General features: G+C 41.8%; 2 protein-coding genes and 1 long non-coding RNA gene across 4 annotated transcripts; 1 reads left to right on the forward strand and 2 right to left on the reverse strand.

Moving 5' to 3' along the window:
- Positions 1–17591: 17591 nt before the first annotated feature.
- On the reverse strand, positions 17592–50668 carry LOC115596117 (uncharacterized). Of its 2 annotated transcripts, XR_003986849.1 has the most exons (4): positions 50550–50668; positions 50184–50256; positions 35617–35789; positions 17592–20464 (listed from the first exon to the last, which is right to left on the reverse strand). It is a non-coding gene; the product is annotated as an uncharacterized LOC115596117 (long non-coding RNA). The 2 variants fall into 2 exon arrangements; XR_003986848.1 differs by lacking the exon at positions 50184–50256.
- Positions 50669–51684: 1016 nt separating this feature from the next.
- Positions 51685–55299, forward strand: six2a (SIX homeobox 2a). The gene is made up of 2 exons (XM_030440920.1): positions 51685–52770; positions 54309–55299. Exons 1-2 carry the CDS (start codon positions 52211–52213, stop codon positions 54613–54615), a joined length of 867 nt encoding a protein of 288 aa, XP_030296780.1. The 5' UTR covers positions 51685–52210; the 3' UTR covers positions 54616–55299.
- A 22032-nt stretch (positions 55300–77331) lies between these two features.
- On the reverse strand, positions 77332–82273 carry six3a (SIX homeobox 3a). Its single transcript, XM_030440870.1, has 2 exons — positions 81197–82273; positions 77332–79009 (listed from the first exon to the last, which is right to left on the reverse strand). Exons 1-2 carry the CDS (start codon positions 81886–81888, stop codon positions 78817–78819), a joined length of 885 nt encoding a protein of 294 aa, XP_030296730.1. The 5' UTR covers positions 81889–82273; the 3' UTR covers positions 77332–78816.
- Between the last annotated feature and the right edge of the window lie 60572 nt (positions 82274–142845).

A 142845-nucleotide genomic window follows, 5' to 3' on the forward strand; every position in this document is an offset into this window, starting at 1 on the left:
AACAGAATATATTCTGTAATCAAAATAAAATGCACCTTGACTTAATTTGACATAAACACTCTTTGCTTTTATTCCTGGATACATGCTTTTTGGAAATCTTTTTTTTTTCCAAACAGCATTGCCAAAAATCAGTCCTAATGTAACATTGAAAAACAGTCTTGTAAAAAGTATCTTAGATTAACTGTACTTAAGTATCAAAAGTAATCCTCCTACAAAAAGTGTAATCGAGTCTCAAAAATGCAAGTAAAATTGAATTATACATATATTTATCTACTTTATACTATGGGTCAACCAAATATCGATGATTTGATATTCAGGATTTCTCTGATTATCAGAATCAGTTATTTTCATTTTTCATAGAGTCAGAGAAATATAAATTAAAATATGCGTTTGGATTCTGATGCAGCATGTCGTCTGCATATTAACTAGAAAGAGTAAAAATTACGATATTTTATAGCTCACCAAAATGTAGTGGAGCAAAAGTATGAAGTGAAATGAGAAAATAATTAATAAACCGTATGTTTTACCCTTTAGAGATTCATATACGAGCAAAGCTTGACTTGTATAAATATCCACATGCCAAGAAAATTTCTTTAAAACATGTTTTTAAAAAACAAGATGACAACCTCTTTTTCTTTTCTGTGACCCTCCCAGAACAGACCTCTGATCCCACCATCACTCCCACTCTCCACACACCATCAATAAACACATTTGATTTCAATGAACAGCGTGAACGTGATTTCACAATGCTTTAAACAAGGCAGTAAAAATCCTGAGACTGTAAATGCCAAAAGCTCTCTCCAGCATACAGACACTGAAAAGGCATCTTTGTCTCTGTTTCAGCTGCAGTGAATTAACAGCAACAGTCTCAAGACTGTGCCGGCCTCATCCTACTTAAAATATTCTCTGCTAGTCTTCTCTGCATGCTCCTGTGTGTGTGTGTTTTTTTACAACGATATTAACGATATAAGCATGCTTCTTTTCATTTGCCCCTTTTTAATGAAGGTGTAAATATCCAGATTGGTGTCGATGTCTGCATCTTTCTGCCCGTGTACTTGCATGTTAAAGGCACTGTGAATGCACCGAGTGTTGATGCATATGTGTGTGTGTTCCAGAGCAGTGTAGGGTGTTAAAGGCGTTGGTTGGGGGGCTCAGCGGGGACTACAGCATGGAGTCTTAATTCAATTTAAAACTCTGTGTTTTGACAGGAGTTAAGAGTTAGCCGGGGTGGCAAGAAAGCTCAGTAGTCTGCTGCAGCGTGTAGATCAGAAACACACACGAGGACGCACGTAACTCATCATGGTCAAACCAGTGAATCACCTCGTATCTGTGGAGGACTTTTTCAAATAAATCCTTGACACGTGAGCAGTGTTTGGCACAGTCTTTTAATATGATGAAGCCTCCACCTTTTTCCATTGTGATATCAGTGTTAGTTTCATAAGCCGGGATCCAATACTGCATAATTTGATCCAGAGGAATAGAGTTAAATAACCGGAGAGTACTCGTTCTACTAATAAGTGCCTCGAGGGACGAGCAGCGCTGCTGTCCACCATAAAATGCCGGCGATAAACGGCAATAAAAATACCACGAATTAATAAACTCAAACGAGACAGCTATTGTCTCTGTCTGCCCTAATTACACATATCTGGGATGAGGTGCGTGTGTGTGTGTGTGTGTGTGTGTGTGTGCCTCTCACATGCACCTCTAAGTATATTCATGTGTGGGAATGTGTGGCCCCCTGGAGACAGAAAGCAATATGTCTGAGATTTGCATAGAGCTGGGAGAAAAACATATTCTAATTTTGAATATTATTAGTCAGTCTCCCATAAGGAGGCAGGTAAATAGGTGTATTTTCAGCCTAAAGGGGAGGCTACACACACACACACATACACACGCGCGCTTTGTGTAGTCCGCAGCTAGAAGCTACTGTGTGTTCTCTGCAGCATGTTTTGCGGTCGGATGCGCGTCTGTGTGTGTGGTGTCTGGACTGTGTTTCACCCTGTGTGTGAGTGTGTTTGAATTACAGATAGTAACACAGAAGAAGTGAGCGAGAAATAGATGGAATGAGAGAGAGAGAGAGAGAGAGAGAGAGAGAGATTGTGGTATCCTGGTAGGTAGGTAGGTTATGGGGCCTATCTGTTTCACGTCTTCCCTTCCCATCGTCTGGTTTCCTGCCATTGATCAGAACGACCCGCCTCCTCCGCCCCTCCTCCTCCTCACCCTTTCCACTGATGGACAGAGAGAAACCTGATCTTCGAGCGAGGAGGTGGAGGTGGGGGTGGGGGGGGGGGACAGAGCGAGGGAGGAAGGAGAAGGGAAGGGTAAAGGCATCAGTGCTGTCTGCAGCCTCCTCTGTCAACCATGCAGAGAGATCCCTGCAAAGAGCCACATCATAAATGGAGTATCTTATTCTGCCCTAATGTAATTTCTCCATTCCTCTCGGCTTTACTGTAAAATGAAAAGATCATCTAACTCCTGTGTGTGTGGGGAAGAGACAGAGACAGAGTCAGGGAGATCGTTAGAGACAGAGTTTCCCATGGAACAGATGTCGTCGGAGTGTCAGTCACTCGTATCATGGGGACCACGTTTTTGCCATTGCACCCTCAGAGCCAAAACAAAACCCCCCGTCGTCCTCCGACACACAAATCTACACTCACAAGCATCCACACGCTGGGATTTTGAGTGGCAGTTGCGCCGCTGCTCGGGCCTGCCTGGGTGGGGGGGGGGGGGTACAGGGGGTCATCCCCCTGTCCATCTGTTCCTGATCGCCCCCCCGATGTGGTAGGCAGTCGCCTCACAGAGTCCCGTCCCTTAAACACAAGAAAAGGAGGAAGAAATAAAGTAGAAATCAATGTTTGATTCTTTCAAGGCAGTTTGAAGTCTCACAACTTCATGTAAATTGAAAACATCAGATCAAAGAAACGCAGCTGTATGGATTGGGGTCAAATGAGCTGCAGCACAGAGAGAGAGACTGCTGTGCAGAGCAGCAAGTCTTAGAGACTCAGGCTCAACAGGTCACTCAGCCAGTAGAGAAAGTGCTGCCTTTACAGCACAGCCCAAGGTGAGACTCTACAGGTGGACAGATATCACGATGAAACTTCCCCAGTTGATTACTTAGATATATACTTTTAGTATTACAAGCTGTCTGATATTTTATGTTTAAATGTGCCTATCATTGTTTTAGAATTAATAGGGTTGTAACGTTACACAGAAATCACGCTCAGTACGTATCTCAGTGGTGGGATCACGGTTTGGTTCGTCCGGTATTACAGGAAAAAAAAAATGCATAAGAGGAGGTTTCTTTTGTTTATTTTCTACTGACAGTAGTGCAGTTACAGTTTGTTCCACCTGGGTAAGACATTTGTCAGGTTGCATTTAAAAAGAAAAAGAAAAAAAGTTCAAGATTGAAGAATACAATTCAAATAGTGATTTAAAATACAATAACAAAAGCAGGCAAATAAATAATTACATATTAAAAAGAGGTTATGTGTGTTACTTATCGGAGCCACAAATTAAATATGCACTAAGTTGGATAAATGTACAGAATGAAAATCGGAACTCAATTAAACACATGAATGTGTATTTTGGACATTTTCTTACCACTTATATAAAAAATCCCCAAATCTCATAATTGACCTACAAATGAAATAACGTTGGTTTGACCTGCAGTTTCTAGGTGTCACCTAACAGTGAGGAGGCTGAGACAGACAGTCCTCTGTCACCTGTGATGGTGAAGCATCCAAATCAACTTGTAACAGACTGATTTTTAAAGTATTGTAAGACAGGTGTATACTGCCGGTGTTTCACAGTGCTGTTAAATCATACGTAGTTGTTTATTTTTCTGGAGGACAGGATAGACAGATTCGGGAGTATTTCTTCAGTAGTCACATTGTTGTGGTAGTGGCAGAGGCCCCACTCTGATTAATTTATCAGATATGACACACAGAGATAATCTGAAAGAAAAGGGTGTCAGAAGTCAAATCAAAGTGCTGTTTGCAGCACAATAATTGAATATTAATAATTTTGTCCTTAAATTTGATTTTAGGCTTTTTTCCACACAGTGAATCAACAATTGTAATATTTTTATGTTTAATACCACATAAACTCTGAGAGGCATATTTCTTTCATGTGATCCAAGAACCATCAGTCATGTCTAATTGTAACCATATAATTACATGTATTTAACCTCGGAACAATTATAAACTTTTGACATGAACTTATGACTTTTCAGTTTACAACACAACCGTGTCATTCATCTGCAGCTTCCTTTTACGACAAGGTATCAATCTAAGACAAACAATGGGCTCTGTTACATAATGCAGAAGTATTTTATGATGATAAATCACGATGATTTATAGCTGGTAATAAGAAACTGTAATCTGAGAGTTGTCGGGCATTTATTCCTATTTTGGCTATCATAAAGTGCTGCTGATGTTTGATGGGTGGTTTTCACTCCATTGTTTTCCTAAATAATGCAATAAAACTGCAGTATCGCTCCGTTTTTATTACCGTGAATAGACACATCCAATATGCCTACCTCATGATTTAATCACTTAAATACAAAGAATACATTTAAAATATCTTCACATTTTCTTTTCCTCTCTGTCTGCCTCTCACACACCCACCGATTTTTCTTCATTTCATGGATTTCCTTCTCATCCAGAGCTCTCTCTTGCAAGTCAAGCCAGGCCTCAGGTCAATACTGCAGCCTGATAGGCCCACACACTTCAAATTCAGTCTGGTCCCTAAACCCCCGTAGGCTTCCACCTCCACTGTCACCACCACACCAACACATGATTCACCTTCAGTCTCCGCACTGCAGCGCAGTCACAGCAAAGAAGAGAAAACCTGGGTGAAGTAGCAAAGAGGAGACGTGTTGATGAGGTCAAAATAAAACATTGTGATGCCTCATTCAAGAGTCAAGATTCAGGTCTTTATTGTTATTATTGTGTAAAATGATTAAGCAGTGAACTATCTTCATCTTCATCAGAAATTCTTTTTATTAGTCCCGCAATTGGGGACATTTGTGCGTCACAGCAGCCAAAGGACAGTTCAATATAACAATAAACAATAAAAATAGTAAAAAATAAACAATATTTTAAAAAGATAAGAAGAAGATAAATAGAAATAGAATTGTAAATACATGATACGTACAAATATAAACAGTGTAGTGAGTGTTCATGAGCTGAATACTGAAAAATATAAGATAACAGTAGCAGTAAGGTAGAATTAAATAGTTATTAAGAATAAGATATACATTAAATGACAGTCAGGACTTTTTCCGTGCAAAAGAAAATAAAATGTATCCAACGTAAATTGATATAGACGGATGATAGTTCCGGATTTGTAGAGATAAGGACTGCAGGACAAAACAAACTCACAAGGATTGTGTTAAAAGCGTGTGGCCTTTTTAGTTTACATTTAGGTGGATTGTTAGCATTTGCTTGGAACTTGACTGTAGCGGCGCTACTCTGAGTTTCACCTCCTCGATCAGTGTTATTACAAGCCGCAGATTATGAGGCTGAGTGTCAACACCTTCAACACAGTTTCCACAAGAAGATTCAAATGAGACTTTGGACGTCAGAATGGACTTTGTTTCTTTGTTAATGTGCATCAAGTTTAGCATCATTTCATTTCTCAAACAATAGAGTCCAAAAGTAGCCTTTCAGATACATATTTGACTCGCAGCAGCAGGGAAAATATGTGGAAGAAAAAAAAAACCCTGCAAAACAGTGAGTGTTCAGTTTATCTGCAGAGGAAATCTGCCACAGATGTGTGTGTATTCATCAGACCGACTGATCTCCTCTGCTTGTCCGTACTTCTCGCTGGGCTGCCATTGTGTTTTTTCTGCTCCGAGAGTTGGGAAAAATGCAGACCTGGAGAGGCTTTTTGGGGGATTATTATGGGCTATAAGGAGAAACAGGCTGGCAGAGGCAGAGAGCTGGGTGAAGTGGTGGGAGATGAGTGGATGTACAGGGGCTGTAAATCCGAGCAGGATGGGAGGATGGAGAAGATGAGCCGAGGATTGCCTGCTTCCCCCACGATATAAACGACTGTATATGTATTTATGATAAATGACCGCTGAGGCCACACCGTATGCAACATGTGGTTTGTGTAACTGTAGACAACACAGAAGACAAGATACACTCATATTTTAGTATCGCATCCACTGTTTGTGGTGAGGAACAAACGCTCTGCCGTCAAAATTTACAGCTTTTATGATCCGATCGGTTATTTATGACTGCGATGCATCGATTTTTCTTTCCGTTTTATCACCATAAATCTGGCCTAAAAGGACGATCCTGCAGTCATTGTCTACACTTTGAAAAAGGTGAAAGCAGAGCCACTGCTGAGGTAACTGATAGCAGTCAATCTAAAGAGACTCTCTGTTGTTTATGAGCCATAATAAAAAAAACAAGACACACACATACACCGCGCTCACAAACACATTTGCCTGGGGCGTTCCTCGTGCTACCTCCTCTGTAGTTTATTCCCACTCTGCTGAGCTAATAGAGTCAGATAATGAATTTACTCCCAGTCACCAAAGCAGTTTTTAATAAAAGGCAAATTCCCTCTCTGCGAGTGTTATTGCCAGCAGTGTCCTTACCACCTCAGAGACCCACTATTGTACCCTAATGGCATTACGCTGTCTCACTTTATTGGCATTAAAGCTGCTCATGCAATATATGCAAAGTTGTTATTTTGCAAATGTTTAAGTAAACAAATGAATATTTATGTAATTAATTTATTTTGGAGACATTTTATGAGCTCTCGAAAAGTATAAGACAGCGCGAGCCTTGCATTAGCCAGTAACATGAGGCAGATTTATTTTAGCCAATCTAATTTGCTTTAAATTAAATCCTTAACCCCTTGCCCATATATTAACCGACTGTATAAATGGATTACAGTGTGTTAAGGCACCTACGCTGTGTTAGTCGCCGGTGGAAAAGGAGGCATTTCACTGTGTAAATAAATGATTTAATGCATCAAAACCTTTCCCTTAATTCACCCTGAGAAACTTCACAAAAAACTCCAAGGTTATGTGGAGGAAATTAGATGATTTCATTTTCCGTGCCTTGAGAAAAAAAAAAAAAAAACCCAAACAAAAAAAAACCAGCAGCTGTCGTATTTGTAGGAGTTAATAAATGTCATGGCCAGAAATTGAAGTTTATGCCCATGACCGGCGTACACACCCTGAGTGAGGCTGCTGCACAGCGGCAGAGAGTATACTGAGCTCACTGTGTTCTCCAGCAGCACACTGACTCACTAAAAAACTCAGCCGACTGTAAAACAAGCTGCTTCCTAATTATTGCTTTGTTACTTGCTCTTGAGTACTTCTTTTTTTCTCTCTTTCTTTTTTTTTTGGAATGAGATATGGCCGGGTGGTTAAAATAGATTTAAAATAGATTTAAAATACTTTATGCATCAGGGAAACATAGACATGTATCATTTGTCTGAAGCAGTTTCAACTACATTTTTAGATTTGCAAAAATAAACTTCAAAATATGACACAGGTTTATCGATTTGGCAGAAAATTGTATCTGAAAATATGGGAACTGCCTTTCTGAAACTTTTTTAAGTACTTAAGTTGTATTAATTTTATAGTTTAAAGGTGCACTATGTAGTTTTGGGGAAGACATTTTAAAGATCTCCAGTGACAAACTCTCTTCGTTTTCATGACTGAATACACTAATAAACAAACTGACCCTAAAGGATAACACAACTTCATTCTGTTTTACTTTGTTTATATTTCGCGAACCCTGACACCTTTTCTAGATTCTGGGACCGTGTTTTCCTCTGAGAACAGCTTGTTTATTAATTTATGGAATAAATATAAAAATATATGAGTTTGTACCATTGCCTCGTTAATATTGTAAATAATAAAATTCTGAGTTTGAATTTCTTCTCCAAAACCACATAGTGCCCATTTATCAGATACATATGTTATTAATTGCAGTATTGACTCCATCTACAACCATACAATTCTCCTTCCCTCATAAAGCAGCTCATTAACAATTCGATAAATTAGTATTTTTTTTTCTGAATATATGGAATTCATCTCATGTTTTGCATTTCCAGTCCTACAAAAGTCTCTACCTCACAACTGTCCACCCCTCCTCACCTTCCCCAAACAAGGAAACACTCCAATAACTATTCTAATAAATACAGTCTGTAATAAATCACTAATAATTTACAGAAGATCCCTTTAACAGCTTTGGACCGTGCATCACTCAGACCCCCGGGCCCTCGTTCTCCGTCCCCTCCACGCTAATGCAGCGCTAATGCAGTGAACGGGGGGCATGTTTTAATAGCTAGTGTCCCACTGTTTGGATAATCTCTCGATTTACCAAAGCCCCTCGTTGACAGCCCTTCTCGTCGAGTCCCGAGTGCCTACAGGTGTCCAAACACCGGCTAATGGAGCCAGCACGATCATTATAGGGCAGGAACATGGAGAGAAAGAGACACACAGAGAGATGTATGGACTCCATTTTGTCAATGAAAGATTTTTCACTGCTGAGCGGCATGTGAAGTAAACTTTAGCTTATCTCAGATTCATCACGGTGATAGTTTCGGTAACTCTCACTCCAGACTTTGCCGTACGAGCCCGGACGGACATGATATTAAAGAAAATATAAAAAACAAAATAATGTTCTAAATAGGCCAATCGGATGCTTGGGGGCGAGTTCCTCTTCCACGCTGGCTGTCTAGCAATCAACGCATGTCAAACACAATAGGCATCAACTACAGTATGTGGATGAGTACCATGTGACTAGATATCCTGGGCAACTGCTGCATTGACTTTGATGATAACACAGGATATACACAAGTGGGATTTGCACATTTTTGTGTGTTTTTCCGCCATTTCAGCCGCAGTAAATAGAGATGGGTTTGGAGTAAAGTAAATATGTAAATTTCAAGTTATTTTTCTTTGTCCTGTTGAGAGAGGGGCGGAAAGAGTTTTTGAAGTCTGGTAAACAAAGACAACAACTTCTTTGCAAGATTTTTCAAGGCAAACAGAGTATCAGGAAAGTTTTTAACAGCTCATCTTTTGACTTTGTGAGTGTCCAAAAATTGGAACTGTACATTAAAGTGATTTTCTCTTTGATTAGGTCATGAGTCACCTGATCACACTCTCATCTGTAGCCAGTGTTGTCAGAAGTATTCAGATCTTTTACTCAAGTAGAAGAAGAAGAAGAAGAAGAAAAGAAACAGAGAGCAGCATATCACCACGGCAACCACTAACTGCATTCATGACTGTGTCTGTGGTTAGCTAGTTAGCTCGGTTAGCCCTGGAGCTCCTGTAGCACAGGAGCTTTGGATCGCTTGAGGAGGGAGGGGCTAGCAGGTTAGCATGCTAACTTCAGTCTGCAACACACTACATAGACATCTTTGACATAACATCAAACCTAGTTTTGGGATGTTTTAAACCAAAACTCTCACATATTGAACTTTTTAAAGTTGACAGATAAATTCAGTGGAGCGAAAAGTACACTATTTGCCTCTCAGATGTAAGTGAAAAACAAAATAATCGTAATGTGTTACAGTAAATGTGCCTAGTCACTTCCCACCATTGTCCTCAGCTCTGCCTCTCTCTAGCAATACTCAGAAAAGTAGCAGTATTCAAAAGTAAAAAAAGCACATCTCAATTACTATTTCCCTCTGGTGTGTGTGTGTGTGTGTGTGTGTGAGAGAGAGAGAGAGAGAGAGCGAGAGCGAAGCTGCAGAAGAAGGGAGTGCCATAAGAGAGCTGTGCATGTGATGGTTTGCCATGTCAGCCCATTGGAATGGTTGATGAGTTCACACCACGCAGGCCCGGGTGATGATGGGATCGGTCTTAATGTAGACAGCCATAAACACAGCAGGCCATCTCTAATCCTGCGAGGCTCCTTTGTGTACCTCATACTGCACAAACTGTTTTGATGAATCTCCCGACCCCTGACCTTTTGATGACGGATGGCGCTCTGAGGGGAAATGTAACCAGAAGGCAGCGGATTGCCTGGCCATCCTGTTTGGGAGATGAAATGGACTCTTGCTTCATCATCCCAGTTTTTTTGCCATGATATATTTAGTTTCAGTGTAGCGTGGCAGATGGCTTAAGGAGCAAAGCATCAATACAGCGTAGAGGTTTTAATTCAGTCTTCTTACAATTTAAAGCGTTTTTTAACATCCAGACTTACTCATTCTTGTATATTTTCAGTTTAAATCTTAAATTTACATGTTAAATATATCATGCCCACCACCGTGAATGAAGACATCCTCCTTGCATTGACTGAACGGATACAAAATGAGCTGTGATATCGAAGTGGTTAAACATCTGCAGCCCAGACACAATCACATGTCATGAAATCTAAACTACATTTCTCCCAAATCATACAAACACTCACGCAGCGTTACACTGAGCATCAATCACGATCACTGAAAAGAAGTCAGTGTCAATGTACAGTACAGAATATTAACCATTGATAGAAGCAGTGGTGGTAGGAACTGAAGTACAATGTAAAGGTACTTGTACTATACTTGAGTATTTCCATTATTATGCAACTTTATACTTTTGCATCTCAGAAGCAGATATTATACTTTTAAACTCCACTTTATCTGTCTGACAGCCTTACCTTTTAATATCTTTTCAGTCCACTAGTTTCCATACCCTTTCTGTCCAGTAAAAATGGTGCATATCCAGATTTGGTTATTAAGTGATCCTCACGGGTTGTGAAAATTGTCCTGCTTCTTAAGCTAAATAAACTACTTAAAAAACCGTCTTGGATTGGCTGGAAAACACATCGTCACAAAGCTGAAAACAAGCTGTTTTCTGAACTTGTGTAAAGTTGACTCTTTAGAGATATGTGGTTCTCGCAGGACAGCGATGCTATAAACATATGGTCGTATTTACAACAGTCGCACTGACAGTCTGCGTAATGAGTGCTTTAACTACATTTTTCTAACAATACTTTAATATTTACAAGTGAACTAAGGTTCTCAGTGCAAAACCTTTACTTGTAGTGGAGCATTTTCAGTGTGGTATTAATACTTCAGCAGTGATGGAATGTAACTAAGTACATCTGCTCAAGTCCAACATTTTACTTTTTACTCACTACACCTAATTGAAACTTTGCAGACTACATTCTGCATCAGAGCCAAAGTAGCACAATTTTTAATTAATGTATTACGATTGAACACTTTAATTTTTCTAATTCTGATAATCAAAAATGATGACGATTGTTGGAGCCAGTAATCCACCAGGCCAATAATCAGTCAACAGAACACAACATACATACATGTTAATATATGTCTAATTTATTTTAACTTGTACTTTTATATAAAGAGGTACATTAAATGCCTGAAAATGACCTTTAATGCTTTTAATGAATAATGAATACAGTTAATATCAGTATCAGTAAGTAAATATAGTATATATTAATATAGTAAATATCAGTAAGACTTTCACTTTTATCAAAGTAATATTTTTAACATGATTTCTTCACTTCTACTCAACTTTTGGGTACTTTAAACAGCACGGTACTTCAGTAAAGGATCTGAATACTTCCTCCACCGCTGGTTACAGTCATGGAATGGAAGTAATTGCTTTAAACATGAAATTGAATTTCAATTGATTTGAGTCAGAATAGTAAAATTGTAAACTATTATTTGGCTGAGGATCTAATCTCAAACTTTAAACATGAAAATATGAATTTAATAATAATTAAGATAAAGACAAAGGCAAATATATTTGCATGTGTGTGATGGCTGTACTTTGCTCTCCTTGACCTGAAAATCAACATATTGCCATCTTAAACACATGCACACATACCTGCATATACACACTCATACAGTCACAGCGCACAGATCCACAAACACACACACACACAGGTCATGTCTCCTCTCACAGAGCCTGTTTGTAAGAGCAGCGCGTCTGTGAACCTGACAGTGGAAAATCTGAGCCGCTCCCTCAGCCTCTGCTCGGTCTTGGCGTTTTGATTTGTTTGACAGGGGAGAAAATTATAACAGCGGGGGGAAAGAAATATGAAAATATGACTGGTAATACTTTCAAAACACAGATATTTTCCTTGCTGTCTTTGCAGAATCGGTAGTGCGAGTGGGAGTGTGTGTGTGTGCACCAGGGGTGCAGCGCTGCAACAATGAGCCATCTCTACTGATGACATGGTACGCTAATCGTTTGTCTATATATTGCAGGTTTGTTTCCATATCTCAAGGGTTTCTTGTGGTCTCCTCAACATCTCTCTGACTTGATTCCATGATCTTCGTTTCATTCATTTATTTATTTATCCAGTCCGCTTTATTGCTTTGATTCTCTGAGCCTGCGGGTTATTTTGTTTTAATGAACGCCTTATACTCCTCCTTTGTGAGAGTCAGTAACTGAACTTTTCAGAGTAAACTATCTCATTGGAGATGATGGTTCAGTTGAGGAGAGCAAACACAGGCTGCGCTCTGATTATTCATAAATCTGGCTCGCTCACGTGGGAGTAGACTCCAAGAAAATTACACCACGGGGAGGAAAAATTCAACTTTGTCCGTGTCACACAACATCTTTTGTATCCTGATTTCAATCCATATTTCTCACTGCTTATGTTGCTAAACACAGTGAGGAAACACACCTGATGCAGCCAAAAAAGCACTTTTTGCTACTGTGGACCCTGTGGCCCTTTGGCCTTTTTCTTACCACAGCCACCACTCCTCACTGTAATAAACTCAGCAGCCACTCTAACACAGCAAAGCAACCAAAACATATTAACGCAACACTGCAATTGAGTGCACCACGCTCACTGCTGTCGATAAGACAGAAGTATTGTTTCAGGAGAAACGAGTGGAGCTCTGGCGCAGCCGTGTTAGTGTTTGAATCCAGACTAATCACTCATCAGCTCCTGCATGCGCTACAGCTACTGTGCACATAACAACTCACCTCCCCAGAGAGTGTCAAGATACAGTCGGCTTCAAAGAACCGCAGATGCCGTCTAATTGGCTACACAACAGCTACTTTCACTCAGCTCAGTCCAAATGTGCCTGTCAGTGTTTGCTGAGGTGAAACTGCAGTTAGAAAGTAAATCTTGTTTTAACATAAAAACGGTCAAATTATTTCTCAAAACTACTTTTTTTAGTGGAAACTTGGGGACATGAATAATGAATAAACCTTTGTCTTGTCGTGGAGTGCGGGCCAGAAAGTGGTGTTTTTGCTGCTACAGTTTGTTTCACACGCTCGCTCAGTGGAAGTAGTCTTTATTGGATGAGGCAGCGCTCGCTAATATATCAGACGAGTCTGTGGTGCCACGAGTCACAGCGATTAAATGACTGCTCAGTGTTTGTGTTGCGAGGGTTGAGTGTTGGCCATCGCTCTAATGCCAGAAATGAACCTAAATCACACAGAGGCAAAAAACAGACACAGAAAACACTGATGCTATTGTGCAGTGTGTGGAAACCGAGTGAGGCTGCTGGGCAGCGGAGAAAAAGGAAAGAGGAGGAAGACAGATTGAGGATCCGAGGGAAAAGAGAGGCAGGAGAGGGGGTGATTAAATGAAAGAAAGGAGGTGTGAAAGAATTGCAAGATATGCATTGAAGGACATAAAGGATAACATGAGAAAAATAAGAAAAGCCAAACAGGAAGAAAGTGAGTAAATGAGAGGGAGTTTTAGGAGAATCGATGCAGCGTCTCTCCGCTGGGACCGAGCTAACAGCGCAGCAGACCGTGGATCTCAGGTGTCCAGTCGATGGCTGATGCATTAGGCTGCTGATACCCGCCGCTTTGGGTTCAAACACACATTTTCTTAATACAACATGAGCCCATTTCCCCCCCTCATTAATCATGTAACCTGATTAGGGCGAGAGGTCTGGCCTGTCCTGAACCCTGCTCCGCTCACCGCCTCTCATTTTGTCAGGCTTCTCATCATACACACATGCAAGGACACACATGTGCATGAATGCAGACATGTTAACCCATGATTTTCCATATTTTTAAAGGTGGTGCTGTCGACAAAATTGAAATGAGACTTACAAATAATGCATGCACAGAAACAACAATGTGCATACACTGGAGTTAGCTGGTTTCCTTTCCTTTTTTATTCTAAAAACCAAATTAATCATTTTAGAAAACCTCTATTCATTAAGGATATATCTGCACTCTTTTTGTGCAGTCTCACTAATAAAGGTTCCTAAAATGGTCCTAACGACTCCCTCGGCTGTGCAAGAGTGCACTTGTGGTTGGCTAAAATATCCATTTGGGCTCAAGTGACACTGTGTGAGTTCTCTATTTTCAATTTTTGTCATTGTGAAACACATCCCATGAAAAAAAAAGAAGCAAAACAAATCTCAATTGATACATTTATGACTTCCCCAGCCTGACGGCGGTAGTTGTTCTGAAAGTTCGTTAATTCTTCTGGAAGTGGTACATAAAAAAAGGTCAAAGGTCACATATACATACAGTGGTTCAATTTTTAAAGAGCCTAAATAATTTACTACAGCAGCTGGTTGCTATAATTTTTAGGAATACATTACGCACTTTAAATGTTGTTATCTACAAAAAAGGGGCTAGAGAAGTTCGGGAACCACGGCTTTGTGACTGACAAGTTCATACCAAGGCGTGTCCCAGTCAGGTCCAATCAGGTTATCGACCACAGCTCCACCCTCTGGTCCAATTATGGTCACGTCTGTCTCCAAAAACCCAACACGGCAATAAAGCCAAACATGAGGCTTTAAAACGGTTTTCCACAAAACCAATAGCTGACGTCACGTTGGGTTTACACTTTGTCTTTAGAATAATATTTGTGCCAGTGTTTAATGTGTGGTTGATGTATGGGACTCATCAACAAACTACAATGCTTATGTCAGTCATGATTAAGGAACCCAGTGCAAAAGTTTGGCTTACTGATATGCTCACAAGCAATAATGACAATTTAGGGAACAGAGGAATCAGCTCTAGCAGGCTTTTGGATGAAATGGCAAAGACAATGTATTCCTTGTTCTTCCTTGGTGATGGTTTTCATTAAGAAAAAAAATACATGACATGTAATATCACGCTCATCCTTTAAGGCACATCGGCGCTAACCCTAGAGATGAAAGAGGCGCTTCTCATTCATTTTTGCCCCTTCCCCTTTAAGAATATGTGCACACCGCTGAAGTGTATGCACCCACAGACGTCTATGTATGGCCAAAATGCCACAAAGTATACACTGACATAAATACATGACACCGTTAAACTGGGAGGACACAGCGCTGTGGTGTCATAGCTGTAGGAGACAGAGACGTCAGTGTTATGATTATGACTAATTTCAGCCGCTCGTCAGGACTCGGAGTGTGAAAGACAGGCCGACAGACCGAGTTAAACACAAAACCACCGAACTAAATATCAGTCGGGTATTCATCGACAAATGACAGGACCAATCATTGATTGGCTTGGGCTCTTTGTCACGCGGTCCAAGTGAGCTGTGACAGATAATCTGAGTTTCATGTCTTCTGGTGTCATGGATATGAACACACGCTGAATGTTCACAGATGCAGTTCATTCTCTCTCTGAACCTCCTGCTCCTCTTTCCCCTCACCTATTCTCCGTCTGTCGCTTTTCTTGCGGCAACACACAAATACAGGGATTATTAGTTATTATCGTTATTAAAAGTTGACAGTAAAATGGCCCGAGACCTTCAGTGACACAGAAAAAATCATCATGTCATATGTAAACAGTCACACTTGTACGCACAAACATTTCTCGGGGCTTTCTCAACACTTTCCTGGATAGAGACACACATGTGTCTTTATTTCACATGAGAGGACGGGTCAGATGTTCCACTACGGTTTAACCTCGTCGCTGCTTTGGCCTCACTGGCTGGAAAGTACTGTACAGTATGTCCACTTGAACTTCATCTGACTCTGGTTTGTTTATGGATACAGACAAATATGCCGCTTTCATTTGCATACACGCACACAGTCACTACTATACATCTACCAGCACCCGCATACATATATAAGGTTAAATTTCGGCGGTTTTCTGAAGCGCCTACCTGAAGTGGCACACTCATAAATCATGCGTTTGAACATTAGACGACAAAAATCTAATTTGTTTTTTAAGTGCAAACTCGTGCCAATAATTCAGCACTGCTGGCGGTGTTTATTTAACGTGGACCTACGGAGGTCACTTACCCAGACATCAATAACTTTTCTAATTTATGGTGCACTGAAAGTTTTACAGATGCTCGATGTTGGAGCTAAATCTGGCAAACGGTGTAGAATTCACCTGTACACCACAGTAAATGAAATAAACAACACAACTGGAATTCTTTGTCTGCTATTTAATTCTCTCAGTGCTGACATGGTGCGAGAAACTCTATTTTTTTCCTGCCCCTGTTGATCCGCTGTGCGACATTTAGTCTAAATGTAGTTTATGTTGAAATTTGATTTCTTAGTGGAATGTTAGGAATAATCATTTAAAGAAGCTTTATAGTGTGTTTTTAACCCTTTATTCACCAAATCATCACACACATGTTAGGATGGACACTTACAAAAACATGACAGGGTGTAGATAAGAAACAGCAAAAAACACACAATAAAAACAACAGAAACAGAAAAGAAAAAACAGACAAATCCAAACAACGATAAGCATTATTAACAAGACGAACAAACAAAACATAAGAATAAAAGAAAAAAAAGCAAGGGACTGGGAACACATCAGTTGAGTGAGAGAATGTCTTTAACAATGGGATATAATTTAAGAATAGAAAAGAAGTTTATTATTTTTTATTATTTTTACATAATGGGACCATCATTGACAATGTTGTTTTCCAGTAGACAAGTAAAATCAAAGAGCTTTTATTATCAAACAAAATAAAAAAAAGTGCTTGTATACCATTTGTATATTAGATATTATTATTATTATCATATACATATTTTATGAATAGAACATGGATATGTGGTCCTTTGTGTGAATTTTGCGGTTTAAGCTTGTATAAATAATACATTGACAGCTCTGGTAGATGTCTGGTTCATTTCACACCTCATTATCAGGCCTTTTTCAGGTTCCACAGACATGCAGACTTGATATGATCTATATGTAATTTAACGCTACTGCTCAGACGTTCCCCCCAAAATAACTGATTTCAAGTGACACATGCTAAAGCTAGTAGACTAACCTTGTGTATTTCTAAAGAGCTGAATGTTGAATGTTTTTTGTGCTTGTTGGTATTGTGCTGTCAGGAAATGGTTGGCTGTTTACCTGTGGCCAGGTTGTGATAAATATGAATCTATTTGACCTAAATGCAGATAAATAATCATATACATTTTAGGCTGCCAGACAATGTATCATCTGATACAAGTTCTGACAGTGAAGTCAGTCACGGCCTGCACCAAGTCATAGCAAACATTTTAAGAAATTCCATATGGCCACATTTTTGCATTGAACTGCTGTGAGAAAATCTTTAGAGAATCTCTTTAGAGAACAATTAATACAACCGCAGCATCATATTGGTCAAGTAGCAGCCTGTCAAATAGTCTCAACGAGTGTGAGAACGCAGGAAGCTAGAGCATTGTGTTGTGTGTGTGTGTGTGTGTGTGTGTGTGTGTGTGTGTGTGTGTGTGTGTGTGTGTGTGTGTGTGTGTGTGTGTCTGTGCGCTGAGGGACCTGGAGGGCCATAGCAGACCAGGTCAGGCTGGGTTTACATGCCTGACACAGTGTCACAGATACCCCCACTGCGTCCGTCACTCAGCACATACACACATAGACCCAGACAGTGACATACAAACACATAAACACGCACACTCTCACATGCACATATTTAAACATGAACACCACCACTGTCTGATCAGTATCTGTCTGTAAAAATACATTAATCCCGATCATGTGCGGACCCTTGATAGTTTTTGAAGTCACACGGCTTTGGTTAGTTTGTTGATTTTTATGAAAAGAGTATGCATACTTTATAATTCCCCAGATTTAATAACCACAGAGATGTGAGTCGTGTACAAACAACAGAAGCTTATTTCATCTGAATTATTACTATGTAAATTACAGAATTGTAAATTGATTCTCTCCCTGAGTCACAATGCTAATTCGGTAGAGAAATTGATTGCACATATTCTGTGTTTCATTAGTTCTTGATAGTGAAGTAAGTTTTATGAAGACCAACAAAGAGGAAGTCACAAAGTTTTATTCAGAGGCCGCAACACAGAGAGACACAGAGAGACAAAAGTCAGATAAACACCTGCGATTACCTGAAACTAAGAGTGCTAGTTACAGTATTTCCACACAATTACAAAAAGATCTGCATGTTGTATGTCAAGTACCTTTTCTCTCTCTGTTAGTCTCTCTCTCTCTCTCTCTCTCTCTCTCTCTCTCTCTCTCTCTCTCTCTCTCTCTCTCTCTCTCTCTCTCTCACAGACACACACACATTCACATGGAGGGATGGTATTTCCTTCCATGGTAGGGACAGTGCAGAGACTTTGAGTGTGCTGTCCTGTGGTTTCCTGCTAGAGATTCATCCTTCATTTATCACAATGGCTCTGATACATGATATCCACACAAACAAACGCACACACACACACACACACACACACGCACACACACACCCACACACACACACAATGTGACAGCCAATGCAGCTAAGATAATCAGCTCCTGAGAAGATGGGCAGTTTAACATCCTCAGGGTTGATTATTGTGTGTGCTGAAGCAACGCTGTACCTACAGCATTGGCTCTGCGTAGCCTGATGTGCACCTCCACAGAAATGTAACTGCACGTTGGTCTGCTGAGTAGCATCGCATTTCCGGCTTCTCCTCCCATGCTCAGCAGCACTACAGTAGTGACCAATAGTTTCCCCAGTTAACACACTGCTGCTCCTCTTGGGTTATACTCCTCCTCTGGAGCCACCCTTCCCTGCTGGAGTGTCTCTTGGCCAGAGAGAGTGGACAGGTCGGATGTCCGAAGGTCAGGTTGCCCCTCCACAACCAGCTAGTTGGCTAACGTTCTCTCGCCAAAACCAAGAAACAACTTACGTCAAGCTTGGTGTGTATGGAGGGGCTGGCAATCCACTGTATCATTACCACCAGTAATGCAGACACACAGTGCACATGTCGTAGGCATTATGGCATATCCTCTGCAAAATGTGCAACTAAAAATCAAACTTAAGGACAATGAGAAGCTCAAAGACATCTCATACATGAAGACCTTTAGAGCAAACAAGATCTGTGGCTATTAATCACCTCACTATAACCACAGCTGAGCTGATTTGCGTTCCCCACGTTTAGGTCCAATGCAGAAACTGACCGTTTGCTGACTCAAGGAGTTAACAAGTGAAAATTATCTATATTAGCATTAGTCCATTGGCCCCAACTAACTCATAGTCTTCATCTAATGAGTAATAAGTAAAATAAATAGATCAGATCAATAAGGTGTTAAGTGGCCTCTTGAACATAACATTGTAGTGTTAAGTTGGTCTGTCAATCCCACAGTCCACAAGCTGGCTGTAGCACTTGAACTCAAGAGCTGCCATCTTGTTAACATGGATTTACTCATCACCAGGTTTGAATGGACATAGTGTCTCAGAGAAGCTTCAACACACAGGGACATAGTCACCACTGAAAAGCATATGATCAATTGACATGAAATATAGAGCACTGACCTGCGAGTAATGCTGATTTAAAATCACTTCAGGAGGCTTTTTCAGGGCCCATTTCGTAATTAATACTTATTAAACTCAGGACCAGCAGATGTAGTGTGTAAGATAAAATTCTCTCTGCCCTGTTTTATCGAATGAGTCGGACCTCCCTCCTCCTCTCCCACCTTTACCACAACCAACTCCATCTTTCCAAAGAGTCACATTTAGCTTCACTCTGTCTCCCACCCACAGCTTAGCAACACACACACACACACGCCTAACTTTGAGGGCGAGCTAGCGAATTCCTGAGGGCTATCAGGTTTCGGGTTGCCTTGGCGACCGAGCACGGAGGCAGATCCATTAATCATTGAGAGCAGTTCACTCCAGAGTGGAGGTCAGACTGATTGCTGTGGATAGGGTATCATCCCAAAACACACACACACACACACACACACACACACACACCCACACACACACACACTTTGTGGACCAAGGACCTTGATTTGAATGAAAAAAGATTAGTCTGCCTCCCCTTTCCCAATTTCACTTCCCCTTCAAAAAGACATGCAGTATACAGGCACTGAGAGCTCAGTCCGTTTACAACAGACGCATGTAAACTGGCTGACATGCAAACACTTGTGCACTTTCTTTTTGCTTTCTCTTTCTTTGGCTCTCTCTCTCCACACACACACACACACACTCACACAGACAGACAAAACAATCTCTCCCTCCGATGTTGTCAGGGCATCAGGACGGCCGTGGCGGTGTCATGTGACGTGGCTGCACGGAGCCGAGTGGATTAAGAGATTGGAGCTCCACATTTATTTTTCAGGGACTCGGCTGAAACACTAGACCTGCACAGGTGTCTAGGAAAACTGAGAGAGCGAGGGAGAAATAAAGAGAGAGAGAGAGAAAGAGAGAGAGAGAGAGGGAGAGAGATGTAGGGAGGAGGGGAAGAAACAGACAGACAGGAGCAGAAAGAGACAAAGAGAGAATGTTTATAAAAATAACTATTCATTTCCTCCTGCTGAATCATATGTTTGTGTCTACAGCTTTTCCTTCTAACTTCAGTCCCATCATTGCTTAAAATAAGGAATATTCAACCCAGTTGCCAGAATATGTGTACTTTATGCCCTGTTTTATGTTATGACAACATTGTGTCTATGGTCTGGTTAAGTTGAGGCGTAAAAAGTACTTGGTTAGGGTGAGCATAAAATCATGTTTTCGCCAAGGGAAAATGTCTTGATGTTCTCAAAAAATAAAAGGTTTTGAACTGCAAATTTTCTTGACGTCTCATCAAACCTAACCCTTTTTGTTGCCACTAACACACTTGAAAAATGTCCTGAGCTCTCATTAATAATACCTATTGGTTTAATCCTCACAACTGTTGGAACACTGTGTCAAACAGCAGTCTCTTGCTTGGCAGCCGTCTTGCTTAGCCTTCCACCATCATTCCCTACTCATCCAGACATGAAAATCAGCTCATATACAAATGTAATCTGAATGTGATATGACATGATATGTAGAAATCGTACAGATTTAATGTATCCAAACTTTGCAGAAATATGAAATGCCAATTATTCATTCTGATGACTGGGTTGCCTGCTTATAATTTCAACATATACATATATGATGATATATTACAATATCATGGATTTTGTGGGAAGACAAATGAACGAGGAGGCGATGGGTAGCACACTCGTTATGGAGGAGTGGAGCTTGGTTTTGAGTTGTGCAGTGCAGTAGGTGACTCATGTGGATCTGGTAAACAAACATAATTGAGTTTGGGTGGCAGTTTGGATGAGCTGTTACAAGAATGCAGAAGGTCAAATGATCAGTTGAGTACAACAATCATTCTTTCCTCGCTAAGTTCCTGTTGAGGGAGAGTGAAGTAGTGCACCACACACAGTGTTGGCGACCGTGTGGGGCTGTAGCTTGGACAATTCTTTCAAATACAATAACTTCTTGGCTGAAAGGATACAATACATCTTTTTTCATATAGGGCTGCATGATTCTGGATTAACGCGAACCTCTTTTGGAGATCACCATTCCCAACCCATTATTGTTAGAAACATGATCCTAGAACTGACCTGGGATCCTCTGTCGCAGAAGGGAGTTGGGTTGCTTAACTTTCATGTTGTTGTTGATGGGCCTTCACAGACCTTCATCTGACACCTTGGTCACTTAACGGTTAATCAAGTGCTTGTCACCGTTAACAGTAATAACAGTAGCTACTGTACAGTAGGAGTGAGATGCCGCCAAACTAAAAGCAATGTTGTGGGTAGTGGTGTTCAGAGCTATATGGAGCTCCAGTATTACTGTCTTGAAAGAGAGGCAGAAGGTTTTGGTGGTGCCATAACTTCTGTATGACCATGTGAGGTAGTGGGGGGGTGTAGAAAGGATCAGGTCACCAGTCTAAACCGGGATGGGGGCCCAGTCAGACCAAGGTGACCTCAAAAAAATAGCAGTGACTAAAAATCGACAGGTTGTGCTTTTTATGTTGCAAACTACAAAGCAAGTTCTGAGACTTACAAGTAAAGATATCCACATTAAAATGTATGAAAAAGACTTGACCTTTGTAATATATTTTGTCAAGTTACACATTTACATTATTCAAAAAGGTTCAACCATGTTTAAACCCACAGAAATCCTAGGAGTATTCAAGGTAAAGGTGCATTTTATTTTGTCGCTTTTTGTTGCTTGAACTTCCGGGGAAACATCAAACACCAGATGAGTCACTTGAGAGTGAGGAAGGAAGTCGGTGAACGTGACTAAACATAACGAGTAAAATTCAAAAACACGACCTCTTTAACAATTCTGTCTGAGGTCACATCACATAGCCAATCAGCAAAGTTAAGCTAGGCAACATCACCATCTCAATAACCGCAGTTCGAGGCTGCTTTTTAAAATTTGTGAGTGTTAAACGACTGCATTTTTTTGAAGTAGAAAAAATCTCCAGCCATCTTTATTTGCCACAAAACCAGGAGTTTTTGAATGACACCCTGAGCTGCGGAATTTAATTATGGTGCATTTAACACCTGTTTAATCGCTCTCATAATATCCTTGCTCTACAAATTGATGTAAAATGGTAAATTTAGCTTTTTGTTATGTACTGGTATTGGACTTTTTTTTCTTGTGAAAAAAGGGCAGAAGTTGAGTATTTAATGGTTGAAATCACTGATTTGCTAGACTAAAACAAAAGAAAGACATTTATTTTATCAAGTGCCTTTGCTACATATTCAATTTGCAGAACAATGTCCGAGCATCAGGCCAGCCAGCCTCAGTGATCCCAGATACGATAGCGAAAAAAACCCCACAGATGGTCAAAGAAGGCCCGGTACCTACAACCTTATGATACACGGACCTCATGCAAGTTCATTCTGTGTGAATGAACTTACATGTGCCTGCATATCTATCTCTAATGCAGTTTGTCTAGCCAGATTTACGGCGTCCTGGGAAACCCGATGTAGACGGCCACAAATCAGCATGACTATGAAATAGAGGGACACATGAACATTTACACACACGCACACACACACACACACACATGCACGTGCACACACCAAATCTAAGCCCATTTGTGTCACACACAAAAAACAGAGGCACGGCCAGGACACGTGCGCGCACACACATACTCGCACAGGCGCGTGCACACTCACACATGAAATATAGGTACAGTCACTGCACCACTGAACCGGCTCCCAAAGGTGCCCACTAAATTTACTGGCTCCTCCAGCCACTTCAAAAGCGCTCCATAACTTAGAGGCCAGACGATTTTATTGTTTCATGGAAGAAAGGACGGTGAAAAAAAAGGAGGCGAAGAGAGTGAAGGAGTGAAAGATAGATGTACAGGGAAAAAATTAAATCCTCCTTTGTCTCAGACAATTAAAATTCCTCTGAGGCCCGTGCACGCACATACGCACGGCAAAGCGAACACACACGGTAAAAATGTGTTCAGTCCATCTTTAATCTCCTGTGGATAAGAACTTAAACACTCATTCTTCTTAAAGTTTTTTGGGGGGGTTCCTATGGCTGAGTGCTACCAATGGACACAAGAACAGAGCTAATAAGAACCATTGTTTTGAATCCTCTCCCTCCATCTGTACCCGTGTTTTTGTCTCTTTCTGCGTGTGAACCACCCTGTGATTTGCTATCTGTGTACTAGTTAAAGCTAATGATGTAGACACCCCTCTCCTCCAGGTTACGAGGCAGCGAGCTGGTAGCAGAACTTGTTAATGTCCACTCCAATAGTGACACTTTCCCTCCGGCGCTGGACTAATGATAAGCAGAGGTGACGTGTGGCTGTGTGTTCCTGTCATAAGGACAGCAAAGAACACAAACCAGTTAAAATGGAGAAGGTTTATATGGATCGGTCTCTCGAAAATTGGTTTCTAGTTGAAGTTGGAGCGAGAGTTAGGGTTTATGGCGGTGTAATATAATCTTAACTGGGGTTAGAGGACTTGTGTGTGCGAAGAATGTCATTGTTGTCGTCCGTCTGATCTGCTTGTGCTGGAAAAAAAAAACTCACAGCTTGAATGTTTTTCGTGCTTCTTCTTCACATGGTTCTTGTCCTATAACATTATCAGTAATCAAATACTTTTGCACCTCAGTGTTCAGGTAGACGGTAAACCCCCCAACACACACACACACACAGTTAGATGGGTTAGATGAGACTTTGTATTTAGCAAACTGAGCTTGCTGGCAGGTGGTCTACCAAATGTTATCTTATTGACCTCTGTCCTCGTACAGCAACACACACATGCATGCGCACACTCACACGCCAATTCGGTGAGTGAGTGGAGGGGATCATGATGTGATAAGGAGCCCTCTGACAGTGGAACAAGGATTTAGCTGACTAAATCAACCTAAAGGAGAACAAAGACTCACACACGCAAGCACGCACACACACACACACACAACTGAGTTAAATATGAGGCTTTACAATATCATACAAAAATATATACAAAGACTATTTCATTCTCTCCCACTACATGCCAAGTGTATTGCTTTTGTGCTATTTAACCAAGATTTAGATGTGTGTGTGTGTGTGTGTGTCTGTGTGTGTGTGTGTGTGTGTGTGTGTGTGTGTGTGAGTGTGTGTGGCTGCTACGGTGGCTACCCCTGTCGAATACACGAGTAGTACCATCTGCTCTTTGTGATGACTGAGGCCAAACTCCCAGCATACAGTTGGTGGTCTCAGCTTCACTAGCCCTACAGATTATCTATCCAAGTTTGCATATGTGTGTGTGTGTGTGTGTGTGTGTGTGTGTGTGTGTGTGTGTGTGTGTGTGTGTGTGTGTGTGTGTGTGTGTGTGTGTGTGTGTGTGTGTGTGTACGTGTGTGTGTACGCGTGTACGCACGCGCGCGTGTGTGTACGCGTGTACGCGTGTACGCGTGTACGCACGCGCGTGTGTGTGTGTGTTCATAGACAGATATGTTGTTTTGTGCATGCTGCGGGCCACCAAGTCAGAAAACCCAGATGGGATGAGGGATCATATTCTTGATTAAAAATGACGGAGGGAACGCTGAATTCTTCGGTGTGTGTGCGTGTGCGTGCATATGCTCATGTGCGAACACACACCGCGCACACCCCCATATGTTGGTTTTGTACCTGCTCACACATTGCGTTAGGTAGAGCTTGGCTCTCATTTCCTGAACAAGTTGATAAATTCCAGATATCCTACCCGCCCAGCTCTGAGTGGATGGAAAGAGAAATGTGTACCATTTGCAGGAGGTGCGTACTTATTTTACGCAATTAACCTTTAATTAAGCAGGCAGAGGCAGAGGTGAGGCAGCAAAGAGCCACAGAGGAACAATACACTGTCTGTTCAATTATTGGAGTCTTACAGCCCTGGAGTCCAAACCTGGTTGGTTGAAGGATAAATCTGGTTTGGACTGGTTCATCATATTTCAGCATTAAAGGATAATTCCTCTTTGAGGGGTTCTACAGAGGCATCTTTGACTGGGGTGCACAGTTTACTTTGGCACGGCAGGGGAAAAAAATTGTTTCTGAGATGCACCACGATTCTCTCTTGAAAGTTTATGTCTTGATACAGAAATAAACACTAGTTAGAAATTCACCAAACTCTGAATCGCAATCTGGTCATTAGGTGTCGAGGGCAAGATATATCCGATATTGGGGGTGGTCTGGTTGATTGGATGGGTCATACACTGGACACTCCCTCATGTAGTGTTTTGTAAATAAGTAAATGTGGATTGACACTAATCACAGAAGGTGGCGTGAGTTACTTGAGTTACCTGAGAAGCATCATTGACATTAGACTGAATGTAGTCATTTTAACGCAAAGTATGATCTTTTCCTCAACCTTACCATGAAAATTCAGAGCCTTAACCTTCCCAAAATGCGACTGTTTAACAATGTTAGCGTGGTTATATGAAAGCTGTTTGTCAGCAAAACTTCACTTTGGAAAGAATGACCCAATTTGCCAGATTTCCATTAAAAGTTCTTTGTATGTAGTATATTTGTATGTTTTTTGTGTATTCATGCAGAGTAGAAGATGAACTCTTCCATTTTGAACACTACATGCGTTCTTCTTTTGATGTGCCATGGAAAAATCTCATAAACTAATTTTAGTTTAGTTTTAATTACACCATTGCACATTCTCTACCCCCAGAGCAAATTTGACATATTTCGCTCGTCCAATGGTCAGATCTTGACAACAGCCACATTTTTACGTGGTATTTTGATTTTACGAAATATGAAATACGACACGTGCTGTTGGCTTGGGAACAAAGAAACAAAGCAAGCTTGATAAATCTGCTTGATTATTATTAAGCAGGACCAGATATTATTGGAAATGAGTATGAGACAAAAACTTTATATTTTTTATATCTCCACTTCTGCATCTCAGACTGTCCTTAGTATACTGCTTAGTACATCCTGCATACAAAAAACATAATTCATTCCTGTTAGATGAATGTGTCCGCTGGTCAAACGGCCTCAAAAATAGAAAAAAAAGGGGGGAAAAATCCAACGTCACAAATTAAAAATGAGTTCTGATACTCTTCCAGTCTGAATCGACTTGATTTATGTTCTGTTGTAAATGCTCTGTCCATGTGCAATCAATTTTTGAGACAGTAGCTAGCAAATCAACTTAAGTGTGCCTTAGACACCTCACATACTTTCTCTATATTTATTTATTTATTTAAAAAAAAAAAGACTTGCCTCTGATGTGAAGGTTTAAGCGCTGAAACGTGACTTTTTACAGCAGGTAGCATGGAGAGGAGATTTGCTCTCTTCCTGTCAGATATATCTTTGCCCTGCGCTGCCCCTGCAGATCGCTGCACACACTTCGTTGACTATTTATGGCGGCAGTTAACTCCCAGCGCTCTGGTAAAGAGCTTCAGCAGCAGGTGAAGTCAGAGATGTAGCGGAGAACCATATCCCAGACCTGATACAACATTACAGCGCATAAATGCGCGGGGATGAAAAATAGCAGGGGCTGGTCTCACCAGGGTTAAAGATTAAAATGTGTGTTTGTGTGATGGCAGATTGATTCCAGACTTGTGTTTCTGTGGATTTTTTGGAAAGCTAATACGCCCCTGCCCTCCTTTTTTTGCCGTAGCGTCGCTGTTGCATCGCCCCCATCCATTCGACTGATGGATGTCGCCCAAGAGACTCGCAGCTACCTGCATCGTCAGGAGGGAAGACAAAGGAAGATAGGAGAAAGGAGGAGAGGACAAAGGAAGGATAGAAAAGAGATCTCACCTCAACACAACACAATGTTGTTACGATTGCACAGCCAGCCACTTCTGCGCTGCCCTGTTGTACTCGATTCTATTCTGTGAACGCAGCTCAGTGTCCATTTTCTCTTCCTCATTCCAACACAGGGATCCATCCCTCAGGCCACAGACTGTTTCAAAACAGCCTTTATTGTAGCACGCTGTTTCTTTTGATTACAGGAAGGTCTCACTTTACCCCACCACACCAACGCTGAGCGTATCCTATTACCGACTCTTGTGTGAGCATGTGTGTGTCTCAGTTTGTATATATACAGTACATGTGTACACAGATATGTAAACTCTGCAGACTACATGGATATTGTTTGTGTTTCAGATTGAGGTCTAGCCTCACCCCTGACAAGCTACATAAGTACAAAATTTCCTATTCCACCTTGACATCACTTGTCAGTCTGTACCTTGCACCGTTAAAGGATGTGTCATGTTTGATATGTTTGTTCAAGACAAACATCCTCTGTTACTTTTCCAAGGAACACGTGCTTATGATGAAAGTCAGTTTTGTCCCCTCTTACGAAATGTTGGTTTTAGTCTGGTGATTAAAAATGCGGAGATAGGAGGTAACAAAGTTCTTCATTACTCTACTTAAGGAGTTTTTTTTAGGTTTCTGTACTTGACTTGACAACTTTTTACTTTAACTCCCTAAATGGTGACACAAATATCTGTCCTTTTTCTGCTTACAGGCTTTTGATTTAAAGCATTTAAAGTAAAACTCTTGCCAAAATGCAACTTAGGATTTTTTTGTGAATGTATATAAGTCAAACCTTTCTGTAAAAGCATAATTACGACGAAAGAGGCACTTTTAAGATTCACCGTATTTTTGTTTTCGGGTCAATCTCATTTTCAATGGGAGTTCTTGGGGCACTTTAGCGATAGCATCAAAATCGCTATTTTTAAAACATTAAGAAGGCTTGACACAACATGAAACTTTGCTCGTAGTATCACCAGGGTCTCTACACATGAACACGAGCATTGAGAACATTGTTTATGTACACAGAGTTTGCTACAAAGAAGCCGGCGTCATGGCAGCCGAGAAGTATCAATCTCCGTATGCAACTTAACATGGAGTTAAGGTGGAAGGCAACTGTCTTCCGGCAACAACTATCCACGTTATATCTCACGCGACTTTTCTCGCTTTTGATTTTAATATTGTTTCTTATATGAGGCTGATTTTTCAAAGGTCAGTATTGTTTTTTGCTAACGACTAAACAATGAATTATCTGTGCATTTATATGGAACTAAGTTTTAGGAGTGGTCCACCTTAACTGTCCTCCATGTTACATTGCGTTCGGAAATCAACACTTCTCACTGGCACGTGAGTTGTTACAAACTCTCTTTTTAGTAAACTCAATGCTCGTGTTCAGTGCTGGTGACACTACGAGCAAAGTTTCATGTTGTGTCGAGCCCTCTTAGTGTCTTAGTGTAAAATAGCGATTTTGGTGCCCCAAAGCACGAAAACAAAAATATGGTAAATCTTAAAAGTGCTTCTTTCGTCGTAATTATGCTTTTACATGAAGGTTTGCCTCATATACATTTACAAAAAAAGCCTAGGTTGCATTTTGGCGAGAGTTTCACTTTAAGTGGAATTATCGATTATTTTTATTTTGCATCATTGCATGGCGCCTTCACAGCACCAGTAGACTGATTTCAATTCGATGTAGCAAGACTGAAACAGACAAAGACGGAGACTCAAATGAAAAGAAAAGGCGTGTTCGTGTCCCCTGTCTGCAGAGACCCTGCAGCCCTCTGCCTGTATGTTCTTATTATCTTGTTGTTTGTTGCTCAGGAAGCTTTACCAACACAAAAATGTCAGTATTTGACATCCTGGGAATGAGACTTAACAATCAACTATCTTTCCGGTGCATTTATGAGCACCTCAGAAAAATTCTGCTGGTTCTGCATTTAAGTTTGTTAGTATTCACATCATATTATTATGACGTGAGGTTCAGTTAGCTTTGCACGGGAATGGCCAGTAGAAATGTCCTTCAGAAAGAACCGTTTTGATTTGAGCCTGTACTTTCTTACTTGTACTTATTAAAGAAGTTGAATCAGTACGTCTCTCTTTTTATCTGTACTTCTACGTGGGTGACGAATGTGTGGACTCTTCCACCTGTTAAAATGGAGGTGTATCTCATCTGTGTTACAGGCTATCATCGAAAAAACCCTGTGAGGAAAACGACATGCACCTAAAGCAGATCAAATATCGTTCATATCCATGTCCAAATGCATATCACAACCACATTTGGAAAGACAAACTTGAGAGCTGAAAATAGAGTTGCATAGTGTTTAATAAATTGAATCTGACTGGCCAATAAAACTGTGCCGTTTGCTCCGGAGGGGACATTCAGGGGTCAAGGGCCCGGGCCCTGATCCAGACAGACAGCCTCGATTCCGTGTTTTCCGCTAAACACAAACGAGTGAAATTCATACTTCAGCAATGTCAACTTCCCTCTACAGCGCTGTCACTTACAGCACAGGCCTCGGAGAGAGAGAGGCAGAGAGAGAAAGAGAGGATATATCCTGTATCATTTCCTGTTCTTCCACGCGGTGTCTTTCTGACCTTGTTCATGATATGCCTCCATGCTTCTCAGTATCCTCCTCACTGGCACTTTTATACCTGATTCCGTCTCTCCATCCGCCTGTCTCTCTCACTGATGCTCACTTTATCTGTCTGCCTGTCTTCCCCTCTCAGCTCTACCTGTTTCCCTGCATGTTCATCCGTATCTTCTCCCACCGTGCACCCACGGCCTGCAGCTGGCAGCAGAGGAGGCGCACAGCGAGCTTCCCCCCCCCCCCCCCCCCCCCTTCCCATCCGGGCGAGACGCCAGATGCCGCCTCTCCCTCTACACCCATTTTTGACCACACGGTCAAGAGGGAGTGTTTTCTGTTGCTCTTGGATGGCGCTTTCAAAAAGCCTTTTCGTTCGCCCTGTCTGTCTGAGCTGCATGTCTGACGAAAACTCAGACCCCTTTTTTCCGACCAGAAGTGCTAGTTCTGGCATCATAGCTGGCCCCTCTGCCCCCCTTCACACGCACACACGCACGCACGCACGCACACACACACACACACACACACACCACTAAAACACCAAATATTTCATTTTCTAGGCAGGGTCGAGGAGCCAAGAGAAGAGATACAGTATATTTATGAAAACAAACTGGAGGGGTGCTTTGACGAGCACAGTTTAGATTGTGGATACACACCAACAGGAAAGGTGAGAGGCAGGTAAATGTAAACGTTCATTACATTAGCATCGACTGCTGGGCCTCTGATGTATGTTCCCCCGGTTTCTTAAAAGCTCTTCTCTGACCAAAGTCTCGCTCCTTCTAATTCCACACAGAGCGCTGGGAATTTATTCAATTACCTAAAATGATCACATAAGAAAAAAAAGGGCTTCAGAATGTGCTGAGGTGCACAGGATAAGCTTTCAGAGCTATCTACAGAATCGCTTTAATTCACCCAAAGTGTCTAAGTGTGTGCGTGTTTTTTAAACCTGTCAAAGTGCCTCAGAGCAGCTTTTTTTTTTTTTGCTGAGTCTGTTAAAATCTCTTGGTAAATAGGAAAATGACCAGTGTGAAGAGAGGTGAATACTGGAGGAGTTATCAGTTTTCAATTTGATGTCGTTGATATTTCTTATTATTATTATGACACTTTTTAGAAGTTTTCTAGTTATTATAGAGTAACTATTTCTTCTGCTTTATTATAACCAGTTGGAGGCAAATACATTATCTAATAATTTATTAAAAATGTAATAATTCAATTCAAGGCATATTCAACAATTCTGGTCATTATGTACTAATAGCAGTGCAGAAGAAAAGTCCTTATTATACACTTTCTACTATTTGTTTTGCACTGGACTGTCTAATATATAGATTGTTGATATCAGTTATCATAATTGTTATCAATTATTAATTATTATAGTATTATTTGCTTAAAATATTTTTCGCCAGAGAGCAGTGGAAAAATCACAATTTTTCACAATCTCATATTGTGAAAGCGTGCAGTGATGTCTCAGTTTAATTTGCTATAACCAACACTCTTAAATCCAAACGACGCATGAGAAGAAGAGAAGCAACAAAATACTCACTCTCTAGAAGCTGGAACTAGACAACATTTTTTGCAAAGAAACTGACGTCTGTTGAGTGAGTAAGTAAATTCTTACCTGAATAATCGTTTCAGCGCTGGTTTCTTTACAGACATCTCCACTGCAACTATCTGGTGCTATTCCTCTTTGTATAAACTGCAATCCAATGTCTATACTTCACACCATCGGTGTATTACTGAAAAGAACACTAGAGTGTTCATACACTTTATTATTTATATATTGTTTAATTTCTATCTTGTTTTTGTCTCATCTATAACTGAATGCCTGTTTCTCCCTCTGCTTATGACCCTTGAGCTGCTGTATCAAGTGGATTTCCCTGGTAAGGGGTCAGTGAAGTCTTATCTTATAATTGCTTGAGCCACTTAATAATATTGCAAGGTTTACGTTTTGTGTCACAATTTGAGATCAAGCTTTTCTTAATTTTTTTGTTCTGTAACATTAAATGATTCAACTTTATTCCTTTTTTTCCTCAATAAATAATTATTTAATTTCCCAGTTTCCTAAACAAAGAAACCACCTGTGAGATTAAACAGAGTATGAGACACACACACACACACACACACACACACACACACACATTGTCTCTCCTCAGAGTGGAGTTTTAAGGCTCGCTCTAAATTGAGGTTAAAGAGTATCCTCTCACCTTTACAAGAGTTGGCCTGAGCATTGAAACACCACCCAGACAGCCACACACACACGCATACACACACACGTGTAAAAACTCCACACACACACACACAATCACGGAGCGCTGTGTTAATGAGAGTGTACTCTCCTTCTGTTTCCCTCTCTTTTCCGCCCCATCAGGGAATATAAAGTTTAACAGGCGTTTTGCTATCAGTGACCCCGAGGAGGAAACGCACTCACCACCGAGGAAGGCGGCTAATTACCCAAAACTCTGTGGGTGTCTGTGTTGTTGCTGCTGTGTGTGTGCGTGTGCAACTTGTGCACGTGTTTGCATGTAGGTGCACTTTTGAGTGTCTGTGTGCAAAATAGAGAGCGTGACACCTATTGATGTAAAGGTCCGAGCAGGGTTCAAGGAAGTAGTGGAAGGTGATTGGGAGGCCTGCGTGTGTGTGTGTGTGTGTGTGCGTGTGTTTGTGTGTGTGTATGTGTGTAAGAAAAGGTTGAGGTGGTGATTAGGTAGGTGGGTTGGGGGGAGGCTAATTTATGTCAGCACTATAGCGAGCTCCTAGATTTATCGATGGTAAGGCAATACGGAGAGATCTGCCTCTTCAAAAACGCTCTGCAGCTCCCCCCCCCCCCCCCCTCCACACACACACACACACACACACACACACACACACACACACACAACTTAATTCCCTCCACCTTCCACCTCCCACCTTCTATTATACAACATGTCTGTCTTTCACACCGAACCCGACTGTAACCGTAGAGCCCATGCTGCTGCTGTGCTGACGCAAAGGACATATGGTCCCGAAAGAAACCATTAGAAGTATTGGGGTTTGGGGGGGTTTGGGGGTGGATTTGTGCTCTCTCTCCCCCTCTTTCTCGTGCACACACACACACACACACACACACACACACATGCACACACACTTGAACTATACGTGGCCCATTCCCCACCTTCAGCCATACGTATAAAATGACAGAATTGTTTAAATTTGTAGGGGGATTACAGCAAAAAATTGTCCTTTGGAGGGAAAGTGAATTTACCAGCTGAGACGGGACAATAATTTGCAAACGGCTCAAATGGGAGTTATCGAGACGAGGAAGGAAACGTCCTGTAAATTTGAGGGAAAAATGTCTGTTTCTCTGCATCAAAACCCCTCGACTGCAGTTTACACATTGTATTTGTGTCCAGAGTACAGGAGGATGTATTATGTTAGATCTCCGGACTCCTATTAAGATCTTCTGTTTCATGGCGCAAATCATTTTTATTCAATCACATATTATATTTTCTGACGTCTTGAAGACATGAGGGTTTCATCTATGAAGCCACTTATTTGCATATAAGCTCAGCAGTGGCGTCTAATGCCAAATCTCTCAGGGAGCAGGGTGGCAACTGTTGTGATGATGGCTAAGGTGACTTAGGTAAATGAAGGCAGCTGATATAGTGATATCACAGTGTACTATTTGTACAATTTGGCTGAACGTAACACAATACCTTTAGATGGAAATGCAACTACTACTTAGAGCAAAATAAAGAACAGTAGCAGTGGGCCTGATAATGTGCAATTAATACAGCTGTTTGCAGTTCAGCTTTTGAGAAGATACAGTATTAATATATATTTCCATTTTATGCTACGTTATGCTTCTACTCAACTACATCTCAGAAGCAAATATTTTACTTTTTACTCCAAGACATTTATCAGCTTTAGTTACAAGTAACTTTTCAGATTGCAATTTTTTACGCCCTTCCTGTCCAGTGAAAACCAACGAGTCTCCAGATGTGTTGATGTTGAACGTTTGTGATAAACTGTGTTGTGAAACTTGTTTCTAATTCTTTAACTGCCATTTTATCCTGATTGCGATGATGACTGAGTGACATTTCTCTCAGCAACAAGATCGATTCACCCCTCTGATTTGTGGTAACCATGTTCAATTGACCGTGGTGTCAAACAAATCAGAAAGATTATTTCTCAAACATAGGGCAATATTTCAGTGAAAAAAAGCGATCAGTGTGTTGTTCAAAAACGATCTCAGCAATAAACTATAACACACTGTCTATGTAGTGGCCATAATTTTTCCACAATAATAGCTAATGCAGCAAATTAAATCAACAAAGTCAGAAGAAAGACTAGCCAGGTCGGGATGGGGGACCATCAGGTTACGTTTGACGAAAACCCATTAGTGCGAGCCCTACCAGAACCTGTAGTGATTGCATTGCTGCGCCTACAGTAAGAATTTACTATGAATGTCAAGTGGTCGAGCGGTCTTTCATGCTGCTGCGACTGTTTGACTTGTGTATTCAGAAATGGGACACACTGTTTTGAAAACTTGTATAGTTTAATACAATATGAAGAAAATTATAATCATTTTTTCGCGACTCAAGAAGAGCGACACCCTATCATCCACGATTGACTGTCCGCCCCCGGAGTAATGTTAGGATTGTTGACAGTAATCTGAGTTTTGTATCCATCCCTTGCATAGAATGTGTATCTGACTTGCCTTGACTAGTTATATGTCTCACTCTTTGCATGAATACATCCTATCTGTAGTGGCCCTGAGAGTGTCTCTTCAGTTGAGTTCAAGCTGAAATAAAACTTCAAAGTGTTCCTCCAGAAAGCTCAGTATTTTTATATGCAGGCCTGGGTTCTCTCCCAGCCGTCGTTGTTTCAAAAGAGCTGAAGGCTTATAAAAACCATGTTAGGGTTATTATGTACATCCTATCTGCTTCAGCCTTCATTGACCCTCAACTGTGTGTGTGTGTGTGTGTAGGTGTGTGTGTGTGTGTGTGTGTGTGTGTGTGGTAATTAGGCAGACCTACAGTGGAATCCGTTTACTCTCAATAATTTCGTCGTTCGTTTTTTTTTTTTTTTTTGTGAGCCTGAGAGGAGGAATGAACATCCTGAGTTTATTGGCCATTAGAGAGCTCTAGACGTGCGTGCCTGTGTGTGTGTGGGTGTGTGTGGGTGAGTGTGTATGTCAGGAGAGCCAGTTTGTTTGGCTAAGTGAGGCAATTTTGGTCTTTAAGTATCTCATGTCACTTCCCCTCAAAAAGGAGCAAGTGATACAAGACCTCCATTCTTAGAAAACACACACACACACGCAAACACACAAACATACATGGACACACGCAAACACTCCACACACTTTTCAAGCTCCAATTTGACTGGAAGATTTGTTCCCAAACTTTAATTTCAAGCATTAGATTTGTATTTAAATACTTTAGCAATCTAAACAAGAAGAATACAAAATATGTACGATATAAGAAGTCTCAATCCCTTACAGTTGACTCAGTCACCATTGTTTTGTGTGCGTAACCATGTCCTTCAAAGCCCAAATTAAACAAATCAAAATGACTAATGATGTAACTGAAATCAAAGTATTGAACCCCCCCACCCCACAACAGACTCACTGACATGCTCAGGGAAAACACAAGAGCCCCAAACACGTACGTCACGGCATCACTCGAGGAAACGTACAGAGTCGCTCGTCAAAGGCGGCCTAATTCCTTTAAGTCAAGTAAGATGTTACCTGATTGGTTCCCCGGGGTGGTCCTCTGATTAACCTGACCAGCCCGAAACCCGACGACTTTGATCTGTGATTGGTGAGGTCAGTCGATGAGGTCAGCCAGCGTCTGCAGTGAAACCGAGAGGGGCCGGTGATGAAGTATTTGAGGAGCATCGTTCCAAAATCAGACGTGACACCTAATTTCACAGCAGGAGAAAAAAGGAAAACACATGATTACCGGCTTGCATGAAAGTGGAACTCATATTGATTCAGATTGGATTCATCAGCCGACTGCAGTCCATGACTAACGAAAGCATCCAGTTTTTACAATCAGAAGTACGTTTGAAAAGCTATTACATTAGATATAAGTTCGGGGAAAAGAGCTGAAACCAACATCATACACAGTAATAAAGTAATACGGCCAACAAACGTGATTAATTTGGACAGTGGACCTTTGTTAAGCGATAATAGGACATAACCATGTAGTCATGACACCATTCCACCTTAAATAATATAAAAATCAGACCTCAAACTATTAAACTATACTCAGATTATGAAAAAGACTCAAAGGTGCAATATATGTAGTGTAAGTATTGGCCACCTGTGAAATTCTTCCGTGGGCCCAACTTCAGTAATTCCTGTTGCAAATAATTGTCTTTATAAATCCTGCACACTATAAATAATGTATATTCATAAAGGAATATAATGTACATAACCCAGCCCCATTCAGTATTTATTTCTTTGCACTACTTTACAGTGTGTGCACTACTTTTACTGTGTGCTGCTGACTTACATACAGACTTTTTATGAAGTATACTTTTTATGGTGTTGGCCATGATACTTATGGTATACACCATTCTTTAATTCATTTAGTATTTTTGTTCTCCTTCCCAGTTGTATGTAGAATACTTTGAGAGCATTAAGAGCAATGTAAAAGCAGAGTCAGCTCTGATTCTGATGTAATTTTCAGTAATATATAATGATAATATATATTTGCTTTACTATAGCAGTATTCCCCCCATCATTTCCGCCTTTTTCCCTTTTTCCTTCCTCTCGGAAAGAGAGTTGATCAAGATAAAATGAATGATCAAAAAAAGGCTCAGTGGGTTATCCCGAGTTGCAGCCCCTTTTATTTCCCTGCCTGGTTATAAAACTTAAAGTTGGATACCTGTGTTGAATTAGTGTCACCCTCCTCCCTCTTTTGTGTCTTTATCAGTCCTCTTTGCGCTCTCCTTCCCCGTTGTCTCTCTTTCTTTGTCCCCGCTCTAACATCTCTCTTTGTCTCCCCCGTTGCTTCAGAGGAAGATGAACTCTGAACAGCTGTGGTGCTCCCTGCCTGTCGTGAGTTATGGCGAGCTGCTGTCCTCTTGGCTTTTATTGATAATATTACACTGGCTGATGTAGAAATATATCTTTGGCAGCTACAACCCTGCCTGCCCCCCTCCGTCCACGCTACACAAAAGCTGGGATTCTCCTGTGTGTGTGTGTGTGTGTGTGTGCGTGTGTGTGTGTGTGTGTGTGTGTGTGTGTGTGTGTGTGTGTGTGAATGGATTTAAGGTGTACCTGTGAGAGCAAGTGAGGGGGGTCAGGAGGAAGATTCACTGTCTATCTGCGTTCGTGTGTGTGTCATATTCACTTCCTGACCCCTCCCAGGGTAGAAGTCTAACATCGGGCTACATGCAGTTTGCAGGAAACAGCGAGCCGAGATCCGACATGATGTACGGCTCCGGGCCTTAAGTTGGCTAAAAGAAGATCCTGCCCTCGTGTGTCTACGTATATATTTTTTGTCGGTCTACGCTGGGCTGTGACTTCCCGCAGCGCTGTAAATAATATGTCTTTTCATGGAGTCGGTGTCTCCATGTGGTGCACACGCAGAAACGCGGCTGGATTTATCTGCCACATCTGATTTTACGGGTGTTGTTTCACTTCACATTCTTTTTCTTTGCCTGTGTTAGAAACATCTCAGTCTTTACTATTTCTGCAATGAAACAAAAAGAAAAGAAGGTGGAAGGTAGTGAATTTAAAAGAGGTCTGTGTGGGCCAAGGCTAAACACACACACACACACACACACACACACACACACACACACACACACACACACACTTTTGAGCCACCAGCTGCATTGTTAGCACTCATTAGGGTTTTTTGGTGCCCTGACCTGAAGGTGTAAATTCTACATTAATGCCTCGTCTAGTAACTCGACTGAACTCCGATGTTCTCACCACTGAACATGCAACACACACTCTTTCTCACACACTCACACACACCTCACCCTCCGCGTCCACGCCGACCAGCATGCATGGGCATCATTGCACATGAAGAACCTTGCAGCTGCTGTCCACCCACACACTACAACCATGTCATTCCTTCCCCACACGCACGCACAAACACAGTGTACCACATTCACTGCATTCTGCCATTCCTCTAACGCAGACAGGCAGGAAGCAAATGTGTCATTTATTAGGGCCTGTTTCCAATCTGTGCTGATGATGAATATCTCCGATCTCCCCCCATGCTGCTCCTGAATATTCTGAGACAAAGGCCTCTTATGAAATTACGCTGTCATTAGGATGACTTCTCTGATTAGACACTGGGACTGGATTAGCCATCTGCTTGGCTCTTACAGCAGAGGAATGATATGATCAAAACTAATTACCATGTATTCCTAAATGAGAATACACCGAAGGGTTCGGTTTCAAAATACGACATGCTGTATTCATTTTGAGTGGCTAAAAATGTCCTTGTGTAATGGAATTCTTTGATATACCGCTGTTCAGGACGAAAAGTCGGTGTGATGTTGATGAAATGTGATTATTTTACATTCATCTTGGTTACACTTTTAAGCTATTATAAGCTAAAAGTAAATGACAAATATCTCAATAAGACTGCGCCAATAGGGAAAAAAGATTACAAGACAAAGATCATGAGATTCAAACAAGGGGAAATCAACTTGTTTTCTGAAAAATGACTGACAATGATTTCGAGTGGGATATACCTTCCATGCAAAGGTGTGAATAAAACCCAGCCACAAATGAGCATTTGCGATTCACATGTGAAAATGTACATTCAAATTAACAATTTTAAAAAAGCCAATCCCTTTATTTTCACATGATTAATGTTTGCACGTGAAAATAACCAGTCGTGTGAGAAAATGTGGAATTCACATCAGAAGTCATTTTCACATGTGCTGTATTTGCACAAATTCTAATTGAAATGTTAGAAAAGCAGATCACATATGAATTATTTCACATGTGAAAAAGTACATTTCACTGTATCACTGATGAAAATATGGAGTTCACATGTGACATTCTTTTCTTTTTACATATTAGAATTTTGAAAATTGAAATGTGTTCATATGTGAAATCATTGTGAAAAAGGCCTATTTCCCATGTCACACCATCTAATTTTCACATATTAACATTTTAGTTCACATGTGAAAATAAGGTATGAAAATGTGTGAAAATTGGAATTCACATGTGAAGAAGTACATTTCATGTGTCATGTTTTGACATATTCTGACAATTATATGACAAAATCTGATCCACACGTGAAAAAGCCAATCAAATATGAATGTGATCACATGTGAAATTATTTTTTCATGTTTTATTTTTCTAAAGGTTTACAAAGAGTTTTAGCCTGAAAACAAATGTTTAGCCAATGAAACAGCTCTCTATGTTGAACCTCCACATCCAAGCCAGCATTTTAGATTTTCAATGCCTCTTACAGTAAAAGCCCTTCCACTTGTTTCCACATGTCACAAAGCGTGAATGAAGGGAGATCGTTGTGGCCAGTGTGCTCGGGGTTGCCACTGTGGAATGGACATATGTAGCAATTTATCACTTGTCTCTCAGCACATGCGTGGGTGGCCCGGCAGCGGGTATTATTGCAATTTGTGAGCAATTGACAGTAATCCCCTCTTTCTGCTTGTGTGAAAGCTCATCATCCCCCTGCACGCCGACAGGCACGTCTTCACTAGGGATGACCTCCAGTGCTGGTACGAAAAGCTTTGGGTCTGTCGTAGCTCATGTTGTATATCATTATCAACTCGTCTCAAACTTTTTCCTGGTGGTCTCGAGAGGCCTCTCAGAGTAAACCACTACATAACAGTATCTCAGAGGGAAACTAGGCTCAGATGAATCCTTGCAGACTTAGTGATGGTGATTCTAGGCAGACCTATTCGACTTATTTAATGACAGAGGAAATACTCGTGCATCTCCATGAGTAGACCAAAAATGTTGTTAGAAAGCACACACATATAGTCTGAATATGGCACTCCAATGCCTAACTTCACAGCTTTATATCAGTTTTGAGCATACACAACTGTTTGGAACAGAGCAATGGTCTTTGTCTTGCAGTCAGGCCATTTCATGAAAATAGAGGAACTGACCACCAGTTTGAAAGGAGAGATACCCACAAACGTCAGTCCTTCTCCCACCCCACACCTGTGCTTTGAGTAATCACTAAAAGAACAAAGTACTGATAAATGAAGCTGAAGCAGATGGGCTCAGTTTCGACTCGAGACGATCTAAGAGGACCTTAAGACTTAAGCTGCTGCCTGTCTGTCTGAATTATGTCTTTTTCAATCCAGCATGTATGACTTGTTGTAGCTACTGTTGTAGTTGAACAAAAGTCCAGGGGAAGAGGTCTGGGTAGATGGATTGATCTTCAAAATACAAGACTTTGAAACCAGAGACTGAGGCTCATGTCCCATACGGTGTTTGATTAAGGCTAAAATGGTAAACTGACGCTTTGGGTCTCCCAGCTCGTCAAATACTTTGGGATAGTAAGTAGGCGCACCATTTGATCTCATCAGTATTTGACCCGTTGGGATTGAGACTTGAAATTCATCTATCTCGCTAACAGGAGCTTTAAAATCAGGGAAAGATTGCAGGTTTGGTTACGTGTTAAAGTCATCGCATCCTGTCTTGTGCTTCAAGTCAGTGTTAACTTGTTAAATTTCGAACCTAGATCAATCTTCACTTAACCTTAACCAAGCGTTTTTGAGTAGCCATGAGCAGATATAGTGGGGTAAGCAAATGAAAAATGTTGAGAGGTACCATTTTATTGATGTATTCCACATGTTGTATTTGAATGAATTTTAGGAGGCATGGTTTTGACAGAGGAACTACTTTCTCCTTTGAGCCTGAGATTATTTTGATATCCTCCAAGGTGGAGAAAGATGAAAATGAGAAGGCTAACTGTGCTGCCCTGCTGCCTCCATCGCCATTGTGATCTTAAATTTAAGTGACAAGATCACATATGGATGAATGGATGAAACAATTACAGGAAAAACAATAGGCTTGGTTATCCTATATCTAAGACAGAACACGAACATAGTTTAGGAGTGTTAGACTGAGGGCTTTCTAAAATCGCAAAATAATGACAGGCTATAATAGCTTTGGCTACAGTGTTTAAGGATGAAGGATTTAAACAAGCCGAAGAAGGTAAAGAAGTTAAAAAGGGTTTGATCCAGGAACAGCAGAATAAATGTAGGACGGGAAGATTTAAGTAAGGTTATGCTTATAACAGCTGCTCTGATCATCATATTTAACGGTATATATATATATGAAGTATATATAATTTTCGTGTGAGATCAGGCTTACAGAACACCACTTAGTGCAGTAACATTTTACAGATATGCACTTACTTTATAGTTGCATAAGTCAAATATTGTTTGCCGTAAATAAGAGATACTAAATTATGATCTATATCCTGGATTGAAGAGAAATGTTTGACAGTCGCTGGCATGAACAGCAACAATATATGGAGAAACTAAATCTGAGTAAAGTGCAACGATGCATGCGGCGGTTCGTCAGCCTGAGCCCCATCTTTTCTCCCACATTGCTGCGGTCGCCATATGCTCAGATTGACTATAATTGTTAGTTTCCTGGACAAAGTGTTCAGAGGTTCGCAGGCGTTTAATATACCCTGCAGGCAGAATTAAAAAGCAATCATGAAATACAATTCTTCCATATAAAAACAAATGAGCGACACGCCGTGCCACACTCCTATTTACAATGCAAACACTCGCCCTCATCTTCACAGTTTCTCGTATTTTGCCGAACAGTGAGGAGAGTGCAGCAAAAAGTTTGATGGATGGTTTGGTTTAATGAGGGAGAAGTCATTTGGACGATGAAAGTAGACACATCATTAATGGGATTTCTTGGAGGCTTCAGAGTGGAAATGGGGTTTGCAGAGCTTGAATAACTTATACAACTCAGAGAAAACTGTGAAAAGAAAAAAAGTCAGAGCTGTACTGTAAAGACCCTTCTTCATTTTGTGGCGGTCTGGGCTGTGATGACAGCATGAATCAGTCCCAAATAGAATGACTTGTGTTCTTTGGAAAGAAGGATCAGCTGCCTAAAGGAATCTGTCTTTTCATGGGCATGTTTTTATTGTGACACTAGCCATACTGGCGGCATGACTCTAGAGATTGCATTGTTGGTCAGTGTGGATTGTATAGGCGTTCATTATCCCCAATAGATTAATCTTATTGAACTTTTCTCAAGCATCAGTTTGTTGAAATTTTAGTTTTTTTAGAGAAACATGCATCCATGTTATCCAGAAGATAAATCCTAATGACGTTGGTCATCCTCCTGACTTCTCCACTAGCACTACATGTACTTCTTAGTCTCTGCATATTCCGTGAAATATCTCAACATCTACAAGATGGATTGGCACCAATTTTGCACTGATATTCATGATCCCCAATGGATGAATCCTAATTCCTTTGTTGATCCTCTTGACTTTTCCCTGAGCGCTACAAGCACTTAAACGTTTTAATGCACCTTGTTAAATATGTCAACAGTAACAGGATAGATTGGCAGCACATTTTGTACAGGCATTCATGTTTCCCAGTGGCTGAATCCTAATGAATTGGATATATTCTCTGACTTTTTCTGAAGCCCCACCAGCAACATTGTGGGTCTTTAGAAAAAACATTTTGGATGAATCGCCAGCACATTTGGAACATTCACTTTTCCCATGCAGAAGCTGAATCTCAATGACTTTGGTGACCCTCTTGCCTCATACTCTAGCACCACAAGGTCTTCGAATTTTTTACTTACTCTGTGAAAGATTAAAAAGTGAAAGTTTGTACTGACGGTCATGATCCCCAGTGGATGAATCCTAAATAATGTAGTGATTCTATGACTTAGAGGACCACCGTTATTTTGACATTTGGTTCATTCATGTTGCCCAGAGGATGAATTTGACCGCATGGCTTTGATGATCATCCTGACTTCTCCTCTAGCACCACCATCAGGTCACAATTTAAATTTGTCTGAGACCTTGATTTATCAATAGATAAGGAATAGATGAACATGGCTAACAATAAACCTGCTTAAGATCAGCATGTTAGCATTGTGAGGTTGTTGCCATGCTAGCATTAGCTTTTAGTTCAAAACATCTCTGTACCTAACCACAGTGTTAAAAAGCTACTAGCATGGCTGTAGTTCCTTGTTTCATAATAGCATTACAGCATTTCTACTATCAATTAAAACCAAGCATAGCAACGTTAGTTTATGCAAATGCAAGCGAATTACATAATCGTCAAATTCCTACACCTAATACTATAAAGTTAAACAATTAGGTTCCTGCCATAACAGCATCACAGTGACACAGTGTTAGTGTGGGAATTAATTTTCACACATATGTTAAAAGATAAAGCAGCTTGTGCAGCTGTTTTCGACCCACACGCACACTGAAGCTCAAATAAATAAAACTGTTCAATCCAATGAATCAGGTCACCATAAAACAAAGCACCAATCACTTCACCAACACTTCATTGTCAATCATCTTTATGCCATAAAAACACCATGTAGTATGATATATAATAAGACGTTTCTCCCCGGTACGGTATCACTGAAACCGCTGACTCTATCATGGAACTATTTACTGCCCATATGGCCGGTGACACCGGGTCAAGACTGTGTTTCAAGTGAAACCACCAAGTGTTGTAAAAACCCTGCATACAGGAATGGATACAAATTCAAGCATTAGCACATTGCTAATTACTGCGGGTCGCTTTTAATAAATTCTTTCCTGACATACGAGTTCCAGCTCTGTAAAAAGGAAGAATGTTGCATGAGGGAGAAGCATTAAGCGATGCTGCAGACTTTTGCTATAAGTTGAGAGCTGTAAAGGAATACTATACGCCACGATCTATAAGATTCACACAGGAAACCAAAGTCCCCCGGTTTGATTTAAAGAGAATACTTAATTTAAGAATCACACTTTCTTTTTCTTTTTGATTTTTGGCCATCCGAGCCGTGGTTTTCTGAGAGTAAGTCATTTCACAAGCGGAGATACTGTAAAACTGTAACTGCAGAGCTCTCTGTGGGTTGACGTGTTGTTGTTTTGTGCCTCTCCCTCGCTGTTTTAGTAAAACTAGTTTCCAAAATAAGTTCTCATCCCAGCTCTGGCCTTATTCACACTGAAATAACATTGTGGTATCATGGTGGAGTCCTCTTTTTATTTATTTTATGGGTGGGGTAAAGTCTTTCCTCATGTTTTCTGGCCAAAAGAGGCATTTATTTGCTATTCCAAATGTTATATGATCAGAAGCAATTGGTTATCATGATCCAATTATATGTACCAGACTTCTGTCTTTGATTATCTGATCCTACATATTGGTCCCGTGGCAGTTTCCCTATAAGCCTGTAGAAGAGAAAAGGCATGAATAGAAAAGGCTGCACACTTGGCCCTGTGCACCAGTTGCCAAATTGCAGACGATAATCCATAATTCCACACTGGAGTGTGTTTGCAGTCATTTAAAACAAGCCCACAGCGTTGACATAAATCAGTGTATGTGTGAAGCTCATATACCTGCATGTCTGCACACTGCAGGTTTGACAAGAGACAGGTCTGAGGGGATTTCACCATAAAGGTTAGGAACCATGAAATATCTGAGAAGTGCTGGAACCCTTCTCCTCTCCAAATTACAGCCGAACGAACGCTGCTATACGTTCTTACTGGCTGAGGGGAAACGCCTTGGCAGCGCATAAAGGGCTCAGTGTGAGGCTGAAATGACCGTGCGACTCCTGAAAATAAACAGGAATCAAATGGAGTGATTGATCGAATAAATTAACCTCAGCAGCAAGTGGCACGCTCGCTCTCTCTCCCTCTCTCTCTCTCTCTCTCTCTCTCATTCTCTCTCTCACACACACACACACACGCACACACGCACACTGCTACTCATCAGCTCCAATGACCAGCCTTTTAGAAAAACAGACACTTGTTGCTGTTTGCTCTGGTGCTCCGGCCAGCTGCAATTTGGGAGTTAAGTTTGTTCCACAGCAGCGCAGTGATGGTGGTGGAGGTGGAGGTGGTGGGGGTGGGCAGTGGGGTGTTGGTTGGTTGGTTAAAGCTCTTTTGCCAGTGTGTAATAGGTGTGACGGCGTAAGTGCAAAGCCTGTGCTTAATTGCAGGGCTTTTAATTTGTTCTCTTCATTCCAGAACACGTTCAATGTGCAATTATGTGGAATGGAAATGAACCAAAATGGATTTTAGTGAGCTTTTTTATTTGCTGAAAACAGCCTACCTGCCAGTTTATGACTGATACGCCAGTTTGTATTTCTGTAGCTACAATATAGCCTTTAGTGGTGATACAGGAAGAGACTATCACGCTGAGGAGGTAGAGGGGTTTTTTTTTCTTTTTCTTTTTTTTAGCTAGTTGGTTGGTTGGTTTGTCAGCAGGATTACACAAAAAACAACCAAATCAATTTCCACAAAACTTGGATGGAGGATGGGTCTTGGTCCAGAATAGATGCCAATAACTTGTTACTGCCATTCCTGTTCCTCCATAGGATGGATCCAACAATATTTTCTCATTTTCTTTAACATTGCAAGTTGGGGCGTTTTTCTTCATGTTATGTTAATTTTTCAGGGAATAATGTCTGGATCTTGATGAAATAAACAGGCTTTTTAGGTCAGTGTCTGAGTGTCATTCTAGTTATCAATATGATAAGTTACATGACCTTTAAAGGATAAATTCACCTAAAAATAAAAATTCTACTCATCTACTCATAATGACTGAATTTTCCTTTCTGGGTCAACTAATCCTTTAAAACTATGAAAACATTTTTTCTTGGCTTTATTAGAAATTCACGAAATGTTATTTCCTGACGGACATGAAATTTGATTTCAACTTGAAATATTTTGATTTTTTACATCAATAACATGTGAGAATTCAATACTGCAGATAAGCAAACGTATGCAGTGTAACTCTGAATTTTCTTACCTCCATATACCTTGACACCATTCTATCGCTGCAACCCTAACAGCCTTTTTATAGAACCTGACCCATGTGGAATCTTTGGGGCCGATGGTGAAACCTATTTAGAAAATTTGGAAGTTGATATATTGTCTGATATAAGCATATTTTCTTTGCAATGATCCCTTAATTGTGGCTATCAAACACTGACAAGGATCTGTAACAGAGGCCAGATACTTATATATTTATCAGTGTACTCTCTGGGAAGTTAATCAACCTAATGTAACCCAGGCATCTTTTTCTGTATTATAATCTCTAAAAATAAAGATTTTAATATCAGTGCATATCGGAGAGCATATATTCCACCACATTTACATCTGTGATCGGCTAATATCAGCTGATAATACCGACCCGCATACCGCATATTTTCTTTGCAATGATCCCTTAATTGTGGCTATCAAACACTGACAAGGATCTGTAACAGAGGCCAGATATTTATATATTTATCAGTGTACTCTCTGGGAAGTTAATCAATCTAATGTAGCCCAGGCATCTTTTTCTGTATTATAATCTCTAAAAATAAAGATTTTAATATCAGTGCATATCGGAGAGCATATATTCCACCACATTTACATCTGTGATCGGCTAATATCAGCTGATAATACCGACCCACTGATATATCTGCTGTACTTTTAGTCACTTTTTGTGATTTATACTTTTTTTAAGCATCAATGCATAGTATATTTTTAGATAGTCGCGGTGTCACAGAGTAATATTATTTGGTAACACTGGTTGTCTTGCTGGGCATTTGAGGAAATGCATAATCTCAGATCAGAAAAATCTTTCTGATCTTGATCTAGATCAAGATCTTGATATGAGATGATTTTAAAAACTGCCTAAAACTTTCGTGCTAAATTCATAGGGGCTGATCCTAGGCCTGTGTGTTGGCTGCAAGAGGAAAAGCTGTGTCATAAATAGACACGATTGCCCCTTTTTCTACCTGGTTGTGATTGTGCTGCTCTGCTGGTGTGATGATCATCAACTGAAGGTGATGCCTGGTTCACCTTTTTAACAGCCTGTGAAATTGCTGCGTTTTGTGCAGGGCTGTGTGTACCAGAGTGGACCTGAAACGTAAACCGTCCAATCTGATGAACCTGTCGACCGGTCAGAGCCAACACACACACACACACACACGCACACACACACACGCACACACACCTCAGCCCCGCCCCTCCCTGCTGCTTGCCCGTGCGGTTTATTGAAATCTCCTCCCTGCTCTGTAGGATAGCCCTGGCCTCTGGGGTAACAAGATAGATGTAAACAACCAATTATTGGATAGGCCCTCATTCATATCCCTTTAACCGGTATAGACGCGCAGGCTCTGGCTTTAATAATTCCTCTCTCTCCGCGCGTTTGGATGTCTGTCCGAAAGAATGTTACTCATCAACCCCTTGTTGCGCCTGTCTCAGGTCAGTGCGTGTCTTACAGAATAAAAGCCATGGCTTGTGCACGTCCCCCTCCCATATACATACATACACACACCCCCACCCCCAGTCTAACACATGAGCTTTGCAACACACACACACGGAAGAAGAAGAAAAAAAAAACATCTTGCAATAATCAGCTCAATTAGTGCGGGTCGCGGTGGAGAGCGGCCGAGGTGAGTGGTGGGAGGTTGTGAAAATAAGGGGTTGGCTATTAGAGGAAACGCGATCTCCATTCATCAGCTGCCGTAATAATTACCGTTTCGGAGCCAGAGCCCTCTGATCAAACTGATCCGTGGAAACAAGTGGTTTACAAACACTGTCAGGGGCCAGACACTGGACCCCGGTGCGCCCTGACACCGGTCGGGTGCGCACAGCCGTGAGCAGCCCGACGAAAGGAGGATGCTTTGTGTTTATGTTCATTTTAATTGCTTGCTTCAGTCTTCTGTTTGCTCTGATATCATCTTAATCTCTGATTGGATGCAATCTAGTGTCGTAAACATAGGTGCAATTTATACTGGAGACACTGTGGGCACGTCCTCACTTCTTGTTTTTATTGGCAGATTTTGTGCCCGTCACTTTTTATAAGCCTGATTTGTTACAAATGTCCTAAAAGTGGCTGGAGATGTTAACCAACAAATGAAAAGGGGCTGACAGCTTAGCGCAGGTGTTTTACATATTCTCATTGTGTGATTGACGTGGTGTCGAAGTTGTGGATGTCACGCATGTGGTTCTGATGCACCGTTACGCAGTGTTTTTCCTGCCGTAATTATCTACCCTGACCTCATATTGATTCCCCTCATACATCGCCTGAAACTGCATGATCGCTGATAAATATTTAGATATTTGGGTGACTGGGTGAGCAGGTGTTTTAACTCCAACTTTTTTTTTATGTCAAAGATGCCAAAGAAAAGAACAGTTTTAGAAGATCCGACCTCAAAGAATTCCACTTGTGCTTCTGTCAGCAAAACCAGATACTGTCTTAAAGCAATAAATAGATAACCAGTTGATCTAAACACCCGTGCTCATGCGGTGTATCATTTTATCAGATATGCAGTCTTAATGAGACCCGTTTATGGTGCCCATCTGGAGCTCCTCTGGGACCCTATTTTGGTTGCGTGTGCGGCCCTTCATCCCCACCAAAAATAATCCAAATGACTGAGGACATGGTGAGTGAGGGAGGCGCTCAGGCCTCCGCGTAACCACTGCTGACAGCCCGGGCACGTATCAGTCTGCATGGAGGCGACAGTTAAAGGTGGAGGATAGAATAGATAGAAGCAACATGTTTTTTATTTTTGCTAAGGAGTGTTTTCAGTCTGTAGCGAATTGCGTTTGATGTGAAACATTAAGAATTAGACGACGCATAACCTGCCTGAATAAATACTGTGAGCGCACTGTGAGTGTGATTGCAGAGCCTCTGTCGGCAGTAGGAGATGCTCCTGTGTGTGTGTGTGTGTGTGTGTGTGTGTGTGTGTGTGTGTGTGTGTGTGTGTGTGTGTGTGTGGTGTGTGTGCGTGTGTGTGTGCGTTTTGGGGGGGCTCACTTATGAGGCGTTTAGGTTTGTGTGTGTTAGATGGATGGAGATGATAAGTTGTGTGTGTGTGTGTGTGTGTGTGTGTGTGTATGTTTTCTTCTTGTAAGTGAAATCGTTTTAAAATATGAAGCCGCTGTCAGACTGCGTGTTTACAGACAGCTCATATTTTCCACTCATCGGGTCTCGCTCTCTTTTCTCCGATTCTCATGAGTCGTGAATCCAAAAAAAAAAAAAGAATTAAAACACATTCAAGAGGTAGTTCAAAGGCACATTTACGCAGTTATATCATGAGATTTGACACTGTGTTTATTGTTTTACTGTGATTATCATCATCTCATCTTAACTTTTTTTTACTATTTAGTGTGAGTACAACTTTTTGTTCTCAGTTGCAATTTCTTTTTTTCCCCCTGGTATGAGCTGTGAGAGGTTAAATCTCCCTTTTTGTTTTCCTCACTATCCATTTCAGGCGAGCCCCGCGGTCCCCTGACGATTACCATCAGTCAGCTTAATGCCGCCATTCTCTCTGAACCGCGCTTCGGGCGAAACCCAAGTCAATTTATTAAACACAGGGAGAACAAAACACGGAAACAGGGATCAGGCTCCTCTTACGGGACTCTTCTTCTCTGGTGATAAACTCACTTCGTAATTACACTAATAATTCCTTTTAAACGGCCGAGACTTGGAGGAAATAGCTCATCCTGATAGGGCTCGCGCAGCCGGGAAACTATTGATGAATCGGTCTGAAACAAAAGCCGATGACTGAATTATATTTTTATACCTCTGAGATTTCATGCGGCTTCTTGTTTGGACTTGAACTATGCTGCTGTTTTTTATTTGAATCTTTTATTTTGAAAACTTTAAATGGGGTTCTGCAGGTATCAGGTATCAAATTGCGCTCATGAATTATTTAGCAATAATAATATTATAATGATTATTTATTATTATTATTATTATTATTATTATTATTATTATTATTATTATTTGTAATTGTTTTGCCTGCCTTTGTGGGAGGAAGTTGGGCTTTTATTGTGGTCCACAGGTGATATTGAGTTATGAGGTAAAAGCTGCTGAAACACGTCTACCGCAGGAGACAGCAGCAGCGATGTGTGTGTGTGTGTGTGCGTGCGTGCGTGCGTGCGTGCTGTGTGTGTGTGTGTGTGTGTGTGTGTGTGTGTGTGTGTGTGTGTGTGTGTGTGTGTGCGTGTGTGTGTGTGTGTGGTTTGAGGCAGCACTGCCGAGTGATGTGATACCGGGTGTGGGGTGTAGCTGACAATCGTATCTCTAATGAAGAGGTCCCATGGTGAGGCGATAGAAATCTACCAACTGGTCAATCTTTGGTCCAACAGTCAATAAACGCACCGTGGCCGCACAGATGACATCACCACAGCGCGCCTTGTGACGTGACGCTCGTCGTGTCGCTGCCACTTTCGGGCTGCGAAAAAACAACAACAACAACAAAAAACCTCATCAACTCCGACAAGTTATTTCTCCTCAACGAATCACAAAACCTCCTCACTGTCCTCCAACAATCCGCCCCTCTCCGCGTGTTTTTTTTTTATTTTTTATTTTTATCTCAACCCTCACATTGAAATAATTACTCAGGGGCAGCTCCCTCAAATCTTATCTCCCACTCCTGCTTTGTGATTTTGATGATCTCTGACTTCCATCGTCCCCCGAACCGTGTCAGCCAGATGAGTTGAATGCAAACAGAAAGTTTTGTCTCACCGCTGCTGCTGCCTCTTGATGCCGTGCGTCTCCTCCGCTCTCTCCTCTCCTCCTCCGCTCTCTCCTCTCCTCCTCCGCTCTCCGTCCAAGAAAACTCTGGAGCAGCTCGCTCGAACACTTCGTCTCACCGCCTCACACCTTGACGCTGCCTTGTCACTCTGTACGCTCCAGCCGTCACCGCCTCACCTCTCATTTACACACCAGTACATCCATCATCATCATCATCATCATCATCATCATCTCTCTTATCACATGCATATAATAAAGCTTATTACGGCAATATTGTGATAGATTCTGACGCAACACATCCACTTCATCCTCAGAAATATAATAATCCTTTAGGGATCACATAGACGCGGAGTCTGTACCAGATTAGATTAAGAAATCAGTTGATTTAAGAGACGCACTTTGGGAACGCGCGCAGGCTTTAAACGTGCGAAATTATGGCATATTTTTTCATAAACTGCTCTCTAAATCTAAATTTTTTTACTTTTTAAAAAAATGTATTTCTTATTTTGAAAGTATTTGCAACATATCTCTCTTTTTGGCACTCTTTTGCCGACTTTTACAAACGTTTTTATTTACAAAATAACTGCACCGGTTTTTACAGCTTCAAGATCAAATGTCTCTAAATTAATAGACGGTGAAAAAATATAAATAGCTGCCCTCTCTGACAGCATTATTCTAAAAAAAAATTTTATTCAAATATTCTTTTGGGGGTTTTCGCTTCACGGGCAGATCGAGCACTTTTTGGAAAACTTTTCATTGAACGCTACATTTGTTGTCAGTTGGCAGTCAGTACACTTGTATATAATGATGAGGCGACTAACTTTAAAAGACCCAGGCGCTGTGAAAGTCTTGATTGATTTGTGAGCGCCGCTCGAGGCATGAAGACATACTTCAGCAGGCTCTGTGCGCTCTGGCGCCATCCTTCCCCCAGCCGCGGGACCAGCGCCGCTCTCCTTCTCCACACACATCCACACACACACACACACACTCCCCCCCACCCCAACCACAGCCAGCCCTGCGCTCTTTGGCTGCCCGAGGTGTCTGTCAAAGTGAGGGGAAAGGAAAAAAAGTGTTTTAGAAGAAAAATCTGAGCGATATTTCTGTTGGTAGGCGGGCTCGTCGTGGAGGGAACAATTGGGTTGACTTTGCCAGGGAGCCACCTCAAAGCGTATCAGGTTACTTTGAGTGACAGCGTAACCATGGCAAATAATTTGACTAAGGCTATTGTCTTATCCTCACCATCCCCGGGTCAGATAACCGACCAATCAGAGTTCATATAATCGCTTGTCTTGCCAGCTTAGAATAATATTATTAAAACGAGCCAGCGAGCCCGGTCTCCCGGAGTAGGTTATGTTGAAACGGCATAGAAAAGGTGGAGGAGGACGGTAGTAGGAGCAGCAACTTTCTCTCTTTCTCACCAACTTTACGAGGATTTGTCGCCCGGGGTTTTGCATGGCTGAATGGACTTGAGTTTATTCCTCAATACGCAGTTGGATATTACTTCACCCTGGGCTATTTGAAGTTTTACGCTGCTCTTTTTTGGGACCTTTTGTCGCTTATGGACTTAATGCGTTTTGATTTGATGTGAGACTGAGCGGAGGAGACGTGGAAGTAAAGGCACAATATAATCTGTATTGATTTACGTTGTCGCCATGTCCATGCTTCCGACGTTTGGTTTTACGCAGGAACAAGTGGCGTGTGTGTGCGAAGTCCTCCAGCAAGGGGGGAACATCGAGCGGCTGGGGCGCTTCCTCTGGTCCCTCCCGGCGTGCGAGCACCTTCACAAAAACGAGAGCGTCCTCAAAGCGAAAGCCGTGGTCGCCTTCCACCGCGGGAACTTCCGAGAGCTCTACAAGATCCTGGAGAGCCACCAGTTCTCGCCGCACAACCACCCGAAGCTGCAGCAGCTGTGGCTCAAAGCGCACTACATCGAGGCGGAGAAGCTGAGAGGCCGCCCGCTCGGCGCCGTGGGGAAGTACCGCGTCCGGAGAAAGTTCCCCTTGCCCCGCTCCATCTGGGACGGCGAGGAGACGAGCTACTGCTTCAAGGAGAAGAGCAGGAGCGTTCTGCGGGAGTGGTACACCCACAATCCGTATCCATCCCCGCGGGAGAAACGAGAGCTGGCCGAGGCCACGGGACTCACCACCACGCAGGTCAGCAACTGGTTCAAAAACCGACGGCAGCGAGACCGAGCAGCGGAGGCGAAGGAAAGGTAGGATAAAGAATTTAAAAACACATCTCAGAGTTGGTGAATCCTGTGTGTTTTTAGTGCATATGGCACCAAGCAAAACATATATACAGAATAGGTATTTAAAACAAGCACAGACAGTCAGTGTGTCCTTGGTGCGTCTAATGCTGACCTACATCTGGCAATCTGTTGCACTGACCAACTATTAATATATTTCCACTTATTAACAAACCGCTTCAGTTCTCTCTACGCATCCGTGTGTGTCTTGATGCATAAATACATAAGAAGCATGAACTTTTTCCTGCTTTTTTAGTAACTCGCGTCCCGCACTGTTGTTCGTATGTTTGTGATAATTGTGCAGGCCGTGCGTAAAAGTTGAAAGACAGAAAATGAGAGACTTGTTGTCAGGTAAATTAAAAGGTTATACAAGTTGCATTTACCCTACTTTTATGTTGTTATATTTTTAGTCACACTTATTAGTGTACCGTGAACTTTCACATTAGGTTGAGAGTTTTGTTTTTTAACCCTCCAGATACACGACTGAGAAACACGTTTTTAAAGTTGTTCTGCGGTGTAAGTGATGTGGCGGGCTGTGCAGCCTTCATATCAGCCAGATTGACATTTCATTAGGAGCAGTTTATACTTTTCAAAGTTTGGAAATTTACACACACACACACTCTCTTACACATACACACAGGCAGGGGTACAGAGAGGTTTTAGGAGACGTGTTGCTGTCAGGTGTTCGCCCGGCTGGTGTCCTCTTTCACCCTCTGGCCACTAATTCGGGCTGAAAGCTACACGTAAATCATGTCTTCCCACTGAGAAAAGCCACAGTCACACACTTGCAAGCGCACGAACTATACCATACAGCGTACAGCAACACGTTCAGCAATCATTACAGCTGTCATTTATTCAGACATGGCACAGGCCGAGGACTTGTACGCGCAGGTCACTCCTGGTTACCAACACACACTTAGTGCAGGTTAGATAGTCAAATGGATGTGTTGTCTTGAGTGTGTTCACCTCTTCAGACACGTAACTGCCTGCTCTGCTGCAGTGAATTGAGCAATAATCTCAAGGTTTGTCAAAGACTAAGTTATTGTTTTCATCTTGGCACGGGTGCACTGCTAATTGGCGCATTAATAAATCATTGTGAGTGTATGATCAGTTAAATCATAATAGTCACGCTTTTCATGGCTGGCGTAAATATGGCGCAGCTTAATTAATATGCATACAATAGCAGTGTGTGTGTGTGTGTGTGTGTGTGTGTGTAGGCCTACGTGTGCTTCTCAGGATGATGATTTTTGTTGTTTTTTGCAGCGTTGAAAATATTTATTTCACATATTAAATTCTCACATTTGCTGTTCTGTGTAATAACGATTGTAGCCGGTTTATATATATGTATATATATATATATATATATATATATATATATATATATATATATATATATATATATATATATATATGTGCACTTCATAATTTCTTTGATATTTTTCCTGGTGTTGCAAAATCTGTGCCCACACCTCACTGATGTGTGACTCTGTGTTTCCAATCCGCAGAGAAAACAACGAGAACAGCAATAGCCACAACCCATTGACTTCTTCCATGAATGGAAATAAATCTCTATTGGGGAGCTCGGACGACGATAAAACCCCCTCGGGAACGCCGGATCACACGTCCCAGAGCCCGGCTCTGCTCCTCGGCTCGAACTCCGGTTTACAGTCCCTGCACGGCCTCGCGCCCCCGCCGGGACCCAGCGCCATCCCGGTACCGAGCGGTGCAGACTCGGTGCACCACCACCACTCATTGCACCATGACACCATACTGAACCCTATGTCTTCTAATCTAGTGGACCTTGGCTCTTAAAAAAAAAAAAAAAGAAAAGAAAAAGTGACAGAAATAGAGCAACGATTCTTATTTTTCTTTCTTTCTTTTTTTCTTTCTCTCTTTTTTTTTTGAAATGTAATATGACATGGTGGCGTGAGACACAAGCTTCAAGCACTTCTCGCAGACAGACTGGGACACTGCGAAAAAAAAACAAAAAAACAGCCACCGTAACAGATCATTTAGTCTCATATTTGTCAAAGTGAGAAAAATACATCCGCCACCGGATGCATAAAGAAAAACACCACCTATCCTCAAATTAAACTCCAGCTCGCTTTTCTCGGATTTTTCCGGAGAAAGAGCGTCGAGGAGGAGCACTTAAGAAACCAACAGACTCTTATTGGCGTATTTTAAAGGGGGAAATGTGATTCCAAAGATTATATGACTTGTTGGAGCGGATCGGGTTTTTGCAAGTGTTTGGTGCAGACAAAAGGTGGAGCGGATTGTAGCTCGTTTTAGGTATTAAAAAAAAAAAAAAAAGAAAAAGAAAAGAAAAGAAAAAGAAAAAAAAGTATTTTACCAGAATGTAATAACGTAACATGTTATATTGTTGAAAACAATAACAATAAAATGTCTTAATTCTTGTTACTATTACCGTTGTTATTTTAGGGGGTTTAGATGCAACAGACTCCAACAGGCGCAGAGTTAAAGGTTCCCTATCGCCTCTCTGTTTACAAAAGGTTTTCCAAGAGAGCCATAAGCTTTTATTATTTTTTTTTCTGAGGAGGGGGTTGGGAGAAAAAAGATGGGGGACGATATTCTCAAGTGTCTTATAAGAGCCCTGATAAGATGAAATATCTTAATCTCTTGATATTATTATTATTATTATTATTATTTGCATTTTCATTTGGAGAAAGAGACTGCATGTAAACTTTGCGATAAAATGATGAAACATAAAAAAAAAAATACGACTCACCTATAGTTTCATATACCCTTTACAATAAAAAGAGAAAGAAATACATGGATTAAAAAAATCGATTCTGGATTTCTTTTTTTTTCTTTCTTTCTTTTTGTCGACCACCGGTTTGTTTACATCCTGTCTTCGGAGCGTGACGTTTAAAAAAAAAAAAAAAAAAAAAGTATCTCAAGACAGCGAGTATTCTCAGACAGCTGCAGGCGAATGTCTCACCATTGGAGGAGGTGCGTTTACTGGGAAGCGTGTGTGTGTTTGGGGGGGGGGGCGGTTAATTATTTCCTTACACTTTTAGTTGAGGATTTTTCTTTTTCTAATAGGTCTAATTCCAGTGACTGTAACTACAACTGTGTATCCAAACGACACACAGGGCTGGCTGTGGTGAGCCCTGGTTCAAAACTTCTGTGTTTTTTGTTGTTGTTGTTGTTGTCGTTCATTGTGCGCTGAACCACCAGTTTTCCTAATAACGTTGTGGGGGGGGGGGGGGGGGGGGTAATGTATAATCAGATGGCATTACCTAAAAAAATTAAGAGCTCTTAGCCCCTGACACATACGCTCCTCCAAGAAAGGGGATATTGTTCTTTATGTGTGGGCAGCCTGCCGGCGTGCACGGGTCGATATCCCGGGATTATCTACTATCTAATCATAAATGCTGCAAGGGGAAGTCTGTTTCTCCCACAATTCTCCACGAGTCATTCCCTCCCAGGCTTGTGTGTCCTTGGCCTTTTGAATGGAAATGCGAGAAGAACTGGGTTTAAAGTGGCTAAAAAGTTTGGAAATGTGTGGAAAGAGGAAATGTGACGTATGCCGAAGGCAAAGCCTTTCAATCCAGGGAATATAATTTAGAGTTAGCGCATTTATCTGTTAGATAAGTGAGGATTTTAGAATGTCTGAATTTGATTTAGCCGTTTTTTAAATGAAGTTCGCCGATTTGAGGTCAAAGTTCACCCGAGCCTCCATTGCCAATGTTATACAAAAAAAATCGACACTTAATCCGGTGCTTTGCAAAAACAACATAAATCGAGCGAGACATGTGGCCATTACAGGCAGAGCTGGGGCGAAATTCATACGAGCTTTTCCCAACTGGGGTGGTGTTTGTGGGTGTGGGGGGGACCTTGATGTTCAAGTGATGACACCTTATCTTTCCGCGCTCGGCTGAGGAGAACAAAAGTGCCCTAGTGTTCGGCGGAGAGAGAAGAAATACAACAACACAGAACTGGAAACGGGCGCTGAAAGAAGACACTTTGTTTGAACAGCTTCAGCCGTGCAACACCTTCAACAACACCCCCACCACCACCACCACACGCACGCACACACACACACACACGCACACAGTTAGCTGCCCGAACTTTACGCATGGATTAAAAATTAAAAACAACATATTTTAACAACATTTCATAACAACATTTTTATATTTTCTTTAGAAGCTGCAATACTTTGCAGCTGTTTTCCGGCTGCAGGTTCAGTACAGTGTGGTCACAATAATAATATAATGGTGTATTTTTGTGTTATATTTGTAAATTTCTCTTTGTTGTGTTATCATCTCACACCAAATGTGTGCAAAAGCCAACCGGGATTGCAAATTGTCCCGACTTCTCGTCCTAAATATCTTCTTTTGTTGCCATCAGCACAGCTGGAAAATGTCCTGACAACTTGGTGAAAATCCTTTTTTTGTCTGCATGCATATTGTCCCAGCGCCTCCTTAAAAATATCGATGTCTTGGCTGCAAATAGTCCCAATGTCTAGTCCTAAATATCTTGTTTTGTTGACGTAAACACCGCTCCTTGGTAAATGCAATTTTTTGCAACCTGCAAATTGTCCAAACGTCCCCTGAAAAAATCCCTTGTTTGGGAAAAAATAGCAAATACGCAAAATGTGGCTGAAGGTTTGCGGTGTATTAATTGGCTGGTTTGGATTTATTTTTCCTTTAATACGGGAACCAAAGCGGATGGATATTGAGGTCCTCTGATGGGATGGGAGTGCAACTATGAAAAGCGTGCACAAGGAGTGTGTGAGCTGTCTGTAAATGGCGAAGGATCGCTCGCACCTTGCTGGCGCACAGAGGTCATTTACGCATGCATCTCCAAAAGAAAAAAGGCGCACGGTTTATAATTAACGAGGACTTCGCTGCATATGGCTCCACTCAAAACAAGCCTGTAATAGTGGCTGGTTCAGGAGACAGAACACGGAATAGTTGGTCTCTCCCCAAACCAACCCTGTAACCCCGCGAGGAGTTGTGATTGTTCGTCTCCTCGCACTTTCGCTCTCTGTTGTTTCCCATAAGGCTTGAAACGTGAACTTGAACTGGCACCGTGAGTGCGCCATGTGTGCCCGGAGAGGGGAGGGGAGGCTATTAAACATTTTTCTCGGGCAGATGATGTAAGGAAAATCCGCCCGCATTGAAGAAAAGTCTTAACAAGGCGGCGCTGGTTATAAACGCTGATTTGGACTCTGCCAAGCTGGCTCATGGGAACAATGGCAGCGGAGGAATCCGCGCAAACAGACAGGTGTGAACTTGTCATGTGTTTTTTTTCTCTTTCTCCGACATCTGCCCGTTAGGTCGCCGCGATTCATGAGGATGTTGCGGGGATTAAATGTTAAGTGTTCAGAAAACTTTAGGCAAACAAGACTCGTGGAGAGTTAGCTTGCCACTTTGCCTCGGGAAGAAAAATCACAATGAGGAGAGAATGTGCAGCCCTGGCCTTGTAAAGATCACATCCATTCACTTTTATGGGAAATTAAGCAGCCAGAGTTGTTCTGACCCGAGATCTGCTTGTGCTCCATGAGCGATAGGCCCGGGCAAACAGATTATTGTCATCATAATTACATCACCGTCCATTTATTAGCGCAAAATGGCCCTTTTACGAACACTGTTTTCCATGCTGCTTGACTGAATAATGGAGATTTGATCGTTATTTAATCGCCACATCGATTTATGACTTTATATCAAGCACAGCTGCTGTGGCCGGGGCTGCAGATCGTAGCAGCTGGGACGCTTTTGTATTTTTTTTTTTTTTTTTGCCCCACTCAGCTTTTTTTATTTGCATCGTGCAGCTAAATCACATTTTGTTTTTATGTTTAGCTTCATTTCTGTCTCATGAAATGGCAGCCGAAGACATTCAGCCAATTTTCGTATCAGATCAAACAAGATGACTTTTAATTTGAAAGTTTCTCAGTTTATTATAATGCGATTTTAAAAATCATTTAAATTACGGACCTGTCAATCACAGCAGCTTCCTTCGTTCCCCCCTTATGTTGTTGTTTTTATCAGCGATTATGTGGAGCTGTCAGGTCTGGATCTCTAATTAATTATTGTGGAAATAAAATTAGGTAAAAAAAACAGTAAAGTCGTATGAAAACATTAAGCTGATATCATACTGTCATACAGTGTTGGTAATTAATTATGTGAGGATCTTTGAAGTGGGGCGAGTTCATTAAAATACAACAATTTCTAAATGTAAATTGGTATAAAAATGTTCTTTTTTACGGGGGTGTTAACTTTGCAATTCGGAGCACATGTAATATTAATTTTTGCTTTTAAACCTATTTTTGTAGAGCAGGAAACAATTTTAGAACCCTGCCCTCATTTGGACTTAATTTTAATTTGTCATCCTCCGTAAGCACATAATGACAGTGATGCTGGGAAGATTGCTAAAGTAATATTTGTATAGAACAGCAGATGATCATAATTGATTAACTGGCTTAAATGGCATTTTATTTGGCCAAGACAAAACAAACAAACAAACAGCTGCCATATTCAAAACTACTTTAAGAGATATGTTGAGTTTAGATAATCGTCTTAGTTGAGTGCGTGAACATGTCGTCCCTCGGTTTGTTTAAAGCACAGTTTCATATTGTTCAGCACAATATACTCAGTGCCACATATTCATTTAATCTTTAGTCTATTCTGTTGAGTGATGTCGAGACGCTCCGTGGAAATGTCAGGTACGGTGATGATAGTTCTAATGTGGCACGTTATTAGTCCCAGTGGGGAAATTCTCTTTTCACTTAGACCCCCTTCAGGGAGGTCAGAGGTCAAACTTTTATAGCAGCAGCCTCAAAGCTGGAAGGGATTCACAGGGTCATGGACGGTTTGTCAAACTACCGTCTCGGTTTGAAGATGAATCTGCTGCTGCTTAAAATGAATGATCTAACAGAGAAATGTGAAAATGGCTCTGATTGACCCAGTAAATGGTAGAAATAAATGTAAAAAATAAATAAAAGATGAGTGTCTGTGAGGATGATACTGCAGTACGACTATTTCTGAAACAAATTAAGACATCAGGTGTGAAAAGTTAATGATTCATGCCACTTGTTGCTTGGAGAGATTTTCGGTTTTACTAACAAGGGACTGAGACAGCTGGGATCCGCATTACTGATATACTGCGGCTGCAAAGTGGAAACTGTTTGAGTCAGACGACAGAGAGGAATATCAACTGGTTGCAACATGACCACCGTTAAATTATTTCAAACTGTGGCAACACGTAAAGAGATGTACTGGATTTTTTTGGTTTTCTTTTTAAATGAAAGCCCGAGATGTTACATCAAAACACACATTTTATCAGGTGGTGTTCAATTTGATCCACTTCTACTGCCTCTGCGCTGAACTGTATGTCAACTTTAGTTATTGAGAATTGCAAACTCTTTTCTTCTTCCCCTGGTTGTAACAGCAGGCCGTTCACCACCACATATGAAACTTCTTCCTGTTGAATGGGAATAACATGACATGAACTGAAATTCCTCTTTGATAATCTAAAAAACATGACTGGATAATGTGAGACAGTAGGCAGCAAATGTCTTGCTATAAAAGGTATAATCCCCCCAAAAAACACAAAATCTCCCTTCTACCTTGATTATTTTTAGAATAAGTATGAAACATGATGTATCTGCATTAAGCTATATAATAACCCCTTACGTAAATTCATTTTGGTATCAATTTCATACCATTTTTTTTTTTTTTTTAAATGTGGCTGATTTATCTCATGAAAATTATTCCAAATGGCTTCGTTGTGATTCTTGTATGAAATAAATCCTCAATGTATGGGTGGAAAAACGCCTGCCTGAGCTGAAGTAGTTCTAAATATAACATGGATTCCAATGTAAATGGTTCACAGACAGTCTGCTCTTGGCTGATTCAGCAATGCTGACAGGCAGCGCAGAGCCAGTGATTTCTGGGGGCACACATGAAGACATGAAATGGTGCACATGTCCAGGCCAAGAGCTACGAGGAACACCCAGAAAGACAGAGGGATAAAATCAAGGTTTATTAGTAGTGTAACTGTGTAGAATATGGTTTGTATTACAAACATCCTCGTCCTTATAGAGCCTCATCCAACCTGGGAGTAAAAATGTAAATATTAAAGGCAATCTGAATGTTGACATGAGTTTCCCCCGGCAGCGGTAACATTTGGAGCAATGTTTGTTTACATCAGCAATCTTCATAACCAAAGCAGTGTAGAGCGTACTTTTCAATTATGATCAGTTGAGACAAACAAAATGCTTCAAACTGATTGATTTCTACATTTGGCCTTTAAAATGATCAGCCTATGACAAATCAATGGCTAAAAAAAAAAACATTTTGTAAATACCAGTACTGCAAATAAAAAGCCCTGTTTTGCAAGATTGCACCGCTGATATTTCACTTTCTTGTAAAACTTTCTTGTAAAACCTCTTTTTCTTTTGGTTCTCTTTGGTTTTTCAACGCTTCTGAGGTCAAACGCAGGAGTGTGGTTATTGATGAGCACACTGATTTCAGCCTCTCCTCGGCCATTATGCATTTTAAGGTGTGTCAGGTGTGTCCCATAAAACAGGATAAAACAGCAGGGGGCTTGGGGAGTGAGGAGGAGGAGGGGGCGGAGGAGGAGGGGGTTGATGGGGGGGTGCACGGTGTAGAGTTACGGTCAGGAAAAAGAGAGGGAGAGAGAGAGAGAGAGAGAGAGGGATGGCCAGGGGAGTACGAGCATTAATGCACTCCCTGTGTGCTGGACGCGTACTGTTACAAAACACACACTCTCACAAACACATACGCACACTGCGGGCGCCCTGTGCTCGAGTAAGAGGTCAGCTGGCAGACCGAGTCCTGACTTCCATCTCTGCAGCCCACTCCTGAGCCCCGAGACCAGGAGAAACATATCAGACATGCACAGTAAAACGTTTGACATGTTTGGCTTCAGTCACACACGTTTAATTTTTAAACAGCACAACAGTGAAAACATGAAGTCCCCTTATTTACCATGTGTTAGCAGAATACACACAATGTCATTAATGATTATAACACACTATAATGAAGCTGGTTACAACAAAGTGATTATTAATGTGCAACTAGTAAAACTTCTCCTGTGAAAAATCGTTTACACGTTTCCAATCACATCTGGTCGTATATGATTCACATGTGAAAACATATATTGATTATGTTGTAAGACTTTTGTATAAGGGACATGTCTATAATACATCAAAAGACATTACGAACTTCTAATACTTCTAAGACATTCTCTTGCACCATTGGCGTGGTAAAATAAAATAAAAGCGCTGTGTAATCAAAGTTATAAGCACTCAGAAATATTCATAAAGCTTCATAGAAATATTCATAACTCATTATGACCCTAATGACGTTATAATATGTTAAATGCACCTATAATGCTGTATAATCACAATTCAGACCCTCTAAGTGCACTTAAGTGTGATATCAATTACTCATTATTATGCCAATGGCTATTATACATTAAAAACAAACATGTTATGCATTATAGTGTGCCTATACTTATATGCAATCATTTACATTCACAATGCTGTATTACAATTATTATAAAGCATTTTATAATGAAGTCAAGTACTGATACTTAATAATTGCTGGTCACTCATTGTTTTTCATGGATCATAGTGTATTAAAATCCTCAGTTGAAACACATCATAATCAATTCTATTACGCATTATAAAGCTCATGTCTATGATTCATTTTAACACATACCAATAATGAGTTATAATACACCCATAGCACTGTATTATCATAGTTTCAAGCACTCATGAATATTCTTACTTTTGTACAATAATTATAACACAATGTATATAATATATTGTAAACATTAGTATAAGGTATTAATACATGCTACATCATTTTGTGCACTGATTCCACTTTTTTCTCACTCTACTTAAAGGGAATAATAACCAATTATAGTGTCTTATAACCAGCTTGTAATGTGTAACATCTGCCTGTAACACAGGGATTTCATTACTTGACCAAAAGCCCACAATGGCCAATTACAGTAACTTATAACCACACTATAATGTATTGATGTCTGTTATAAAATGGAATTCTGGAATACTGACACTGATAAAATACTTAATATGGTTGATTATAGTTATAAATCACTCTGAATATGTATGATTGCTAACAGTAGAGGCACACTGTAGTGTATTATAAGATTGCTTTTATTGCATTTCAGACATTGGTGCTACAATGAGTTATAACTGAGTTAGCTATGAGTACTTATAACTGTGATTATACAGTGTGATTAATGTTATAATGCATTATAAGTATGTTCATTATGTTTTATAATGTATCATTTACATGGGCTTCATAGAAAGTGTAATTTGCATCCATACTTGGGGTAAAAAAGTAAAATATTAGCTTACATACGAAAATCTCACATGTGACATTTCCATAAGGCATTTATGCGTGCCCTAAGGAGGATATATCATTGTTGACAAATACATCAGTTAACACATCAAATGTCATTATAGTTTATTGAATGTCTGTGTTCCACTCATAAATGACTAAATAGAGGTACTTAGAGGTGTTGCTGTGCAAACAGTAGAAGTTTCAGGTGGCTAAAGTGTCTTCGTCTGAGCATGTTTTGGTATAAAAGGTCAAGAAGAAAAGGTTTTCGTTATGGTGAATGTGTGCTTTCACTGTGCATGTGTGTGTGTATGTGTGTGTGTGTGTGTGTGTGTGTGTGTGTGTGTGTGTGCGCTTGGGGTGAATAAAGGCTCACCTGGGCTTTTTCCCTCCCCCCTACTGTAAATTCCTAGATGGGAGACAGACACGGGCTATTCTGATCGCATTAGGTTCACTCCGATGGCTTTTCCAGCTATTGTCACTTGACACCGCTCCATTAAATCTGTCCAGCGCAAAGATTAACTACACCATTCTTTATGCTTTCACTGGGTGTTCACTCTGAACACCAAAGGGCAGGTTAAATCATGCACAAGATTTTCATAGTGCGCTGTATTTTACGTTCGGCCCATCCAGCCTTTTTTACTTGATGTTATATCAACTAGCAGTGCAGAGTGTCACTCAGATAAATTGTTGTAAAACTAGTCCATTCATCAGTTTAGTTCCCCTTTTCATTATTGTTAGTGGTAGATATCTGATATTACAAAAACATACAAGCTTTTGATGAAATGTTTTTTTTTCACTTTTTGGTTTATTTATATTTTCTTAAGCTTCCTTCAGCTTCACCATGACGACATCAAATCAAAACACAGGACCAACAGGAAACACCTTTGTGAAACTCAAGCCGTTATTACAACACAAAGTCCACTGAACGACTGCCATTTTATCACAATGGTTATGACAACCAGAACATCATAGTACTCATTCTAGTTTCCTTCGATAGTTTTTTTTTTTTTTATGATTTCGCCTCACTGAGCAGTAGAAAATGACAACACGTAAAGGATTCCTGCCAAAACAGCTGCATTTCGACTGTTGATGCGCTTGTGGTCAACAATAAAACTCTTCATACAGTTGTGCTGTATAGTCTGCTGAAAATCTTTGACTGACTGGGTTCAACACACATTTCAGGTTGTTGACATTATGTTGACGTCATGTCACCTTGAAACTAGCCTGATGCCAGTATGGTTATGAGGAAGTCTGAAAGGGTTTTAATGTCAGCAGTTCACGAGAAAAGCCGAGTCACCATGACAAGTTCTGCATGCTGATACAAAGACTTCAGGCTCATCAGGACAAGTAGTCATGGGAGGATAATAGTGACGGAGTGAATTCCATCATTTGTTTCCTGCAAAGGGATTCTAATGCAGCTACATGTGTTATTTTGTATTAACTCTACATATTGTTTCCATGAATACCTCAATTACAGCGTAATTTGGCAAACAGTTCCTGCCCCTGTTAAGTGTTACGTTCTTACAGAGTCTTGCTTTGTTTCGTGTGCTGTAATCGTTTTCCTTACATGCCCCGTGTGAACTCAATCAAATTATGTTCTTGTTTCTTGTAAAGAGAGGTGTTGAACCTTTACTCGCCGTTACCCAACTATTTGTTGCTCTAAGCTATTAAAGGTTACGCAACTCACTCAACTTCACATCCTGCTTACAGGCCCGTCTGTTCCAACTCAGGAGTGGAGGCGGGGGACTTCCCTTTAATTTGGATCAATCGGTATCGGTGTTGATTGTGCACACTATGCCTGTCTGTCTGAGTGTGTACGGTGCAGGTTCTTCTGTTTCCAGCTAAACACACTAACGGGTTCAACCTGCCAGACCGTTGACTCAGCATACAGCCAACATGCAGACAAGACTTGCATATCGTCGGCTACAACACATAGCCATGTGTAGACTGCAACTGAAGTAGTAGGTGTAACGTGAAAAAAAAAAGTCTTGTACTGTCATAAAGTAAAAGTAAAGAAAAGAAAAGAAAAGAAAAGAAAAAAGGAAAAGAACAGGAAAATAAGCAAAGTCCGGGGTTTGTTTGTGAAATATGGCCTCCAACATGTATCCCTCGTACTTGAGGTGGGAAGGTTGTAACCATAGCAGCCGATCTGTAAGTGGAGGAGAAAAGGAAGTCAAGGTGAGTATAAATGAAGGCCTCTGCTTGATAAACATGCTTCATACGATCCTGCGACACCAACAAACACAACATGACCCGAGAAATGGATGCCCGCTCTTCCCCTCACGTACTGTATAGACACACACGGTCGCACTGTGTTCACTCCACTTAGTGCTGTGTAGATTTGTTTAAAGTGTAACAAAACCTCAAGAGCAGACGTGATGAAAGCTGAGTAGTTGGTTTTTCTCCATAATTTCGGGGGGGGGGGGGGGCAGGGCTTCGAATAAATGAGCTGTTTGAGCTGAACACTGCTTCCACTCGGTGGTCAGAGAGTGTAACTGCATGTGTGTAAAGACAGGAACAAGATGACAGTGAAGGCTCTGACGCTCCAGCAGGAGAACTGTGGTGAAGGAGGCAGGTAAGTACATTAAATCCAAGTCATACATGAAGTGGGTTACAAAAAGAAATGAACTTCATGAAGACATCTTTGTCAAGTTGAGGGACAAGTGAGTGAATTGCTCAGTCAGTCAATTTTTGCCACTGACGGTCTCTCAATCCAAACAAAACAAAAATGTGAGGAGTGTGGGATCATGGGAGTCGTTGTCTTCATTGTTCACGGATGTTCACAGAGGAGGTAATGTTTTAAAGTTATGTCAAGGTTACGTTAAGTCACGTTCACTGTCCCTCGATTCTTAAAGTTAAAGGCGAACAGATGAAAACGCAGCTCTGATGGATTTCTCTGGATTTGAACATTGTTAAAAAACTTTTGGGACGATTTACAAACGACTCAACAAAATTCAATGCAGAAATGTTACGTACCATATCTTTAATCATACAGTGAGCGAGGTGAATAGCTTCATTCATCCGTCCTGCTTACACAGGAAGGTCCATTTTGAATTTTTCTTTGCATGAGGGCCGTCATGCAAATATACAAACCAACCGCAGCGCAGTAAAAGCAGATGGGTTACAAAAAGAAACATAATCTGCAACTGAATGAAAAGATAAACATCATTTAAATGATTACATTATAATAGAGTTCGATACCCACCTACTTAAGTATTACAGATACAGTTTATTATATACACATATAGTAGAGTCAGTTATACATTTGGAATAAATCCTAAAATTTCCAACCTCAAGATGATAGTCTTTTCTATAAGTAATGAAAGCTGTTTTTGTTAATTACTGCATTTAATGTCACAGTGATTAACATGCTTAAGGTCTGTAGTATTTTATGTTAGAATGCTGATTTACCTGGCGTCCACATTGACTTCTCCAGGAGATTTAAGGGGAGAAAACCTCCTGAAAATGTACAAGTTAATGAAAAAGTGACGTTGTTTTCTCGAGGATGTAATACCAGTACAGTCTTGGATGACTTTCAGAATCTTAATTGTTGTTCACTCTTTCTTGAGTTCATTCACTGTGAAAAGAAATGACAACAAATAATGGTAGTTCTCTCTTTCTCTGTGTCCTTCCCTCTGTCTCCCATCCCTCCCTCTCCTCCTGATAACTTACACTAGACTGGTTTCCAAGCTGTGGACTCCTCTTGTTGTTATTTTTTCTCTCACCCACAGCAGTGGCAGCTGCTTGAAGTCTCTTTTTGCTTTGTTGCCGTTCACTTGCTGCTTGATTAGCTTCTCCGCTGCACTTCAAACGCTCCTGGGTTTCAGCCAAAGCAATTTTGGAGTGAGAAATGCAGAAAACATGCCACGGGTATAATTTCACCGCACAATGAGAGATAGGCATAGAGGGGGGGATATGTGTCAGTGACCTTAAAGCTTCTCTATACACCATTTGTAATTTATTGTACACTTGACTTGACACACACACACGCACATGTAGCTGCTGGAATGGATCTGGAAGCCATGAATGCCATTAGCAGCTTGTATAGACAACAAGAGGGGCTTGTGAGTGGATGTATAAAGCTATATAATGAATAGTTTTCCATGTAATGCTTTGGGAGGGAAAGCATGCCAGATGCTTGCACTCCTTTTTTTGTGTGATTGTCCTTCAGTTTTGTTCAGTTCCATCTGATCTTTTCATAAATTAAGTCAGATTTCCAACCTTGGGCTCATGATGACCCCTTGTGGTTAAAGTAAGGCACTCTTTTGATAGGACTCACGTTTGAATAGTGATGGAAATATTTCCAAACATTTGAATATGTTATTTGAAATTACGCGATGAACAAGAAAATTTGATGACATGCAAGATTATTATTTATTCATTTATTTATTTATTCATATCAACTAATTTGTTGGGAGTTATTAAACGAATTGTCAATTATTCTTGTGCATCTTGATCAGATTTTAATAGATACGTCTTATGTTTTGTTTTCTGGTCACTTTGTAAGCTTATCTTGAGGGCATGAGGGTTATCTTAAGATAGAAAGATCTTGTGCAAGAATAGAGATTGAAATTCTTTTTGACTTATAGGTCCCACATTAAGCTCATTTTCAGGCTCATACTTTTGTTTAGGTTATCTACTAGAAAATCCATTTACATGCTTAAAAACACATTATTTCTTCCTCATACCATCCATTCATCGTCTGTCTAGCGCACTGTTTGAGTGCCTCTTTTGTGTCCACAGCTGTGCTTGGGACGTGGTGACATCAGAATCGTACAGAAGTTCTGACGGCTTGCTTGAAGTCACAGTTTCGAATATACACAAATCTGTTTGCGTTTCACCTGGATCTGTTTTAAGAATAAAAAAAGACATGAAATCTCCCTTTCTGCAATATGGGACCTGTAACGTCCCAGTGCTTTCATATGTGTCTCCTGCAGCTGTGTCAGATCTGAGAGGGCTGTCTCTTTTAAATTGTTTGTGCGTTTCAGTAAAACCTACTTGTTCCTTTCTTAGCTATAATGAATGTGTTCAAAGTGATATACAAGTGTGTTATTACTCCAGTCAATGTGAGTTAATATAGATCACTAGATGGCAGTGTAACATAATGAGACAGCTACTAGACTCAGAGAGAGATGCTGTGAATACAGGGTCAGAAGTGTGTGTGTGTGTGTGTGTGTGTGTGTGTGTGTTTGTGTGTGTGAGTGACTAATGCTCTTGTGTGTGTGTGTTTGTGTGTGTTTGTGTGCATTCATACTCATACATACAGTGTTTGAACTCCTCCTCTGCATGTGTGCACGTGACATTTGAATGAACGGACGCAAGGAAGTGATATCTTAATCCCAGAACAAACACCGTCCCGCGTCTCACTCATCTCTCCTCCCCGGGGCTTTACGGGCGACCAGTGTGCCGCAGAGGATTACATCAGGGAAATCAAAAGAGTGCACATTTGCACATTGCCCACTGACATGGTCACACCAAGAACAAGACACCACTGAGTTAAGCCAATTGACCATTTACACAGCTCTCAACCTCTTCCCTCTGCCCTCTCTCTGTTCTCTCCTGCCGCTCACCATCAGGTTTGATAGCGTGTGTGCGCGTGCATGTGTTTGTGTGTGCAGAGAGGACGAAAAGGCCAAAGGTGATGATGTTGGATTAAAGGTGCACTATGTAGTTTTGGGGATGACAACACAATTGTATTCTGTTTGGTTTAGTTATAGGAAAAAATATATATTTCTGAGTTTGTATTGTTACCTCACTAATCTTGTAAATATTAAAATTCTCTGTTTTAATTTCTTACATATTGCCCCTTTAAAGAGCACATTGTTGAGACTAAATGATTTGAGATATTAATATTTTTTGCTATTGAGTTATCTTTCCTTTGAGTTCACTGACAATTTTGGGTAATTTTTATTCAACGCACCAGAATGAATCACCTCAATCATGAGCTTCATGAGCTGAACAAAAAACATCTGAACCTCAGTAGCGATGTGAACTTGAGAGGGAGGGTCGATGTTCTGACCCGCAACTGCTCCTCTTTCCTCCACCTCCGTACTCATACAGCAGGTCTCTGAGCTCTGAACACTCTGGCCGTGTTTTCTTCCGCCTCTCCCGGCTCTTGTGGGAGCCGTGCAGCTGCTGCTGCTTGCTGAACTGGACTGAGTGATGAGGGGAAGTGCGGAGGACAAGGCCGGTGCATGCTTCAATAATGCATGCGTTTTGGAGGCCACCCCGGGACAGAGGCCGTTTTTAAAGAGGCGTTTTAAAGATACTCCACGGCCGACTCATGTACAGGAACCTATTAAAAATAGAAAAAGTGGTTGGACAAAACAGCACGCTTCAGCTGAGGGCCTCCAGAGCCCTGAGCTGGTTATTAACTAGCATGGTACATCTTACATGAGGCGCTTAAGCAGATGCTCTCGTAGACAATGAATTGGAGAAGGGTGAAAAAACGTATTTCATTAAACTTTCTCCCCCTTTTTTTTTCCAGATGGTTAATCTCCATCCACGAGCGGATATGACATGCAAAACCTTTCAGTTGGATTCAGGGAGGTGAATATGTGAGGAGGGAGGTGGACAATGGAAACTCTGAAATGGGACCATGATTTGGCTTGCATACATGTTCTTTAAATGTTGCCTTGTGCTGTGTTTGTGTTTACCTACAGCCTTTTTAAATTTTTTAGAGAATCAAAACTGTCTTAAAGTGCATTTTTTTTTTTACCTCCAGGCTCTACTCGCTAATATGTCTGTGTATTTTGGCTGTATCTCCGTCTGTAAACCGACTCCAGTGACCCCACATGAAGGTTGCTCATAGCCTCACGTGAACCTGAAACCAGGCTGAAACCGTTCGGGGACATATGAGTGGTTAAAAAGCAGGGCGGACATGAAAGAAGGCATTGCTTATGGCCTGTAACATGCCGTCATATATTCCTCTCCTCGCGCAATTATTTAATGGTGGATTCAAGTCTAGTGTGCCGGAAGCGTTTTACTGTCCATTTACAGTGAAACCTTCTCTGTTGCATTCTCTCTGTCCTCTTCCTCCGCCTGCCCTGCTCTCCATAATAGGCAAGTTAAACTCTAAAAGGCCGCGCTCCAGCGGACACCATTATGCCTCCCCTCCTCGCCACCGCCATCTCTCTCTCTCTCTCTCTCTCTCACACACACACACACACGCCAGTCAGTCAGTCACTTGGCTCCTTGGCGGCCTCAGTAAAACTCTGGGTATCAGTTTTTAAAAATTAACCAGGGATCAGGGGTTCCATTTCACTCTCTGGCGTCTGAATCCTTGATCTAGCACTAAATGGAGAAGCTGGTTCAGTGTTCCAACATCATTTGACTTTCATGCAATGAAACTTTAATGAAGGTGCCCTGTACAGTGTGTGTACAGTACATGGGCAGCAGGACTTCACTGGCCAGCACTTACTGTCCCTGTAGTAAAAGCCTGTGTATGTACGTTCGTGCCTGCGTTGACATTATAGAGCACATGGTGGATTTGATCGAGGAGCGAGAGGTCCCAGCCTGAAGCTGAGTCCTCTACGCTGCCGATGGTGGCCAGATGGTGCACTCAAATGTGAGATAAAACCTTTTAAAGGAGATGTGTGGTACTCATTCTCAGGTTCATCATTTTATTTTGGTTCTGGGCAGAAATTGTGAAAATGTGCGACATGGTGACACGGTACGATGTCACAAAGTCACAGGATTAAAGGAGGGACTACCGACGAGGTGTTCCAGGTGCATTGTTTGCTGTAGGAGAGATGAGCTTCTGGTGGTGCAGACTTTGACCTTTTTAACTTTAAAAGATTTGTCACAAGCATGAGGACAGATTTAACACGCTGAAGTGAAAAGAAAGAAAAAAAAACAAGAAAGCATTATAATAGGTCCCCTTTAAAACTCTCTCCAGTGGCTTCATGTGAAGCAGCCAAATATTCAAACATGTCACGCTGACATTTGTGGAAATGTGTATAAATTAATGTTTGAGACACCTAGCATCCTAATTCTTAATGTAAAGCAGCAGTCAACAACAAAAGATAGAGTCAAATATCTTGAATTTGTGCACCTCTTTGCCGTGAGCTGTTTACACAGACATGTTCTGGGGTCGTGTCTCTTCCACAGTAATCCTCTAGATGGCAGTCGAGGAACACGTTTGCCTCCTCTGCGCTCAGCCTCCACCCTGGCCGGCTCTGCACCTGTCTCGCAGTGTGGACTTTCTTCTGGTCGGGGGTCTGTTTGTGAGCTTGTGGAGGCTGGCATCCCGCGTAATCCATCCTATAGCTTTGTAAATGGAGGTTAAATTGATAAGGACACCCAGGCCTCGGTCAATCCCTGACCTTTTGTTAAGTGCATGGGTACTGAAAGGAGGCGTGTCACCGGGCAAAGCTGGACTAAAGCCGAGGCTTTTTACGATGTGTCACCAATTAGGCCAATCACTGTGATATATGACAAGCCAACATGGTTCCGTACATATTTTAGAGTTATAGCTCCAGAGCCTGTATGAGCTGAGTGCCCTCTGACATGATTTATCCTGCACACAGAACATCTTTAATCTGTTTTATTCCACTGATGTTGATAGATTTATCTTCCTCAACATCCTTGATACTATAAAAAATATATCGATTATTCTTTGGGTGTTATTTAGTCAGGAAATTAACAATAACACAGCACATTTGAAGCGCTGCATTCAGAAGCCAAATCTGGAACTTGGAATTATATTAATGTCACTTTTAGATGAGTTTTGCTTTTATGCTGGGCTTTGGAGTTAGACAACAACAGATGCTGAATTTTATTTTGAGAGATGCACAATCTATAGTGCAAAAGGCCTTCCGTACAACCACGTTGTTGACCTCTGGATTCTTGCGCGTCATCGTGCCAAATTTGAACGGTCAAAAAAGGGAAAGACGAGGAGTGTGTGCGTGTGTGTTTTGTGTGTGCGTGCGTGCGTGCGCGCGCGTGCGAGCGAGGTGTCTGGTGGGCACAGCGGGACCGGGTGTCCGTGTCCAGGTTCATCCGGTGCTTCTAGTACCAGAGCAGGCAGGAGCTCCAGCTGACAGACAATAGCCTTCAGCATCAGACCGGGGAACAATCACCAATTTATGGAAGGAAAAGTGGGAGCGAAGGGAGAGAGCGGGGGTGGATTTGTCACCAAAGACGCACCATGGACGGAGTACTTTGCTAATAAACACACACGCGGTGACTGCGTTGCGATCGTGGGTGGAGATATCTGAAACTGTTCACAGAGGACAGCTGTTTTTTAATCTTATTTTGAAAGAGTTAATTTCGTGAACCATTTAATGACCTTATATAATATCAACATATGGTCCCTCGTTGTGATTGACTTCATCGGCATATTTAAGTTGGGTGAAAATCACCTTCGACCAAAACATGACGCGCAGCAACAATATGAGGGATTTCAGTTTAATTATTCAGTGTGGCTTAATTCCAAAGATGAACCGCCTTCTTCTCATTTATTTCTGGCACACACACACACACACAAACACATGTGGGGATATGTGATATCTGCGTGTTCCACGGCGCGCACATCGGTGCTGTACAGTGCCGTGCCACGCTAAGGAGGCCTGAGAACGGCGGCAGAAAACACAGGTGCTGGGGCTCTATTTAAGCTGCTCAGCCCTCTGTCCACTCGGTGTGCACAAGGCGAGAGATCACAGCCTGCACCCAGCGGCCCCCAACCACCCCACACACACACACACACACACACACACAACCTCCATATGTGCTGTCCGTGTAAGGCTATACGCGTGCACATGTGTGTGTGCGTGCGCGAAAGAGAGGGGGGGGGGGGGGGGGGTGGAGGTGGTCATGTTCGCTTGAGTAAGCCAGAGTTGGGTTGCTTTCATGTTATGCTTGTTTTAAAAAGATGAGGCTTGTGCAATGGCAGTCCACACTAATAAGCATTAGAGGGAAGTATTTCTTGACACCACCCCCCACCACACACACACACACACACACACACCTCCCAACCTGGCTACAAGGGAGAGTATGATCCCATCTGTCTATACACGGTAGCCCTACATATAATGAAAGCTTATACACCGTTGATCCTATATCATCGCCTCCTGCCTTGTGTGACCTCCAAATTACGATTTAATAGAAGGACACCTTTCAAACGCTGCTGCCCTTGTCTTAGAGGGTGTGTGTGTGTGTGTGTGTGTGTGTGTGTGTGTGTGTGTGTGTGTGTGTGTGCGTGTGTGTGTGATAAACGGTGAGCGTGAAAGAGAGAGAGAGAGACCGCGTGCGTGTGTGTCGATGAGGTTGGGGGGTCGATCAGTCGACGACAAGCAGCAGGTGCACGGCGCGCAGATTTTACGCGCCGCGGACACGGAGACACATCATCGAGAATTAAGTCAGAATGTCAACCATCGACCTGACACATCATTGTTACAACACAGCATCATTTTTATAGAGTTTTGTGGTAGTTGTTTTTTTTTTTTTTTTTTTTTTTTTTTTAATATATACCTCATATAATCGTGTAAAAAGCTTCTGTAACTCCTCCAAAGATGTTTTCTGCGGGATCGGCTGTGATTTGAAGGTGGTGTTGAGGTGAAAATATAACGTATAATTAATGCACACTCGCTTGTTTTTGGCCTTTTCCAAGGACGGATAATTGCTGCTAATATTTCACATAATAACCCAGAAAAAAAAAAAAACAGGGGGGGGGTGGAAAACAGTTAGCTCTCCGTCTCCAAACTGCAGAACGGCGGGTCGCGGTCATATAATTTAGTATGAATTACCACTCAGTCAAGAGGAATGCTGCAGCCCCGCGTCTTACCTATTGAAGGAAGGGGGAGAGAGAGAGAGTGAGAGCAGAAAAAAAGTTTTTTAAGTCCAAAGGGCCCCCGCTCATTCCTGCACTGACAGCCGCGCTCGCCGAGGCTATAGGGACGCCGGTGCTCTTCGGGTGCTGCATGAATACACACCAATAGGAAAGTTGTGTTCAGTTAACCGGTGAAATCAGAGAAAAAACAGGGCAGGGCAAGTATTTCTCACCGCCAGACTCTGGCTTAATAGTCTCCCCCCCCCCCCCCCCCCCCCCCCCCCCTCCACCTCCACCTCCACCCTCCCCTCCTCCTCCTCCTTCCTCTTGTTCCCTATAGTTGGACTGACACTGCCTGAATTAACTTCGGTACACAAGATGTTGTGGTTGGGAATGAAAAAGGGAAGGTAAACTCTGACCTCTAAGCGGATCATGGCGGCGCCTAACAACAAAATCAGTAATATTCCAGGAGCGCTTTTCTCCTCTTTAAAGATCACTTTGACTTCAAAATCTGCGAGCCGCGAAAAAAAGGGGGGGAAGAAAAAAAAAAAAACAACAACTGTTCGTCTTTATGTTGTTGACGCTCGGCGCGATGCTCACGCAGATCTTGTTTGACAGATCAGCTTGCACAGATCCAAGCGCACAACAACTTAAGGGGGAGCGAGAAGAGAGAGGAAAAGAGAAAAAACATGCGAGTCCTCCATTGTTGCCGCACTCGTCTCACATTCTCGTTTACTCTCACGTAAGTATCACACACAGAGATTACTCCTCGCTAAGTTCCTTTGTCTCGTGATCCATATTTGAGTTGACAGATCACGAACAAGAGCTCCCCCACTGTTAATGACCCCAGCCAGCAACAGATAGACTCACACTTCCAGCACTTCTTTCTCTTTTTTTCTTTCTTTCTCTGGCCTACATATGTTTACCGGCGAAGGGGGGACGGTCGCGTACCTGTTTACAACGCGTCTCGTTTACGTGATTAAATGGGGGGGGGGGGGGGGGGGGGGGAATCGCCATAATGTTTTAATAAATATTGACTTTTGCCGTCACATCCAAAGCGCCGGATTCCCTCTCAACGTCTCTTTTAACAGATGTTTGACGAGCGCGTTTATAGAAATCCATTAAAAATAAAATAAAAAATACACTCAGTTTTTGCTGTTAAAGTTCACCCGCAGAGCTGAAAGTTTTTACATTCAGCTTGACTTCCTCACACACATAATTTCAACATTTTTCGCATTCATTGTGTTTTTTCTTTCTTTCTTTTTTCTTTTTTTTTTGGGTTGTTTGTTTCCTCCACTAAGTTAAGTTCATATCTGCATTATTTACTCCGTGTCTTCGCAGCCTTTCGGGATAATGAGCGTGGCGTTGCGCAAATGAAGCCCATTCATCGCTTGTTTTGTATTCATGAGCCCCCCTATCTGCGGCTCCATCTCTCTGATACAGCCCTAATCCTCGTGTCCTCCTTTGCCGATAAAAAAAAAAGAAAAAAAAAAAGAAGAAAAATGCTCTTCAGTTTACGATTAATTTAATCTCAATCATAGCCCGAGACTTGTCGAAGCCAATAAAACTTGTGGAGTGCGTAAATGGAGAGGTGGGTGGAGGGTGGAGGGTTGGATGGGGGGGTGTGATAAGGGTCTTGGTTGTGCGGCGGTGCCACGGCCCCTCGGTGCTCTTGATAGGGGCCTATCTGTCTCTGGCAGGCCGGTTTAAGACCCGGAATGGGTTTTAAAATATGATACAGATTTCTTCATCTAATGAATGAGTGAGTGCAGCGGGAGGGAGGGAGGGGGGATGGAGCTGGCTTGTTTCAGCCGGGGCAGGGAGCTGTATTATGGCCTCGGTTATTTCAGGATCACAGGCCCATTGAGTCGTACGGCTGAAGCTTTTTGACACACTTGTTTTTGTGTTTTGATTGAGGGAGACTTATGCATGCGGGTAGCTTATGCGCGCATTTCATCCAGAGGAGACTGATAACATTTATGAGAGAGGGGGGGAAGAAGAAGAAAAAAAACATAATCCACGGTCAGATGGAGAGTGTCTACAGCTGTAGTTTACTATTCACAACAAATTCAACTTCTGCCGGACTAATTCGCAGCTTTGGCGCGGAGGATGTCACTCTACGAGAATGAAACAAATGTTTTTACGAGTGAAGATTAATGCTGAGTTTGTTTTTTTTTCTACACACCCGTGCCCACTGCCTCCTTTTGTGAATAGATTAACACATGTAACCAGTCTAATTAGGCACGTTTTTGTCTGAGAACTGGTTCCCTGGTCTCTACTCTAAATGTTAAACAGTCTCTTTCAGCCTCTTTTGGCCCGCGCGTCCGCCGCCCGTAGAATTTTATATCTAAGCTTTCAGACTTTGGACAAGAAAATATCCAAAACACGCTGCCCCGGTCCCTGACATCACACTGCAGGCCTGAAAAAAGAAATACCTGTTGGAGACGCTGAAGTTTTCACTCTAACATCGAGGAGAAAGCTGCACGCCTGTACAGTCCGTACAAAACTCCTGCGCTCTCCCCGAGCCAAGCAGCAGCATCTGTCCTACTTTTCCTGTTGCCAAAGACACGACCGCACTGCGTCGACGCGCATAGTGCCGAGCTGCCTTGCAGTTAACGCAGCGCCGTATTTACATGGGGGAAGCCCTCAGCGCTGCTTTTTTTTTTTTTTTTTTTTTTTTTTTTTTTTAAGGAAGCAGAAAATCTTGTGTTTCCACCACCCCCAAAAAACTATAGCTCCTGCAACAGTGTCCTATAGCAAATCTGCCCTAGTCTGCAGCATAATTGGTTGGGGATTTAGATGGAAAGGGACTGCAGGAGAGAAAGCCTTTTTTTTTTTTGGAGGGGGGAAATGGTTCTCGTCCGAGGAAGAAAAGCTCTTTTCAGCGGTCCACAATGGGAGATTGGGACAGGGGAGGAGTCCCATCGTGATTAGCCCATTTAATGGCGCGTTTACTTAATTTCTGTATTCACTAGCAACGGTAAACAAAAGGGGAAATAGCACTCACATTTTTAAGTGCTGTATGACGTTGACGTTTGCCAGAATGTGTGCAGTATACAGGGGCAGTCATATAGGGCGAGTTTTCTACTTGCATTAACACAGTTTAAAAAAAATGAAAAAATAAAAAAAATGGTAAAGTGCGCCAACATTTTTAAACACAGCTCTAGTTTTTCCTCCAAGAAGCAAACAGTTTCACAACAACATAAATAAATATGTCTTTTAAATCCGGAAATAAAAAACAAAACTATTTTTTGGGGGGTGAACCGCTTCCGGGAAACGCAATAAGCCACGGCGAGCATTAAAATACCAATAACGAGCCAATAGGAACATGTTTTAGCCACTTATCAGCTTCCTTATCCGCAATCGGATGGAGAAGACAGGACATCATGCAGAAAGAGGTATAGCAAATTGAATACTGTATTTGATTTAGAAATGTATGGTACATTAACATAATAACCACGCAAAGAAAGAAACATTGGGTAGGCTAATGTAAATAAGCGCTTCGGAGCGACCCTGGGGCGGGCAAGGGGGGGGGGGGGGGGGGGGGGGGGGGGGGGTGAGGGGTGAGGGAGGAAGGGAGGAGGAGGAGGGGAGGCAGCCTGCAGACTTGAATAAACGTGGGCAACAACAAGCTATTCCACTTTCACATATTTTTCCTCTTTGCGTCTTTTTTTGTTGTTTTTTTGCACAAGTGTGACCGGCCAAACATAATGTCACCATCACCATCATCATCATCATCATCATCATTATCATCATCATCATCATCACCATCAGACCCCCCTCCCCTTCCCCAGCAAAACAAAACAAAGCAACAAAAACGCCTAGAGCACTTGAGTTGTAAGTTTTGACAAATATTTTATGTAGGAACACCAAAAGTCAAGAAAAAAAGTGAGGGAGGGGATAGAAAAAGAGGATGAGACGGTGAGGGGGGGAGGAGAGGGGGAGGAGAGAGAGAGAGAGAGAGAGAGAGAGAGAGAGAGAGCAATAATTATGTACAGGCATATTTCTACACGTATATTACAAGACCGGGAGAATGATCGCATTATTTGAGATATACATAATTCAATATAAAATTTTGAAAATAAAAATAAAAATCTGATACAGTCATAAACGATCCCGTTCGTCTTTTTTTTCTCCTTTTTTTCTGTTTTTGTTTGTTTGACCATGTTTACCCCACACAGGCAGTGACAGAAGTGTTATTTCTCAAAAAAAGGTGCTTTACGACTTAAAAATGATTGTCTGATGAACACAAAGTAAAAAACAAAACAAACAAACAAAATTAAAAACAGGATTGCATCTTGTGTCTGCATGGCGGCATCATCATCATCATCATCATCATCACATCATCATCATCATCATCATCATCATCACTTGGACAAAAAAAAAAAAATGGAGATTGAGGGCGAGGGGGGAAAAAAGGAAAGAAAAAGCGACGAAGACAACCGAGACGATCTGTGTTTATTCCCTCTGATCGATGTTCCTGATGGAGAAAATCTTGCACTCAGGATTTTTTTTTTTTTTTTCGTTTTCCCCTGATTACAAAATAAAAAATAAAAAGTAAGACATCATGCAAGTAGTCTAGTAGTAGTGGTGGTGGTGGTGTGTTGGTGGCGGCGGTGGTGGTGGTGGTGGTGGTGGTGTGGGGGTATGGAGAGGAAAGGGGAGGCGTGGGTCCTTTGAAAGCGCTTTTAATAAAAAAAAAAAAAAACGACGTGCTTTTATCTCTTTTTTATTTTAATATTTATATCAATCGGTCCTTTTTTTCATCCGAGATATTTCATAAGTCTTTTTTTTCTCTCTTCCTCTCAGGTCCATTTTCCCTGTAAATATTTCTCTTTTTGTTTGTTTTTGTGTGTTTCTCTTTTTTTTCTCCTCCCCTCCGTATCATACATCGCACTCCGAGTCACTGGATGTGACGGACAGGATAGACGTCCCGGTATCAACTCTCTCTGTCATACTGGAAACGCTGGTGGTGGGACTGGCCGCGGTCGAAGGCGACTCCGCCGAGCTGTGAGGGGTGAGACCGGCCTCCGAGAGGGACCTCATACCGCTCGGTCCTATTGCTTGGTGCTGGAGCCTGGGAGAAGAAAAGAAGCGAGGAGAGGGGAGAGAGGAGGAGGAGGAGGAGGAGGAGGAGGGGGTTTAGAAGAAGAAGAAAAAAAAATGAGCGAAATGGCAATTAGACCTGAGAATGTCCCCCTTTCCCCTCCTCCTCCTGCAAAATAGGGGTTCAAACTCGCCTTTTCTTTCCCCCTGCCGGCCCCAGCCATGCATGCATGCTTTTATCAAATAGCCCAGCTTTTCAGGGGGACAAAACACAGCGCTATTTAGACTACCAAATGTTGGGAGAAATGTGATGGGCTCTCCTTTTTTTGTGTGTATGTGTGTGTGTGTGTGTGTGTGTGTGTGTGTGTTTGGTTTATATATATATATATATATATATATATATATATATATATATATATATATATATATATATATATATATTTAATTCCTGCAGGAAAAAAGTAGGCAACGCGCGTCTGGGATTTAAATGTCGTGTCACATCGCAGGGAGAAGAATATAATCTGTAAATCCAGCTCGGTTTGTGTGTGTGTGTGTGTGTGTGTGTGTGTGTTCTCTTATATATATATATATATATATATATATATGTATATATATATATATATAAAAGCAGTTTGATGGAAGTCTTTACAACAACAACACTTTGTGGCTTGTTTCATTTTTAAGTGCATGTGATCTGCATTTACTATTCCTCCTAATGGCTGGCACGTTTATCTCACAGAGCCCCCCGTTGCTCTCTGCAGCGTCCTGGACAAACAATATGATGCAAAAAATAAAAAATACAAATAATATATATATATATGTATGTCTATTTAGGCCTTTGTCCAATTGCAAAATGTCACGAGGCTGTGCCACAGATGTATTTCAGTCTGGTGGAAGTGGACGTGTTGTGAATGAGTGACGTGGAGATCCAGGTTACTCCAATCATCCTAAATGTTTATCTCCAATCCACTCATGATAATAACCGCACCGCGGCAGGATAATGTCAGCCTGGAAATATATCTCTTCATTTAGCAGAAAGATTAGAATAGGGTTCATATGGCTTAGTCGTCCTCCGAGGTATTTTCTAATCAATTACAGCATTTCGCTGGAGTGATACCACACTTAATGTTATGAACACAGCCCACTGTACAGTCCACACACGATTTATTTTTTTTAATACGCGTGCTCGTTTTTTTTGTATTATTATTATTTTTTTAAATGTATCTTTAGTCCAGTAATATCGATAATATCTCCATTATCCTCCGAGATGATCTCTGTGCCACAGTGATGAGTAACATGTGATGTTAGAATGATAAACCGGTGCAGGATTCGTGGAGCTGCTGCACGCTGCTGTAGCTTCAAAAAAAAATCATCACACCAGCTTTTTTATGGAAGAAGCGTGAAAAGTGTTTCTAAAATTATTTGTAAAAACGTGACAATTTTAGGTGTATTTAAAAAAAAACGCAGTCATTGGTTGGATACAGTTTAGTCTGTATAGATTTTAAGACTCGTCCTGTGCTTTTATTTTCTTACGTTTAACTGATTAAAATTAATACCTAAAGCTGTTTATAGTTTAATTACAGAATTAGTGGCGATGCTGTAAATGTGCGAGGTGAAGTGATGTGTAGATATTTAATTGGAGCTGTTTTGGGGATTTATTCCTCTTTTACGGAAAAAAAAATACATAAACAAGCTGTTTTCTGTTTAATTAAAAAAAAATAACATAAATATAAAATAATCGCCCCTTCAGTTTAACAGCAATCCGGTTCATGATTGTAATATTATCATTTAATTCATCTCATTTCAGCAGAAAACTAGAATTAAACATTAGTTGTGTTTTTCACAATCTGGTAATTCTGTATTTTTGTTCGAAATCCCTTCAAAATAAAATACACACACCAGCCGGCAGTGTTCCAAGCAGCTCCTATAAATGATTACAAAATAAGTCTTATAATTTCTAAAAGCGATATTTTTAGATATTTACAGCAGCTTCTGAGGTCTTTTCGATGTTCATTCTGTTTTCACTTCATAACAAAAATGTCGCCGCAGCCTGCTCCCTCCCCCTGCCAGACACACTCGTCTTTTTCCGAGACAGCCTCCGTCCGTGAAACACAACTACAGTTTTTAATCAAACCTCTTCTTTCCCTCTACATTTGCGTGTTTCATGGAAAACTTCTAAACATTCTCGTGTTTTTCGAGCGGGACATAAATCACCAACCTGTTTTTGGCCGCTGCGGCTCTGTCTCGTTGCCTCCGGTTTTTAAACCAGTTTCCGACCTGTGTGGGAGTGAGTCCAGTGGCTTGAGCCAGTTCCCTTTTCTTGCTGGGATTTGGATATGGGTCCTGTAGGTACCACTCCCGCAGCAGGCTCCGTGTCCGCTCTTTGAAACAGTGCGTCTTCTGCTCGCCGTCCCAGATGGTCCGAGGCAACGGAAACTTCTTCCGCACCCGGTACTTATCGACCGGTCCGAGGGGACGACCGCGGAGCTTCTCGGCCTCCTGGTAGTGCGCTTCCAGCCACATGGCCTGCAGTTTGCCGTGCGAGTCCTTGGTGAACTTGTGGTTCTCTAGGATGTGGTAAAGGTCTCTGAAATTCCCCGTGTGGAACGCCACCACGGCCCGGGCGCGCAGGATGGACTCGTGCTTGTTGATCGCCTCGCACGCTCCCGGAGCCACAGGCAGGGACCAGAGGAAGCGGCCCAGCCGTTCGATGTCCCCGGTCTCCTCCAGCGTCTCGCAGACGCTCGCCACCTGCTCCGGGGAGAAGTTGAGGGTCGGTAGTTGAAACATGGACAAGTCTTCTGGAGACCTGGTGGTGGGAGCGCTGTTCGCCAGGAGCAGAGGGCGATCAGCGAAGTTTGGCAGGAAGAAATGGGAGGGATAAAGCTCTAAGGGGGATCTGAAAACCATGGAAATGACCTGAGAGAGAAAGAAAATTATCGAGAAAAGGGAAAAACCGAAAAAACACGGCAAGTAAAAAGATTGAATGATTCAATGGCTATCGCCTAATGACACCAGCCTCATAATATCTCCCCCCTAAATCCGCCGTTGAGTGTAGCATTGAAACATTTTGTTTCCCTTTTCTATTGGTCTTCTTGGTGTCGTTGTAGCGTTGTCATGGCAGCCCTGCCAATCACTGTCAAGCGTGCCAATCATTAGCCAGTACGTAGCGCGAGGCTTTCACCACTTGTGCAGCACGCATGGGGGGTTATCAGAGTCTCCGATCTCCACAGCAACCCTCCCACCGCACCGCGCGCATCAGGCACAAGCCAATGCTCGCCTATCTGCTGAATGGAATGAGCAATTAGAGGGTGGAATATTATTGCGATCTTAACGAGGCTCGTTAAAGCTAAAGAAGATATGTAGACTAGAGATGCTTAGCAGAGACGGGGAGGGAGGGAGGGAGGCAGAGGGAGCTTTAAAAGGGTGACAAATGGACAACCAATGACTGCAACTCCGGAATACACGTTTTGAATTGAAGCGAGTCAATTTGCACATCATTCTCGTACAATTTTTTCTTGTAGTAGCTACTTTTTTTAATCTTTTCTTTTTTTTTTTAATCAGTCCATTCATTTCCGTGCAAGAGATAGGAAGGCGTCAGGGTCTGCTACGTTTTTTGTTTTTTTTTCCCTTTTCATATATGTTATCACTTTCCATTTTCCTGTTTTCTAAAAGATCACATTTTGACACAGTCCTATAATCTTCTGGCTTCTGACCCCGGACCCGTCGATGCATTTAAAAAAATTGCACGTTGGCAATTTTTCTGACGCCGTCCGAGCGTGACTTTCCTCGGGTCGGCTGCTGTGTGGTCACTTTGTGTTTGGTGGGTGCTGGTCCGGGTGTAGCTGCGGTGTGATGCCGCGCTCCCCCTCCTGCTGTCCCCGGCCTCGCCTCCGGGACGCTGGGCGCAGCCCTGGCCCCTTGCCCGCTGCCTCCTCCTCGGCCAACAGAATTTATTGTTCCAAATGAATATCGATGCGCAGCGTTGTGTTGATTAAACAAAGGTCATGGCGTTTCAGTTCGAAAACTAATTTGCCAATGGCGTCGCCCTTTAATGCCACCAGTTTAACACGGGTCTCTGTGATAGTCCTGACCTCTGAATAATACCACTAGTATTGGAATTACAATCAAATGGAAACATGAAAGCTCCTTGGGGACATAAAAGTAGTTTTCATGTATTTGATCTAGTGGTAAGGACAAGATCAATGTCCACATCCAGTCACAGGACTCGGCTTATAGCAGTAGCCACGGCGGTGTGATTTTCATGTTTATGGCTAAAACGGCTTCATATTTAGACAGGGCTTATAGGGTGTTAAAATAGTGTGAGTTCACTCTAACACGAACAGTGCTCACATTGTGAAAGGGCCGTGTACAAGGCGTAGCATCTAGACTCCGCTTAATCCGCCCTCAATAAAGCTGACATAATGATCCTAAGCCGCCTTTCTACAAAATCATTCAGGAATTCAAAACTTTTCCTTCCCTCTCTCAGATTTACACATTCTCCGGCGCTGGCCAGATAGACCACCGACTTCAAGCGTGGAGGGACAGTGAGTAAAACCAGCTGGACATGCATGTGTGGTCACCTGTTCCTGTTCACCGTTGCACCTTAGCCGGCGTATACATTAGTAACTGCATGAGCGAGCGTGCATATTACGCACGTTTGCGCGCTTTTACGCACCGGCGTTTTTTCGGGGTACTTTTAATTCCTGCATGTGCGTGTTGTTCAAGCGCCTGTAGGTTGCGTTGATGTGATGCAGAGCACGGCTTGTGATGATCTTGTTGCGGGGTCAGGCGTTTTTCTTTTGGGAGTGTGTGCGTGCGCGCGCATGTGAGGGAGTTGAGGGGGGTGTATATGGGATCAAACCTGTCCGCTGCGCTGCGATACGAACCTCAGGAGAACTAATTCCAAGTGGCACTTGAATTGGTCCCGTTGGAAAGCTCTGTGGACTGGAAGTAAAGGCTGGTATTTTCATGCTGGTGTTAAAACTAACCTCCTAGCCTACCACCACCCCCCTCTCCCCTCTTCTCTCTCCCTCCCTCCCTCCCTCCCTCTCTCTCTCTCTCTCTCTCTCTCTCTCTATCTAGACCCCGGCATTAAGTTGAGAGTGCAGGCTTAGCAGCTCTCCTCCGAATATGCAAAGCCTCCTTACCTGGCGCATCAATTTAGGCGATCACCATTCAGGACGAGGCTGCAGGTATTATCCAGCATTATGTTTTGGAGGGAGCCTTGTTTGGGAGGAGCCCCTCGCAGGCAATTCGGAAATCACTCCTCGAAGAGACTAGAGGTGAAATGTAAAACCTGAATGGGGATTGAGGGGGAAAGAGCCACTGGTAATTCACATTCTTTTACATGGCTTTTGTTTACGTTAAGCATGTAATTAACACCCCCCAAACAAGTTTATTCACCTGCCCTAATTGTGTGTTTATCCGGGGGCTCGCTGAATGTTCCGAGCAGCGGGGGACGGAGAGCTCTGAATGCACTGCGAGCATTTAACCGTCTTCTCCGTTTACTTACAGCCTAAATCTCCAGACACGACAACACAAACAGCACTCAGCGCGCTAAAAACACCGATAACACGTCGGCCGAGCAGACGGAGGCTTTGCACCGACAAACCTCTCATCCCGTCCTGCCGATTGATTGATTGATTGATTGATTGATTGATTGATTGATTGATTGATTGATTGATTGATTGTAAGGCGCTTTGTCGAACTGTGTTCCAAAACTTTCGTGTGAATTAAAAAGTTAGTTTTCGTCGTTTTAGGAAATCCAACTCCGTTCCGAAAGTTCAGCGCAACAAAAATCTAAAATGCGTTTTGGAGTTACGTTACTGGTTAATTGCCAATTAGTGAGTTATTTTCTGTTCCAATAAGGGCAGCAAATAAACAAAGCTGACGTTACGTCATGTACGAGGGAGAGAGAGAGAGAGAGAGAGAGAGAGAGAGAGAGAGAGGAAGAGAGAGAGAGAGACAGAGGGAGAGAGAGAAGGGGGACCTGAGGAGAGAAAGAAAGAAAAAGGTGTTGACTGTAAAAGGTAAGGGGGAAAGCGAAAGAAGGCACCAAAGAAAGGGTGTTCTTGTTTTTTTTTTATTTTTTTTATTTTTTTTCACTGCTCCCTCGTTGACCCCGGTTTGGCAGAGGCTGGCCAGAAAAAGACAGCACACCCCTCCCTGGCAAAGACAGGAGAGAAGCTCATGTGGCTGCTGCTCCATCCTGGATTCATCTCAACAAAAAAAGAAAAGAAAAAAAAAAAAAAAACAGAGGACGACAGTTTGGAGCGATGACGGGTACGTTCAAGAAAAAAAAAAGAAAAAGTCAGGCGTTTAATTTTTTCGTTATGCCTCTCTCACTCTGATGCCTGTCTGTATTGCGCGCGCTCGTTTATTTCCAAACTTTTAATCATCTTTAAAATGTCGAGAAATTTAAAGACATTTTATTTTAAATGATGTGGAAAGGATAGGATGCAGGTGTGTTTTTTTAATTAAATTATTATTATTATTTTTTTTTTCACCAGGAATTACCTTTTTCTTCTTCTCGCTCTTGTTTGTGTCCTTGCTCTTCTTCGTCCTCTGTAGAACTGTTCGCAGGCTCCAGTCCACCGACTGTCACCGTCCGAGCTCCGGACTGGACGCGACACCGGTTCCCCGCTATTTCACCGGTCAGTTCGTCCAAAGATCAGGATGGAGGTGCAGCCGCTGTCCCTGTAAGTCCTGTCCGAACACCGCCGTTTTTCCGTCCACGATGTTGCCAATGATGTTCGAAAAACTACGAATGATTTAAATGTTCGGTAACTTTAAAAAAATTAATATTCATGAAAAGATACGGGCCTTTTTAGTTTTATAACGAGGTAATAACCTTCTCACATATTTCTTATTTTAGATCTCGGAAGTCCGTTTTAATTTTGGCGCATTTGCCTTTTCTTTTTTTATCCGCGGAGCACCGGGCAGATCTGCGCCTCTGCAGAGCAGATGTGTGACGCTGTCGGGACGGGGCGCACAATCCCCTCCGTCCCACGTTGTCCATGTCAGGGTGCGGAGACTCTGCACTGTGTGTACACTGTAAAAAGTATCAATATGTACGAGTCGTTTAGCGCCACATTGAGTTTTTGAAAAAACACAGACTGCGCTTCTTGTGAGACACATCTGGCAGTGGGATGTAATCATTCCATCTGTTTCCATCACGACTCTTTTCACAGCGAATTTAAATCAGTGCAGTTCTCTTAACCGTGCTGTAGAAACGTTAATAAGCCATGTTCTGGTTTTGTGTTAACATGCGTTCATTTGTTTCAGCAATTGTTCTGCAACGCGTAAAATGCGTGGAATCGCCTTTTTGGCACCGGCAGAGTTTCCCCGCGTTTGTGGAGAAAATGTGCTAAAAAAAAAAAAAAAAAGGATTGAAGTGTTTTTAGATATTTTTTGCAGTGCATCCTCTCCTGCTCTCAAATAAAACCTGCGCTCTGCTGCTGTGGCGATTTTATTTCACTATTCCCTTTAAAAACCTAAAATTTCGCGCGACATGTTTTATTGATTTAATTGATTGATTGGGCTCAAGCGCCGAAATAATTAGGTAGACCGTTGCCAGCTTAGTACTTCACAGGTGCGGTAGGTCAACCCTCAAACACAACAATGCCAAATTTGTAATGAAAGTAACAGACAAACGTGACGACTAAACAAACGCACAATTTTCTGTGATTCTTTTTATTTTTTGGTCATGATCTGTAAATATGGCGCCACATTTAATAGTAAAGCTTCTTACAAAAAGTTTTTTTTTAACACCTCTCCCTCTCTCTGTCTCTCCCTCTGTCTCTCTCCTTCTCCCTCCTTTCTTTCTTTTATTGTTTTTATTGTGTGGTCTCATTAGGGGGACTTCCTGGCAGGGCTGGGAGCTTGTATCGGAGCTGTCCAATCAGTGTATTTACACGGGTTGTTAGCGACAGTTAATGAGGGCTCCTCCCCGGGCCGGTAGAGAAAGGCGCCTCAACATTAAGATTTACCTTGTGTCAACTCGTTACTTCTAATGAACCTCCATGCAAAAGCCTCCTCGTACTCAATGGAGCCGTGCGCCCGGATCTTGTGTGTGAGACCCTGGAAGAGTGGAGCTGCGAGCAGCCGGCCTCCCTCTCTCCCCCCTTTTTTTCTTCCGCTCACTCAGGGAGCGTTGCTTTTTCTCTGCAGGTCTGGGCTCCATGATGCATGCACGCCTGTGTGTGTGTGTGTGTGTGTCGGTGTGTGTGAAGAATGAAAGTGGGTGGTGCATATAGCCTATCTATATAGGAATGTGATGATGGCAGCCCAGGAGATCTGATTAAGACTGGCACAATAACACATTTATAATGAACAGACTATGGAGTGAAATTGTGTTTTTCCAGCTTTGGTGTCTGATCATCACCAACGATGTGATCAGAAGAGTGAGTTTTGTGTCTGCGTGCCCGTATCGCAGACCCGACACGTCTTCCATTGTTTGCTGAATGAGGCTTGACGTGTCAGCTTATTGCCTCTGCAGAAGTAAGTTCATTTATAATCACCCTCCATCCACCTCACCCACCCCCACCCACCGGAGCTGCACGGGCCCCTCCGTCCGTCCGCCCTCTCGGCTGGCCCCCAGTGTGGCTTGTTGAGCCGCATCAGCAACACATCACTGCCCCTCAATTCAGGTACAAACTGGAGGAGTTTGGCGGATCCCTGAAGTGGACTCCCCTCTTACTCCTCTAACCCACAGAGACACCACTTAAAAATCAATTAGGCTCGTCTGCTCGCTCCCTCCCCGCTCCTCGCCATTTCCGAAACAGGTGGCTTCCACCAAAATTTTGGGAGGGGCCTGAAAGTAAAATCAGAATTGGGTTCCTTACTTGATGGCCCTTTTGAATTCATTTTCATGTTACGTCCCTGCCCTTTTGGATATTTTATTAGCCTTTTATCTTGACTGGTTGTGATTTTTTTCATCCGAATTCTTTTATTTTGTTGTACCTTTATGGGATTTACCATTGCCAGTATAAATCTACCCATACACGCACGTCCCTTGGCTCTTTCTACCCCCAGTGACAGGGTTTCATGTCCTTGATATGTGAAAACTCTTTCTCAACCCCTCATCCAGCCTCTTTCTTCCTGCGCATCTCCTCATATCGTCACTTTAACCTGGTCCCCGCGCGTTAAAGAGCCACAGCGGCAGCAGCAGCAGCGCCGGGGGAGGCCGTCTGCTCACTCTTCCAGGTAGATGGCTCATTTTAGAGACGGAGGCGGTAAATATATAACGGGCGCGTATCAGATGTATCGCCCCGAGCTTTACATATGATGCTCACCTTCCTTCCATTCCCCCAGTGACTTCCTCCACATCCCCAGCTTCGGTTTATTTCCAGCCCCTTGAAAAATCGTTGTGTAACTTATCGTTCATCTGCATGTGTAGGCCTAAAAAAAAAAAAAAAAGAAAAGAAAAAAAGTGCACTCGGGGCCTCCAGAGGGCTGACATGATGACCGCAGTTTACGTCAGCCCCAAAATGATGACAGAACTTCTGCAGGAAGATGTGACTGTTTTGGACTCGACTGTCAAGGCTGATTAAGCGCCCCGGCTCTTTAGATGCAGATAGGAGCTGTGGAGATGGCCCTTAAGCCCGGTGTCACAGGGGCTGACAAGCCGTAATTACTCCGGCTGACATATCGCTCTCCGAGCCCACTAATGTGGGAGCTGCGGAGCCCACATACCGCATGCATACAAGCCGGGGCCGCGCAACTCTTTGGCCATGCAGTCGCTTTTAGCGCCGGGTTCAGACGCTGCTGGGCTGGCCACGTGCTCCACACCTGACCCTTTTCATTTTAACATTTTAGCAGTGAAATAGCCGCTTATTTAAAGCGAGTGATACGGTGGAGGAGATTACGAGGCTGTGTGTGGATGAAAGCAGCCCGCTGACACACAGACACAAGACAAACTGTGCAGCTGTGGTGGAGAGCGCGGCAAACATCATTCGGCATGGTCATTTTTAGCAAATTAAACTTTAGTTTGACTGTTAACGACGAATTAAATGCTTTATAAATCATAAATAAAGTTGCACCTGATGCTTCTGAGCATTTAATACGTGATTTATAAAGCATTTAATTGTCAAACGCGCACATAACTATTAACAAAACTTTAATTATCTAGAAATGTGCCGTTTATAAACAATGGCTTCTATAAAGTGTTCTGTGGAAAGTAACTAAGTACATTTACTCAAGTACACTACTTACAAATTGAGATATCTACTTGTATCTGACTACGTTTTAGATTACCTGTATCTGAGAGCTACAGCTAAAAACTTGTAGCTGAATATTTTACATACAAAATGTCTTTATCATAAGATGTTATAATAGTACAGCTCGTTTAAAGTTGTAACTTTTAATTCACTTAACATCAACCAAAAATTCTGTAAATGCTCCTTTAATGCATCAAAATTTATATTTTCATAACAACCATTTTGCTGATACTACTCCCTGACTTGATTTAAGTCGGCCCTACAACTTTGGATGCGATACTTTGACTTGAAACTGAGTATTTTTCAAAAGTAGCAAAGCTGCTTTTAAAAAAGTAAATTGTGTAAAAAGCTTCTTCCAGCCTATACATCTAAAATAAAGATTATGATATCATGAGAGATTAAATGGTTCCATCCTTGTATAAACTCACTATGCCAGGAGAAAGTAACTAAGTACATTTACTTTATATTTCCATCCTACTACATTTCAGAGAAATAAAGTAGTTTTGACCACACTACATTAATTAGCAGACATTGACACATTATCAGCTAAAAGTATTATATAATTTAAAACCATTCAAGTAGGCCTTAATAAAGTTAGAATATTAATATTAATATTCACCTCAACCGTAATGAAAATGCTCTCTGGTCTATATGTTGTTGCATCAGAGGTAATATTCTGAAAGTATTTTATAGGAAACAAAACACACTGAAAAGAAGGATTCTGCATAATGTGTTTTTACTTTTGGCACATTCTGCTGTTAATACTTCTGTTATAAGTACATATTTGAATACAAGACTAACTTCTCGTATTCCTTATAATGTAGCACGGCTGCTTTTGCTCAGGTAAACTGTCTGCACGCTTCTTCCGGCAGACACACCGGTATGTTTAAAAATAAAGATTAAAGATGTCAGAAAGTATTAAATGCTCTCAGGTAAGCTTGTGTTAGGTGTTCAGGTACAATTCTGAGTAACTTCTACTTTATACTTCATTACGGCTACATTTTAAAAGGGAATGAAACAGTTTTAGTCTATTTATCTGACAGATTCTGTTCAGTTAAAATAGAATATAACTTTCTAGATTGAACAGCTTGAAGGGGCACTGTGGAGTTTTGGAGAAGAAATTCAAACTCAGAATTTTAACATTCACAATATTAATGAGGTCATAACACAAATTCTGAAATATTTATCTAATCCATAAGTGAATAAACAAGCTGTTCTCAGAGGAAAATAAGACCCCCAGAACACTGATTGAAGCCAGAAAGGTGGCAGGGTCCGCCACATATAAAGAAAGAGAATAAGTATGAAACTGTGTTGTCATTTGAAGTTTGTTCATCCAGCCATGAGTTTGATTATGGAGATTATTTGGTTCTCTTCTGATTCTTCCCCAAAACTACAAAGTGCACCTTTAAAAAAACAGTTGAACACTTTGAAATGAGCTTTTCTGCAGTTTATTTTTGACAGTCTACAATAACTACATTCAACATTTTACATGCACACATCAAACTGTAGCTGCTGGACTTTTCTGCTACATGATTCGGTCATACACACACACACAAACACACACACACACTCACACACACAGCTGCTGCAGTCAGAGCGTGTTGACACCTGCAGTGTCTGTTTGCCACAAGCATTTAGCCCACAACACGAGCAGCCTCTATCACTGTCAGCCGGTAAACACTTCCATTAAAGCTATATTTTCGGATCGACGGATGTGTGTGATCTATAGATCCATATCGAGTCATCTTGCCCCCATCCCCCTATCTTTAGTGTGTGTGTGCGTGTGTGTGTGAAGGTTACAGTCACCGCGTCACACACGATCCTGTCATTGTCTCACATTTTGTTTGTTGCGGTGTTTTGGCGTGGCACGAAACCGACGTCACAGCCTCTCTCTCTCTCTCTCTCTCTCTCTCTCTCTCTCTCTCTCTCCTTCTCTCTCTCTCCTTCTCTCTCCCTCCTTGACTGCAGCTTTTGACATTACTCCACTCGATTGCCCGTTTACCCCCAAGTCAAGTTTGAGACGGGCAAGAAGTGTAAAAGAGGTGGGCCATGTCATATCCGCTCAGTGCGCATGGGATCGCCGGCCCTGCTCGGCTCGGATCATTGTTCGGGAGAACAATTCGTGCACGCAGCGAACAGGAAAGGCAGCGTGTCAGAGAGAGAGAGGGAGAATAGTTGAGCACAAAGGCTGGCCGGACAATTCGCACAGTTCCTCACAGCAGCAGTTCATAGTTATTGTGAGGCGTTTTACTTATATACTCTCATCATCACTGTCTCACAACTTCTTTTTATTTTAGTCTGCAGTAACATTTAGTTTGTGGAGATTTGATGAGATTAATTAAGTCACTCTGCCACCCGGACAACACCTCAAGGATATTACTTTGAATCGGATGTGGCCACTTTAATGAGCTACAAAAAACCTGTTCTCCTGACAGTTCCAGGCTTCTGTGAAAGTTAATGTAAAATGACCACAAGAAGCCTTGAACCGAGAAAAAAAAAAAGTCCCAGAACACCTTTCGTCAACCTGGTGTTATTTTCAACTTTACTTTAGTTTTCTGGAAAAGAAATTCAAAACTCTGAAAATAAGTATTTATGATATTGGTGAGATAGTAATACAAACTCAGTTTATTATATTTGTTATTTCCATAACTGCACGAATAAGCTATTTGCAGAGTAAAGGTCACCCAAACTTTTTTATATATATAAATATATAGCTCAATAAAGTATAAACAAAGTAAAACAGTACGAAACTGTGTGGTCGTTTAAGGTCATTTTGTTCATTCAGTCGTGAAAACGAAGAGAGTTTGTTCGTTTAGTTTGTGAAAGCATGAACATCAGTCAATGAAGATTTGAGAGTTTCACCATAACAAAAACACACAGTGCACCTTTAAGAGACTTTTTGATACAAATATGAATCCTCTGTATGTTTTGTTTTCAAATTGTTTGAATATATAGGTGTCACTGGGAGCGCTAGAAACATCTCCCCATTATTTTTTAAAAGCATAATTTGTTTAAAAAAAAAAGAAGAAGAAAGAAGAAATTTCACAAGACAAAAATATGAAATGAGTTTGAAGGCAGGATTTGGTATGTGTCTCTGTGTAGCCGATGATGTTGAGCGACATTTGCAGGACAAAGTGATTATTCACTAGATAACAGAGGTGATCAGCTAATATCCGCACAAGAAGTATTACGTATCCATCTTCTCTTTCCACATACGATCTCCCCATTAAATTGCCTTAGACTTCAGATTCATATGTTTGTGCTGTTATTCCTTTGGGAGACCCGAAAACCTGTCAGGGTTGGTTTGGTGCTCGGTTTTTTCAGGCTAAACATCCACCTGAACGGCCTCTTATTGTACCGTCTGAAACACGATAGGCTACCAAATGCAAAAAATATATGTAATGTAAAATATGTATAAAATACATCCTCTGAATAAAGTGCTAACATTATTTAACATCTATAGGAGGCAGCGTGTCGGATCGCTGCTTTCATAAAACCGTCCAAAAAAAATAAAATAAAATATAATATTAGTATTTTGCCGATTTTTCGAATACTAGCTACGTAACGTGGTTGCTAGGCAACCGATTGGCGCAGGTGAGCTCATCATTGGCTGTTTTGCATCATCTAAGGTGCGTTTTCCAGACGAGCCATACGTCACAGCGGCTTCGACTCAAGAGCCAATCAGAGGTGAGCTACGCCGTCCTGTGGCAGATATTATCTTACAGGATAATAACGGAGGGATGCGGCGGCGGCCGAGGAGCCGGTTACTCGCGGGTGAGCAGCACCCATCCAATCTGATTTATGTCACGCGTCTCCACGGATCAATAGCGGACGTCTGGGGGAGCAGGGGGGAAGGGAGGGAGGGAGGAGAGAGAGCAGGGAGGGAGGAGTGAGGCTGAGCTGAGCTGATGCACAGGTGTAAGGAGAGGAGAGGGAAGGTGCAACAAGTCAACAGCAGTTTGACCCACGCGACACTGTGGGCTGCTGTTTGGGTGGTTTTAATGAATGAAAACAGGAATCAGAAGAAAGATAGGCCAAAAGATGAATCATGCCTTGACAGCTTCTAATAGACTGTTTGATTTTGAGGGATAATAATGCTGTAAAATAATATTGATGATAAAAGAAAGAATTAATAATAACGATAATGAAAGTAATAATAATAATGGTTAATAACAGGTTTTATTATTATTATTAATATTATTATTATTTTCGTATTTGTAACCATTCATCACATCTGTCATTAATCCCTGATAATTCATCGACATTTAATCAATATGTCGAAATAAGTATTAGGCGACAAAATGCAACTTAGTGGAGAAAGATGTCCGACCCGAGCAGCCTGGGGGATGATCAATCATCTGTCTCAGGTAAAGTTACATTTTGTTGGTTGTTTCGGTCGTTAACAAATATTTATGTTATGTTATTGTAAAGCACTTTGTTTTTGGGAAAGTCCTCGTTCAATAATCCAACAAAAGCTGTCACTTGATTTGACAGAAGAAAGAAGTCTGTGGTGCCATTTTTAGATTTCTGTTCAGCGAGCCAGACGCGTCGGTTCATACTTCCACACTTTAATCTCCTCGTGCAGGATGATTAAAATATTACTGTTTCCTGATCGCTCTGTGGTGAGGTGTTTTTGCAGCACATCCAGCCGCTTTGGCTCCCAGCATCAGTAGTTTGTATCGAGTTAGATACGCTCACCACGCACACCCACTCCCTGCCACTGAAACCATAATGTTTTTATACACATGGGGCTCATACACACACTGCTGAAACCACTGAAGCCTGCGTGTAAACCTGCCACGTCCAGCTACAACGCGGGCAGATCCAAAGGAGAAAAGCGACGCTCGGACCAAATTCACCATATAAGCATAAAACAAACTTGACCTATATCCGTGTTTCAGCTGCATCATCGTATTGGTTCATTCATTATTCAGCCCCGGGGTTTATTAGCCCTGGATGGCAGATGTCAGAGCGTGATAGAGATGTTTATGTTTGACTGATTTAAGGAGCCATTATCCCGCCTGCTTATCAAACATTCATGCGTGGCAGCTGTAGTTGTGCGGGTCTGCCCTCCGTCGTGTCTCTGGTGGCCGCTCCATGTATTCTTCTATGACCTTTCCACACGGTTAACCTGTTCTATTTTACCATCCGAGAGAGGAAAACATCTATAAAATATCTAAAAGCGCAGAAATAGTGACTAATGTTTCGCAATAGAGGACACACCAGGCAGTCACAGTTGGGGGTGCTGAGGGGTCAGTGGCTTTAATGACGTCATAGTGCAATGGTGCGCTACAATCATGTTTTTTTTTTCCTTTTCTTTTTTGCACTTATCTGCACGGTCAGGATAACATGTATATCGTCACTAACAATTATTTATTACAGTTTGAGTCCAAGCAGCCACATCTGCTACAGACAGGACCAGCTGGGAGATGAGGGGGGAGAGAAACTCCCCAGGCTCCCTTGTTAAATCGCTCGATTTTGTGAGTTGTCGAGTCAGCAGAAACTTTAAAAACCGCGTGAAGCGCTGTTTCTGACAAATTCTTAACTATTCGGGCCCTCTCGTAAATTCGGCGTATGTTATAGCCTCACTTTCAGGGGGCGCTGCAGCCCCCCTCAGCACCCAGCACCCGCGATTGTGGGCAAATAAGACGGTAAGACAGTGACCTGTCCTCGGGGGCGTCTTCAGTTGACACAATTAGTCTTTACAGCAATTAACTCATTCGTAAAGATTGAATACAATGGTCGAGCAACATGTTAATTAACTCTGGCGTGAGTCATTAAATGCATCATTATTTTATTGACTTTTTGCTGTTAATCAAAATGGGGTTTTTTTTAATCCCATTCAGAATATTTTCTTAGATGTAAGTGTAGTGGCTTTGACATGAGATACTAATGCCATGAGGGAGTATTGTTTAAAAATTTAGCGAGAAATTAAGTAATTATTTTGATATTTTCCTTTAGTCCACTATAGTAGACAAATAATGATAGTTTTATTCTCTGTGATACGTCATTCCTGTTGTATTGTTTTAAAATAATGAACAAGGAATTACATTTAGTTTTACAGATTTTCATGTTTTTAATGTTTTGTTTTGTATCTGTTCTTTTGTGATCTTTCATCCTCTAATCAAAACAGGTCAAATGTGTGTGTGAGTGAGTGTGTGTGTGTGTGTGTGTGTGTGTGTGTGTGTGTGTGTGTGTGTGTGTGTGTGCAGTCTAATATCAGACAACATGCCTGTTTTTCACAGGCTGAAAGATGTATTTTCTTTCCCAGTTGACTGAAGCTTCACACACCATCCACATTTTTTCTTTTTTGTGTAATTGCCCTGTGAACACGGTGGTTTTCATTCTTCTGACCCCTCCATGAACAGCACGCCGCCGCCCTCGCTGCCCCCCCCCCTCCACACCACCCTCCCCCGTCCAAACAACCCCACACAATGCTGCGTGTGCGTGCGCGCTCTGCGGTATGCGGGCTAAATGTCGTGCAGAGGTAATGGGAAGTCGTCGGAAGGTAAGGTCGCGGGTTCACGGCGGGGTTAAAGAGACCTGTCCGTGGCTCCTGTTTGCTTTTTTTTTGTTGCTTTTTCTTCTTCTTCTTCTTCCCACAACTCTGCTTCCTTCCCACAGGAGGATGTGTCCAGTCTGTCTGTATGTGTGCGCCACCGTCCTCCTCACCCCGCAGCAACCCCGCCACCGCACAGACCGTGTTTGTTTTTCTGCGTTTATTAAATCTTCCCCCGGCAGGAAAACCAGCAGTATCACCACGTCACTGGGCGCTGGTGAGTTTAGCACTTTGCATCCCTGAGAAAAACCTTTTGTGTGTGTACCAGTGAGGTCTGGTGCCTATTTATATCCTCACATGGAGGCTGAGTGTTCACGGCCGCTGAGGCTCATCCAGCTTCTTCTTCTTCTTCTTCTTCTTCTTCTTCTTCTTCTTCTTCTTCTTCTTCTTTTTTTCTTCTTCTTCTATTATTTTTTTTTCACGGTTTCATGTTCACGCTTTTGACTGTTGTTGTAGCAAAGGAACAGGCTAAAATATGCAGATTAATTATCACAAAGCAATCGAGGGGCAACTTGTTGTTTTTTTTTTGTTTTTTTTTTTCACCTTTAATTGAATTGAAGGGTTTCACTTGTATTCTTTGCCCTCGTGTTTAAAAATGTTTCATCATTAGTCGGTGAACTTCCACATGATTAACTAAAAACACCACTTGTGCACCTCTGCATCAAAGCTTTGGATGAATCCACAGTATGTGCCATATTTAAGCAGCATGGTATTAATGTAAGTTATTGAAAGGAAACAGACATAAATGGTCTTTTTTTTTTAAAAGTAGAGATTATCATTATCTCATTAGGGATAACTGCCTGCAGGTCAGGTGGGTTATCCGCCATTTTAATTGGCACTGCATCATTGTTCAGGCCTTTTTACCACTGGACTGTCTTTTGCTCTATAATGCAATGAGAATTACATTATGGAAATTACGACTCTATCGTGTGATGTAGATTACTCCTTCAAGAAACCAAGTGAAATACTAATCATTAAAGACTGGGTTTCTTATATTTTCTATTGTATTCTATTTTATGCAGGTGGCAGCATTTAACTTACACTTCACAGCTTGTTTTTGCATATACATTTAAGCACTGATTATTACAAATGCTTCTGCAAATACATGTTTTGTTACAGATTGTTTTTGTTTGTTTGTTTGTGTTTTGTTTTAATAAACAAAACAAAACAAAAAAACCCCCAATAAAACTTGTTTTAAAACCAATCCGGTGTCACTTTTGCTTTTCAAACTCAGAAAACGATGCATGCATGGTTAGAACATTTAGGATTTATGTGTGACATTATATTTGCATGAAACACACACATTAAGATGACATAAAGTATATAAATCTGTAATATTTCATAATTCAAGTCCTGAAAAATCAGATTCCTCCACTATAAACTAATGCGCTGGCTTTGCATATTTCAGGAGTAATTAAGACCAACTGCAACTGAATTAAAAAAGTTATGGGATAAATGGTTGTAATATGAAAACAGTGTAGTAACAATTTGTGCTTTGCTGTTTTGTTAAATTAAGACAGTTAAAGAGGACAACCAGGACACAATAACATCTTCTTTATGCTGACTTGTTACAACCAGCTGGAGGAAGTGTCATGCAACTCAATTTTGTGTTCATTTACCACAAAATAGCCAAGGTCTTCTTGACAAAACGACTCGTGTGATTTCAGGGGTTACAAAACAATACTGGGTTTGAGTCCCCTTTATGCTACATCACAGAAACGACCATAACAAGTGTGTGGAGTATGGCTTCACACTGGGAGGACGACCCCTTTGGATCAGGCATCTCCGAGGACGACGACATACGAACGAGAAGCAACCGAGGCAAAACTACCACTCACTCACTCACTCACACACTCACTCGGCCTGTGCTTTAGCTCGGGCAAGAATAGATGGAGTGAAGGACAACAGGATGTACAGCAGAGGGTAAAAGAGGGACGCAGGATGGAGAGAAAGAAGATGAAGAAAGAACGGAGAAGTCTTATATCCTCAAAGCAGATTCACCTGACAGGAAACAAAAACAAAAACACAGAGGCGAGGCGAGGCTTCGCATTGGCACGCATGGCGGCCTGTTTTCTGTTGTTTCCTTCCCTCGGCGTCTCTCATCCTCTCCCTCCCTCTCTGTGTCCATATAGAGACATCTATACTGGAGACAGGAGAGAGAGAGGGAGAGAGCGAGGGAGAGATTTTGGTTGTCTGCCTATCTCCTCCTCACCATGGCGCCCCTGAGACTGAGGAGCGAAACACATACACACACGCGCGCGCACACAAGCTCTTTCAGCCGCCACGGAGGAGAACAGCTTGGCTCTGTGTTACACCGAAAAACCCCACTTTCCCCTCAATCAGACAGACAGGTAGACAGCTGGGTGTTACGCTAAATCCCTTCCCCCATGTGTCCCTTCCTAACAAGGGCTCCGCTCTTACTGTCACTTCTCTCTTTCTGCTGCTCTCTTTATTCCACGCCTCGCGCTCAAAAAGGCGAGAGAAGGCAGTCAGCTTTGGGGAAGTCTGTAACTATGATATGATTGTAAAAATGCGGAGCGGGTTTATGAATAGTTGAGAGTAGGTGTTACGGTTTAAAACTGCAGGATTAGCTCGACGGGAACAGCCACTCCGAGAGGCTGGAAATGAAACATAGTGTCTCCAACAGAAGTGTTATCTGTCCCTCTCTTGTCTCTCTCCACCCTGACCCCAAGTTCACTCCTTCTAAGCACCACTTCACCCCAAAGCCCACATTTTGTGTGTGTGTGTGTGTGTGTGCGTGTGTGTGCAGAGAGAACGGTTTGATTTCCTGCGAGTGTGTGTGCGCGTGATAGAGACAGAGATGAGAGAGGATGATGGTCAGGCTTGGCCTACTGACTCATCCACAGAGAGAACTGTGTTGATACAGAAATGAAGCCATCACACACTTGCACACACTCCCCCCCCCCCCCCCCCCCCCCCCACACACACACACACACACACACACACACACACAACACGCACACATGCACACACACGCAGACACACACACAAGCTGACAGCCTCTTCCCATCAGTCTTTTGTTGTGCTTGCCAGTGATGATGATCTCACCACATAGCAGGACTAAGCCTCAATAGTCAGCCAGTCAGTCAGTTTGGCAGGCAGACAGGCAGCCAGTCAATATGCCCATCAGTCATCCAGGCAGCCAGTAAGTCCGTTAGTGGCAGCCAATTATCAAAACGGTGAGTAATTCGGCCAGTTGACCAGGTAGTTAGCTAAAGAGATTAAAATATTTATTTGCAGTGCTTACTCACTGAAAGTCTCCCTCCAGTCAGAGCTGTGTCTTTCTTCTTGTTCTTACAGCTGAATTTTTGAGTTTCACGTATAGAATCATGTAATCAGATTTTAAGAGGCAGGCCTAAGAGCAGGATTTCTGACATCACAAGTAGTTTGGAAGCCAATCACGGTCGAATACTCAGCGCAAAGTGTCCAGAAGTTAAACATGTGAAATTAAAAAGATCAGCATATAATCTGGACGTTTTGAATGACGGAGAAGAATAGGTGCTATGATATGGATTTTAATGTGGTTGTTATTTTTTCACAAAAAACATGTCAGACACACATAAGAGACTTTTTTTGGTTGCCTCAGGTGTGGATATGTTAAAACAAATACAAACAGATAGAAATCAATGCACAAAATATTGTACTTTTGTACTCCACTACATGTATATGACAGCTGAACTTACTTGTTAATTTTCAGATCAAAATTTGACCAAATGAACTGAGCTCAATGACAGCTGCTGCTATTTGTGCACACTGAGAGAAGGGGGAGGAGAAGAGAACATGAAGGAGAGGACAGGAGACAGGTGAGGAGGATGACGAAAAGAAAGAGAGAGGGAGAAAAACAAGAGGAAACCGGCAAGACGGAGAAGAGGAATAGTAATTCTATTTTTTCCTGCAAAAACAACATCAGGCACACGTTAGATGATTGCATCGCATGCCTTAATGTGTGGAGAAGATCCTGCAACGTAAAATGAGTACTCCACAACTAATTCCGTAGCAACATATTGTACTTTTCTACTCCATAACATTTATATGACAGCAGGAGCTAAAGGTAACTTTTCAGATTACGATTTGACCTGAAACAAAATGTGATACGACCTATAAAATACAACACAATGTTAGAAATTAAATCAGAGGTTCCCCAACGTTTTGGTGTCTCCTGAAATGAAAAGCTGTGTCTAGCCAACTTTTAGGGCCATTTCCTTATAAAGCTCTCAGATGGTGTCATTTAAAAAACTGATTGAGACCCGAAGATGTGTAATAATCCAGTATTTCAAAAATAATAATTATGATAAATTAACATGTAAAAATACAGGCAACTCCAAGCTTGATGACTTGCTGTAGTAACATCATCGCTATGTCACTTTGCTGAGACAAGTACAACACAAGTTGAGCACTGTACATGTAATACTAATGCTGTCTTTATTTGCAGTTTTGTGTCTAATTACAGAGTTTTACATTTTCATCTTTTGAAGCTTCTCTCTTTATCTTTACTCGCCGGGCTGCTGCAACACCCGAATTCCCCCCTCTGGAGATCAATAAATGATCAACTTTATTCGTCTGATTGTAGATGAATCTACTAATGTAAATGTAAGATATAAAGTGTTGCAGTTACCCTCTTCTTCCTCCATGTCCCATTAATGATGTCATGACCCCTCAGCTACATCATGTGACTTTTGGGGGGGACACAACTCTAACACTGGGAACCATGGGCTAAACTTCCCAATACGAAATCAAGTAATTAAATATCACTCCACCTAGATCATGTTTTAATTCAGCCACGGGGGACATTTTTATTATTATCATTATTATCATTTATTTTTTAACTATAACAAGTCATTTAACTTGCATTTAACCGCTGATCCTATTTATGTATTTTTACTGAAGTGGGATTTTAATTGTAGGACTTTTACTTGTAATGGAGTTTTTCATACTGTCTGACAGATATTTTTACTAAAATAAAAAAAAGGATGGAGTATGGAAGGAAGAGGAGCGTTAAAAAGTATCCTCACTGTCCTTTAATCCCATCTTGATTTTCAAAGTAGATGAGGAATCCACTTTGCCTCAAATACATTTTCTAATTTCCACATCAAGTAAACAACAAACTACTAATAGCGAGAGTCAGAGCATTCAAGTCCAGACAAGATCCAGGGGGAAAAAAACAAAACTATCCAGCCTTTTATTTCCAGCAGGTTGAACTTAAATGATCTTTTCTGAGGAAACAGCTGATCCAAACAAAGACAAAGAAAAGTGACCATGAAACGTTAGAAATACAGTTTGTTTATATAGCTTTTATACAATAAGCACCCACCTTAGCTTTTTTTAATTATGCTGCACAGAAACCAGGTCAAAAAAAGCATGCATGTTTTAGTGAGCACCATAATCCAATTAATCCATGTTTTTATTCATAGTTACTATTACTACTTACATTAAATACAATACATTAGTTCATTTGTTTCATCCCTAGAGTTAATCATTTAAATGTATTGTACTGTGTATCTTATTTGATGTTTATGTGAAAATCAAAATGCTTTGAATTCACACTTGTGTCTAAAATGTGCATTTAATAAATCCTATGTTTCTTGCATTCAAGTCAACAATCCAGTACTTTGTTTTATTTCTTCGGTGACTGTATTAATCATAAAGGTTGTGTTTACTCATTATTATCTACGCTGTAATTGTAGTGTAGCACAAGGCACATATCTTTACAACTCTATTTCATTCATTTTTATTTATATATGTTCATTTATCTATAAAGCTAGATTATTTAGAACTCCAATTTAGTTTATTTCTACTTACTCATGTCTTATTTGTATTAGATGTGTGTTTATATGTATATCTTTGTTAACATATATCTATAGTGTGATTTTTCTATTCTAGAAGAAGCAACTGTAACATAGCCTTTTCCAAATGTACCCCTTGGGGCTCAGTAAAGTACTTCTGATTCTGATACTCCAGTCGGCGAAGATCATCTCCCTTCACACTTTCAGCAGAAAGACGGTCGACTCCGACTGTGCCGGCTCAAACGTGACAAATTTGCACAGGTTTTTAGGAAATGTGTTTTAAAAACCATGTTGGTGGCACAGATGCAGATATCAGGTCACGGAGTCGGTGGAGTAAGAGAGGGAACATCCCATCTCCACATTGGTTGCAATGGGAGGTAGAGAGTATGCAACCTGACAGCCTCAGATCACACACACCATAAAATTCAATCAGAGGGTCAATGATCATCTGAAATCCATAAGCTTTTGTCATTGTGAAATCAAGTTCCCGAATAAGGAAAAAGGTTGCTTCCTATTTTTCATTCAGAGCCGTTAGATGAGTGAGAGATTAAAGGAAATAAACAGTCTCTATTGTTAGAATCTGTGAAGAGAAAAGAAAAAGGACCTGAGAATAATGTGGTTTAATCAATTGTTTACCAGATAGAAGCTGCTGCATCCTTAACCTACCTAACACTGCCTGCCTGATTGAGTTTCACTTCCCTCGGGCTTTCCCACAACTCTAGTTCAAGAGCGAGTGAAGCAGACTAAAATAAAAGAGCCGATTTATTAATTTATTTAGTTATTTTAAAGGGGAGTCTGGCGTTGATATGCAAGCGGTGTTCCTGATGAGCATGAACAAAACAGAGCGCTGGAGTTGGAATATTCTAAGAACAACTGTATCCGTTGTGGTGCTAATCCTAAATGAAATATGTATTCAGTAAAAGGATTAGGGCGTCCAGTGTCATAAAAGAAACCACTTACCAGCACCAAAGGTAATTTGTAACCTTAGCAACTGCTTGTGGAAATGAATGGGGGATTAGGATTGGCTGCAGCCAGCGTTGTCCTCGTGCAGTTGGAACGACCTACACACAAACACACACAAACGCAATATTTGTTAATACCAAATTCAAGCAGACTGAGCACATATGCAGGCGCAGAAACGCTGAAAAAGTTGGGAACAGAAACAAAAGGAGGGTTCATAAAGAAGGGAAAAGTAAAATGAGTGCAACAGGATTAAGCCAAAAAAAAAAAAAAACTGAGCCATTTATTTGTCAGTTCGGCTGTTCCTTAGCCCTCAAGCAACAGGTCAAAGGGTGAGATCTCTTGACTCCAATCTGTCTGTAAATGCTTTGCTTTGTCCGAGTTTAACTGATACATTTAAAGCAAATCATATATTAAAAAAGAAGGAAAGGTGTTGGTTCACCCTGGCCTTTTGTGACAGTTCTCAGGAAGCAGAGGCATCAACCAAACCCGCAACTTCTCACATTACACTTAATGATGTCGACTTCTGCTTGAACAGACAAGGTTGAGTGTGTGTGTGTGTGTGTGTGTGTATACGTTCACAGAGCAAGTCAGTCAAACAGGCGGCAGATGGAGACGCACTGTAAATGCATTTATAGGTTGAAGGATCCGCAAAAGGCGGACACACACAGATGTGGAAATGAGTTCAGCAAGGTGAGAGAAGGAGAAGGAAAGCAAGAGAGGGATTATGTTCTAAACAGCCACTTCTGTCTGGTTGCACTACCTTGTTGGAGGCATCTCAAATAGCTAATTGCTTAATCATGTGGAAGTGACAATAGCCCAACCTTGTTCTCATCTGTTCTCTTTCTCGCCGCCTTAATCCCTGTGTCGTTTCGCCGTGCATGTGTGCATTTGTTTTTCTCTCGCTCCGTGTGACTCATCATCTACCTTATCTTACCTCATACCTTCTTACTTTCTGTCACTCCCTCTGTGAGTCTGGGGAAGCTATTAAAGCGGTGGCAAATGGCTTCTTGGGTGACATTTGCTGACATTCAAGGAAGTGCATTTATCAGTGTACTACAGTTCACCTTGGTGAATGAAATCCATTTGTGCCGCTGAGATGGCCCAGTGGCCTCTCACTCTCTCTCCCTCTTCCTCTCTCTACCCCACTCTCTCTCCATCCATGTCCCTAAATGGATGCCCAGTGTACAGGGAAATGGCAAGGTGGCGCGCGGCTTCGCGGCTGCTCTCAAATGTCATGCCGAAGAAAAAATCTTTAATGGGCTAAGTGTAGCCTTTCCAGCCCTAACTTGTCAGGTAATCAGAAATCTCTCTCTCACTCTCTCCGTCTCTCTCCTCACCCACCTTTTCCTTGTTCCTTCGCTCCCCAGGGCCATGACACACCACTAATTACCTGTTATACCAATCGGAGAGTGGGACGGCATGATAGAGGAAGACTGCTTTTAAGACGGGAGGGATATCTCATCCTCCTCCTCCTCCTCATCGCCTTCATTGAGGCAGGCTGCATATTTTTAGCCTGGTTATGATTTTTTTTTTTTATATATTAAGCCAAGGCATAACTCTATGGCACCAGAGTCACCTGGAACATGACACCTCTCTTTATAAGTGGGTGATTTTCATGTAACTAAGGGGATTTCTTTCACTGTACCTTCAGGAACCGGTGTTAACCTGTTACAGATGTCACTGTTCCTCTCAGGTGAGTTTACACTGTAACACAGGGGAAAAAAGAAATGTAACCGTGACCAAATTTTTATTAGAACAATCTAAAACTTAATCTCTCAATTCAAAACTTAATCTCAAGGTGATAAAAATGTTCAAAAAAAAAAGTTATATGAGGCAAAAAATGAAAGGTGTTAAAATACGAGGCTTGCTGAAAAGTTGCATGAACAGTTTTAAATGAACAATGAGTCAAATCACTATACTGAAGAGAGTTGCTCTTAATGATCAAGTCTATATAATAAAAATCAAGTTTATTATTATATATAATATTATATACACAAAGTCAGCAACTAGTTATTGAACACTGTGGCGTTTTCAGCAGCTAAAGGAGTTGGTTGATACCAAAAAAGGGCTTAAAACAGAGTAAATATTTGAATTCAAATTGTCACGGGCAGGAAACATGACTCCAAATTAGTAATAGTTTTCTTTAAAGGACTGGTTGTGTAAGGAGGCAATTGCTTGGTAACATGTTTACCATCTCAGCTTTATAAGTTAATAAGTCAAAAACATGTATAGGACTATAGCTTGCTGCACACACAGCCCACTCACCAGAATAAAATGTGGACAGTTAAGGTTTCTGCAAAACACTGAAAAGTAGACATTTCCACATGTCATATCACATTACATGTTTATGCAGAGAGGAAGGTGGTGGAGAAGGGTGCAAAGCCAGTGACTGCAGGTCAAGACTGTGTTTCAACATTTGTGTATTTAGTTAAAGAAGGACCACAGCGTTCTTACTACTGTAAGTGTGAAACCACTGGATATTTTTCAGAAGACCTCAGGACAACTCCTGCCATGCTTGTGGTGATCAAAGCAGGTGTTTTAAACCAGAATACGATCTTTTCCTAACCCTAACCATGTGGGTTTTGTGATTAACCAAACCAGACCATAAGCACAGTGTTGTCACAATATAACTAGCTTGCTAGTGTTAGTAATGTTAGCATTAGCTGGCGTCAGCTATGTTACCATTCCAGTGTTGGGTAATATTATTCTTATCAGTGCATTCTGGGATAGCAAAAATATTATACTGTAAGTCCCAGTTATGATAAATTGTCTCACATTACCTTCTAATTAGACGTTTTAACATTACAGTAAACATCACCTGTTTCCTACCTTCATCCTGCCTGAAGGTAGGCGACTTACAGTTTATAATTATATCCCAGCCTAATGACAAAGAAGCGCGTGATAGTGAACTTTAATGAGACGTGTATTACTGGTAGAGATTTCCATCTCAGGTGATTGACAGCAGGCGGTGTCATGTGCACAAGAAGTACACACTGGTGCCAAAACAGTCAACTGGCACACAACAACAACAAAGGAACACCCTTTTAGTTTTGTTCCATAAGGTGCATAAATGAATAGGTCCTGTAGCTGCTTCTGAAATAAAACGGGTGGTGTTTGTGATGTAAATTCCATCACTTCTTCATATAACAGCTTTGGAATTCAATTTACTCAATGAGAAGTAAACTTAAATAGAAACAATTAGGGGGGATGAACATCCTCCCGAAGGTAAAGGGTGTATAGGCCTTTATTCTTTTAAAACACTTGTGGATCAGCAGGAACTGGAGAGCTAATCACTGCATTATGAGAAAAATAAGACGGTTAGCTGAAGCAGAAAATGAAGAACATACAGTTTATCAACTGAGAAAAACATTGTTATTACTCTATTCTGATGGAAGTTTTTTTTCCCATTGTGATGGAGATTATTCTTTTTTCCACAAATAAAGTATCTTCTGATTTACTCTCTTTTTGCCCCTGGCTTCAAACTCACGCGACACAACAATGTTTACGTGTATGTGTTGTGATTAAAATGCTAATGCTGGTGAGGTACTGCTCTCCAAAGTGCTTTGCGCTGGACAATAGCCCAGGTCAGCGAGGGGAGGTGGGCGGGGAGGGCGGCTGATTGTGGGAGAGGTACGGAGGTCAGGGGCGGCCATGAAGCTAACACACTCCAGCAACCGCATGTGCACACACATACACAGACATATGGGCAAGTAAAAGCATGGAGCATGAACAGAGACAGGTACAGGCACTCACACCCATATCACCGCTTGCCTGCCGGCATCTGAGCACATGTTCACGCACACATGCAAAGAGCCCATTCAGTAGCAGGGTGTAATGCTATGTTCCTGGAGGCAGAATGTGAAGAACAAACAGTAGACGGAACGGATCAGGGACGATGACACGAAAAGAAATCATGAGTGACAGGCAGAGGGACGCGCAGTCAGAGAAGGGCGAAAGGGATTGATTAATGGATTTGACCTTTTTGTGGTGTTCCATCCTCAAGAATACTGTCATATTGCAATTTTCGGATAAATACATTTCCAAAACACTTTTCAAAATACAAAACGTAAGTATGCAGTCTGAGTGACATTTTGGCAATCAAACAGCATCCTGTTGAAATGCAAGCCAAGTAACAACAAGAAAAGTCATCTCCATTTTTAATGCGCAATAAATACTCGGCTTTTTTTTTCGATGTGATTTGAATTATATCTGATGATTGCATATATACACACTACAAGCCAATAAAAACGAAGTAAGTAGGATTTAATTCGTGGTGCTCATTATTCACAACCTATAACTTGTTTTTCCAGGATCGGTTTCCCCGTCATTCAGGGTAATCCACAGACCAGACTCGGAACTGTTTTCATTGGAATTACTTTCAAAAGAAATACCCCATATGAACAATGTGCATGGGTATGTATAGCTGTAGAGGCAAATAAGAAAATATATTATTTTGTCATTGGGTAAACTGACCTTTTGATCAGCTTCACAACTTCATTTTGTTCTCTCACTACATTTTTAAAGCAGCTCCGATGAGCTTCCATTCTTTGTTGATTCTGGCGGCCCCTGTGGACAACAGTGGTATGAGCACCAAACCTCCTGAGGCAAAGATGTTGATCTGGCTAGCACGAACATTTATCCTGTTTGCTTTCTAATATTTGCTAACGTGGAACTACTGGAGATTTTGAAGGAGACTTTGGAACAATTTCCAGCTGTGTTTGTGGCAACAAAAGGAGGACAATTTTGGGTGGAATTTGAGCCACCTGCAGCCATGTTTGTGGCAACAATTCGACGTGTTTTAATGAGGCTCCGAAACACCTCCATCTCCATGTTTTAAACTACTAAGGCAGGTATTTTAAGCCAAAAAAATAATGTTTTCCTCATCCTAACCAAGCAGGTTTTGTGGCTAAACCTGTGGCTAAAAAGATGCAACATAAAGAAGAACGAAGAATGAACCTATCAATGGTTTTGCAGAAATGGACTTGATCAGCATTTATTTTGGCAAATAGGTTGCCTCCAGCTAACGTATTTTGTTACTCTGTAATAGCAATTTTGCAAAGCTAAAGGTATTCCCTCTTAATGTTATTTCTTCAAAATAATAAGCAAGCTGTGAGGTATAGCTCGGTAGCTAGGCCAACATAAAATGTTACGTCATAAACCAGCTGTTCTGCTGCCAGACTATACAGAGTAGCTTCTCTCCTCAGAATGGGAGACTCTCGGATTCATCCTCAGGACTCTGGTATTAAAAAATAGATTAGGCATAGTTCTTACATTTATGTTTCATGACCAGTTAACAGGTCTTTGTAGTGTGTTTGATATTTGTACATAAGTGCTTGTGTTGCTTCTTAAAGAACAACAGACATAACAGATGCAGGATACGTTGTTCTCAGAAGACATTCCCAAGCAATAAAGCCTGTGGATTTTCTGCAGTAAAAGGTTATGTTTGTTTTGTTTTTTGTTTTTTTATACTGGTTTAACATTTAATTGACCAAAGCATACTGCGAGTCTGACTTACATACTGTAACTCAGATTAAAATAACATGGTGCTGAAAATTTATCTTCATAGAATACATCCACACGTACCGTATGCAAAGACATTTGTGCAACACCTCCACATTTGTACACATCTAAAATACACACAAAAACACACTCCAGAGTCTCCTGATTGCAGGCGCTTATTGTTGTTTCCAGCTCCACATTTGAGCCTGAATGAGCGAGGGTTTATGAGTTTGCCATTTAATCTGTCAGCTCTGTTTGCTGCCTTTCCACAAGACCAGGCCCTTTAAAAGTCAGCCTTTTCTTCCGTCCCACATTCTGCCCTTTCATAGTGCTTGGCCTCTTTATTGATAAGCGGGTTTTCCATTCAGGGAAACACGGACCGACATACAAAGACTTGAGAACAGGGAACAACCTTTGTGGTCACACATCATATGAGAGAAATAATTCCATTTTTCACAGCCGGACTGTATAAAGATGCAGGTCTCACGCTGCTGATGTATTGTACCACAACAAGACTGCAGGAAGGAGGATGGGGCCAAAACACAGGAACAACTTTATCTTTTCTCCCTGCCGCACTCTCGCTGGTTTCCGTCTCACGTGCCCTCCCTCTGGGTGGCAGAAATAGGGGTCTCTTACTGTGCAACACGGGTGCTGTCAGGGATTCATCCCCCTGCAGCAGAGTGAGACCCGTCTCTCAGGGCCGTGTGTGTGTGTGTGTGTCTGTGTGTGTGTGTGTACGTGCATAAAGAACTATTAGTGTAGCTCAGCAGAGAAAGAAACGGGCCACAAAATATCTTGTCCACACCTTTCCCCAGACAGGCTGTTCATGAAGTGCTTTTCTGTGTTAAAATCTGGGACACGTGTGTTCGTGTGTGTGTGTGTGTGTGTGTGTGTGTGTGTGTGTGTGTGTGTGTGTGTGTGTGTTTGTTCATGTGTGTATGTGTGTGAGTATTTGAGCATGCCCCCTGCAGACTTTGCTATGCTACCAACAGCGAGTTGACGTGAACATGACTGAGTGCCTGTCTCTGTTATGATAGGGGAGGCTGATAAAATGTCTGTCTGCCTAAACAGCCCCTCCGTCCGCTCAGGACAAACAAACGTATTCATGCTCACACTGTTCATTTCTGCACTTCATGTTCATCAGGGACACATAAAAACACCCACGTATTGCAAAGTCACCAGGGTTTTAACATCTACTCCTAATATTCAAACACAAATAATTTGTGTAAATACACAAGTTCCTTGGAATCTGCTCTACAGTGTGCTTGCAAATTCTTGAAAAAAAGGGCTCTGTATGACTTTTGTTAAAAAAATAAATAAACCTTTTAATTTGAGCATGAGGGGAAGTGGTCAGTGACGCAAATCTCAGCTTGCATGTTGCAAATTTGGCGAACTACAGCACCACACTGACCTGAAACAAAAGTACAGACAGTCTGGTGTCGGTCTGCAACCGTATGAGATTTTCAAGGTACAATAATCATCTCAGAAAATATCACCTATACGGCATCACACAATTCTTCTATTATCAATTGTAATTACCCTTAGCTGAATAAAAACAAAGGGGTTTTTTAGATGAACAATCGCCTTATTATAGTCTCAGTAAAATATTATGTCCCGAAAGACTGGAAATTTGACACAAGCTTGAAATATATATTTCAGTGATTTGGGGGATCTATTGGCAGAAATGGAGAAAAACATTTATAAGTCACGTTTTTATTTTTGCATAATCACCTGAAAGAATCATTTTGAATTTGTTAAAAACAGTTTATATCTACAGAGCAGCCCGTCCTCATCAGAAAAACAACCACAGAAGTAAAAAAAAAAGCAGCTTATGACCCATATTTAAATTTTTTGTGGCCAGCAGTGGTTGTAGTAATTATTACAGCAGCAAAGGAGGAAGTCAGGTAAAGTAGTAAGAAACAAAGTCCACACAGGGAGGATAGATGGCTCGAAAAGCCACAGGACTTTCATTCAGGAGACAGCTGTTTGTGGCCAGTGTGTAACCAAAAGTCAACAGAGATTTATTTTAACTTTAAAACGTAGTGAAGTGACGTCACATATCCAATGTAACTGAAGCTGCATCAGTAACATAGTCATTTTAACCAAAACCACAATGTTTTCCAAAACCCAACTGTGATGGTATGATGTTGGTCCAGTTTGCCTGTTGTTTGGGGTGCAGTGACGTATATCCACAGTGTTTTTACTGTAGCCCAGAATGGTCAAACCAAACACTGACTCTAGATAGACCCTTCCACGTTTTTAGAGCCCACAGTAGGTGAGGGTGAGGTGAGGAATATTGAATGGGTTGCCATTTGCAAAAGAGACATTGAACGAAAACTATAGTAAGCAAACTGTTATAGTAGCCTAAACCTGGCAACATGCAAGACATAGGATAAAAACTCTATTCTCGCCCTTTCTATTTCTAACCGGCGACCCTGAGCCCCTCCCTCGTGACATCACACCTGCTGGATTGGGAAAGGAAATTCCAGTTAATATAATCCAGGCAACAATTACATCTCCTCCAAAAGCACATTTTGCCAAGCAAGCAAGTATGTAAATGTACTTTGCAGAAGAAAGGGTTGCAAAGACATGCATGCATTTACACACATGGATGTGCACACAGACATGTACACACACAGAAAAAAGAAATGATCAAGTATCTCTGTTCCTCCTTAATTAGAAAAAGCATATCTGCAGTTAGATTTGGTAATTATTAATTATTAGAGGGTACACTGCCTTCGAGTTCTTAGGAGGGTGATGGGGCCACGGTGATAAGCTGCAGTGCCACACTAATAGTGCCATCCACTAGCGCGACAATTCAAAGATGCTGGGAGTGGCAGCCATGACACTTTGAGGCTCCGCTGAGGAGGCCGCGCAGCAATCATAATTGATTCTAGATCAAGAAGGCCGTAATTAATTTGCCTGTCTTGAAGTTCGGCAAAGGGGAATAATGGCTGCTGGTAAAGAGGAGACAGTGGAAGGTTGTGTGTGTGTGTGTGTGTGTGTGTGTGTGTGTGTGTGTGTGTGTGTGTGTGTGTGTAAGGAAGCGTATATGTGCATGTGTGTATGCGTGTGTGTGTGGGCTGTAGTTCCCGAGCGACCGAATAATAGTAAAAGCTGAGCAAAAAGCAATAAGGACATTTAGATGTTTAACTACGTGCCGTCTGTCCGCAACAGGGGCCAAGGTGGTTTGTGTGTGTGCGTGCGTGTGTGCATATGTGTGTTTTAACGCCATCCCATTGTGACGGAATTGAAATGCCATAACAGCGACAGTTTGTCCGGCTGCTTCGCTCCACTTAATAGTTCTTCTGCGGCGGTATTTAATGCAAGGGGCCCTGGCTTTTTAAAAACTATTTAAAAGAACGCACGCAAATCACAGTGTGCAGAAAATGACCGTCTTAATGAAAACAGTGTTCCCTCAACACTACCCTGCGGGAAGCCCAGGACCTGGGGGAGTACTTGGGAATGCAGGGACCACAGGGTGCAGAATAATGACCATGGAACCTGGACTGCAGAGTGCATGCTTGTTATGCTAAAAGGCAGGGCTGGTAGCCTGAGGGCTGAGATGGGAGGGCAGAAACATACATACATAAACATAGGGAGGGGACAGCTGTTCCTTAATAACCTCTGGTAAATGGTGCCCGAGGTAATTAAGGTGCCCAGGAGGAACGGAGGAAACACACAGACATTTTTAGCCGGCTTAGAAAGTTGCTTTAACAACTAAGTTTGGAGATCGAAAAGAAAAATTATGGATGGCGCTGAGTTTATTCACACGCTTTCTTATGGAAATTCATATGACCAAGGTAGAAGCTATAATTTATTTTTTTTTAATTTTTTTTATTGAAACAGTTGTTTGTTCATTTACTTTATTATTTATTTGTTAAAATGACCTGTACATGTCTTCCTAACAGAAAAAAACCTGTTGCAGTCCTGTCATTAATAAAAGGTGAAAATGAAGCTCTCTGTTATGTGCTGTTGCTGACATCACCGCTGAGCCATTATTTTGAAAGTGCAATTAGACATTGCACATATCATTTTAGTGCTGACAAATATCCAACAAACATAACTACAAATATCTATAACAAACTAACATAACTACAAATATCCATAACAAAGTGTTATTTCCCTGTGTGTGTGTGTGTGTGTGTGTGTGTGTGTGTGTGTGTGTGGTGTGTGTTGTGTGTGTGTGTTTTTGGGAGGGGGGTTGCGTGTCAGTGCACACAAACGGATTTATATTTTACAAGCTCTTCACTAAAGTAATAAACAAAGATTGCTGCCAACAGCGTACAGCGATGAAGGTGATGATGATAGTGATGATGATGACAGATTTGATGATAAGACAACAGCTGTCACTGATGATGACGATGATGACAGTGATGCTTCCTTTGTGTGTGTGTGTTTCTGTGTGTGTGTGTGTGTGTGTGCATGTGCTTTCTTTTTCCTCATCCTCAGATTGGATTCCAGAGCAAAGAGGTGTGTTGCTAATCTTTGCAAGAATGTCAGGTGTGTGCGTGTTCATGTGTGTGTGTGACAGAGAGAGCGTTGATTACACCCTCCTCTCCAACACTGAGAGCCGACATTTCTCAAGTGTGTGTAATTATAGTGAGCACACAGCCTCCTAAGCATCCTGTCAATCTGAATCAGAAAGAACACACACACGCACATCAACACATGCACACAAACACAAAAAAACTATTGTGTTCTGAGTGTGTGCCTTCAAGTGTGTGCGATTAGTCTGTATGTGTGTGTGTATGTGTGTGTTTGTGTGTATATGCGTGTGTGTGTGTGTCTGTGTGTGTGTGCGTCAGATTTTAGCGCCGCAACCCTCTGTCCTATGTGAGAATTTGGCTCCAGAGATTGTGTACATGTCTGCACAGAGCCTGCTCCTTGCTCCTCCTCTTGCACAATGACAAGGTTTGGGTTTCAAACACACACGCACGTGCGCACGCGCACACACACACACACACACACACACACACACCCCAACACCAAGGCGCTAAGTAGAGGCTATCCCGATTACGCTTTTAGCTTATGCTCAATTATGGTCTAAATGAGTATCTAGGCCCAAGGCCAGAGCTGTCAAAACGCCGTTGCCTGAGAATTCAAGTCATGGAAACAGTGTGAGATAAGAGCTCGACAGTTGAACGACGTTGGTAGCAGATGAATCTGTAAACCCTGGATTAGGTTCTATTTTTTTTTTTAAGTTCACTGTCAACATTTTTTGGACGCGTGACAACCAAAGTACAGTAACGGTTAGGCAGCGAAAACAACTTATAATATTTTGGAAAGATCACTGTGGCTGTTTTCACACTACTTTCGGAACTGATCTTGAATGTAGGCGAATGTAAAGCCCCGCAGCATAATTGGACAATATAACTGTCTGTTGCCGACAAAACACTTGAGATCTCAGTTTATAATCCCATGGTTTAGAATTCAACACCTAAATCAATCAGTTACTTTGTGTGAGCGGGCTCCATTTGTAAACTAACATTAGCTGCTGTCGCCCTCTGTTCGCAGACGCGGAGAAAGGCATTTGATGAACGTGCATGAAATCATATCCTTTGGACTGTCACGGAAAATCTGACCCTTTTTCTCCTAATTTCAACTCTTTATCTCATAATTTCCACATTTTATCTTACAAGTATGACTTTTGTCTCATAATTATGACTCACTATTTTATAATTGTGACTTTTTGATCTCATGTTAAAGACTTACCACGTGATTTTATTTTTCTAAAATCCAGGCTAAGTTTTCTTTACAACCTGAAAATAGCAATGAGAGGAGCGTCCGCACACCGTCTCACATACTGCTTAAATATTCAATAGATGACAACGTTTTGGTCTGTCGGAGCTACTTCAATCAATCTCTGTAGCCTGGCCCCTGAGATTGAATTATTAAGGAAGCTCATATGTGCATATGTGCACTGTTTATATATACTGTATATAATAGTGTGATGCTGCCATATACCTGATGCAGGAAGAACATATCAAAATGTTGTGATTGAATACAGTTTCAGCGCTGGGTGGGACAGTGTGCTGTACTTGACATTGTTTTCAATATTCTTCAAAAGCAATTAGTATTTCTGACTGTTCATTTTTATGATAAATAGATGAGAAGATAAAGTTCCGAATAAATCTGTGCAACTTTTCCTATCTGTAGCATCTATATTTCCATTTGGGGGCGCCGTCCACTTCACAGAGACCCCTTTTTAAATGATCTGATGCAGGAGGACAACAGTTGTTTTGTTGTTCCACCCCTCCTCCTGTATGATGTTTAATGTGTTAAACATATTCATGATAGGAACCCCGGCGGCCGCTTGAGTTCCCTTACCTCCCTTTTCTTCTCTCGCTATGAATTAAACAGCGCGATAGCGGGCAGAGGGCGGTGGAGACAGATAGAGAGCGGCAGAGTTAGCAGCGAGAGAGGGAGAGAGAGAGATGTGGTAAATTACATTGTCAATTCAAATCCTGCCACTAATGCATCTCATTGAGTCTGTGTCGCTGTCATCCCGGATGCTCAGTTATCTGTGTCAGTGCAGCCAGCAGAGGAGGGCTGCCATGTTAACAGCCCCGCGAAAAGAAGCAGCTCAAAGTTTAGCTAGCCAACGCGCCCTGAGCCAGGCCGAGAGAGGACACACTGTGGAGATGAAGTAGACGTGCAAGACATGAAAAATTCATCTTTCCTACATGAGTGTGTGTGTGCGTGTGTGTGCCTGCAGAGCTGTATCAGTTTAATTACAGCTAGCGCCCAGGCCTCCATTCCGACACGGCCTCTTTCCTGCGCGAATTAAAACATCCCTGTAACTCCTCTCTCGCACACCACACACACACACGCACGCACGCACGCATAATTGACACGCACACACTCAAAAGTGCCAGCGCCACACACATGCACACTCCCCCGTTGTAGTTGTCATCCCCCTGTTCGCTCACTAACCCCACCGCCGCCCCCCTCCTCCTCCACCAGCCCCCGTCCCTGTTCCTCGTCCTCAAAACTATTTGAAAATCAATTATCTCAACAAACCAGCTGTAAGGAGTGGGTGCCAGCCACTTACTCCTGAAGTGAATAACTTATTTGAAATTCATTATTGTGTCGAGCGGTGCGACAGGGCCCTCCAAGACTCTGCGTTTTCCATTCCTCTCTCTCTCTCTCTCTCTCTCTCTCTCTCTGACTCACTCACTGTCTCTCTTTCTTTACATAAACTAACTGTGCCGGGCCGATCATTTTTTTTTTTCCTCCTCTCGTTCTCCTCCCCTCCTCCTGTCATGCAATTTTAACCAGCTGAGCGCCACGGACATCAACACACACACACACACACACACACGCACACACAAAGCTCCCTTGATTGGTTCACCTCATTTATTTATCACATGCAAATCATGAGACGCCCAGAGATGTTTCTCTCCTGCCTGCTTCCACATGCATGAATATGGATGGTGGGGGCAAAGTAAAAGGTTGGAAATGGAAAGGAGAGGGGGCGAGTATGGACATACATTCTATATTCTATTTACTTTTACTTTGCATTATCTTTGAATACTTAAAAATCTGTTATGCTACAGCACACAATGGCATTTTAAACAACATCACGCTTTTAACTCTGTTCAGCAGTGTTCAGCCCATAAAGAAATGGCTTCTGAGTTTGGTTTGACCTCAGCCCCATCCAGCACCCAGTGGAATGTCAATGTTTTTTTAGGCATACCATCATGGAGAATTCAACCGAAAATATAATATGGTGAATTACTGATAATCTTGTCTTAGTCATCGAGAAATCGAGCTTTCTTTTAGATATTCCTAATCGTAAGTACGTTGGGAAAGAATAAAGTGAAGAGTAAATATTCTTGTGATTTCCGTGGATGAGAGAAAAGAACTGCCACCTGTCTACAACCGTATCTGCACAAAAATACTTTGGATGGACATTAAACCTTTTTTTTAAGAAGAGGAGAGAGCAAGTTATCCAGCAACAAGGTGAGGACATCAGCCTTTTGTTTTGCATTTTCTTTATTTTGTACAGTTTCACAATTTTACCTGTAGTGAAACAAATACCTGAGGGCCCATGCCCACGTGTTTTTTTTTTTTCCTGAGCACCAGCGTCTTTCTTCATTTGTTTCTAATGAGGAGCGAGAGCATCTGCCGTGACACGCACCGCCTTTAGAAACAGCACTGCTCCTCGCCCCTCTGCCTTTTTTGTGCGGTCGCTCTGAGCGCTTCAAGTTGAAACTCTCAACTTTTCAGGAAAAGGCGCTGGTGGCATGGACGCTGACTTTTTTTCTTCTTTTTTTCAGGCGACCAATCACATATTAGATCGGTCTGGGCTTGTCACCCTGGTAACCAAGAAAATGGAGAACAAGCTTGTTCTGGCTGCGTCCGTCTGTCCTGAGCTTTATTCCACGGAAAAGTCCATTTGATGGAGCAGATTGTCTGAACATTGAGCGTTGATGGTGATTGTCGTGCTTCAATCATCCCACACGTCGTTAGTTTGTCACTAGCTGTATGCTCAGCCCTCTGTTACCATAGCGTCAGCTGATGTCAGTCAAAACCAATGTGCAACGTTTCTCTTGGTGCACAAGTGCTTCATCCCAGCGATCCCGAGCACACAGCTAGTCTTTTTCTGCCAGAAAACTACTATGTTCGTGTTTGTGCCTGTCATAGGCCATGTACCATATTGATATTTCAACAAACGATGTCATATCATGTTCTTATTTCATGTTTATGACCTGACTTTCATATCGGGAGAAGGAGGGGATGGTGTTGGTGTGACAGAGGAGAAAGCTACCAAGCCATTGACCAAAGTTAGAGACTGCATTTCAACATTTGAAAGCGAGACACCACTGGCTATTTTAAGGGTACGTTGTGACAATTTCCAGCTGTGTTTGTGGTGACGAAGACGGGGTTATTTATGACAGGAAGTCTGGACTTCTCCGATCGTGTTTGTGGAAACTAAAACTGGTATGGCCAAAACTTTCCTAACATTCACAAGAGGGTTGTGGTGCCTGAACCTAACAAGATCAATCACAGCACTGTCACATCCAAAAGAAGAAAACCGCACCTGAAGAAACATAAAGTTGCAACAAATAAATGTAAAGTTTCAACATTCGTACATTGCCAACATTTACTCTGGCAGTTGGAGAAAAGTTGGACATCTTTTGTTGTAATGTAAGTAAAATTCTTCAGATTCATGCCTACATCACTCAAACTGACCTTCCTGGATCACATTTCACCATTTTCCCGGGTTCTGAAGTAGCATCCAGAAGAGTCCATTGCTCTTTCGGTCCGAACAGCCGGTATTGGTTGAAGCAGAGAAAGTAGCTGCAGCCAGGTTACAAACTTTTCATAAAAAAGCCCTGTCAGAAGAGTGGAGGCTGTTTTCTCAGCAGAACAGTCCCTGTGCTTTTGGAGTAACATACATGAAATGAAAGCATTACTACGAGTGTGTGCATGAAGAGCAGCTGCCTTTTTTGTTGATTAAAAAACTTGTCAGAGGATAAAAGTCATTTGAGAGAGATGCTCCTGAACGTTCCGTGTTCGTTCAAGCTTTTTAAAGTTTTGCAACATTTTTCACCATGTAAGGAGTGTGCCTTCACACACACGCATGCACGTACACATACACAAGCTGGTGGTATGTCAAGGACATCAGTACTGTGGCAGCTTGAGAGACAACAGTGTGGGAGCAATGTGAAAGTGAGTTGATGCAGTGTCACTACTGCTTTTAACCTTTCTTTCATCCTTTCTTTTCCCCCGTCGCTTCCTTGCTCTTATTCTTCTTTGCTTTTTTCTCTGTCTGTCCTTCTCTCGCCCACTGTGCATGACTCCTCCTCACCACATACATCTCGCCTGATAAAGACACAGAGTAAATGACTGTGACAGGGCTGTCATGTATGTTCCAGCAGAGGCCGGCGAGGGCCGGTGCGGAGACAGGAGGTGTCATATCCTTACATCTCTATGTTTCTGCCACCAGCTGGACTCTCCATCTCTCTCCTTTTCTGTCACACTCTATCGCTCTCCCATCCTTTTCCGTCCTCTGTGTCTCTCCTCTATTCATGCGTTACCTTTCCACTGTCGCACACTGAGCTCTTTCCCTCTGCGGGTCTCACGTGGTCCTCTTTCTCACTCCGAGACCACATCCAGTCAGCTTATTCTGAAAACACAGTTTACGTGTGAAACTAGGTCATTTTCATATAGAAGAATTATGGAAAAATTAAATAAATCTGCTCTTCCTCCTGCCCTTGAGATTAGCAAATGGTACACATCGGGAAAGTAATGGGACAGTCTGGTGACTCCACCATTCAAAGTTGATTCACGCTCAACATTAGCTACACTTTGACTATTTTTATGTATAAAAGGAGCATAAATTAACATTTAGTCTTGCATTTTATGAAACATGTTTAAAAACCCAGTTTTAATGCATTAAATGCCGGCTCATTGTGGGCGGACGGCAAAAATAAAGAGGAAAAAGATTAGTTTTGTCCAGACATCATGTACGTGCTGCTTGATGATATCAGCAGTTCATTAGTTTCTACGATGTCATCAGATACAGTGCCCTGGTATTGGCATCTGCACTTTGGCACCACGTAGAGCAAGCCTAGGTAGTGGTTAGGCATTGGCAAGCGCGGGTAAAGCATGGGCAATTATGAGGCCTGTGTAGACAGCTGTATTGATTAAAATAGAAGTGCATCTGTTGCATCAGACATGCAAGATGGACAGCTGAAAAATATGGCTGAAACTCATCCGGTGTTGATAGCCTCTAAACAAAGAGCGAGTTTCTCTCCAGGCTCATTTAATTGATTCTTCCTATTACCTCTTGATTTTTTAATTCAAGGAGAACATGGAAGTAGCAAAACAACAGATTCAATGAGATTTTCTGACCTACACCTCACCGCCATTGTCACTCTCACTGTCTTTCTCGGCTTCACTCATCCTATTGTGTCTTTTTAATTTCTTTTCCATTCACTTTTCACCACCCTCTTTGTCATCAACAACAATAACTGGCATCTGCGGATGTGTACGAGCAGACGATCACTCCTGCACACTTTACTCAATGTCCCAGGAGTTTAATGAAGACAATGTTTTTGATCCCACTTAGATCTTCGCCGGGTCAATCTGTCTGAAAAAATTGAAAAACCAACCTGGCATGATGTGCATATTACCAGCCTCTGCCTCTGTCTGTGGATGAGTTGTACGTGCACAATCACAGGTATTGTATCTACTGCATATGCATGTGAGCAATTTTGCTGTACACATGAATAAACACACCTACTGTACATGCATGTGTGTGTGTGTGTTTGTGTGTGTGACTCCAGCCTCCAGGCGACTCAGAGGCAGGAAATCGGTCAGCTGAGCCATCAGAGTCAAAATGGGGTCAAATTGGCCTTTCAACTGGCCTTAATCTAACCCTAACCCCTCGACCAATCATTCCTGAAAACCTGCCTGCTGAGCGCTTGTGTGTGCATGTTCCGTGTGAGCGTGATGAAGTGTCTGTGCCTGTGTGTGTGTCGTGTTTGCTTGTTCAGCTCGCCGTGTGTGATTTTTGCCCACATTCACATAACATTTCGTGCTCTCAATTTCTGCAGTCGAACGCCGTTTGTTTGCATCAGGAGTGAGTCAGGGATAGCTGCGATCAATGCCAAAACCATTATGGGACACGCTTTGAGTAGAGCAGCCCCATTTTAGCAATTTGGCAGTGGTTGAGGCCCGCATATGGAATTATTTGATCAATAGCCTTGTAGCTTGATAGAGAGGAGTAAATTATATGATCAATGTTGTGTACAATGTCGCCGCCTGCTCACTTCGTTCGAGAGTCTCTGTCTGTGTGTTTTGGATTCTTTTTTGTATTTGTGTGCAGACATACCAGCGCATGTGTAGGTCCAGATTTGTAATTCCTGAAGGCTTTTGTGTCCAGACGTTTGCCGTCGCGCCGTTGTCGCACCATTTACTTTCCTACTTTTTGGAATAAAGGGCTTGTTTCCTCGGGGCTCTTTGTATATTTTTCACGTGCTCTCTGGACACAATACAGTCAGTCTTGAGAGTGGAAGCGGACAGGGATATCAAATGGCAGAGATGAAAATAGAATGAATGGGGAGTAGGGGAGACTAGCTGAATTATTGATGTGTATCATAGTGCCTATGAACACACAACACACTGAGCCGCCTTCTTGGCTATTCACCTCCTATAACACACTCCGCCAACAAGTACACCTCTCGTACTCCAGCATACGTAATACGCGTCCAGACACGCGTTCATTTTCACGCACAGCGGAAGACACGACACTCATGCGAAAGGCCTGTTTTGTTTTGTTTTTTGAAGGAACTCATGAGCTGAAGTGGCTCAAATATAGGAAGTGAGTTCCACGCCGCACACCTCTATTCTCAGTTCATGACTGTCTCTGTGGATGAGATCACTACCCCCTCTGTCACTCCGCAACACCGCCTGTGCGCGTCTTAGCCTGAGCATGAGTGGCGTACATCAGGGCGAAGCGATACCTCTCCTCATTGTGGGTTCATGGTTGCGTACGTGTCATGAAACTCACCGAGCGACAGCCTGATAGCCTGGCAGAGAGGCCTCGCTTTGAGCCTGATTTGTTTTTGTTTTTTTTTCCCCGTCTCTCTCGCTCTCTCTCCTGTCACATGGTAAAAGTTGAACCTGTCGCGGGGAACGATAAGCAAGCGACACGAGGAGGTTGGGGCTGGGAGAGAGAGGGAGAGGGGTGGGTGGATGGATGGATGGAGGTAGGGACACAGGGAGGAGGAGGGGGTAGAGAACGACACAAAGGAGAGCCTGTCACACTCACTTAGATGCTGAAATATTAAAGTGAGCAGTCAGGTTGTAATTTTCCTGAGAAAGCTGAGGGAAGAGGGGGGATAAGTGAAGCGAGAGAAGGGGGGAGGCGGGGGGGACGAGCGATAGAGACACGGAGAGAGGAAAGGTATCACCGCTGATCTCCTTTCCGTCTCTTCTTGGATGAGACACAGGCACACTTTTAATACCACTACTTTAATTAGCTTGGCTTTATACGGTCTGTCTCTCTCTGCTCCTCTCCTCCGCAAGACGTGAATAATTCAGCAGGAATGGTGTACCGCTGCCTGGAGAAGACAGCGGGCCCACCGATCTGCAATGTATCTGCGGAGAAGAAACAGAGGGAGACGTTTAGACGTTGCTTGTCTAAAACCTCAACAATTTGTGTCCCAATCAAACCGATCAACGTCTGTTTTGTAACAATTAATGGTGGTCTCGCTCTGCTGGTGGTCTGCGGCTATCTAGCGTGGCTGGTCGGTTTGCTGAATCTTTATTTCCGTGTTAACATTTTGTCCACCCTACATGTGTCTCCGAGCACAATCTGATTTTGTCGTGTTGGTGTTGGATCCAGGACCATTGTTGACACTGACCGAACACGTTTTTTAATAGTGTCATGGCTTTGTGACATCGGAAAAAGAAACACATGGGAAAAGTCCTCATTTCAAACGCATTTTAAACATTTTGAAAGGTTATATTTAAACATAAACCATTTTATCCTAAACCAGTGACCGAAAACTGTTAAGACAAGTAAAATAATGAGTAAACTTTGTGTAAAATCATGTTCAAATCCCAAGTCCCCTGAGTGAGATTCCTACACATAACTCACTTAACCAAGGCAGCTTGCTATGACACATTCTGGATAAAAAACAAAAAAGTTATGATATTATAATATATTAAAACTTAGGAAATTATATTTAAAGGTACACTATGCAGGTTTTCCCTAAAGTCAATCTGGCTACATGCTTTTTGAGACTCAACGGCGACAACCAACAAATCCTGCACAGTATGCCCTAAAAAATGTCAAATTAAAATGATATCAGGTGACATACACACTCAGCTGGCAATTTACAACAACTGAGATATGCATGGACACTGCTGACCAGAGTAAAACACAGGGAAAGTATCATTTTGATTGATACAATTTACTACTTGTAGATGCATCGTTGTTGTTGGCATGTGAAATATATGGTAGACCTCCTACTGAAAATACAATCTGGCATGGATGACGCCAAGTTCAGAACAACAATCCTGCTATTAGTTCTAGTTTCATTGAGTTTATAATGTTGTTGAAATGGCTTAAAAAAAATTTCAGAGCACATGGTTTGTGCTGCTGTTCAACGTGTTGGTTTACACTGAAAAGAGTTTCTCATATTTATATATTATATTGTGTGTGGTGTCCAGGAAAAAGGACACACTGTGTGCGTTTGGTGGTTATATGTATTTGTACTCAGGTTTGTCTTGTAGTTCTTACAAGTATGCATGTGCTTCTTTGTATGAGGGTGTGTGTTAGGGAGTGTTTGTGTGTCTTGGTATATTTGATTTTCTGTGTGTGCGTGTCGGTGTGTATGCATGTCAGACTCTGCTTACCTCACCAATTTGGGTCGTTGAGGATGATATGTCAGGACACTGCAGGTTGGTGGTTTTGGAGGTGGGTGGGGTTGGCAGAAAGAGGGGTGAGGGGAGAGGCAGTGATGTATTTTCTCTCACATATCATCATATTGATATTGTGTGTCCTGTGCGTGCGCGCGCGTGTGTGTGTGTGCATTTGTTATGACAGCCTATCAGCCTGCACCCCAACTCCCAAAACCACTCCTGTCCCAGCCTCCCCAGCTAAGCAGCATCACTGTCTGGATGGGTACGCTTGGTGACTGAGGGGGCCGCGGTGTGCTTAGTGGCCCAGACAAGGTGAGGGTTTCTGGGCCAGACTGAAGTGGGCTGTCCCCTGTGTCAGCCCTGGAGCCTTCACTGTCACTGCTGGGGGGGGGGCAAGAGCAGACAGACACACAAACACAGAATGATATAAGCCCTATACTCATCTTTCAGCGTCTGAAGAAGTTTTAATGAGTTTGGGAATAAATAGAATTCCTCTTTCTCCCCCTCGCTGTTGCTCCCTGTCCATCTTTGTCTCTGTCTCCCCTTTGTGTGACTTGTCTCCATTCCAATCATAGCTCGCTTCAACGACTGCTGAGTCACGTCTGAAACAGAATCGACATGGCAGCCTAAGTCAGCCAGGACAGCGAGCCGAGCGCAGATTAGTCATCCCGGCGCGAGGTGCTTTTGTCCAGGGACGATGACAGATCTATGAAATGAACGGGAGAGTGATGCACCGGGGGTGTCTGCCTGTCTCAACTAGGGATTACAGATACTCCTGAGTGTGTGTGACCGCGGCTGTGTGGGTGTGTATGCAGCTGTGTGTGTGTTTGTACTGCAGCTCTATAAAAAGACATGACTCTACAGCTCAATCTCGCAATCAAAGGCAAAATTACTTTGGAGTGTTCTTGGTTGTCTCCTGCACTTCCGGGTGATCTGGACAGATCTGCAACAACGTTAAACAGTGAGCCAGAAAGAACCGGAGTGTCCTGATTTTTTATTTTTTTGCTTGTGTGCTCCATGATTTCCTTCCTGCTGGCTTCAAGCAGGGCAACAACTTGTCTCACAGTTGCGAGGGCTGTTTTGGAGCTTCCCAATCAAACATGATCCCCTGCCACTAATCTTGTTTGCGACTAGATCGTTCACCGTAATCCTTTCCACAACAAATAGGCTTCTACAGCACACAGTGAAATCCACCCCCGACCAGGTTGAAATGGGCTCTCACGGCAGCACCCTCTGAAAACCTGACAACAAGAGCGACTCCTTTATCTAACTCCATGTAACTTTGTCAAAGAAAGGGTCGGCAGGATGTTATCTTGCATTATCACACATTTAAAAACATATTGTGTAAGGTTTACTGTCGCGTTGTTTACCGCGTGACTGTGCTGCAAAAACAGGCATTCATCCCTCGAGGGAATGCAAATAAGCTGCTCTTGTGAGCTTGTTGTAATTTTTTTTTTTATTTCAAAGTAAAAGCCAAATATTATTGTATGTTTTTCATGGGATCATGATTGATTTTGGATTGTTAAAAAAAACAAACAGATCTGGATATGAAATATTTATATTGTAACAGAATTACTAATATTAAATTTAACAAACTCACATTGCTAAAAGAGGCCTACTTCTAACGCTAAGAATTAAGACTTCTTTTATTTTTATCATAGTTTTATCTATATGATCAGGGCATTAGCATTTTTTTCTTGTGGCATCAGGCTCAATCCAGTATTTTATATCACTCAATATGCTTAACTTCCAACAAAACAGAAACAAATAAAAGACCAGTATTTCCCACCCCAAATTGTAGTCCCTGAATTGTGGTAATTGCTTTGAAACTGTATTAAGGCCCTAATGTTAAAAAACATTTACAGAAAATATAGCTGCCATTAAACAGAACACATGAAATGTGAAATGTCCAGATATACAGTGTAGACAATTTTACAGACCTTTATTTGGTGTCTAGTTAAATTTCCCAAGCTTATTTCTGGAGGAATTAAGACTCATTTATGCCCAATGTCAGACACACATACCTGACACAGGATTGAGCCCTCTGTCCATCCTCTGCGTTCATGTCATTTGTATTTCTGTATGTTTTCTGAAAGCTAAGAGATATGGCTCAATTGAGCACTACCTCCAGTTGTAGTTAGGGGCAGTGTAGCCAATAGTTCAAGTGCAACACAGCACACAGGACAAAGAGAAGGAGATCTAATATGGCAAAAGTTTTTGAGTCTGTATCTGTATGACATTACTTTGCCAGGGCATAGAGACAAACTGTTACAACAACTGTTACAGAGGACACAGGCATTAGGGTTAGGGTTTGGCCTAACCCTGACCCTAACCCTTGAATTGAAGGAAAATGTGGGAGCACAAGATCTAGTTTTGAAAATATCCTAAAAATGTGTGAACATAGGGCCTAATTTTATGAAAAATCTTAGAAATGTGGGAATATAGGGCTGACCCCGTATTAACTTCATTTACTAAAGTCTTGTCTACAGCTCACTTAAATGACTGCATCTTCATATGCTCGAAAGATGTCAGCTCACAGATCCTGGGGAAAAAAATTCTTTTAACACAACTATACCAGCTACTGGTTTATCACAATCACCAGGGGGCTAATCAGATCAGTAAATAATATGAATTACATGACTAAAAACGACTTTTTTTATCAGCCTGGCAAATACATCATCCAAAAGACCCCCTGGGACTTAAATAAAAGATAATTAGATTATATATCCCTCATGTTGTTAATGTTCAGTAAAAGTAATAACATGTTTATGTGAATGAGCAGGTTCTAATGCTGCTTGCTGGACATTTTCCCATGGAAACAGATGGCCTCAGCATAGCTGTTAGTGTTGTGTTGACAATAGAAATGTCCTGGCTCATTTGGAGACTTTGGAGTGAGCTGCCGTGTTTTGATGACACACACACACACACACACACACACACACACACACACACACAACCTTGTCAGCCTCTAACCTGGACTGAGGAGGTGTATGTGAGTGAACGACTGATTAAATCAACTTTCATTTCTAATTCTCCTCAGACCCCCCGAGGTTATCCTGCACCATCGCTGCTGAGGGAGGAGGAGAGGGGACAAATTGGAGGAGATAGGGTGACAAGTAACAAAGAGGGGAGAGATTCAACCGCTTCGACTTAGAGCTGCTTTTGTGGTTTAATGGGGACGTAAGTACAAAGATATACATGCAAAGTATCACACACAAAGCGTGAAGGGAGGCTTTTAGTCACAGCAGACGTTTCCTTTAATTTCCTTGACATTGCTTCCGTTTTCTCTCTCTGAGTCTGCAGCTGAAAGGTCGTGCGGTTCATGTGTGTGTTCCTGTGATTGTGGCTTCAGGGAAGAAAAACTGGCTGAATTACGAATCTAAATATATACATAAACCTCGGTCTGTTGTCAGTTTGTGCTGCTCCGCGGAGGAGCTGGGCATCCTCTTAAAAGCCTCGGCGTTCAGATCGCTTCAGTCCCGTGGACTTGCAGGTCAGCTAAAACTATTTAAATGCCAAGACACTTTGGAGGATCCAGGCTGTTTTACATTCAGGTATAGACTGAGGTCACTAAAAGCAAACAGTACTGTTTTCACAACAGGAGCCTCTGTTGAAACTTGTTGAGTGGGATGTCAATCAAAGCTGCTGTAGGTGTACAGCAGGATTTGTTCAGTCGGTGTAGCACTGTGATATGTTCATTACCACTACAGTAAAGACATACTTATAATTATTTATCTTACATAACAACAAAAGCTGATTAACAAAGCCAGGCTACTTATAAATCTTTCAACAGACTTACTGCATGTACATACAGTAACACATTTTGGCATTTATCGACAGGCTACAAATACTTCAACGAAACTCTTAAAGGATATTTCTGGTTTAACATGGGCTTCATTTTCACAGTTATATCTTGATGGACTGCAGAAACATTTTCAATCTGTCTAAGTTATTATGATCACACAGATTGTAAACAAGTCAACTATTTCGCCAAATAATCTCGACATCTTCATTTGGAGAAATAACGAGAAGTGAGAGCACACATAAATGTCTGTAATAACCCTTATTTGTGAAGGAAATTCAGGCCATGGTGATCAACATCCAAATCAGCATTTGATAGCTTCAAGGTCTTTTTGTAGTGAAAGGGTACGTTGTTGCACCAAAAAAGGGGCGAAAGACGGCAAAGAGCAAGAAATGGACCCCGCTAAGGATGATTAGTCTCAAAAGCACACACTGAGCACACACTTTAAAATTTAGGTGTGGTGTAAATTGGATGGAAATATCACCAGGTGTCCATAAAAAATGTCCAGTGTTTAACTTGAGCTGTGGTCGGCCATCCGGTAACCTTGTTGGCTATAATTACGTCTCCCCTTCCCTTCCACCTCCTGATGTGACAGTCTCTTTTTGTCTCCATTTAGATTCACAGTTACAATCAAGTTACTTGGAGTATTTGATGGTTTATTCACACTAAAACTTCTAAGCCTCAAAAATGGTATTAGGGACAAGCCTTAGTGTGCACGAAGCAGGTATAACAAGTCAACCAAGAAGACTGTAAAGTGAGATGCATGTTCACAATGGAGGGTTTGCGTCATTAACCGTCACCCTTTCTTTAAAACAACTTCGGCTAACCTGGAGGTTTGTAAAAAAAAACAAAAACAAATACCTGTCTGATAGTCTGACTGCTCATGTTTCCTGCTCAATTTACTCATTTGGTGCAACATCATTACAGATCGGAATGACGACAACAATGATCAAAGTAGAGCTTGAATATGAGTAAACCAGATCTCTAAATCAACTGCCGCCCTGGTTGAATACGAGTTACAGCCAACCTGCAGCCAACTGTTACCTTTACCAAAGTAATAAAGGCGTTTGAACTACAGTGCTTGAGACTTGAGCGTCTTTTCATAATGTCAAGATCAATGTAACGATGACATCCAATCAGTACAATCAGTAAATGCACTCAGCCCCACAAAGGTAGGCTACAGTCGGAGTTTAATTCTAGGTTTGAAATGCCACCAGTTTAAAGCACATTCATAAATGGCCCCTAACAAGTTTCCCAAGGCTATTGTAGCAAAGACAGCCAGAGCTAACCGTGAAAATGTGTCTCTCTAACAAGCCTTCACAATTTTACTCAAACTCGTGCTACGATTGGGATCGGATGAACAAATGAACACCGCACTAGTCACACCGAGGCTGAGTCAGGCGAGAGGGAGGTGAGTTTTTATACAGGAGTGATTTTATCAGTCTCGCACCCTTCTCCTCCATCTATCCTGCCTGAGTCCTTTTTCTCCTTCCCCTGCCTCCCCTCTGTCCTCCCCCTCCTACCTCCTCCTTTCATTGCGGACGGCGGTGAAATATCAGTATTGTTTACGCAGAAGATTAGGGCAGAATTGGGCAGAAGGCGGTTGTTCTGTGACGATGGAGATAAGATAGGGGATGGTGTGTGTGTGTGTGTGTGTGTGTGTGTGTGTGTTTGTGTGCGCGGCTGTGTGTGTGAGCCGTACTACCCCGCCTTATCTTGGCAGCAGGCGGAGCAGCCATATGAAGTTGTTCATTGTAATTACCCGTGGCAAGAGTAGATTTCGTAGGGAGATTTAGGGGAGAGAGCGACAGAATAAAAGTGGGGAGGGGGAAAAGGAAAGAAAGAAGAAAAAAGATGCAAGGAGGGGTGTGGAAAGTCACAAAACGCACACACGCGCCATTATACGCGCGCCCCGCTTTCTGTCTGCAGCATCGCTCTGAGTATTTTACCGCTCTCATCCGTGGTATCTCAGTGCTGCCGTATCTTAATGACCTTCTGTAAGTCTAACATCTTAGCCACTGTTCTAATAATCAGCATCTCATGACTCATCCCCATCTTCCCTCTGTTATTCAATCAGTGATCTTTTCTCTCGCTACCCGTCTGTTGCTCTCCACTGTAATTATCAGACTGGATGAGAATGTCAGGTGCAGTCGAGCAGATATTCATCTCCAAATGGAAAATCAATCCGGAATCTGCTAAAAGTTATTTATATTTTTCGGGGTTTCGTGAAACTTTGCGGGCATACAGTGGGATTTTATGAAAAATCGTCAGCATTAGCAACATTTTCACTGGCTCGCTTAAAACGCCTCCATGTTTTCAGATATGACACGAGCAAAACCACAGAAGGGAAAACTCGCCTACCTTTAATCGCACTTAAATGAAACACGCTAGTTTGGTGCAAGAATGTCGTGAGAAGATGGAGCCTGAAGTATAAAGACAGATTCTGCCTCAATGTTTCATTAAAATCTGTCAGGTTGTATCTATTTGACTTGTCTAATACATTAACTGTATTTATCTATTCTAATCTCACTCTCTCTCTCTCTCTCTCTCCCCCTAGTCTCAGTCTGTGTCTACCTTTCACTGTAAATGTCACACTGAAAAATAATGGCGTTCGGCTGGATGCAGTGATAAAGGCCATGAGATTTTGAGAAGTTATTATGGATATTTCCATCCAAACGGCAACTACTATAATTGAGATTGTGCATATCATCTGAATTCATATTTCTCACATCGAGCCAGAGATGTTTCTCAGGGTAGGAGAGTCATGATGGAGGGATCGCTGACTGCTGACCACGACCATTAATACAATAACACGGCAGGCATTGGAGTGCATTTTCTTTTACTGTCTTCTTACATTGCTGAGGCTGTTCAATGCATTTTAATAGTGTTATAAGTGTTATCAAATAACACATGTTAAATTCAATTTTATACAATAGATACAAATTACTCATCTGTAATTGTATCATATCTTATCAAAATAAGTATTAAATAGTTCTATATTAATATCAATGTTTACATTCATGTTTACATTCAAAGTTACTAACATCATTCAGTATCATGATTCCTCGTTTTTCAATTAGATTCTATCAAGGTATGATAAAAAAAAATTTTTTTTATATATATATCATGCTTTCATGGCACAGCTGAGGCGTGTATTGTTTATTATACAGCTGGAATAAAAGAAACGCAAGTATGTGTCAGGTAACGGGTATGTGACAGGTATGTTGGTGTTAATTGTACTCCATTTGAATGTCTTGAGTCAAGTATCCATCGCAATTTTTCCACAAGATTTCAGAAATGCTGCAGCAGCAGCAAGGCATTAAAGTGATTGATTGTGAAATGATATCTAATAATAAGAAATGTTCTTGACCTTCAGTGAATCCACTTGACTGAATCATGCGAATCTTCTTGAAGGACCATTGTATGAGGAATATCATAGAAATGGAGAGAAAAAGCACACCTGTCCACAATAACTGGTTTTATTTCTCAGGAAACAACGGCATGTGGTGCAGGCCGCGAGCTTTTGACCAGCAGGTTATGTGAAAGTAAAAGACGTGTCCAAATGGGAGACGCCTTTTCAAGGCAGATGTGTTGCGGCCTTGTTCTTCTTCCCATATGCATGTCTGTGTAAAAAGTTTGAGCCACTAGGACAGGACACACAGCCTCACATGCATACACAGGCTGCCATCATCAAACATGCCACATATGCTGAAGGTTTGCAGAGCGGCTGCTGCAAAACTACAAAAGAATCGTTTGTGTGGACCGTTAATGAGGTCGAACTGCTGTCCTTACAAGGCGAGTAAGTGGCAAGAAAGGCTTAATATCTTCTGCGGCCTGAACACAAGCATGAAGTCCGACATTGTTGTTGTTGTTCTGAGACGTCGTGGGGTTCAGAGCTCGAAGGGAAGAGGTCGAGGGGTGGGGTGATGGCGTCATCGTTTCATTTCATTTTCAAAAAGTGCGCTTTCAGGCGCTGCATTTTCAGGATCCGTGCGGACGGTCGGCCAAAACGATGTAAAACGTGCATTTTCGCAAAAGAGCATTTTCGTGTGGATGGCCTGTAAGTGTGTCTGTTGTTAATGTTTCCAACTTTGTTGTGCTGCACATGGTGATGTATATTTTGAACGCTGACTGGATGTTGTAAATGGTTTTTAATACGTTGGTCTGGCTTACCGTAGTCTGTCCGTAGATGTTAACTTACCTGCTTTACACAAACTTGGGGAAAACGTTCAAAAGTTTGGAAGCGCTGTGCGGGACAGAAAAACTGAATATACTATCCAAAAAAACTAAAGTTCCCCATCATACAGAGCTGCAGGTGTATCCATTTAAAAAATATATTCCACGGCACAGTAACTCAGCAAACGGTGCGTAGATGTATTGTGTTCGATGAAGCCAGAGTGCTACAGGTCACGGCTGTTTTGCTTCAAGAACACCAGCTTGCTGTCTAAAGCAGGGAAGCATTGCTTGTTTGAATGAAAATCGCAAAATTTGGCATGATGATCTTAAACTGAATATTCTAAAAAAAATGCTTTAAATTAGCTCTTTTATTTTGGTTAAGCAAAGGTTATTGAAGTCAGGGAGTGTGGTACATGACCTCATTTAAATTGTTAAATGAAAATGACGTTACATTTTATATGAATTGGAAATGTCCAACATTGGTAGAATAAGCTGTTTGTTTTGCTGCATATCATATCTGACAGCAGACGAATTGGCTGTTTAGCCTGCAGTTGCTAATCTGCTAGCTTGCCTTATCTGAGCCCTTATCTACACAGTGTCAACACTATTTAGTGAAACACACACACACACACACACACACACACACTTTACTACACACTTCACAGCACTTTGCCATTTAGTTCCTCATTAGCACTGCCTAAACAGATGCTAATATTAAGCTAACGTAACCCAGGCTTTCAAACCATCACCGCTGCTCTGCAGGTGTGTTTAGTTCTCTCTCTCTCTCTCTCTCTCTCTCTCTTTCTCTGTGTGTGTGTGTGTGTGTGCAGTTCATCAGAGACATCCTTACCTGAGGGGGAATTTAAGCTTTTCTTCAGTTGAACGAGCGGAGCAGGAAACTCGCCCCTCGGCAGAGCAGTCTGGCTTTAGAGGAGAGTGAAGGCAAGACCAGCGGAAACATTAATTCATCACTTGAATTCAGCTTCAAATCACCAGTGATCCAGCTACTTTTAGTGCTGTAGGTCAATGCAGGAAGATAAGGTTGGTCCTAATGTTTCATGCTGAATTGCTATTGAGGACTCAATGTACTTTTTAGGCTGCTCAAGACAAGCAGCAAGCCTCGGTTGAAGGTCAAATTCCTTTGATAAATCATGGTTGAGTAGCAGCAAGCCTTTTGCTGGCTTACGTGCAGGTAAACAAGGCCTGAGAAAATGCATGAGCAAAGTTTAGGAAAGGAGCAAAGAAAAATAAGTGAAAGGACATTTCTTTTTTCAGCAAACAGGGAAAGCCTTAATGCTTTATTTGGAGTTTTCAGGATTTCTCTGCAGTATACAATGCTTATAACTCAACTATACACACTCCAAAACCTGTAGTTAAAGCATTTACCTTGCCATTGAAATGAGCTTTCTCTTTCCCTCTTTTCTAAAGCTCATCTCTACATTTCTCAAGGTTGGTGAGTTATATTTTTTCAGAGCTAATTGCAATGAACAGCAATGAAAACACAACAGGAAAGGATTCCTTGTGACATTTTTACTGTAAAGTGCTGTCACCACAGGAATGTGATCCTCTCCTCACCCTGAGAGTATCACATCTGCCTTTGTAACCATTAACAGATATAAGTGGAGGTCCGCAATGTTAAGAATTGATAATATTTTGCGAAGAGGCAGAAAATGAATGTACTTGCGTGCAGGCTATCGGTGAATAGGGCTTTGTGTTGTCCTCTCCTACCCTAACACCTCCTTTGGTGCTGAAGTACAGTGTGTAGTTTTCTGTGCATGCACGTCTAAAGCAGCCTTGCCATGTTTGAAAAAAGAAGCTGTTACTCACTAATACCTACTTTCAATGTGAAGTGTGTCTTAAATACAATTGTTTAAATACAGAAGAAAAATATGTTGTGGTGTATTAATGTCAAACAATGTCGTTAAGAGAATGGCAAAAAAAAAAGTGTAGTAAATAAAATTAGTTGAATATGAAAGAAGTACATCGTGAGAATGCAACGGAGAAATATTGACAGGAAGTCAAGAAAAGAGAGTTCAAGGATCTATGACATGAAGTAAACGGGACCTCAGCATGGCAGTTAGTAATTACACAACTTTATTTTCAATCGCTGTATTACATTGATATGTGTTTGAAATTCTGCTTGCGGGTCATGTAGTGAACATATCAGCTTTGGTTTTATAAAAAAAAGTCTTTGAGATGTCAGCCTCCACCCCACCAGTGGCACGTGAATGGCTTGTTAGAGATATTAAGAGCACTGAAAAATTACATATCAAAATTTAAATGGTACCATCTCCCTATTTTTCATAGAAGCAACAGTTACTCCAGCCAGGCCAAGTTATCCATTGGAAGTACAGTCTACTAAAAGTGTGTCCGGTGTGAAACCAGAATTAGAAGTTACGTGACGTACATAAACTAACATTACTAGGACAATGTTGGTACATTTGTTCGGGAAGTTACAGAAGTACTGTGGAGATTTTTATGCAAACAATGATGTTTTCCTGAACCTAACTAAATAGTTTTCTTGCCTAAGCTTAACGAAACTGCATCTGTACAACAAAGGTCTGGATTACAGAGTGCAGTTAGAAATGCTCAATTCCATTCTTAACCCTGTCAGCTCTCGATAATAACTGTTATACACTGGCAGGCAAGACACATATGAACTTTGATTGCATTTCCATGGAGTAATCAGTGTTGGGTATAGTTACTTTGGAAAGTAGTTAATTAGGTTACGTTACCATCAATTAAAAGTAATCAGTTACGTTACAGCGTTACCTATGAATAAAATGTGTTAGAGTACTCATGTGTTACCAAAAATTAAAAGCTGTTTCCAGCGCCTCGCACATGCTGCAACTTAACTAACACACACAGCCTCCTTTAAATGCACCGAGATTTTTTGTGGTCGACAGAAGCTTTTCACCAACGCAGAGTGTGCATTTTACCGTTATGTTGCTCTTGTCCTTTTCGCTGGCGAATTGAAAATAATGTGCGTACTTACACGATGCAAAAGCTGTCCTCTCTGCCATCTTGCCGGGGGTTCGAAAACACTCACTCACACTCACACACAAACACACCGGTAACGTAGGTCAGCAGCAAGGGCACAGACGCATCACAGCGCTGTGCCTCCTCTGACACATCCGCAGGTGGCACAGTACTGTCTGACAAAAAGCAGGCTGCAGTCGGGATTTTCCTTTCCTTATCCGGAGAAATTCTTAAGATAACGGATTACCTTTTAAAAAAAAAAAACGAAGTTACTGATTGCTTGACACACGAAACTAATGCGTTACGTTACACGAAAAAAGTAATTACAGTACTCACAACACTGGGAGTAGTAATCATACATTTTCATCCTTGAGCTGCGGAACTCTGCTGCACTTGGTAATCGACTCGTCGGGGCTTTTTGGGATTTCTGGATAAGGATTTTCCTTTCCTTATCCGGAGAAATTCTTAAGATAACGGATTACGTTTTTTTAAAAATAACAAAGTTACTGATTGCTTGACGCACGAAACTAACGCGTTACGTTACACGAAAAAAGTAATTACAGTACTCACAACACTGGGAGTAATAATCATACATTTTCATCCTTGAGCTGCGAAACTCTGCTGCACTTGGTAATCGACTCGTCGGGGTGAGCAAACTGCTGCAGGAGAGTGGTGAGTTGAGTGAAATCCGGCAAAGCTAGCAGATGTTTGATGCTTCTAACTATGTGCTGGGAACCTATTTGTACTGTTGCTGAAGTTTGGTGCTTTTCTGAGCATTATTTGTGGCTATGAGTGGCTTTTTGATGGCGGTTTCTTGGTGGAGGCATAGACTGCAGTGTATTGTTATCGTGCGGTCTTTTTTGAGGTTGCTAAAACTACATAAGCTAGCGGTCGGAAAACTTGATCTCGCAAGGGGAGGTCTTACTCGGTGTCACAGTGTTTTAGACCATGGATTAAACTTACGCTGAAATATCCCTTTAAGCAGTATTAATCAATCGTTAATGATTAAATACTTAATCACATCACACTTAAAAATAAATTGATAGAAAAACACAGCTATCACCAAGTCCTCCAAATCAATGGTGTGGTTGTGTCTTGGTAGGAAAGTATACTACACCTCTACTGTACTGTACTGTACTTTATACCTGTTGGTTTTCCAGAAGATAACACTTAATAGTTGGATGATAACTCCCCAGGGCAGGAAGCAGTCTCTGCCTTCACAGCTAAAGTCAGGGAAGAATCTTGTACGCAGTTAACCCTGCTCCAAATCCAACACCTCCCGGTTCTTTTCATGCATCATGACACGTTCTTTCCAACAGAAAAAAATGTCCGCAGAAGTTCCTTGGCGGGTAAACATAACCCTGTTTTAGCCATTAAAACAAATGACAAACACTGTCATTCTTCATGCAAGGACAGAACAAAACAGAGAGAGATGGATGAAGATGTCCCAGTTATCTTTGGGTCAGCTGCGGGGCATGGGGTTCCAAGAGGGAGCGTGACTGTTGTTCTGCCTGCCTCCCTTCCTCTCCGTCGTTTGCAGAAGGGGTGGTAATGCTCCGCTCATCTATAATTCATCAGTGCTGACTATATGATACAGATCAGACGATCCACATTTAGCTCCCCCTGCTTCCTCGTACTCTCCTTCTCCCTCGCTCTGGCTCTGCCTTTTGGGATACTTTTCTCACTTTGTTTCCATCTCACTATCTCCTCTCGTCGTTTTCGTGTTGGCTCATCACTGTATCTGCTCCGTCCTCTATGTGTTTCACTCTCTTTTTCTCGCAAGGTCAACTTTTGTTTGCATCTCCCTGCTTAACCCTCACTTCCACCCATCTCTGTTGGATAGAGATGATGTGAACGCTTCCGCTTTTTTTCCAACAGTAATGCCTCCAAACTATATTTAGAAGGTTTTCTTTAGATTATCCTGGTCCTCTTTACTTCTCTATCTCTCTCTCTGCATTCAGACACACTCAAACACTCGTTCAGCCCCAGGTCTTTTTTTTCTTCCAGTGACTTTGAATAAAGCAGACGAGGTGAGTGAACTCAAGGACTCAAGGACTAACTACTGACACTCCACCGGGGACATTCCCAAAGGCAACCGCTTATTTGACACTCAGCCAATCAGCGTTTTGCTTCTGCATGACTGACAGCGGTGGTGTCTAATTACACAGGAATGTTTGGAAGCACCCGGCTAATCCTCTAAATGTCTATCCAAAACTAAAACTCCCCGCTTTGGATCAACAACAAGAGCAAGTCATTGTATTTCCAGCAGCATGGGGTTGAGGAGCAGGGGAATCCCCGCTCAACTGGAACTATTAAAGTATATTATCAGTCTGAGTGCGATGCGGCTGTCCAGACATGTTCTCAGCAAAATCAGAGGTGTGAAATTTAGAACCCTGACTATATAACGTTCCCACCCATCAAGAAAGCTGGCTCTGAATAGTAGAAATAAGTACTCGGAGAAAGGTCCAATAGGGAAACTTTGCATCAATACAGCACTCAATACCTTTCAACACCTCTCGATGTTGACTTGAAGGGCGAACCGCACTATTCAGACATTTTTAAGCATATTTTGGAGCAATTCAGATGTCCTTTCACATCTGTCATGGAACAGATACCTTTCCAAAATGCTTTTATCCACACTGACTCAGAGAGACACTTATGTAACATGCCACAAATAAGCACGCCATGCCCATATTTTAATGGTTCAAGACATTTTTTTTGTCTTGATCTCTTAGCACTTTTTTTTTTAAAGAACAAAGATTTAGGGACATAATGATTCTGAATATTTAAAAAGGTCTAGATATAAATTATTTGCAATATCAATACACAAGTACCAGCTGTGCTTTCTCAAAATCTTTTTCTCTCCCACAGCTTCTAATCACTTGTACTGTTCACTCCCTTTTTATATGATATGTTAGCTTTATAAGCACGGCAAGTGCAGAGCCTCTATAATGGGTTTTGGTTAACAGGTAAAGAATGCAACCGTGCCCATTTCCCAGCTATGCATGGATTTTAACAATCAAAATCTAAAATACAGCTTCGGAGAACGAGCCTCGTTCATTCCTATGAAAGCTGCTCTGTGACGCATTAAGTCAAGATAGATACATTTAACCAGACCTTCTGCATTTTGGGGTCCATAGAGTGTGCAAGCGAAAGACTTCCACCTAGCAAGTTGGCTAACCTTTGGTTTAGCACCCAGCTAACTTAAATGGGGAAAAAAAATGGTTAAGATGCGGCTCTTCTAGACTTTCCAAATATTATCGTAATGAATGGCTCAAAAAGAAAAAGTGTGAAACAAGTCATTTTGCGGCAGTTGTGACAGTTGTATCCACCGTTTTACAGCCACCTCTTTTACAATGTAAGCTTATGGGAAAAGCGTTTTTGGGTCACGGTGCGTGATGTCCTGACTGGGGGACTATCAGTTAAGTATTCAACTAGATGGCACGGTAAACTGTTCTTGACAAGTGTGTTGTACAGTTGTGGCTCAACAGACTTGTATTTCTCAGAGCTAAGCTAATCCCCCTCAGGGCTATCAGGCCTGAGGCCAACAGAGTTTTAGTTGACAGAAAAATCCTTTGACAATTGTCGGAAGTAATTTAACTTAGATGCTGCTGTGTTAAACACACAGTACACAAGCCTTTTTATAGTTATCTTTTCTGAAAATCTAAGATTGTATTACCCTTAATATTATCTCAGGATTTCCCATGGTATTGAACACAATATAGAATGTCAACACTTTTAAAGGTAATGCATCAAAGACCAAATGTAATTAATGTTAATGATTGATCATTTTGTGAAGGGCATCACAGAAATGAATTAGTTTTCTTGATGTGTGTTCTCCTCTGAGCAGCAGAAGTATTAATTGAACTGATACTAGTCAGCTCAATAAAGAGAGTTGATGCCATCGCTTTGCATGCACCGCTGTCGTCTCACATCTGTGCGGATTTCAGTCCAGTCTGCGTAGCTGAAAGGCATTAAGTGCCTGCAAATTATTGAGCTATAGATATCAACAACAAAACAATGAAGCTCCAAATGCAGAAAAAATTACATTCCGGCTAATGTGGGATGAATCCTGCAAGCCTACAGTGGTCAGTCTCCTTGACAACAGTGCACAAGTGTGGTATCTGAAACTAGTGAATTCTTTTAAGGCTATAGTGGCTTCTTGCTTTTAGCTGGTTTAACATGCCAGCTAATGGGTTGCTTACATCCACCATTCGTGGTCGAACCGAGTATTACTGAATCCTAGATGAAATAAACAGTCCACAGAGTGCAGGCTCTGTCATCGCTTTATGCTATCTGGGGAATATCGAGGCCAGCAATGAAGACAAAGACGGAGCGGGATAGTAGGTAGTGCAGTTTTAGAAATAAAGAAGCCCAAGTGTATTGTGTATTTGTCAAAACAGAGTTGAGTAAGATGTGACCTGATTTGCCAACGTTAATATCACATGGCATTTCAAAATTAGCAAGACGGACGCATGGGACTCCAGCCAATGTTAGCTTTGCTTAATAGCACTGCACTAGCAGGCATACTTCTGCCTGCTTGCATGTATGTGTGCAATGAATGTGCGTGCAGTAGTACAACGTCGGTCCATAATCCACATTTCTCTCTGTCATGCAGTTTAGCATATTGTATTACACAGTGCAGTGCAAATCCTGCAACTCGGAAAGCTAGAATATACTCTGAGACTGACAGCTCGCCTGTAAAGAAGGCAAGAAGACAGAAAGAGACTGAAGAACATGGGAGAGAGATACTTGGAGGAGAAAGTAGAGAGAGGAGAAATGCGCAACGATAAAGAAAGAGGAAGCGATCGACAGCGAAATCGGAAGTGTATCCTGACCTCGTTGCTCCAGCTTTAATGGAAGACTCATGTTCGCAAGGTCATCGATCACCTATGGGAGACGGATGGGGGGGGGGGGGAGTCCACAGCTATAGGTGTGTTTGTGGATTGAAGAGGTGTGGCGTGAAATAGCAGGACAGAGTAGAGTGGAAGTGAGGAAAGGGATCTTTAAATGTTGGAGGACAGGCGAGTTAAAGAGGAATTATTGAGATGGTTTTTTTTTTGATGCAGTGAATCACAATCATTCAGACCTGTTCTCCATTTCAATTCTATTAAATTAAAACACTTAAATAATTTGAGTTTTCCAGTCACTGTTGGTATCAACTTGTAAAAGTGTAAGGATCTCGAACATCTTGACAACACACTGAACTGCCTTTTGTCAACTAAACCAACATACTTACGGTGTTTCATGAAAGAAGCTCAAGCACAGAATGAGCTCTCACAGAGAGGCCTTGGAGGGTCAGTGTGACGTTCAAGGGCTTTATGAGAGCGAAAGACATCTGGAGCATTTACATGCGTTTAAGAAATAAGGTTTTTGTTAGCTTTTTGCAGAGAAGCCCACATCTCTCCTTGTGTTTTTGCAAGTTATTTAAATAATCAGTCACTTGAAAATGCTTTTCACTGGCAAAAGAAAACTTTTTCTCTTGAACTTATAATTCGGTATAGTACATGGTTATCACACAGTGTACTTGCTGCAGAGAAATGGCACTATCCTTATATAGAGTAGTTCTCTATAAACCTTGCTTTCATGACTGGGGGTACGGCACGAAGGAAGCGCATCTGCCATTGCAACCAAAACAGGAAGAGTCATTGTCTTCTCCGGTCAATATCCCCTGCTTATAGTGGAACAACTGGAATGACTGAACTGAGAAAACAGAAAAAGAAACCCACTGATGGAGAAGGTGAAGAAGGTGAAGAGGGAGAGTGATAGAAACCAAGGTAAAACAAAAAATGAGTCTCCGCTTCAAAATAGCGTAAAATTCAAATAATTCACCACCATTCCTGTTTAAAGGTCCCCTCCATTCACTTCACTGTGAACTTTTAAGGAGAGTGATCAAGAGCGACTAAACATCAAATATTTACCTATTTTCTTAAAAAGGAATTTGCACCACATGATCGCTACATATTTTCCAGATCATTTCTTACATCCATACTCCACCCGTGCAGGAACTCTCATCACTTCCTGTCCTTCCTATCAATCTTTTTTGGGTCAAGACTTGTTTCTTCAAACATTTCCAGCCTTGTTTGTGGCGACCAAAACAGATATTTTAAGGCAACCATGATGTTTTCCTAACCTTAACTGTAAGTGGTTTTGTGACTCAACCTAACCACAGCGCACAAATACTCAAACAGTTCCCCAGATTTAATTTTTTTATTTTTTAAGACGTATTCTTGTTGTCAGAATTGTCAAGGATCATATCCAAGCACTGAAATGTAAATAACTGAGATATTTTAGAAGAACTCAAAGAAAAATGGATGTTTCAAAACATTTTCATACAAAAATCTTGGCATCAATTAGATAAACTATTTTCTTTCTACTATTATTTGTTGAAAACAAGAACATATTGATTATTACACTGCACGCAAGAAATGGTGTATTTTTGTTGTGACAAGGTCATGAAGTGAACTCTATAAGTTGCTTGGATGTCAAAAGAAAACAGAAAAAATGAAAGGACACAGCGAACACTCTCATAGCCTCGTACTTATCCATCTACAACCACACACACTTGCACAAACACACACATATAAACTCCAACAGGTCTTTAGTGACTAAGTTTTGCTCCTTGGCAGCAGATGAATAACACACACACACACATTCACCGACACTCAGCCACACACACTCCCTCCTCTTCTTGCAGCCTTCCGACTGATCATCACACACTTGGTTGGGCCAGGAGAAAGCCAGTGTGTGTGCGTGCTTGAGTGTGTCCATATTATGACATGAGTGCTTATCTTAGCATGTGTGATTTGACGTATTATATGCCCGCTCTGTTGTTGGTGTGTGTGCGCGCGTGAATGTGTGTTTTACTCGCACTTGACTAGCCATCTATGTGAAATGAGCGCAAATGTGCCACTGAGGTGTGAGTGTGTCTGCATGCATTCTGCCTCTACACTCTGCCCCGTCTCTGTGCCCGTGTGTGTGCGTGTGTGTGTGTGTGTGTGTGTTCTCGGTCGGTCTTACAAGTGCCGGGGCAGTAGGCTTGTGTACACTGGTGAGGGAGCGAGGGAAAGAGAAAGAAAGAGTGAGAAAGCAAGAAAGACAGAGTGGGGGGTCTCTGGGGGTTAATGGTGCTACATGATTACGGCCTGTTGTAGGTCAACCTGTTGTTCTCTTCCTCTCTCTCTCTCCCTCTGCCTTTCCCTCCATTCCTCCCTCTCCCTTGCTTGCACCTGCCTACTCCGCCCCGGCATTGTGCCGCTGTGAAAACGTTTAACCGATGCTGAATGAACCAGCCAACCCCCTCCCTCCCTCCCTCGCCATTCCCTTCAGTGTTGGAGAACTAGCAGGGGTGGGTGTCGGGGGGTGGGGGGGTGTCGGCAGGATATGGAGAGATAGAGAGAATGGGGCAGGGGGGCAACAAAGGGCACATTCTCCCCTCCCCTACATACTTTGCCCCACTTCATTCTGGCCCAGCCCAGAGCGGAGGGCTTTGTTTCCGGGATGAAGCAGAAATATGGCTGATCGCTCTGTGCTCTTCCAAAGTGAGCATCACCGTATGGAAAGAGGGGTGGAAGGGCAGAGGGGAGAGGAGAGGAACTGGAATGCAGAAATACTGTAGTGAAAGGTTGAAAGGTATGAACATGATGTTAACTGCTTGACAGGTCATAAAACACTCATAACCCAAAACATCTGCTAGATCCCTTTCTTTGCACACACACATACACACACACACACACATATGCAATGCAAGGGCTTTCACTATGCTGAAGTGGGGTCAAAGTGAAGAAAAGGGGTCAAATTCAGGATGGTGCGAACCCAATCGCCACAATAAATGTTGGCAGTGTATGTTTCTGCAAACCACTGATATGTTGAAACTTACTGTAGAGATGTTGACATGATACGTAAGAATCAGACAATTCATTTTTTCCTTTGACAGCACAACTGAAGAGTGACAGGAAATGGGATGAGAGAGAGGGTGAATGACACTGCCTCTGGGAGCATTCTTTACCAATTGAACTACCAGGACAACATGCCAACATTTTTTTCTGCCTACTGGACTTGATGGAGCCAAGTAAGCTTCTCACAACATAGTGAGTGACATGACTGCAGTGCCTCCTCAACCTCTCAGAGCAGGTGTGTTTATTTATATCAACATGAAGATCAATATCGTGCCAGTATCACAGGTGATGACATACAGTATAACCCAATCTTTCACTCAATATGGGGAGACATGTCACCATTTGAATTTGATTTAAATGATTTGCCCTCCCCAGTTAACTCTATGACAGTTTCACTCTCGGGTTTGACAGAGAGAAAACTCTGCAGTTTAATATGCCCTTTGTCTCTGCCCCGTGGCCCGACTTGTTGGTCTAGAAAGGTGTAGACAGAATTTAATACCTTTGTGACATACAGTGTCTGAAGGTGCTTGTTTCACATGCCGGTGATGAGCTTATTATCGCCTGCTATCCCCTCCATTACTCCCTCTTTACAGGTGGTCCAACCAAGAACAAAATTCTGCAATTGCTTCCCAACTTCGGTCTCTGTCTTTGCAGCGATGGAAAGAACTGTGTTCCACATACCCTTGACTGGTAAAATAAGTGGAAGTTTTGACCAGGTTATACTGCAGCTGTGCAATATCTTAACCACATTAACCTGCATCAGCCTTATAACGTAGGTGGCCTAGTGTTTTAACATTTCTTTGGCAGTCATGTGGCAAATATCCTATCTGTCAGATATCTAGCAAGCACTGAAGGCTAATCTAAAGCATCAAAAATAAGGGGTCACATGACTGATCTTTAACCCTTCCTGTGTCCAAAATCATTCCCTCCATCTATATTAGAAATATAGGTAGCATGAACGTTTCTCGATACACTGACCAGGTCAGGATGTCACATTAAGTCCCAAAGTGTTATGTTACGTACGCAGTGAACCATTTACATGAACAGTGTTCGGTTAAGAACACCACTCTCCAGCTGTTAAAGATTATAATTGTAGTGGCTTGAAGAGTTTCCGTTGGACGTTTCCTCCAAAGCTGAAATGAAAATGATGCTCTTGTTGAGCAAACATTACATTAAAGCATTACTTTCTCTCCACTGTCTACTCCCCTCAAGGGTGAAAACTTGTAACGCTGCTGTCTCTGAGTGATTTGCTCAAAAGTATTCTGGGAAATGTGGGAAATCATTGACAGAAGTGGCCAATGATGAGGCAAGTTAATGAAAAATCTAGTTGCTAAAATGTAATTGATAACAGAGAGAAAACACCTTTTTAAATGAACCCTGGGACAAATAATGCTATCCATCCTGTATCTGTCAGTGCTTTTCCTGCGACACTGGGCGAGTGGCTGGGTGCACCACAGACAGGTTTCCCGTTCATCACACACATCACTGACTTACGGCACAAACAAACATTCACACTCACATTCATGCAATTTCGAGCAACTAACTGTTACTGTTGTGTCTTTGGATTGCTGGAGGAAGCTGGAAC

Source organism: Sparus aurata, chromosome 15, assembly GCF_900880675.1.
Source record: "Sparus aurata chromosome 15, fSpaAur1.1, whole genome shotgun sequence".
NCBI classification, from domain to species: Eukaryota; Metazoa; Chordata; class Actinopteri; order Spariformes; family Sparidae; genus Sparus; species Sparus aurata.

What these genes read in the sequence shown, in the direction of transcription:
- six2a (XM_030440920.1), top strand. Translation starts at nt 52,211, where the DNA reads ATGTCCATGCTTCCGACGTTTGGTTTTACGCAGGAACAAGTGGCGTGT. An exon ending in GCAGCGGAGGCGAAGGAAAG is followed by an intron (nt 52,771 to 54,308) that starts GTAGGATAAAGA and finishes TCCAATCCGCAG; the next exon opens with AGAAAACAACGAGAACAGCA.
- six3a (XM_030440870.1), bottom strand. Translation starts at nt 81,888, where the DNA reads ATGGTTTTCAGATCCCCCTTAGAGCTTTATCCCTCCCATTTCTTCCTG. An exon ending in GCCGCAGCGGCCAAAAACAG is followed by an intron (nt 79,010 to 81,196) that starts GTTGGTGATTTA and finishes TTCTTCTCCCAG; the next exon opens with GCTCCAGCACCAAGCAATAG.